General features: G+C 35.5%; 8 protein-coding genes and 1 non-coding gene across 17 annotated transcripts in view; 4 read left to right on the top strand and 5 right to left on the bottom strand.

The window, feature by feature from the left end:
- smc4 (structural maintenance of chromosomes 4) overlaps positions 1–19,111 on the top strand; it is a 21,487-nt gene extending 2,376 nt beyond the window's left edge. The window contains exons 4-22 of the mRNA XM_041269934.1: positions 1,126–1,302; positions 7,202–7,366; positions 7,557–7,684; positions 8,121–8,261; positions 8,642–8,792; positions 9,248–9,412; positions 9,533–9,766; positions 10,942–11,127; positions 11,378–11,539; positions 11,796–12,021; positions 12,168–12,247; positions 12,399–12,551; positions 12,830–12,956; positions 13,152–13,341; positions 13,777–13,921; positions 16,281–16,454; positions 16,946–17,178; positions 17,690–17,873; positions 18,947–19,111. Of these exons, the coding sequence (XP_041125868.1) occupies positions 1,126–1,302; positions 7,202–7,366; positions 7,557–7,684; positions 8,121–8,261; positions 8,642–8,792; positions 9,248–9,412; positions 9,533–9,766; positions 10,942–11,127; positions 11,378–11,539; positions 11,796–12,021; positions 12,168–12,247; positions 12,399–12,551; positions 12,830–12,956; positions 13,152–13,341; positions 13,777–13,921; positions 16,281–16,454; positions 16,946–17,178; positions 17,690–17,873; positions 18,947–19,111 (3,186 nt within the window). The remainder of the gene's footprint in view (positions 1–1,125; positions 1,303–7,201; positions 7,367–7,556; positions 7,685–8,120; positions 8,262–8,641; positions 8,793–9,247; positions 9,413–9,532; positions 9,767–10,941; positions 11,128–11,377; positions 11,540–11,795; positions 12,022–12,167; positions 12,248–12,398; positions 12,552–12,829; positions 12,957–13,151; positions 13,342–13,776; positions 13,922–16,280; positions 16,455–16,945; positions 17,179–17,689; positions 17,874–18,946) is intronic.
- A 1-nt stretch (position 19,112) lies between these two features.
- trim59 (tripartite motif containing 59) lies at positions 19,113–24,503 on the bottom strand. Of its 2 annotated transcripts, none has more exons than XM_041270702.1 (2): positions 24,435–24,503; positions 19,113–21,771 (listed from the first exon to the last, which is right to left on the bottom strand). In XM_041270702.1, exon 2 carries the CDS (start codon positions 21,763–21,765, stop codon positions 20,512–20,514), a length of 1,254 nt encoding a protein of 417 aa, XP_041126636.1. In that variant the 5' UTR covers positions 21,766–21,771; positions 24,435–24,503; the 3' UTR covers positions 19,113–20,511. The 2 variants fall into 2 exon arrangements, with proteins under 2 accessions (XP_041126636.1, XP_041126635.1); XM_041270701.1 differs by lacking the exon at positions 24,435–24,503 and adding an exon at positions 23,845–24,103.
- Positions 24,504–25,420: 917 nt separating this feature from the next.
- Positions 25,421–38,649, bottom strand: kpna4 (karyopherin alpha 4 (importin alpha 3)). Its single transcript, XM_041270136.1, has 17 exons — positions 38,428–38,649; positions 36,256–36,300; positions 35,677–35,766; positions 35,340–35,369; positions 35,185–35,237; positions 34,708–34,803; positions 34,219–34,304; positions 31,993–32,079; positions 31,621–31,790; positions 31,381–31,425; positions 30,993–31,124; positions 30,295–30,423; positions 29,611–29,715; positions 29,352–29,423; positions 28,975–29,137; positions 28,627–28,721; positions 25,421–27,362 (listed from the first exon to the last, which is right to left on the bottom strand). The coding sequence occupies exons 1-17, from the start codon at positions 38,494–38,496 to the stop codon at positions 27,264–27,266; spliced, it is 1,566 nt and encodes a 521-aa protein (XP_041126070.1). The 5' UTR covers positions 38,497–38,649; the 3' UTR covers positions 25,421–27,263.
- LOC121327454 lies at positions 29,823–30,163 on the bottom strand. The gene has a single exon (XR_005951571.1).
- Positions 38,650–46,609: 7,960 nt separating the features above from the next.
- On the top strand, positions 46,610–50,907 carry LOC121326691 (UDP-GalNAc:beta-1,3-N-acetylgalactosaminyltransferase 1-like). The gene is made up of 2 exons (XM_041270064.1): positions 46,610–46,699; positions 48,892–50,907. Exon 2 carries the CDS (start codon positions 48,940–48,942, stop codon positions 49,954–49,956), a length of 1,017 nt encoding a protein of 338 aa, XP_041125998.1. The 5' UTR covers positions 46,610–46,699; positions 48,892–48,939; the 3' UTR covers positions 49,957–50,907.
- Positions 50,908–54,056: 3,149 nt separating this feature from the next.
- Positions 54,057–93,478, bottom strand: LOC121326689 (protein phosphatase 1L). Of its 3 annotated transcripts, none has more exons than XM_041270061.1 (4): positions 92,012–93,382; positions 59,869–60,043; positions 55,808–55,969; positions 54,057–54,411 (listed from the first exon to the last, which is right to left on the bottom strand). In XM_041270061.1, exons 1-4 carry the CDS (start codon positions 92,408–92,410, stop codon positions 54,065–54,067), a joined length of 1,083 nt encoding a protein of 360 aa, XP_041125995.1. In that variant the 5' UTR covers positions 92,411–93,382; the 3' UTR covers positions 54,057–54,064. The 3 variants fall into 3 exon arrangements, with proteins under 3 accessions (XP_041125995.1, XP_041125997.1, XP_041125996.1); XM_041270063.1 differs by lacking the exon at positions 92,012–93,382 and adding an exon at positions 91,213–91,230; XM_041270062.1 differs by lacking the exons at positions 54,057–54,411; positions 55,808–55,969 and adding an exon at positions 56,892–57,235 and having other exon boundaries at positions 92,012–93,478.
- A 1,363-nt stretch (positions 93,479–94,841) lies between these two features.
- Positions 94,842–113,720, top strand: nmd3 (NMD3 ribosome export adaptor). Of its 4 annotated transcripts, none has more exons than XM_041270608.1 (16): positions 94,848–95,017; positions 95,399–95,459; positions 95,685–95,819; positions 96,124–96,220; positions 96,460–96,540; positions 96,809–96,937; positions 97,123–97,213; positions 97,780–97,858; positions 98,666–98,762; positions 99,408–99,525; positions 100,013–100,158; positions 100,554–100,666; positions 101,643–101,715; positions 102,003–102,109; positions 102,405–102,475; positions 102,755–103,466. In XM_041270608.1, the coding sequence occupies exons 2-16, from the start codon at positions 95,419–95,421 to the stop codon at positions 102,889–102,891; spliced, it is 1,515 nt and encodes a 504-aa protein (XP_041126542.1). In that variant the 5' UTR covers positions 94,848–95,017; positions 95,399–95,418; the 3' UTR covers positions 102,892–103,466. The 4 variants fall into 4 exon arrangements, with proteins under 4 accessions (XP_041126543.1, XP_041126542.1, XP_041126540.1 ...); XM_041270606.1 differs by having other exon boundaries at positions 95,363–95,459; XM_041270607.1 differs by having other exon boundaries at positions 94,848–95,034; positions 95,363–95,459.
- Positions 109,438–114,076, bottom strand: LOC121326946 (serine palmitoyltransferase small subunit B-like). Of its 3 annotated transcripts, none has more exons than XM_041270612.1 (3): positions 113,792–114,076; positions 112,700–112,778; positions 109,438–111,939 (listed from the first exon to the last, which is right to left on the bottom strand). In XM_041270612.1, exon 3 carries the CDS (start codon positions 111,899–111,901, stop codon positions 111,659–111,661), a length of 243 nt encoding a protein of 80 aa, XP_041126546.1. In that variant the 5' UTR covers positions 111,902–111,939; positions 112,700–112,778; positions 113,792–114,076; the 3' UTR covers positions 109,438–111,658. The 3 variants fall into 3 exon arrangements, with proteins under 3 accessions (XP_041126546.1, XP_041126545.1, XP_041126544.1); XM_041270611.1 differs by having other exon boundaries at positions 112,736–112,778; XM_041270610.1 differs by lacking the exon at positions 112,700–112,778 and having other exon boundaries at positions 113,792–114,070.
- Positions 114,077–123,792: 9,716 nt separating this feature from the next.
- LOC121327357 (inner ear-specific collagen-like) lies at positions 123,793–127,510 on the top strand. The gene is made up of 4 exons (XM_041271330.1): positions 123,793–124,275; positions 125,615–125,704; positions 126,137–126,208; positions 126,425–127,510. The coding sequence occupies exons 1-4, from the start codon at positions 123,804–123,806 to the stop codon at positions 127,321–127,323; spliced, it is 1,533 nt and encodes a 510-aa protein (XP_041127264.1). The 5' UTR covers positions 123,793–123,803; the 3' UTR covers positions 127,324–127,510.
- The last annotated feature ends 16,669 nt before the right edge of the window (positions 127,511–144,179 follow it).

Raw genomic sequence — 144,179 nt, 5'->3', positions numbered from 1 at the left:
GAGGTCTGTTATTTAACAAATGTTGTCCAGCAAGTGATATTTAACTACTTTCTTTTGTATTGTGTGTGTTTTTTTTTATGGTTATACAAAGTGCATAATAGTGAGGTGCATCATAAACCAAAAAAGTGAAATGAAAGCTTAATTTGGCAGGAACTGGCCCAAGGCCGTTTTTTTTTTTTTTTTTTGTACCTAGACTCCATAACTGTCGTGTTTTGTGGAAATTCTCAGAATGCATTGTTCAGGGACAAGCTACTTCAGTTAAGCTTTACAAATTGGCATTTCTTTCATTCCTCCTGTAAATTTTTAATTTTTTTTTTTTTTTTTTTTTAAAGCATGTTATATCTTTTGAAAAATAATTGTCCAGTGGAGTGCTTTCTTCAGTGGGTAAAGTGTCTAGTCAATTTGAGACTTAAGATATAAATTACTTTTCAGAGAAATGACATCTTGGTATGGCCAGGGAAATTAAATAAAAAATATAGATGGTTAACCAGAATAAAAATGCAAAAGTAAAATAACCATATAAATAAAGTACATGGGCCTCTTGTTTATTTCACTTTTGTTTTAGTCTGTCTAGTACTTTAAGTTAAATACACAATGTTGTGCTCCTGGTACTAGGTCTGAAAGGTTACAGCCTTTTATATAATTCTGATGTTGATTTCCTGAATACTGTTAACTGGACTATGAAACAGTGGAAGTACATTTTTTGGTTTGCCTTTATGATAGGCCTGCATGTTGGGTGTGCCACTCTGTGTTTTTTAAAGCAATTTATATTTTTATTTACTTGCATAAAATATGAAATCAGACTGCTACTTTTTATTAAGCTATTCTAAAGATTATGGGTTGGCACCTGTTCCTTTCAAATCTACGTTTCTATAATATCTGAAGACTAGATGTAAGGACATTTTATATTTTTACAGTGCTTTCTAATGGGAAATGTGGGTGTGGTTTTTCCGGTTCTGCACATGTTGATAAATTGCATTGTATTTGGATAAAAGTACCCGTCCCCAGTTATTTGTCGACTTCTTTTTTTAATCAAACACATTTTTAAAGTAATTAAGGAAAAAGGTCACTGTACTGTATTGAACAGTTGTTTTATTAGTGTTGGTATATTTTCTCTGCTAACAGGAAGGTGATGATTATGAAGTCATCCCCAACAGCAAATTTTATGTTTCAAGAACAGCCTACAAAGACAATTCATCAGTATACAACATCAACGGAAAGAAAGCAACCTTCAAAGATGTTGGAGCTTTGCTTCGTAGTCATGGAATAGACCTGGACCATAACAGGTTTTTGATTTTACAGGTAATACATTTTCACTCATAATTGATTTGCCAGATAATGTTGATTTAGATTTTTCAGGCTTTAGCTGTTGAAAAAACAAGCGGTTTATATTTGTATTCTTAAAATATCAAGAATGACTATTGAAAGCCTTAAAGTGCTGTAGCAGCACATCATGGTTTGCAACACTATAGTAAAGATGCGAACCATTATTTGCTGCTTTAGAATTTTAAGGAAAAAGCAGAAGTTTCCTGAAGTATTCAGACTAAAAACTGGTATTTTAAATGGGCAGCACTGCCTGCAGCATTTGTATTTGTACGATAATGGAATGAGGATGTTTCTTTTTTACCTGCTCCGCTTTAGCAGCACGTAAATATTGGTGTGGGAGAATAAGGCCAAAACCCCAATATTACTTGTGCTGCCTCAGTGTGGCAGGGTTGAACTGCGTTATGAATACAAAAAAATTATAACCTAAAATTAGAGCTTGTGTGATGAGATATTGTTGGAAGAAATATATATATATAAATATTCTGGGGAGGGGAGGTGTTGTCTTTGCAGATAAAATAGTTCGATAGTATAGGATATGGCTAATGTAACGCCACTTTTTGTTTCAGTGATTAGGATTTTTTTTTTTTTTTTTTTTTTTTTTCCAATTTTCAGACTTTGTGCTTGTGTAAATGTTATTTATTTAACTTGTTCTCTTACTCTAAACTGTTACTTCTAAGCTTTCTTTAACTGTAATCTATTCCAGAAACAAAACATGATGTAGGGCCTACACATTGTGCATCTGTCAATGGGCATGGTGGGGGGAACTGTTTACTGTACTGAGTGTTTTCAGTATATATATATATATATATATATAGTGTGTGTGTCTGTCTGTTTTCCTGATATATTGTTAACTGGACTAAAACACTGGAAAAATATATTATATATATATATATATATATATATATATATATATATATATATATATATATATATATATATATATATATTTTTTTTTTTTTTTTTTTTTGTGATAGGCCATGGTGGGGGACCACCCACCACTATTTTTCATTTTTAAAGCTTTTTATTTATTTTTTAAATATAAAATATGAAATCAAAATACTACTTTATTAAGCTATTCTAAAGAATATGGGTTGGCACCTGTTCCTTTCAAGTCTACTTTTCCATATCATTTGAAGGACATTTTATATTTTTACAGTGCTTTCTAATGAGAAATGTGGGTATAGTTATTCAGGTTCTGAGTTTGTTGATAAATTGCATTGTATATGGATAAAAGTGAGTTTTAAAACTCCCCGACCCATCCCCAGTGCATTGTCTACTTTTTTTAATCAAGTACGTTTTGTAAAGTAATTAAGGAGAAAGGTCACTTTACTGTATTGAACATTTGTTTTATTTAGTGTTGGTATATTTCCTCCACTAACAGGAAGGACAGGCAAGCATGTCATTGTAAAAGGCCTCGTTTAAACAGTGCCCAACTTGCTGGAAGTGTTGTGTAGTGATTTTTATTTATTATGTATTTTTTGTTGCTACTTATGTGGAATGAAATAAATGTGAACCAAAACGGTGAGTTTTCCCCCCCCCCCCTTCATTTTACAATGCCATTTCCACATTTTGTTTTATTTGAAGTGTTTAAAGTTAAAATTCAGTTTGTTTGCTTGTTCTAGCTACAAAAAGGCACAAGTAAACCTCATGTTATTTCTTTATGAAAATGTGTCTATGGCCACTGTGTACTACGAAAAAACGGCCATGGCAAGGAATGAAACAAAAGTGGAAAAAATAAAATGCGGTGTCAGCTTTATATACTATTTATTTTGGGAATAAACAAAACAACGTTTAACTTGAACTGCTATTTGGCATCTTTTGTAGTTATTTCGCTGGGGTAAATTAAGCCCTACACAACATATTATTCTTTACTCCTGGGATATTTTTCTACTTTAATTTTACATATTCTAACGTCTTGCTGTAAAATAAATCACACACACACACATGGGCCACGCCTCCCTGCTGCTATGCTGTCTCTGCTTGCATTCTGAGCAGTAAAATGGCTTTTATTACTTTTTGAAAACTAAAGAATATCCAAATGAATATTGAAATTATGAGCAAATTCGAACATGAAAATCCTGTGTTCTTCCAAGCATTAATATAAGAAGGCTTTATTTGGGGGGGGGGGGGGGGGGGGGTACTGTGAGTATTCAGTAAAATGTGTCGTATCTGTTTAAACAAAACTGTCTAAATGTTTCTTTTAAATAGAAGTTGCTTTGTCTTATTAAAAAAAAAATAGTATTACCAATTTGCTGAATAATTTAGAAAACAATAGTATGTTACTGTTACTACTTCATACAATCTGTTAAACCTAAAATATTGTGATAATATATGTGTGTGTGTGTGTGTATATATATATATATATATATATATATATATATATATATATATATATATATATATATATATATATATATATATATATATATATAAATTATTATCATAACTTGGGCTGGTGGTTTTTTGAACCGGGGGGGGCAAAACCCCCCCCCAAATGAAATTTTGTTTATTTTCGGTCATTAAAAAAGCCACCTAATGTCCTGGACAAATATATATATAATATATATATATAATATATATATACATATGTATGACACCACTCCACACTGTGTGTATATATAAGTGTCTAAGTCTTCTTGGATGATGATTAGGATTTTGTTGGAAATGTATAACTTTTGTTTAAATGGCAACTTGGGAGGTTTTACACTTTCTTTTAAGCATATGTAATGTTTTATTGTTTACTGTTAGGTTTGAACTAGGGGGCTGTCAGTTTAGCCTCCAAATAGCAATCTATTAATTTGGCACACAAACTATATTCATTTGAATAAATATCAACAATAGTACCGCCCACGTACACCCCCCAGCCTGAATTTTAATATCACTGCTTTTAAGTTAAAGCTTGTGCACAACAATGAAATACAAGGGTTAATTGACTGCAACATAGCTTTCCATGTGGTATTGTAGGAGTACCAGCATAAGTGTTTTATCTAGAGATTTCCAAACCGGTTTCTTTGAAACGGGGTACCCAGTTCCTGCTTTTTATTCATTTGATAACTATAATGGACATATTCATACTTTTTTTTTTCTCTCCCCCCTCCTTGGTTTGGACTACTGTCTGATCATGGCTGTGAGTTTCGTTTGACTTTTTTTTTTTTTTTTTTTTTGCTCTGTTGGTCTTTCTAATGTTTTTTATGCTAATATAGAACTGTAGTATGTAATGTACTGTATAAACTGTAGTCTTAAGTATATAATCATGCACATCATTAGTTGTATCAGCTGTGGGTGGCACTAATTGTACTTGCATCGACTAGATGTGGTTATCAATCGGGAAATGCAGATGGATCATGCAGCCCAGTTTGAAAAATACATTGTTCAACAGTATTATTCCCAAGTTAAACTCAAAGAAGCATAAACTATACGGTCAGTTTTCTTCAATGTGCACAATTTATTTACATGTTGTTTGCCAGGAATACAAGCCTGTCGTCTTGCTGTGGATCCAAGGCAACGCGCTTTTTGTTTGCATCGAATACACAGAGGGCACATACTTACAAAGCATATTTAAAACTGATTTGCTGGTAGTCGGGATGGTACCAGTGAATCAGATGCTAGTTAACACTTAAGCAGCAAAAGAAGAGCACGCCACTGCTTGTCTTTGGCAGAAATACTGTAAATAGCAAGGCAGTGCTTTCGCAGCAGTTTTATTGATTTGAACTTAAATGTTAACTGCAAGTTACAAAAATTTAATTATTTAATCGATTTATCCAGTATTTATATTGGTGTATACAATAAGGAATAGTCGATTGAAAATTTGTTTTTTTGATTTAATTGTAGCAGACCTAGTTTGAACATTGTGTGCCTATATCGCCGTAATGTAAGTTATTTAACTATTTCATTTATTTAATGGAACTTAACTTTTTATGGAAACATTGTTGTTTGGTAGTAAATTATTTAGGACACAAGTGGGGCACTTAAATAATATGGAATTCATAAAGCCTCTTAATTTAAGCAGAGTTCTTAATTCTCCACTTAACATTAATACACCGAAAGAGGTGTCTTAAGTAGTTTACAGCTGAAGATCCATCATCATGGCTTCGTTAATGATAGGTGTACAGATGATTTTGGACTTGGAAAGGAGGGCGAGAGAGTTTTTTCCGTGATCATTTAATCCTCTTAATTTTTACAATGACAGTGAGATATATAAAAAATATCGACTGGACAGACAAACTGTCTTGAATTTAAGCGATCTCTTACATGATGACCTTTCCTCTGCTACAGATAGAAATCGCGCCATCCTATCTGCTCTGAAAGTGATGGTAATGCTGAGGGTTTGTTCCTTTGGAGCGTTTCAGAAAGTGACAGGTGTCAGTTAATATTTCACAGCCGTAGGTGTCGAGTAATTAGTGTCATTTGCCCCATAACACATGTCTCTTGGATAAAGGCGTCCACCTAATTAATAAGAACTATGACAGTTTTTATATAGAGTAGCCTAATAAAACATGAAAAACAACACTACATGACTTTTGAAATAATTTAATAATCATATAATTTAATAGTGGAACATACAATGCAATACATGGAAAAAATGTGTGCTATGGGTTGTTTTGCAAATACTGTGGCTACAATTCTGCCAGTTCAAGGTTTATTTCATAGTGGCATGTTTGTGCCTTAAATTGCATGTACTTTAGTAGTAGGGTATTCTTTTGAAGTAAAAGCACTTCTATTTCTAGTGAAATTTTTAGTTTTTCCATTTAAATTTTTCTTTTTACAAGAGTAGCAGTTTCTTTTGCATGGTAATGATGTAATTCGTTTGCTTCCTTGCTTTTACATTGGAATGTGTTTTTGGTCTAGTTTCGAGGAGTTTGTCTTCACCTGCTGTGTCTGGTGCTATCAGTGGAGTAGAGCAGTATCTAAAAAAAATATTATTAAAATATGTTACTTACCACATACTGTAGGGGAATCCTCACCAAGTAGATCATAGTTTCTATGAGACCTGTGACGGTTCAGCTGGTGTAGGACCCCCTCCTACAAAACAGTAGTAAGGTGTAAGCAAATTAATATATCCAATACGTGTGTGTGTGTGATTTGTTTTCGTGGCCTATTGCCTGTCTGATTCCGTGACTGATTGGTGGAAACTAACATTAGGAGCGGAGGGAAGTGATTCCCGGAAAGAGACAGAAATCTTATAAAACAGTTTATAGGGGGACTGTGCTTTGAAGAGGTAAACATTTGTGTTTTTAATAGATATTTGTGAAAATAAAAATAGCAGAGGCTGACTTATACGGTTTAATTCAGTTACTATATGTTGTGTGTAATTGTTTTACTATTAAATGCAGTATTAATTTCCACCCAAGCATTATGCTTCATCCTTGAAGTCACTTTATTTGAAAATTTCAGACCAAGTATGTAGCTCTCTTTTTGTGTTATTCAATTAGTTTTATTTTATCGATTTCTGAGGTTTGGCTTTCGCTTTTTCTTCTTGGGTTCTGTAGTGATATACAGTGCAGTTTGTGTCGCAATTACTAGCAACGGACAAAGGTGGGTTTCTTAGTTCTCCACTAAGTTAAGCAGGGCACTTAAGAACGTTTATCAGTTGCCTTAGTGGGGTACTAAATACTTAAGTGGACTTAAAATAAGAACTTATTTATAATGAATACGGGCCCTGACCTATAGTGCAACTGAATATTTTTGAAATCTGTCTATCTTGGACTTCACTGGTGATTTATTTCCAATAGTGTTGGACCTAACTGGTAAGAGAATAATATGGTCTGATGGGAAAAGTTTTAGAATTTGCAATGTGCCATGTGTCAAACTATCTCAACTAATAGAAGTATGTTGGCTAGTCTATCAGATTAAGCTGATTTTTGCTTTTGTCCAGGGTGAAGTGGAACAAATTGCCATGATGAAACCAAAAGGCCAAACTGACCATGATGAAGGGATGTTGGAATACCTTGAGGATATCATAGGATCTGCAAGACTTAAAGAGCCCATTCAGGTCCTTTGTCGCAGAGTTGAATCGCTAAATGAACAGAGAGGAGAAAAGGTATGATCATGTGCACTGTACTAAATAGAGAAAATATATTGGGTTATAAATCACACAGTTGTATCCCATATAGTAATACTTATTACAAAATTTTAAATACAAGAGAACTATTAGAGACTAGATTTCATTTTTGTAGGGGTTTTCATGTAATTTTTTGATTTTAAAAAATCTCAAATTAATTTTATTCAAGTTAAACAGGGTTAAGATGGTGGAAAAAGAAAAAGATGCACTGGAAGGAGAGAAGAATTGTGCAATTGAATTTCTTACTATGGAGAATGAGATCTTCAAAAAAAGGAACCATGTTTGTCAGTATTACATGTAAGTTTTTATTTATTATTATTGACCCTACTCTTCTTGAATTAATTGGTAACTTATCTATTTTTTTAGTTATCTTTTTTTTAAGATCATTCAAAGGCAGTAATATTTACTGCTACTTCCTGCTAAGAAATTGCCTTCTGTGTTGTAGCTCCTTCTCATTCTAATGATATCGCTGCTATCTGTTCATGTGGCCAACCACACAGGAAGTGATTAAGATGCTATTGTATTATTTTGCAGTGCACTTGAACAATGGATAATTATTAAAATCTACAAAAAAAAAAGCCTGGAATTTAGCAGGATTTGAAAGTCTTGCCTTTTTAAAATACCACTTTGTTCTGATTTATTCCTTTATTGGGTGAATAACTGAGCTATTTTGTTAAGATGTTACTTTTGCATTATTGTATTGAATTCAATACTCTAATTTGTTTTCCATTAGCCATGATCTGCAGAGGAGAGTGACCGATATGGAAGCACAAAAGCAAGCAATCCTTGATGAAACTAAAGACATCAACGAAAAAAGTAGAAACCTTTCTGAACAGTTGAAAGTAAAGAACAAGGCTTTAAAAGATGTTGAAAAGTAATACATGTTTTATTATCTTCATTGGTTAAACAGTTTGTTAGTTCAGTAGTTGCAATGTTATTATGCAACTTTTATTCATCCCCGCCCATTCTTAAATCAATTTTCTTTACCAACATAAACACAAACTGAAATTCAAGAATGTATTTCCCCCAGGAATTTGGTACAGTTTCAAACTTAATATCCTATGATTTAGATGAGACAGGTACAAAGATTTGCCTTTGTTTTAATTGGAGCTTGAAACTTTATATATACAAATGGGTTTATGTTTAGCATTCCAGTTTACACTTAAAATAAAACTTTTAATAAAGTCTATTTTCTCTTTCTTGAGAGAATTGAGTACTTTTGCATTTATGATTATGCTTTATAACCTTTAACAGGAAATTGGGTAAAATCACAAAGTTTATTGAGGAAAGAAAGGAGAAATTCACTCAGCTGGACTTGCAAGATGTTGAAGTCAGAGAAAAGTTGAAGCATTCCAAAAGCAAAGTAAAGAAGCTCCAAAAGCAACTGCAAAAGGATAAAGACAAGGTAAAATTATAGGTATATTGTTAGCATTAAAGTGGAGACTTTTTAAATATAAACTGATCAAATGTTACTTTAAAACAAGAGGTAATATTCAGGAAACTGTCAAAACCTCTAAGAGATTGTCATTTGATTTTTGGAAGTTAGCTTTTATTGAATTCACACATTGTTAAAGTATCCCCCCCCCCCACAGCTATCTGAGAAGTTGTCTTGTGTTCATAGGCTTTACTTTCAATCTAGAAATAAAAAGAATCTGTATAGCAGTTTATAAACTGTGATCCCTTGACAATCGAAGCATGTGTGCCCTGCATAAGAGGACCTGCATTTCTTTAAATAGATAAGTGACTACAAAACCACACAGCTCCTCAATGTTTGTCCAATTACCAGAGAGGATTCCAGAAATGCAAAATTTAATCCCCTTCAATAATTATTTTTATAAAGTGTGATTTAAATTTATTCAGGAAGAAGAACTGAAGAATGTTCCTGCCAACAGTGAAAAAACTATTTCCGAAGCAACTGCAAAAAAAGAAGAGCAGGAGAAGCAAAAGGCAGTTGAAGAAGAAAAATTAAAGAAAGTTATGGAAAGCCTGAAGCTGGAAACTCGGGGACTACAGCAAGAAAAGGAGGTTCGTTTTTTTTTTTTTTCCTCCAGTGTATAAACTGATTCTGTAGTTTGTCCCTACAATTGCAAAAAATAATAACAACAATAATAATGATAATAATAATAAGCAGCTTCCCTTTTACAGGTGAAGGAGAAGGAGCTAATGGAACTGAGTAAAGCAGTAAATGCAACTCGTTCCACGATGGATGTTGCCCAATCGGAAATTGATATATATCTCAGTCGCCATAATACTGCACTAACCCAACTTAACAACGCAAAAGAGGCCTTACAAACTACAACTGAGACTCTTAAGGAAAGAAAAACAGCTATTAAAGAGTTGGAGACAAAAATACCCAAATGTGAGGAAGAACTACAAAAGGTACTGGCATGCATGTTTTTTTTCATTTAATAACACTATGTAACACAATTTTTGTTCCTGGGTAGTAAGTGTTATTTCCTAATTGCTTATGCCTCAAAAGTATAGAAAATGGCTTATTCCCCACATATATACAGTATGTAAATACAGTATAATTGTAAATCTCAAAAAACTACTCACTTCTAAATCTTTTGTAGTCATTTTTGTATTACTTTAGTATAAATACATGTTAATTTGGATTCACATGTTGTTTTTTTCTGACTTTATGTGAACGAAAAGACACACATTTGCCCATTTTCCCATTGGAATAATGATATTTTGAAATGTCACTGTCCTGGTCACAAAAGCAAAGTTTGTGGGGAATAATAGCCATTTTCTATACTTTTGAGGCATAACCAATTAGGAAATAACACTTACTACCCAGGAACAAAAAAAAAAAAAAAAAAAATTTACAGTGTAATTAAGCCTACATTTGCATTTAAGGTAATTATTAACCTACAAAGACAGAATTGTTCAAGTACATACATGTCCTGAATATGTGTCTTTAAGGTCTATTGAAACCTCACCTTGATTTTGTATCACTTTAACCTTTTGCGGTCCATTTATTCAGCGGCTGTCAGGCACGTCGGGTCCAATTTATTCACACGCGCTGTTTATTTTACACACGCTGTTTTAATCCCCCCCCCCAAGTAAAACCTGTTTAAAGGGCATTGCAATGCTAAGTGACATCAGTACTCCATCTCCAGCCAAGCCCCACCCTGTTTTCGCTGTATTTTTCACATACCTCTTTATAGACATGCATACTGATAAATCCTCTCCTGATCACTCGTTTTATCACTAAACTCCTCAATGCGTTGCAAGTCTTCACTTTGTTATTATAACATCTCAAAAAGCTCTGCAAATGTTTGTGATATTCTTTGAGCGCTGGATGCAGAAGCAGCTACCGCCTTTGATTATGTCTGCTTATCTGTATGGCGCAGCTGCTAGGGCTATTGCTCACATATTGCTTGTTTCATTCGGCTCCTATCGGTCTCACTCAGCCATTGAATGGTTTTCTCTGCCTTTTCTGGAGAAAAAACGACTAGAGACCTGTGCTTTACGTCTTTTCAATGATGTCGGACTTGGTCCGATATTGGCCCACAAAGGGTTAAAGATCTTTTCTACTTTTTGTTGAATAGGATGAACAACAACTCATAAAAATAGTAAAAGCTGATGGGGAAATAAGAGAAGTTGTTAGAGGACTTCGCCAGAAGGTGGAAGATGCAAAGAGTTCCCTTTCATCAAACCGTAGTCGGGGAAAAGTGCTGGATGCACTAATGCAACAAAAGAAGTCTGGAAAAATACCAGGAATCCTTGGGAGATTGGTACATTTTCAATTGACTGTTATTTGTCAGCATGGAAAGATTTTTTTTTTTTTCATCTGTGTAAAAAGGAAAAACGTTAAACATAATGTATCCAGCATGTCCATGCTTTAGATAACATTTACATTAAGTCCCCTATTTTTGAATCTATTATGAAGTGTTTAGGTTTTGGGAGTTTTAACTGACTTTTTTTCTTTAATTTCATTTGTGACTTACTAAATGCTGTTTATTTTTTTTAATTATATTTAAACAGGGAGACCTTGGAGCAATTGATGAAAAGTATGATGTGGCCATTTCCTCCAGCTGTGGATCTCTGGACAACATACTTGTAGATACCATTGATACAGCTCAAGAGTGTGTTAATTTCCTTAAGAAACAAAATGTCGGTGTTGCAACTTTCATTGGGCTGGATAAGGTAGGTGAAATATTTTCACTGAGTGTCATAATGTATTTGCTAAATGAGATTGCATTTAAATTCAGATAGTGTGTTTTTTTTTTGCTTTTAACTGTAGTGATGTTCCTTTGACCATGTTGCAGTCTTCACATCAGTTTCAATTTATTTCTACCTGCAGGTGGCAATACTATCTTATGTAATGTGTAAATAAATCTGCAACAGATTAAGTTGTGTATTTCTTATTTATTTATTTATTGGTTTTTCCTCTCAATTTTAGATGAAAGTTTGGGAAAATAAAATGGCAAAGATTCAGACTCCTGAGAATATTCCAAGGCTATTTGATATGGTGAAGGTTCAAGATGAGGCCATTCTTCCAGCTTTTTATTTTGCTTTGCGTAATACTCTTGTGGCAGACCATCTAGAACAGGCTACTCGATTAGCCTTCCAGAAAGACAAGCGTTGGAGAGTGGTGACACTGCAAGGACAGATCATAGAACAGTCTGGTAAATGTCTAACACCAGTAACTTTTTTAATTGATTTAGTTAAGTTATTGATTTATTCTGAGCCTGTTATTTATAAATAGTACTTTTGGGGATATGCTACACAGGTTTGTATATTATAAGGTACATATTGATCTGATATTTTACAGGCACAATGACTGGTGGTGGTGGAAGGGTCATGAAAGGAAGAATGGGATCTTCTTTGGCCCAGGAAGTTTCTCAGGAAGAGGTTAGATACAATAAATACTTGCTGAACCTTTTCCTTAATCTGTGTTCGTGTGTGTGTGTGTGTATATATGTATGTATATATATTATATAATTTCAGTTTTGTTTCATATAATACAGCTTGAATTTGTGTTTGTCTTTTTTTTCCTAAATAGTTAGACGCAATGGAAAGTAAACTTAAAAAAGATGTTGTCTTGGCACAAACTTACCAAGAAGACAAAGGGAAGCTTGAAGAGAAAGTGCATACGATGCAACAGACTATCCGGGAAATGAAAAACACCTTGGAGAAGTATATTGCTAGCATTAAGGTGGAGGCTTTTTAAATATAAGTTGAATAGTGTGCATAATTTTAGAATGTTTAAATAGATTTGGTTTATATTTCTTATCCAAATGTTAGAAAAGTTTGAATATCGGAATTGATACGAGGAATACAAGCAAAAATTATCAACTTGAGTGTTGTTTACTATTGGTATGGTGAATTCCTAGAATATTTCTGATACAGTTTAAAAGGTGTTAATTGTCTTTGTTACAATCTAACAGTTTTAATTGCATGTGGATGACTTTCCTATGTATGTATTCTGTGCAGAGTCTGTCTGAGCAAGAGGTTCACCTCATGGTACAGATGAAGGAGCTTCAGGCAAATGTTGTTGCAGCTGCTCCTGATAAGAATAAACAGAAGCAACTGGAAAAGACACTGGAGACATTCAAAAAAGGTAAGCATTCTCTGGCCTGCAATATTGACAGCCAGTTTCCAAACAAACTGCTGTACAAAGGGGAGTTTAGTACTGCAAACTGATATGCCATTATCAACCTCTTATGTCAACATTTGGATGTTACTTGGGGTGTATGGGGAAAGGGTGGTTCATATTGGTATACGTCAGTTAAAATTTTAATTGTTTTCTTTTCAGAATATGAAAGTGCTGCTGGAAAAGCTGGTAGAGTTGAAGCAGAAGTAAAAAGGCTGCATAATCTAATTATCGAAATAAATAATCACAAACTAAAATCTCAACAAGATAACCTAGATAAAATTAACAAGGAAATCGATGATTGTGCTTCTGCAATAACTAAAGCTCAGGTTGCCATCAAGACTGCTGGAAGGTATACATAACAATCTTTTTCTATAGAGTCAAATAACCATTTTACACACCGCCACAACCCCCAACCTGAACCCGATTTTAGGGTTAAAGTGATTGATTGGAATACTCTTTCCTAAATGTTAGAAGACAATAGAAAAGATAAGGTTGTTTCTAGAATTGCCTTTACTGTGTTCTTTATTTTAAACATTAATGAGCATTCATTTTAGTTGAGGCCTCTGAGGGTTTGTATATTTTAAGAGATCAAATTGCTTTAAACAATCAAATTGCTTTAAAAAGTGAATGTGGCCTAATCAAACTTTTTTCATTGAGTAAGATTTAATTAAGAGAGTAAAAGGAAAGTGGTTTATTTTGTAATATCATCAGTGTCTACTTTTTGGTTTGAGTTTCCTGAGATGTTTTTTTATTTATTTATTTTATTACCCAATTGTTTTATTAGAAATCTTAAGAAAGCTGAAGATGCAGTTACTCGTACAGAGCAGGAAATTGTGGAGAATGATAACACTGTGGAAGAGCTTACAGGCGAGCTGAAAAAACTGGAAGAGGAGGCTACTGTTGTCATGAAGGAATGCAAAGAAGCTGAGGCAAGATTGTAATCTCTAGTATGAAATACAGTAATCCAAACTCCCTTCCACGGTTACATTTAAAATAGTACTGACATTTGCACACACATGGCTCCAGAAAAAGGATTTTCTTTCTTCAAAATCACAATGATTAGCCATAAGTAGTTTGTTTATATAGATAGATAGATAGATATATATAGATATATATAGATATATAAAATGAAAATTGAAGGCATGTGAAAAGTTAAAAAAATGTATACACAAGGTTTAAAAGATTTAAAGTTGTTCAAGAATTGTAATTATAAAAAAGTGATTATTAGAATACAATGTTCATTCCCAGAGGTTACACAGTTCCCATTTTGAAGATAAACTCATGTTCCTTTTGCTTCCAACAAACATTTGTTCCATAGCACTGATTGATCACAGACTGATGTCTTCAGCAGTGATCATCACTGTTGAAGTGATGGGTTACTGGAAATGCAGTGGTGTTAATGCGAGTGCTTAAGTGTTCTAGAAACCGATCTTATAAACTTCTTTTGGTTTCGCCAATATACAATTTGTTGCATTTCTTGTACTATTTTGTCGCCGGCAACTTATCACACCTACAAAATCGCTGGGTGTATGATGAAAAATCGCTTGTGTATGGTAAAAAAATCGTTAGTTGCTGATGACAAGCGAAGTCATCTACAAATAGCTACCCTCTAAACCCAGCGACAAATCACCAAGAATTGGCCAATAGGAAGAAGCTGGGTTTGCTACTTGACAAAACTGAAGGTTTTGAGTTGGTTAAAAAAAAAAAAAAACATCAACATAATAATAATATTCCCAGTCTTACACAGAAGAATATTACCTTCAACCTTGACTTGACTAGCAATTTTTTGTAGAAATAGATTAATCATTAGCCTATGTAAAAGTGCTCTTTTCACTCAAATAAACTTAAGGCTGTAAAATATCCCTAAATCATACAAAACCTACTTACTGTAATTGTTTTTTGCAAGAAAGTAATGGAAACATGTTGGGGGTGTGAATGCAATATGATGATAGTACATTAGCCCTGTGAGTATTCACTAGACTTCCTCCAACATTTTGAAAATATTTTTTTAATCAAACAGGAGCTGCGCATGCAGAGAAAATGGTTACTTTTGGCTTTCTTTTTTTTTTTTGTAATCTTTGTTTGACTCTGAAAATGGCTTGGCAACAGGAGCTTATTGAAAAACTAATTGACCTCTATGAGAATTCTGTGCCTATATAATATGAAAATCAAAACATACCATGGTAGAAATGTACGGAGCAAGGCCATTCAGCAAAGTGCTGCTGAGATTAATATGACAGGTGAGTTTTTGATATGAGAAGTGCATTCAGACTGTTTAAATAGCAAATGCCTGTCAATCCTAAATTAGATTGTCTAAGAGTATTTCAAAAACAAAACTTTAAACAGAGAAAGTTAAGCGTGCTATCTTTCTAGACTACAGACATAGATAAGTCTCCTCAGAAGTAGTCTACTTTAATAAAATAATGTAATGTTGTATTCCAAATAAAATTGTTTTATTTATTTTCGTAGCACCATTGTACATGTTAAATATCAAAATACAATGTACAAAATCGTAAATATAGTTACAATTAGTGTATTTGCCACTATACAGACACCAAACATGTCATGGTTCAAATATGTGTAGCTATGTTAAGCGATCATGCATATAAAGTTGGTAGGAAATAAAATCATATTTGACATGAATTTTTGAGTTTGTGTTCAATGATGCGTCTGGCTACCTTACCTTTTACAATGTGGATTGTAAGTGCAATGTATGCATCGCACACCAGCACCTTGGATCCCAAAATGCCCTCTGCTAAAAAGTCAGGGAATTCACTGGTGTAGTCTTCTGCCGTTTTACTTTTATGAGGCATTTTACAATATTTAATTAATTTTTCACTACACGTTAACTTTGCAGCGGGTTTCAATGTGACAGTGGGAGGAGAAACTGCAAATCGATGAGCAAAACAAGGTCACAACCATTTAGAGCCCAGGGGGATACAATGACCTCCAAATATGAAGAAATAAACAATACATATTTGAAAGTAGAAAAGATTACACATTTATATAACTAAATAAAAAATGTTAATATTTGATGCACTCCTAAAATATTGGTAAAAACTCCCAGTCTTGACTATTGGTTATACTGTAAACTATTTTTGGTTTGTTTACTTCACATCCAAGAGATAATCAGGTACAGTACTTAAGAATGGTACCATATAGAAATGTGCTGAAAACAACCAAGAACAGTACTTAATCTAATATGTCTTGCATGGAATGCAAATGCTATATCATTCTGTTTGAGATTTTAATATTTGTAAGCATGTGTTTTTTTCTTTTCTTTTATAGGAGACATTGCCTGAGGTACAGGAAGAACACCGAGCTGTGCTTCAGGAGATTAAAGCCATTCAAGAGGATGATCATGCACTCCAGAAAGAGTCTCTGAATATACGACTGAAGATCGAGCAAATTGAAAGTCATATTGCAGAGCATCAGTCAAAGATTAAACATTGGCAAAAAGAGGTAAGACTTGATTAATTTCTGGATGTTTAAGAATTTAAAAATACAAAATTTTCAAAAAGTATTTTTGGTGGCAGTTGTAGCATCATTACCATTGGCTTATTGTTACTTAATTAAAATGCAATGTGAACTGTTATATATATATATATATATATATATATATATAAAGACTGGATAGTAAAAACACGGACACGATCTAAAGATCCTAAAGGGACGTGTGTTAACTACTACTTGACGACTTCTTGATGTGTCTGTAATTGTGTGTCTCCTAGAACTTCGTTGTTCCTAGGACCAGACAATTTATTAGTCTTATCGTAATAACCTTTCGTTTCACAAACCGATTAATTTGGATTCTGATCAAAGTGTCACACGTATGAAATTAAACCTAATCTAGGTGCCATTGCCGAATATAAAAAGAAGGTAACTATTTTCCAGTTGCATTAAAGATTCTGTATTGAATTACGAGCTTTTAATTGTTGGCATTGTTCTTTTAGGAGGAACTATACCTGCAGCGTGTGGCTGAACTGGATGAAATTACCAGTGAACGTGACAACTTTAGAAGGGCTTATGAAGATCTAAGAAAGCAGAGGCTGAACGAGTTTATGGCTGGATTCAATGTAATCACAAATAAACTTAAAGAAAATTACCAGATGCTCACACTAGGTGGGGATGCTGAGCTGGAATTGGTAGACAGTCTGGACCCATTCTCGGAAGGAATAATGTTTAGGTAAGACTTGTTTTCATGTCTACTTGCCATTTCTTTGGTGCTAGGAGACCCAATTAAAAATAAGTATCCTGCAGTTGCACAGATTGGATGCTAGGGCCTTTTTGCAACTGGCTGTCTGACAGTAACAACTGTGATGTACATTATGATCTGGTATGTGTTGCCTGTTTTTATAATCTTGCATGCAAAATTCGATATTTTGATTTGTATAATGCATATTACGTGAACAGAAGTTGTTATATTAATATCCACTACCAAATCGTTATACGCAGCACTATATGGTGCCGCTGGAGCAGATTATAGTATGCCAAAGCACGGGGGGGTACCTATAGTAGTTGTAGTGTTTCAGTAAAATATGAACCGAATACCTAGTGTACAAGACAATGTAAGAGAAGTGCTATGGTAGAATGTTTGAAACCATACAAAATATACGCTAGCACAAAATTTTCATTTAAAAAAAACTGAGCATGTGATAAAAATGTTTCTAACACAAGCCTTTCCTATTATTGTTTAGTGTAAGACCCCCCAAGAAAAGTTGGAAGAAAATCTTCAATCTTTCAGGTGGTGAGAAAACACTTAGCTCTCTCGCTTTGGTTTTTGCACTTCATCATTTTAAACCAACTCCTTTGTACTTTATGGATGAGATTGATGCTGCACTGGACTTCAAAAATGTTTCCATTGTTGCATTTTACATTTACGTAAGTATTTTTACAATTCTTGCCACCTAAATAGTGCATTATCAAAAAAAAGTTTTATTGGGTTTGTTTTATTCTAAGAAAATGAATAATTTTGAATAAATGCTGTTTCTTGATAATATAAATATATATATACTGTACTCAATTTATGTTTTCACTCTGTCTACTTAACAATCCTCTTGCTCTGATGTTGACTAACAGAAAAAAAAACTTAAATTCAGGTGTTAAAGGTAAGTTTTAAACAAAGCTGTTTTTGTAAATGCCAAAAGATTTACCAGGGTCTCATCTGGCCGTGACCGCATTTTTATTTTATTTTTTCATAGACACGTTAGCAGGCCGGGCTTTACGTTTGCAGTTAAGCAAATTAAAATAGTTCCTTTTTTTAATTTTTCTTCTATTTAGTCAGTAAGGGCTGGAGATCATGTCTATATTATTGAGCAGCTAAAAGCTTCTTTAATTTTATTAATTTCAATTGCACATTATTACAATGCCTTACCAGCAAGTATCAAAGTATAGAAACATTTTACTGAATTTTTGAAGTTTAATGATTCCTAAAGTTCTGTAATGTGTTAAAGTTGTACTGAATTGCATTCTTCAGATTTTCAGTTTGGTAGATGGTGTGCTTTAATTACAGTATTTCATTACTTCAACTGTAGGTGTTAGTTTTACTGAATTGCATTCATTTAATGATTTGTAATTTTGTATGCTTAATATGATAGGTTACTCCCTATATATCATCAGTAGGTACTTGTGTACTAAATACTTGTGTGTTTAACTTTATAAATTATTAAAGGTACAGTAATTAATACCTATTCAATTATCCATATAAATCTATTATGCAAACTAGTATCAGTCCCAATTAGTTTGGATAATTCACTACACGGTACTGTTATTATATATACTTTATACCATAAAGTTAGCCAGGTACAGTACATTGCTAAATCAGTAGTATACTGCCCTGGTTAATGTTTGAGAGATGATGCCTAATTCATTTATTCTGTTCTGTATTCCTGGATTTAAAATATTTTATTTATGAAAATAATACATTTTGAGCATTTTTGCTTTTTCAATTGCAGGAACAAACAAAGAATGCCCAATTCATCATTATTTCTTTGCGAAATAACATGTTTGAGATTGCTGACAGACTTATTGGGATATACAAAACTCACAATACAACAAAGAGCGTTGGAATAAATCCAAAAATTATTGCTTCAAAAGAACTTGCAGAAGTGTCATCTTAAGGAAGAAATATAAAAATGCTGGATTTCTCATAACAGGAATGTGTTATAATTTGGAAGGGATTTTGTTTGACTGCCACTTACCCTTTTGTATTTGTGTTGTATATATTGTCTGTTGATGTTTGTATTCCTCAAACATGAATATTTTGATTCTGCTAATGCTGCTTTTCTTTCAATCTACAAATCTTTTGTGTTTCAGCAATAAAAATATAAACTTTTTTAGTCTTCAATTAACATAATTTGTGTGATTCCCAGTGTATGGAATTTAACTTTCATGTTTTAATTAGATCAAAAGGCCAGCAGTTAATCTCACCAGGATCACTATGTTTTCTGGTTTATAGAATGGATGGCTAATATTTTATTTGTACACAGAAACTATCCCATTAATGTACAGCTTGGATTTTGGCATTTTGAGCGTTCATAGGTATGTCCTTCAATATTTACACTGAAGAGAAATGCATACGGTTTGTGAACTTCCAGTTCATTTTCATCAATTAATTTTACAATGATGATTACCAGGAAGTATATGATTGTTGATCTGTCAAGTAAGCCGTTTTATAATAAACAGGAATAATGAAATAAAATTATGTAACATTTCATGTCTTAGTCTCATTTTCAACAGTGACCGTGTTATCGGTCAGAATGCATCATTTATAAGTACTATATAGAAATGGGTATAAAAACCTAGAAACGGGAACTTGGCCTGAAAAAAACAAAACACTTGGGTTCATGATCTGGAAGCCTAGGTAATTGCATTGAGGTTTCCTGCTTTTTCAGCCTCTATTTGAGAACGTAGTTTAACCAGCACTGCAGCAGAAAGGTTTTTAAAAAGTAAATAAATAATGCTAGTATAATTGGCACTTTTAAAAATGGATATACCTATAACTTTAACATTTGGTATTGTAGAAATTGAAACTTTATTTAGGTTGTTTTTACAAAACAAAATACTATAATCTCATATGGAGTATGTAAAATGTAAATATTAATCAGTATTTCCTGGTAACTAAGTGTAAATTAACATTTCTGAAAATCAACATACATTGGTATAAATGCTACAAAACCATAGATAAGACTGATGCGCGTGTTAAAAACAGTAAGGTGGGATATAAAGTGATTATCATAAACTACAATGCATTAACAGTTTGTCTAATACAAATTGGATATTTACAATTAATACATTTGAAATGATCTGTTATGCCTCCAGTTTTGTTTTTCAAGCTTGCCATTATAAGCATAACCCAATATAATAAGAATAATAATAATGACTTCTACCTAATGCCTTTGAGAGAAACTCAATATGCTAATTTCCTAAATGAACAAGAGTTCTTTGAGGAATTATTTGCACACAAATGTTAATAGAACATTTTATATAGTATTGACTGTTCAATTAATTAGAAAAAATCTTACAGATAGAGGCAACAAAGTTTTACTGTTTCCTCGATGTAAAAGAGAAAGTTCACCATAAGTGAGTACAGGTAAACAACTCCCTCCTGCACAGGGTATACAGCAGCAGCAGTCGTTTCATATAAACAATGTTTAACCATAATTTGAGGAATGACTGAAAAGTTGTTGAACTGAATAGCAAAAAAATGTTTGCTAAATAACACTTCAACTGAGAATAGGCTTAGTAGCAGAAAAAATATTAAGAGCACAAATGGATTCCACCAATGAATAAAGGAAGCCCACAGTCTGTTTAAATTTTTACCAATGATGATTCTTGTGCACCACACAGAACAGCAATTGATGTTGGGTATTGGCACTTTGTCAATCTTCCCAATGGTAATTCCTGACCACTTCTGTTTTAGAAACTCTTCTGCCCTTGGATAGATCTCCAAAGGTACCACCTTAGGCAGACCTGCTTTTGTCAGGGCAGCAACTCTTCTGCGAAAGGTATGAATCTTCTCAAGAAACACCAGAGGAGACTCCTCTTCAACAGCTATGCTATATGAAATGAGATCCAGCTGTTCTTCCCTGATATCTTTGAGCTGTTTAATAAGTGGGTCAAACTCACTCGAAACTTCAGCGCTGGCCTCCTCCAGTACGGCTAGGAAAGCCTGTTTTTTGCTTTCCAGAATCTGATGAATCTTCTCAAAGTACTGCATTACAGCCTCCTTATCATGCTTTATTGTGTTCTCACATTTGACTTTTTGTTCCTCTAGCCTTTCCACCAGAAGGCACACTTCAGCCCAACGTTTATCAGTCAGCTGCTTCACAAGCCTCCCTGGAGTCTCCCTTTCTTTGACATAGGCAGTATGCAGGTCATCTATAGGGTGCCCCTGGTGCTGGCCTACAGTCAGGCACAATCCACAAATCAGTTGACGATCCCGCAGACAATAGACATTCAACGGCTGTCCTTGGTGTTCCAGACACAAGGCTGATTTTGGTTGATCGTTTCTTTGATATTTTTCTACGATGGCCCTCAGGGACACATTTATTGGCAAGGAATCAACTCCTGTTGGAGGGAGCTCCACAATGTTTCTGCAGTTCGGACACTTGAGTGGAATTCTTAGGGGCCTCCATATTGAGAAGTTGACAGATACATGAAGAACATTTTCCAAGCAACCTTTGCAGAAAGTGTGGGAACACGGCAGCACGCGGGGGTCATCGAACAGCGAGTAGCACACTGAACATGTAAGATCTTCTTCCAGGTTATCCATATTTGCCTAGAAAATAAACACTATACATTAGTGAAACTTCACCAAACAAACCAAAAAAAAATAAAATGTATGTACTAACAGTACAGCATTTTAATTGGTGATCAGTCCATGCAGACAGACTACTGAGCTGCACCAAATAACTAAACTGTTAAGATCAAACCCATTGTTTTTTCGTTAGACAACAGAATTGCAGTGGTATGTAATGTGTTCAGAATACACTCCTGCCTTCCTGTTCAAAAATATTCTAAAAGTTTAATTTAAATGATATTAAATGTATCCAAAGCCACTTAGTCAATTAATTAGTTTCACCATGAAACTGTTACCTGGCATCACAGTGTGAGTAGTGTAAGGTATGGACTATGTGCTATAGAACATTAGGTAACTATATAAATTGAGCTCTGTAAATCAAATTGGATAATTCACAGTACTTTGTTACAACTATATTTGTTTTATCAGAAGCTTGGTGACAAGAGTTCTATTGCCAGGTTAAGACAGTTAAATTAAATTAGATAATTACAACACCCCATACAAAATATGATGTTGAAACTTTCCTTCATGTAGATAATAACACATTTCCCTGGACTGCTGAAGTTTCCTTCGACTTCCTCACCACCCGGATAGCTAACACGAGGACAGTGAAATGGGATAGCTGGCTCCAGTAGAAACAGTGGTGTGCATTAAAGTACAACTGCCTTTGTCCTGCTCCTGCTCTCTCTGTTTTTATGCACTGTGTGAGGTGCCCGAGGGCTTTTAACCCATCAAATACAACTACATTGGCACACTAAAAAGGTGCTGAGAAATCAACGGCTGCCCCGGGGTATTGTAAAGTCACAGATATTTGGCAAATCACACCCATAAAACATATTTTAATCAGAAATGTTGGCGACCTGTTGCAACATACAAAGTATGTATTGTTAGTGGAATTTGATTTCATGCCAAAAATGTTTGCCTTTTTTTTTTTTCCTGTACGCGAAAAACGCATAATAAAAAGGCCCGCAAATATTTATGGCTTTAGAGTTAAGAACTTTGAAACAGTCTAAGCACAAACATGTTTGCAGTCTGGAGGTAAGCATGTATGAAAAAAAAAATGAAATAAAACCACTGATTACTGTAGGTGTTCAGCGTTATAGTACTGTTAATGAAATCCATATTCCATAACATACTTTTTAAAATCACAATTCAGGCCCGGCCTTACACAATACACCACACAACAGTAAGGTACATAAAGGGATTCTCAGAAACCAATCCTTAAAATAACCCATCCGTACCCTAGTTATAACTTAATATCAAGACATCTGTACAGAGCCTCTCCAACAGTATTTTGGCTGCAAGGTTATTGAGTGGCTGTCACAGCACTAACTATTAATCTCAACCACAGTGTGCTTCAAAATAAAAACATACAGGTGCTAAATACTAAACCGCATCAAAAGTGCATGAAACAGCTGACAACGTTTGTATGGCTTTAATGAAAGCACATCAAGCCACCTCCATTTTAAGCGCAGTGGAGGCGGTCTATGCAGCTGCACAGGGGCCCACGCACTCAGGGCACTACAGAGGTGTCCGAAAATAAAAAAAAAAAAAAAAAAAAAAAACAGTAATAATATCCTTTATTTATATTTGCTAAGCTTAACTTCATATTCATATGCGTTTTTACACAATTATGTTTCGTTGGCGTCTCTTTTGAACTCCACGACCACTTGTACCGTTGAGTGGCGTTCTCTCATTGTTGCAAAACAGTTTGTCTACATGGAAGGTTTTGGGGTGCTGTTTACCAGTCTTTAAGAGTTATATTCCGTGTGCATCACGATTTTTCCTGTAGTTTATACAGAAACTGTTAACGGGTGCTGTTGGGTATCAAAATAAACGAAAGCAAATGAACATGCCTATTTCTGATTTTTGGGAGGGGGGGTGCGGCACCTCTTTCTGTACGAGAACATTTGTGTGAATTTCTGCTGAACTCGTGGATTATTATTATTATTATTATTATTTATTATTATTATTATTATTATAAAATTATAATGTCGTGTTGAAGCTGGAAAACATGTATAATAACTGTTCAAGGACACACAGCCCGCTTACTTGTACATATCCCGACCTTTGTTTCCTTCTGCAGTTTGGGCACATATGGTCATAATGCTGCCCATATCTTGCCACCTCGCGGTACAATAGTTGAAAGGGTTTTAGTAGTTTCTGACGTCATTTCACATTAATTTAGCACCGCATTACTTAGTTATGGCATTTTGATAAACAGACTACCGATGAGCATTTAAATGTAGAACTTTGTCTGCTCTCTTCGTGTTTCTGGTTATTTTCTCTTGGAATCGTGCATTGTCCTGTATTTCACACGCTAAAATACATCCCGGTTCGTACATACAAAAACAAAACGCTGACCTTTAAACCGGAGACTGCAGCTAACTGATTTACGCAGTGTTGAAACGGGTGGTGTTATCTGATTTTGCAAGGCATTCGATCAAACTTGTCTTATTGAGCTATATAATGAAGAAGCGTTTTCTAATCCACAGGACGTGTACTTTGAAAACAATCCTGCGGTCAGACAGGTTCTTACTTTCTATCTTAAGTTCTGCTATAACTCTCTTAAATACTTGTGTATTAATTTCTTCATCCAACAATTAATGCATATTGATTTTTTCTTGTTTTAAATCACTCACCAAATTCAATCGCAGTGCGTACTGTCCCGACACAAACCAGCAACCAGTTACATGTTTTTTTTTAAACAAGTCAACAATCCCAAAAACGCATGCGTACCTATGTAGCACTGTATTCTACCAATCAGAAAATACTTCAGAACTTTTAAATCGAAACTGTCATGACAGATCGGAAAAAAATTAAAGCAACACAAAACGTGTGTTTTGACTCGGCTAAATTGCTTATGAATTTTAATGAAATTGTTAAAAAAAAAAAAAAAAAATCTTTGTTTTGATTGTGACTAATGTCGACTGCCCCAATTCTTGTACACAGTATCGATCAGTAACTCTTATCTTCATTATAACAAGAAAAAAGCATAATCTACCTTTAACAATGAAAAAAAAAAGATGTAATTTTCTTAAATAATACCAAGGATTTGATTATACGGTATCAGATTACCCCTCGCATTTCTTTAGGTCATGAGACAGTATGGACTTCAAAGTATGAAGGACATTTGAAAACAAAATATTAACCCCATTTTTTTACCAGATTACCATTTGTCAAGGTCAACGTGCAATATGCACAGTACTAGAACATCGATACAACTGCATATACATCCAAGAACTGGTACGAGCTTGAATGGGCGATTAGATTAGCAGCAATACTATGATCATGGATAAGGGTCTGCTGTGATCATAAATATGCATCTTCAATTTATCATATGACCTCAATTCAAATTGGCTCAATTTTGCAATTTATCACGTATAGGGTAGTTTGGTATACAAACCAAAAATCTGCACCAGGAATCAGGAATGCAGCAGTTGCCAATACAACAGGTCAGAGATTTCTGAATAGTGTGCCAATGCCATGTTTTAGGCACAGCCAATCCAGAAATTGGATTTATTTGTAGATTAGGGACAAAGGGATTATTTATTATGGAACCTCAGGATTTAAATTCATTAATAGAAAATTAACCTTTACTTGTTGAGAAAAGAACAGACTGCACATCTGGGTTTCAATCTTTATTTTTCTCAGACAACATAGCCTGTAGCCTAGTATTATGATAACGGGTTAAGCACACAAGTTATCTTCTGCTTTAATTTTTGAAACCACATCTTCTGCTGGCAAAGGAATGCTGCAAAAAATATCTGAGTTCAACAAAAGGTTAAGACCACAAAATGTAATCCATTCTAGTATTCTGAAGTTACATTACACAAATTTACACGAGCTAATGGTGGCTAACCTCTGATGAACTTAAATAGAGCAAACTTGTTCATGCATCACTTGTGCTCAAGGGGGGGGGGGGGGGGGCACAGCATTTCCTACAATGAGCCACCTTAAAGAGAATAGGCATGACTTCACCTTTAGTCACTTAATTTAGTGTAAGTATATCTTTTTTTTTAAAAAAAAAAAAAAAAAAAAAAAATTCAAATATTTCCAATCGCCAAATAAAAAAGACAAGAGAAAAAAATTTACACTTCTTGCATGTTTGCAATGCAAGTCTTAAAAAAATTACAAAACGCTCTCCTAAAGTGGCTCAAGATAGATTGTTCATGGCTGTATCTAAACTAAAAAAAAAATACTAAACAGATTGTGTTGTAAGGGTGTTGAAACAACTGATTTATACATCTACACACTTCTTTTCAAATCAGTCCTTATTTAGCAGTACATGTGCAAACTGTTTAGAAATATCCTTCTTAATTTAGAAATTAAGTCAGAAAAAAACCCTTAAAACAGCACAGTATTCTGAAAATAATAAAACTGTATTCACAGCCTAACAAAACACAGCTAAAATAAACTATGCTGTAGTTTAGTACATGCAAAGGTTACTCATCATGTTGAAGTTGAAGCTCATTGTTATAGCAAATCTTCACTGCTAAACAGTTACTTTTGCTTCATGGGAAACCTTAACCTTATTCATGCAGGAAGCTAATTTACACACGTACGTTGTGATTTTTAATAAGTGACGGAGGATATGGAAAGATATTCACAGCATCAAATCAATGTGTGGTACAATGCACAGGGGAGCCTCGCAACAGTTCTGTTTTAAACAAGCATCTAAAATAAAAGCTGTAAAGAAAGAAAAAAAAATTCTAAATAAAAACACACTGGAAGCAAGAGAGTCAACCAAATCTGTTGAATGTATATCATACAATGCACTGCTGCCCAACCAGTCAATTTTATTGTCCAGTGTAAATTAATATAAACATAAAACTGATATTTTTCTGGTTTAATTTTTATTTGTTTACCTTTTGGGATTTATTAAATGTGCCCCTTACAGGCGAATCAAGTTTTGCATGCGTTCACATACAACATCACACCCATACGCCCATACTCTCGTACACACGCCACACTCCTGGACTAGCGAGCCTGCTTCGCGAACGAAGAGCCCTGGCTCCAGAACATTGAGTCCAGACATTCACACATAGATCCATTCACACAGTGCTTCATAGCAAGGCCTTAGTTCTGGCTCTCTGTACTGACAAAAGTTAACCAAATTTCCTGCTTTTTCGGCTACAAGTCCACAAGCTATGATATAGTACTTTTGTCCAATTTTCAAATTTATTTTTCTTGGTTTTCAGACCCTTCTTTGCCGTGGACTTCCAATAACTTGCAGTTTCTTGAAACATCCTCAAAGCATTCAGTGTAGATTTTGCAACATTTTGCCACTCACTCTCACTCGCACCCACTCGCCAACACAACTTCATTTGGGCTTTTCTCAGATGCCAAACGAAATCCACACATTTTCTCTCCGTTTTAATGCAGCAGTGGTTCCCATGAGCCAAGCACAATGGATCAAATTTCATTTTACAGGGCTGCATCATGTAGTCAACTCCGCTTTGGGTAACTTTCTAGAACTGGAACCCTTCTGTTGGTACGTTAGCCGATGAGTTGAAACCAAAGGTTCCACCCTGGATTGCCTCCGGAACTAAGCTGGGATCTTCATCAATCTGAAAGTAAAAACAGACATTGCAGGAAATACGAATGGTTGGGAGGGGAGAGAGTAAGCAAGGGAGTAGAGACAAGTTCAATAATAAACATCCAGATATCAAAATAGTATAACAATTTTTTACAGGAGTCTGAACATGGGAAAACTGAAACCAATAATCCATGTAATCTCCCTATAAGCACTATCAATTTATTTACTGACCTCCCCCCCCCCCCAGTGTGTGTGATGCAGATAGATTTAAAAAAAAAAAAAAAAAAAAAAAAAAAAGGAGGTTGGCACCGGTATCCGAAAACCCAGCAGGTTTTAAAATGATCCGACCCGGGTCTCTCTTTGGTACCTGGGTATCGATTATTAATTTGAGAATTTAAAGCAAATATGACAATGCAGTTGTCAGCCGGGTCTCTGGCCGGTGTAATAAAGACAAAGTTAAGACAAGCTTTCCATTAAGCCTTTTCTTAACTGACAGGATATCAAGGTTTTACAGAAAACAACAACACCACAACAGCAAGTACACCTCAATAATAACAACTGCTGTGACTATTCTCAGGAACTAAATAGGAAAGAAAACAGAACTTCCTGTTGGGTTTATGTCATTGATAACTGTGATCCATGAATGACAGCAGCCGCGTGGCTTCCAATACGGAATGCTTTATCTACAGTTATTGCGCAGATATAGTTTCTTACCATAATATCAAATAAGTAGCCTTTATTTAAAAAATAAATATACAAAAGAAATGTGAGCTGCGTACCCCATAAAACGGTAAACATTTTAATGAAGTAGATTAATAAAAAGCATATGCACACTAAAATGTATAAGGTGCAATGTACAAAATTAAATCTGTATGACAAAACCCATTACTCACATTTACAAAATGTTGACCTATTTTGTTAAATAAATAAAATTCTGGAACACATTAAGTGCTAGTAATGTCTCTCATACTAAATCATGTAGACTAACACACTACAGTATAAGCTAAACTGATGTGATAGAGAAAAAAAAATTACGAACCATGCTTTAAAATGACACTTATAAAAATCAACAAATGAATAAATTACACACTTTAAATGTAGCCTAAGGTATGAAAATGAGCTCCTTTGCTTGGATGCCAGGCTTTAAAACACCAGAACATTAAGCACATTTAACATTAATAACTGTACTCAAACCTAGATGTTTATTATAAATCGATGTTTCCATATCTGAAGGGACTAAATGTGTTTGTGTATATATATAGCCCTTTGGAGCCTACTGACAGTGCTATACTTACATCATCAGAGGAGAAGAACTGATCAATAATTTCATATGCCAGTTTATAGATGTCCTCATTTTCATGATTCTGCAACTGTTCAATCTTCTCCAAACCTGGGATAAAAGAATATGTTATATAATAAATACATAGAGAAAGTTGCATCTATATAAAAATTTACAAGAGGAAAAATTGGATCCAAGTTACTTGAATGAACAAGTAAAATCAGCATTACTTATTAAAGAAGTCACCAGACTGGGAATTAGAAATCTTAATTTTCCATTATATACAAAATTAGCAAGTTCAAAAAATTGAATTCAATAATCCACGCATAAACTTCCTGCACAAAACGAAATAAGCTAAATATACCTCCACATTCTTCAATCAGGTTAGCAATGGCCTCAGCCTCCTCATCTGCCATTTTCAAAATATTGCTGAGCCCATCCAAGACCACTTGTACAACCTGTGCATCCTTCACTATAAGCAGGTTGCAAAACGGTGGAATAACATTCTGCTGGATAAGGTACGCCACCTAGTGGAAACAAATTCAAGTGTTAATCTAAAATCTTAATTGTAGTACATACAGTAATTTTTACTAGTTTCCTATATGGAGATAGATGATTCATTTTAATTAAATTTATCATGTAACCTAATGAAATTCTAAATACCTTCAGTACTATGACAGGCCAAATGGAATCAAACTACTGCAGTTAGAAACATTAAAAATGGTGCTTATTTGTATTTACCTGATCCTTTCTTCCACTGATAGTAAGGTTACTTATAGCCCATGCAGCTTCCTTCTGAGTACCAAAATCACCCTTGAACAAAAAAATATCTTGTTAGATGCGATACTATTAAATGAAAATTAATGAGCAGAATGAATGCGTGTTGAGAAAAAACAAAGACCTGGTGTAGCAATACTAACAAAATGTATAAACTATTTTGCTTCCATGGTACATTGCTTTTCAGCTCAACTATGTTTAAACCATAATAAAATTATCTTACCTTATCCAAAAGATGTATGATCATTGGAACGAGGTTAGCATCAATGACAGCTTGAACTTGCTGCTGATTTCCTGCAGTGATGTTTGACAAGAACCATACCGCCTCCTGCAGGATTGATGTGGACAGGATTCACTTAAAAATATATTGTACTTAATCTGGGAGATGGCTGCATGTTTCTGAACTACCTTGATGATAAAAGGTACTTAAGCATGTTGGATCAGACTACAGGAACACTGCAAAAATGCAGGTGTTAGAGATTGCAGAATGCCAAGGCTGACAAGGTGAGCTGCTATGAGGCTCTAATCATCAGCCAATTCACAATGAAAGCCTCTAGATTACACAGGATTGGCCTCAGATGCACTCCAAGATCAGCAGAGATACTCAATCTTCAGTGCCCCCTTTTTCCAGCCTATTTGAATCACACATACACTCACTCATTCACCTACCCCATCCCACCAGAACACTATCCCTAATGCTTATTATAGCAAGTACTTTTTTTACACATGAACACAAAAATCAAATACAAAATGTGTCATAATAGATCATTCATCCACAACACACTTACTGGCACCAAACTGATCTCTACTTCATCACTTCCAACAATAAATATTTGTATTAAAAAATTTAACGTGAAAGAACAGTGTTTTTTAAACAAATTTAAAAACTCACTTTCTTGCTGCTTACCTTATTGATCTTCTCTTTTGGATGTGCGAGAAGAGCAGGGAAGTGGGAGAGAGCATCACAGTTAAGAACCACCTGCGTCTGCTCATCTGTACCAGTCACGATATTCCCCACCGCTCTCAGAGCTGCTGTCTGAAACAAAAACCAAAAAAAACAAAAGGGAGGTGTTAAGCTTCCACAGGATACGATCGAGAAAAAGGGTAATGGATATTTCATTGACAATAGTGTCAGAGCCATGGTAACATTGCCACACATTGCACTGGCTCTTTCTAAACCTAATCCATTGTATAATCACAATATGCCACACCAGGGTATATTTTGTTGTGGGATATCGCCACTTATTGGTTGGTCACAAACACTTGGCTTGCCTTGCTGCACAGCACACCCGAGGAGTGGTGATATCCCACAGCGACACACACCCCGTCAGACCAGATTGCTTAATTACCCAATGCAAAGAGTTACCTTCCATTTAATACTTCTCTAAAGACACGATTATCTAGCTGGCATGTATGAACAAGCCAGGATTGTTAACTTAGCAGAGCGACAGATAGTGGAGCAAACCCAGAATAAAGAATATTAAATAATTTGAAAAATATGTAAACATAGCTTTAACTGCCAAACAAGGGCTGCTTGACTACAAAACATTCTCACAACAAGTTATCCATTCCTGCATTTCCTATTGTGAATTAATTGGTACATACCTGGACTTTGACTTCTTGATGGCTGAGGAGAGGCACCAAATGTGGAACTATTCCTGAATCTATAACCATCTGAATCTGCTCATTGCCAGCATCTGTTAGGTAGGATAAAGCCCAGACTGTGTCCACTAAAATCTAAAGAAAAATAAACTTGTAAGATTACCCCACACTTAAGAAGCACATGAACCAATTTATTGTGTAGCCAGGAGCGCAAAACTCTGAAATCTACTGCTTTAACATATAAAGCAAACCAGACATGACTTTCCCAAACCTTTACATACATATACAATTTTACTGCTTTAATAGCATGGTTTTCTGGGTCTCCATTTCAAATTGGCCATGTCTATACACTCTGAAGCTGGCTAAAAAGCAAGACAATTCTATTACTTACATTTACATCTGTGTGGTGAATCAGGACACAGAGTGCTGGAAGAATCTGCAAGAGAAACAAATCAATTACATTTAAAAAAAAAAAAAAAGCAAGATTTAAATATTTAGTCTAAAAACAGCCAATTCACTAGAGAAAACAGCGATGCGCTCATAGGGGGTTTAGAAGAAAAAGGTACCTGCACGAAAGTCAGAATATATTGAGTCCCCACTATGTTAATATAAACACGTATTGTTGAAGTACCTCCTGAATGGTTTCCATTGGGGGCGGAGGATCCTTGTGACGGCACAGATTAACCATTACCCAAGTCACATTTCGCAGGAAAGTAATGGGGATAGACGGGCTGATGAATGAAAGTAGTGGTTTCACTACTCCAAGGCCGATGACATAATCTCTGCACTGAGGTCCATCACCTTGAAAGGGAGGGAAATGATCAAATATTCCAAGAGACATACAAAAGTAGTTCAAGCTTAATTTTAGCAAATACATTGACATTTTAAGTACAAAATCATAAAATGTAAAGTTTGCAATTTCATGTGCCCAGCACATTACTTTTCAGTCCATGCAGAATTAAGTTAAAGGATATTACTGAAGACATAAGGAGAAATAACACACCAATGATGTTTCCCAGGGCCCACACTGCCTGTTCACAAACATTTTGATGAGGGGAATGCAGTAATCTTAAGAAGAGTGGAACAGCATCTAGAAGAAAAGGAATGGGTACAATGCTTTAGAAGTATGCTGTAAGAAATACATTCTGAAAATCAGGCATGACATGGAAGTGGGTGGAAATTGTATAATTAAGGGTTTTCATCGATTAATAATGCCTGTGGGTGTTGATCGATTAAAAAAAAAAAAATCATCTAGTCAACCCATGTGCTGTAGCAAAAAGCAGAGCGTGAGAAATCTAGAAAGATGGCAGAGAGTACTTCAAAAGTATGGCAAACTGGTTACAGGGAGATATACCCAACACTTTGCCATCTCTCAGAAGATGGTTTTTCAGTGTTATTGGGGGGGCACCAAGACCTGGCTGTAAAATACATTTTTTGGACAGATTGTAAAAGCTACAAGGTAAATGACAGACTCAGTGATTCTCCATGATTTACTCAACTATCCAGGCAGGAATCTCGTTTAATCTGAACAATCCCTGAACCCCCGTCCGCAGAGCTTGTGTTGTTTGAGACCTATTGTAGTTCAGCGCCTCTATTGCCCAGCACGCCATTTGAAAGTGTAATGGCGGGTTTTAATATCTAAGTAAGTCTGGATTTAGATATAGTTTATAAATGGGGGGGGGGGTGATGATGACAAACATTACAATTACTATAATTATTAACATTAAAGACTAGTCACATATATACTGTAACACTGTATTAGTAAAATCTTTCATTTACAGGGTTTTGCTGCAAAAATGGGCTTTTAAATCTTCCATGTCCTTACTTTCTCATTTAAATGTGGAATGAAGAATGGGAACATGAGTGCAACATTTAAGTGACTAGTTTTTTGTACTCGTGTTAATACTATTACAAATAGTGATTGTAACAAGCTGTATCCATCTTAAATATATCATTTTATTTTATTGTATATTGGGGGGGGAGTAGCAAAAAAATTGGCTGGCTCAGAAAGGAAAAAAGACTACAACTTGCAAGATTTGCTCTTTGGGGCTTTCCTTTCATGGCAGTACTATGAGTTTCTTATCATCCGAGTCACAAGTAAGTTGATTTTTCTTTTAAACAATGTATTCTCTTAGTTGAAATCTTTACCATGGCAGTACAATTACAGCTATAGCCCAAGATTTAAACTACAGCATATTCAGCGAACTTAAACTAAAATAAAATAGCACTGAATTCAATAAATTGCCAGTTTAAAGTTTATACGAAAAACAGCCCAACATATCTAACACAGTATTCATTGTAGGACAGCTGCCAATTTACACTAATGCATGGCACAGTATTTAGTGTATTATATTAAAAGACTTGCTTTGGCTAACTTCAAATTACATGCAAGTAAACATTTTAATTTATTGTCAAATTAAAGTTGCCTCTAAAACATTAGATGTCATTCATAAATGCTTGCAAAAAATAGCATTAATACCAAGTGTTACTTACAATTGCACATTAAAGCAAATGGGTGTGATTAATCAATGAACTAATTAATTGACCAAAAGGGGCGATTAATCGATTAAAAGAAAATGCCTAGTATAAAATGTTGACTATTGAAGTAAATGTATTTTATGCCATTGCTGAACATTCCTGAAAAGTATGTGGAGTAGTCATCCAAGTACTGATTTGTCAATTTGAATCATTATCTGTACAGTTGTCAACCCTTACATGGAAAACTAAAGCACATTTGTGAAGTTTAAAAAATATATACTTGCATTTTAAAGATGTATAATAGGTTATTAAATTGCATGGGGTCTGAACATATCACGTGGCACAGTTTGAGTGATCAGAACTGCTCAACTTCATAGATCGCTTATCTAAACTGAACAAGATGACATCTGGTATCCATTTATAATACAGATGGGACATGACATGAAAATGTTGATCACACTGCATAAGTCATAAGTACCAGATGAGTCGAGCTCAAGACTTTATAGCTATTACGATACACCCATCACCACAAAAAACTTGGTCTAGTATTAATGACTTACCAGTATAAAAATACCACTTTCATGGAATGGCCCTATGCGGTATACCCGAAAACAAAGACGAGGCTCAAAATAAATCAACCAAAAATACAACATTTAATACAATGACGAATCAAGCACGCAAAGAATGTTACTATGCAATGAAAACATATCTACCAACCCCAAATGGTACCTTAAGATACAGATATACATACTCGACTGAACAACTGCTTGCGTCTGTTCAGAGGTTCCGGAGGCAATGTTTGTTAAAGCCCAAGCTGCTTCGAATTGTAATGAAGGGCTGTAAAAACAAGGAATCATTTTCAGTTTAAGCCTAATGAACTGTACAGTTAATCTGAAAGACATAACTTTGTTTCTGTACTTTCTAGGACTGTCAGTTATGTAGTGCTTCAATGAGGAAGTTTCTAAAGAATACATTTCCCTACTAAATATGGTTAATTGACTATGCTATTATACAACCGAGTACTCTGTATTAGAGAGAGAGAGAAAATCAGAAGATTTTCGGAGCACCTTTGCAAAGTCCTAAGAAATTCTACTTTCCGATAATAAATATTGATCCTCAGGACACTACAGTAAAGTGATGGTAGATGCATTTCAGCCTGAAATACCATCAACTGATTCCAGGCAGTGTTTTTTTTTTTTTTTTTTTTTTTTAAATAGTTTGTCATATTGAACACACTTACTTGTCATCTCTGTCGAGACAATGAACCAGGATAGGCAAAATGCCAGATTTTATCAAATCATCAATTGGAGGATTACGGTCACTTGATAACAGCTTTCTGAAAAATGAAACAAAAGGACACACAAAAGCAAGTTACCTAAACCTTTCCTTAAACAAAAACAAAAAACAACAAAACAAAAACAAATAACACACAATCAAGGTCCAAGGGCATACAAAATTCAAATTACAGTTTGGGGTCTACTGTGTATGTAAAACTACTGAATTTTCAGTGCATCTACAATTTGAGTAAATCAGAAATATCAGTTTTAAATGATGTATTACAAGAGTAAATCACAAGTTCAATGTACCCCTTTATTCTGTAAAGAGTAAAGTATTCAATGTAGCAAAGGATGTACAATAGACAAATGTAAGTAGCTGTTATTTTCAAAATGAGTTTAAAAAAAAAAAACACAACCCATCTATGGTAATATATGCTCACCTTGCAGCCTGCACCGCACTTAACTGAATACTCTGGTTGTCACTGGTAGCATTCTAGATCAAAAGCAAATAAAACAAAAAGTTGACTCCTGTCTATTAAATAGTATATTGATAATAAAAATCAAATTTGACAAACAATTCAGAAAACAAACTTACTTGTACTATTGCTTCTAATGAAGTATTTTGCTGAAACACAAAAGAAAGCAAATTAACTTATTTCATTACACTGGTATTTAAAGAATCATATGGTTTGCTTTCTACAAAGACTAAATTCTTATTTGACTTGAGGCAAACTTTTTTTTTTTTTTTTTTTAAACTAACAAACTACTATCTGGAATTGGAAAAGGCTTTCCATCAATGAACATGAAATGCATTTTTAAAACAGATAAGCAACATGAGGACTGCTTAAAAAGGGCATCTGCATTCTCTTTTGCAATACAGACAAGACTATACATAAAGTAATATATATATTTCCCCCCACTCAATTCCTTACCACTCTGAAATCACCATCAACATCAGAGTCTTCGCAAATATCTTCATTCGGGACATTTCTTCTTTTTAACAAATGTTCATCTCTTTTGTTCTGTAAAACACAAATGAAAACATTTTCAGTTTCAGAAACTACTTTGCCATTTCCACTATCAAACAGACATTTTCTAGTTGGCCTATGGGTCTGTCATAATACATTTCAATATCCACTGGAGTACATACAGTAAGACAGTCAAACATTACTCAATTATCTGGAAATACAGCTTTAAACAGCTCAAACACAGTTTAAACCTAGACGACCTGAAAAATATTTCTACAAAAGAAAAAAGGTGGAAAACTGGTTGCATACTAGAATCTGTATACACGCAGCAAAAAAAAAAAATGGTAAGAAAGTCACTGGTCTATTAAAACAAGGGATAAGTACTACAAAACTGCAAATTATTTATCTTTCATACATTTAGAGTGTGTAAATAACATTGCATGTTTCTGGAGACTGCAGCAATGCTAGCAGGAAAGCTCCCACACTACAGAGAACAGGAAAGTAAAATATAAAACAAAAACATAAAACTCAGGTGATCCTTACCTTTCGAAGTTCCACAACAACTTCATTCCGCTGTCTTCTCATAGTCTGAAAACCAAAAGAAACGGACACCATGAACCCTTTTGAACATAGAAAAACACAAGCTGTACATGTCAAGTTTCTTGTAAAATTAAAGTTAGCCTAAACTACATAAACCTAAATAAACAGCACTCATGGTACAAAATATTTCAGAATAAAAAGGGAGTTTGGTAATCGTGGAATCACTGGTATTAGCTGACTGCTGGAAATATTATTCATTACTTACTTTGTTGTGAAATACACCAGAAGTAGTGTAAAGTTTAAGGAAAATATGAAAAGAACTAACAAGTAGTCTAGATTTATTTCAATCTAGGACTACTTCGTAATTGAACAGATGCCAAAAGTAAAGGATTCAAACAGATGCTACACAAGGGAAATGTTCTCAAATGAAATAAGCATAGGTACTTCTTGTTCTACACATGAACGACCTTGTAAAACTGACAAATTATTACATCATCTGATAAACAATCTTTCTAAATAGTAACCAGACAGAGATGGGTGAGGAGTCAGTCAAATAGCCATCACAAATCACACCAATATCCGGTGGAAGGAAAATGTAAATATGTTATATTAAAACTGTTTCACGCCTTTGTCTGTATATTCAATATTACTCCCATACCATATCTGTACGCAACTCAACAGGCAGCAAAAGGGCAGTTCATAAAGACAACTAATAAGCAAGCAATGACGCACTCAGTGACTAATGTAAGAGGAAGGGAATGCCAGTTAGAAATCTTTCACATGCTTGAGGAATTTAAACTCAGCCCTTTTCATGTACACAGCCAGATCCTTCAACATTTTGTATTCACGCCACTACACAGCAGTGTATTTCTAAACGAATCTGTTAACTGCTGGTCCAACCTCATTACACAAAAATTTACAAAAAAAATCAAAGAATGGAGTTGGTTTGCTTACTTTTAAAACTGAGATCTTACTGTGCGAGGCAGGCACAGCAAACAGCAGCAACCTGAAGAGTACCATGGTCTGAAGACAATTCATGTGTCCTGAACATCTCAAAAATTACAGCAATACCTAATTCTTTAGTACTTACCAAGAACTGGGTTCACTGTGCAGCCATTCTTTACACGTGATCTAATCATTGGCTTTAGTTAAAACAATTACATATTTTGGATTTACCATTTGAACCAGATTAAAAGTAAATCCCTCGATTACATATTATGCAGCCTAGAAAAAAACATGTCCTAAAACCTAGTTATTCCTCATCAAACAGTCTTAGCAATGAGTTAAAAGAGGTGGTCTATAAAACACACAATGGTGGGGCCCTTTTATGATAAACTCGTGTTAAGCTGGTGAGGAAAGTGTTTAGTTTTATTTAGAGGTTATTCATCATTTTATGTTCAATGTATGCTGAACGTACAAATAAAGGAAACGTTTACACAAAAGTGTAACAAACGTTTAACCCAAATAATAATAATAATAATTAATAATAATAATAATAATAATAATAATAATAATAATAATAATAATAATCCACGTTCAAGTTAAGTGTGCTGTTACTATACTGAACGCCTCCTGGTGTAGCACTGAACTCTTATTAATTTGTATTGTGCGGCTACTGGTATATGGGCCCTGGAGCATCAATTCATTAAATATTCACTTCCACCCCCAAACACACACACAAAACCAAAAACGTGTTGACTCTTCTCGATAGTGCGCTGTTAATAGCTTACCCCTAATTTTATTTGTTTACTTAAATATTGTAAAACTGTTTATTCACGATTAGCTTCCACTTTGACATACAGTCAAAATATTTAATCGACAACGAGGTTTTTTTCCGTATTTAGGAGGGGAACTAAACACTTCACTGGTAACCAATCTACCAGCGCTAGTCGCAGTACAACATAATTTCTCATCTTGGTTCTTATCTGGCTATAAAATCGAACAAGACAGCGCAGTTAAAACTCAACACAAAATGAAAGATAAAAAAGTATCACATAAAATAACTGTACACTGTATCTTTTACGATTACTTCATTCGGTGTGGAGTGAGGCCTGTTCACTCACAAGGAGCCGGGGCCTGGCTTGGGATGGGTGCAAACTTCTAGATCCTGGAAATTACTAAAGACGTCACAGCGGAGCCTGAAACAACAAAACAACGAGAAAGCCCAAATATTACCTCCAAATCGCGGCCCTTATTCTTGAAATTCTTCAGCCGCTGGTTGTCCAGTTTCTCGTTGTCGGACATGTTTCACTATATCTAACACGTATTTATCTATTCACTTTTGTAAAGAATCTCTTAGGCTTTTTGCCCCTTTTTTTTTTCTTTCTAATCTTAGCCCCTTCTGCTAGCAGACTCTTTTTTTTTTTTACTGGTTCGCTCGCAGAGAACCCTGGGAATGCCGGTAGAGGCCCAGCCTCGCTCTGGTGGGGAAGGGAGGGAGGCAGTTCTCTTCTCTGATTGGTCGACACATTTGGACATCCTGGCACTAGGGAGTGCTGTTCATACTTCAGAGCGCTTTATTCATAAGACACCCTGAAGACAAAGGAGTACCAAACATTAAGTGCGAATGATGTGGTTGGGTCAGTGTTCATTGACAAAGAGAAGGTTTAGGCTATGGTTTGGAAATAACTTTTAAAATATAAAATAGCAACATTGGGAATAGAAAGGAGGGCTACACTATGAAATGAAAATCCATTAAAATGTCCTTATGTGTTCATTAATTTGCTGCTAAAAATAAAAATAAACCTTGAATTTAAATTAAGGACAAGTTAAAATTTGCCTCTACAGACTTGCAAGCCCTTAATTACATTTTAGTGTAATCACCTACATTTTTGGACAATTGAATAACACTGAAACAGAGCAGCATGGTGTGGTGCATTGATATGTAGTTAACATATTTTATATAAGTCTTAAATGTGAAATTCAAAAAGAAATGATGGGTTTCTGTACACTTTCAAAATGGTAACCACATTTACAATATATTTGCATGCAAAAGTGTGCTATGTTCCCACACAACAAAGTGTTATAAGATTAAACTTCTTTAAAATAAAACAAATCTAAATGTATTAATTTACCCCAGAAAAAATAAAACCTAAACTTAATTAGTAATCCCATTTAAAATGATAGTGATTTCAACATTAATCTTGATTTTCTAATCAATTGTTTATATAATACCTGGTTATATTTATACTATTGAAAATAAAAAGCCCCAAAAAAGCTATCTTTCAAATCATTGCTTTTATTTGCAGCAAATTGGTATTTATATAAACGTCAAAGATAGGTAAATTAATCTTATCTTAGCAATCACCTTACAGTTACTCAGTACGTGCAATATTAAATCAGCTCCATTTAGATTAAAAATAAACTAAAATAGAAGACAACATTAAATTAAATATCCATGTGCCCTTTTTAAGTTAGGATACATGTCATGTCAATGAAATCTTGTATGGTAGGTTTAGGTATGGTTTTTTAGTCAATTTTCCTTTACACCTTACACACACACACACACACACACACACACACACACACACACACACACATATATATATATATATATAATATATAATATATATATATATATATATATATATAGACAAGAAGAGAAAATTATACATAAACTAATGGCTTATGTAACCAGAATGGCCTGTTGGTGATGTGAGACCAGTAAATAGACAGACACAGTACTGCGAGTGAAGCGCTAGTACGCAAATATATTTTAAAATAAATAATCTGAACATCAAGCAAAACCCTTTTCCAAAGTAAACGGCATGGTGGACAAAACACTGAACAAACTAAACAAACTAAATTAAGTGGGGAAAATGCATTACTTTTCCCTTAAAAGTATGATTGGGGAGAACTGAGAAAGTAAGGTAAAATTAATGCAATTTTTAAGATTAAGTGATTTCATGAATCAGAGATTTTTTGAAGGAAAGAGGATTTAAAGTGAAAATTAAGGAGAAATTATCCGAAAGGTTTGAGATGCAAAATGGAACTCCTCAAAGAAATGTTATCAGCCCTTTGCTATTTAATATAATGATTAATGATTTAACAGATTATATTTTATGAGGATGTAATGTAGCTGTGGGTTTGTTTGCTGATGATGGGGTTATTTATAAAAGACATAAACATATTGAAATAGTTAGGAGAGAATTACAGGTGGCAATGAATATTTTGGAAAAGTGGTCTAATCAATGGGGTTTTAAAATATCAATAACAAAGCTTGAGCTTAGGAGGAGATCGCAGGGAAGTTTAAGTTTAGTACACCAAGATAAGATACTTAAAGAAGTGGACAAATTCAGATACTTGGGAGTGTGGTTTGATAAAAAGTCGAGTTGGGAAAAACAGATAAGAACCATAATAGATAAATGTAAAGGAAGGCTTAATATTCTAAGAAATATTTCAGGGACAAGTTGGGGAGCGAATAAATCTAGTATGATGACTATATACAGAGGATTAGGGTGTAGTAGAGTATGGAAGTCTGGTACAAGTGGGAACATGTAAAAGCAAGATTTAAAAAATGGATAATATTCAAGCTAAATCAATAAGGGTGTGTGTAGGATCTATGAAATTTGAAGTTTTATTAAATGAGATGCCACTGGAATTAAGGAGGACATTACTAAAATAAATATTGGATTATGGTTAACTCTCTTCATAAAGCATTTCCTCCTAGAAAAAGCATGGAAGATAGATGGATAAATCACTATAAAAAGGAGATTTGGGAGACAAATTGGGGAAAGTGGGTTTTTTGATCCAGAAATGGATAACAGCAAAAAGAACTCAGATAATGAATTTAGTAAAGAATGTTAATTTGAATGTGTTATCAGAATGGTTGGTGGACAAACCAATTTGCTGTATAGAATTGAGTGAGCAATTGAAAAAAGGAGGGGAAAATTGACTTGAAAAGAAAGAGTCAAGCTTTTGTAAAGGATACGAGTAAAGAAGCATGGTGTATATTTACAGATGGATCCAAGGATCCAAAAACAGGAAGAGTGACAATGTATACCAGAACTGGATATCTGTAAAAGAGCTAGGCTATCTGACCATTTGTCAGTTTATATAGTAGAAATGACAGCAATTTTATTTGTGATAATTAGAATAGCGGAATTAAATCCTAAGAAAGCAGTCATATTTACAGACTCATTAAGTATGCTTATGGCTTTAAAATAAGATTTTGTTCATAGGAAGGAGATCATTTTTGAGATAATTAAAAAATACAAGGATTGTGCAATAATGGGGATTGACGTTAGGTTAATATGGGTTGCTGGGTATTCTGGTATACGGGGCAATAAAATAGCAGCAAACAATGGGATGAAAAGGAAGAAGATTGATGTGGCGATTCCTTTGGGATCTCAGGAAATGGGAGTCTGTAAAAAAGCAATAGTAAAAGAATGGCAGGAGAGCTAAAGTGTACAGGGGAGGTTTTCTTATAATATTCACAATGACGTTAATGATAGTCAGTTGAATAAGGAACTGGACAGGAAAGAGGAATCAACTTTGGATGGGTTAAGGATTAGACATACTAATCTGAATGAGCATTTATTTACATTAGAGAAACAGATCAGTGGTTTATGTGAGAAGTATAGAATTCCAGGCATAGTTTAGCATTATACAGTAGAGTATAAATGTGTCAATAATGAATGTGTGAAACTTCAATATTCTTTGTTGTTTAATAAACCTGGTCATTACCCCACTGTACAAAGCCTTGGTGTACTTCTGGATAGTAACCTGTCCTGAAAATGAATGCGTGGTTGGAATTTAAGACCTAGACATCATTAAATAAGGAAATGAGTTGTCAGTATCATAATAAAGTATAATAAAATGATTGATTTACAGTATGTGAAACAATTCATTGTGTTCTCAAGATACATGCTACACCTCATAGAATACTCAATAACTTGTGCTAAATCATTGTATTACCAATGTCATCGCTATTAGATAATTGGCTTTCCAGATACATGGAACAATGTAAAATGTGACATACCTGCATATGACCACCTCCACTATATTTGTGTCATCACAGACTTCTTCCATGGGAGGGGATATTAATGCAGTAGTAGGTTCAAGCTTTGTGAATAGGGGGCCCAGTTTCATGTTTTTTGTTTTGTACCAGAAAGTTAATCAACATACAGACTGATGCTCAAGTTTATCACAAGGGGGCAGTAATTACCTTTGGAAATACTGGCCCTGAATCTCAAATGTCTTCCAACAGTCTGAAACTCGATCTGTTTTAAGCCAGCTCTTATCCCAAATGGTTGTTTATCATCATAAAATGAAACACTTTTCTGCTGTTTTCCGACAGGTGGAATGGGCGCAATTTACATAAGGGTGGCGGAATAACTATTGAGCGTTTAATTGAGAAACCTATATGTTAATGACACAAATGAGTTTTTCCGTCATTTCAGGAATCAATGGACATGTGGGATTGAAAGGTAGTAAAGGCGAAGAAAACCCAAACAGATGTTTGTTTCGAGGTATGACACAGGTCTGGATTTTAGGATGGAACCATGTCATGTTTTGATTGGGCCTTGTCTGTCACAGGAATAATATGACGTCAACATGAGAGGGAAAGCTTGGATGCATTGTGATCGGAGAGGGAGAGAGAGATCTGATCTTATGCTTCCAATAAGTACTTAATTGGTCCAATTAAGTAATTTAAGGTACAGTTGGAACAAAAATCTCCCTGTTGTTTCTTGCTAATTCTGCATTTGCTATGTGCTTCTCCAGGCAGAATGTATCTTATGAAACAAGCGATGTGTGGTGTAGTGACTACATCTTCCTTACAGTAAGTGTAAAGTGAACAGTTTTGTTCAAGGAATGCATAGCTACAAATATGTTTCGGCTTGTTACATCATCGTCAGATATCTGTGATGTAACTTAGAAATTGAGCTGGTTTAACAATGTTGATTACAGCTTTAAAGGCAGGTAGAGTGTAATTATGAACAACACCCGTCTTGCATTTTGTGTTTACCCACAGCTGTTTGAGATAGGAATGTGCTAAATAAAAATAAAATAAATACCAGCATCCCAAAGTGGGCACTGATAAGCAATGGCATGTCCATTTTTTCACACAAATGGAGGGTTCTGAAACTCCAGGAGCATGAGAGCTGCTTATGCTGCCAGCATACTACATTTCAAGGCCCTGTGTGGTTTAGAATTCCCTTTACCATACCAAATAGAATGTCCTTTCTCAACTTTTGAGGGTGATTGACACAGGGTCTTCAAACACTTTGAACTCCCAAAATTGCCGTACCCCTAGTTTTAAAAAGCTCTTTATTAAATTAAACAAAATACTTTGAATTTATATATCACCTTTCATCCCATAGGATACCAAAGCTCCTTACACGTGACAGCACAGCAGTTAAAGAATGAGAAGTGAGGAATTGCTTAGCCAATTGAAATACAGGAGGAAATTTAGGTAAGCCAGATTGTAAGTGCCTGAACTAGAATGTAGTTATTATATTTGCATAGTCCAACTTTATGAACGTTATCTTATCAGTAAAATACAATAGCATTCATGTTAAATTGTTTAAGGGCACTGATCTCTTACCAGAAGTGAAAGAGCTGATAGAATCCTTTATTGCATTTTTGTTTTTGCGTGATAGGTTAATAAAATATATTGAACTCCGCCATTCTATTCATTTTGAGGTCTGATAAGCCTCTAGGCATGGGGGGAGGGGAGAAAATCAGGATAGTATGTGTGTGTACGTGCAGGGGTTGCATAGTGGTGTGTGTGTGTTCAGGGCATGCATGATGGTGAGTGTGTGCATGACTTAAAAATTTAGCTGTCAGCTGAGTGGAATATGCCAAAAACTGGGCTGAATTTAGAAAAGCAAAGAGGCCCAGAATTTAGGACGTTATCTAAACGTCAAAGCATCCCAGAATTTGTATTATAAATGCAAAGCAGCCCAGAACCATCAGAATGAGCAGACTATATGTAAAATTATAATTACATTACAGATAAACTAATCAATCCTGTCACAAAACTGTAATAGTGGACAGGATATAGATTTGCAATTCAAATAAATCATGCAAACTATTGATGTATGTTATTGGAAATAACAAAGTAGAGCACCACAGACAACCAATTCTTACATTCCTGCAGAACATGACAATTTATATAAAGTAATAGTCACCCATAGTTTGTTATATTAGTACAGCAAAATACCACATTTTAATCAAAGTTCTGGAAAGCAGATCTCTCTCTCTCTAAAATATATAAAATATAATATATGTTTTTGTGTTTGTGGCAGGTAAACGGCTTAGCCGTCCTGCGTGTTAGTTAGGTTCCTGTTGGTGTTTAGTGAGAGCTCCAAAACGGAGTTGGGTTTTTGTTTCTGTTCTGTTTGTTTTAATGTGTGTTTATTAAAAAGTGCGCATTAGCTCTATTTTTCTTCAATCTTGTGTGTGTCGTTCGTGATTGTAGAAGGGAAAAGAACCAAACGAGCCTGTTTGTTGAGCCGTCCGTCACAGTCTTCCACACCTGAAGCTAGTTGCAGTAGTTCCTGTTCTCCTGTGTTTATCAATAGTAGCCCACACTGTGCTTTTCGTTCCAAGCCTGTCTGCTATTTTTCTGGTCCTTTCTCCTTTTTCGTTTTGTATTATCACTGCCATTTTGAGATTGTTGCTGAACACTCTAGAAATTTTTGTTGCTTTTTTGAATCTGGAATGCCTCCATGTAGTCATTTGTCATTTAAACTGGTAAATGAGTGTCCCCACTTTCAATACATTTTTTCCTGTATAATTAAAAAAAACACCAGCTGCGCAGGGCAGGTGTGTGTTTTGTGTTAACAAAAGAGTGAGTTCAGGGTTATTCATCAGCTAGAACTTTGCAATACAGAATACCTGTTGTAAGTTTATTGTTTATTTAAATAAGTTAATTTATCATGTTTCACTCAGTGACTGTATTTAACAAAAGAACAATCTGCAGATTATGAACAATCGCGCAATTTCAAATATTTTCTTTCATTTGAAAGAACGATATACAATGCAAGGGATTAAAGAGAGTTTGCAGTTTGCCTGCTTTGAGTAAATCCACGTTTGAATGGCTGGAATCTCTTTTTACATGCTCTTACACTTTGAGAGGCTGAAACACACAAAAACAATCCAACACTAAATTTGAGTTGTACTACACTTTGAAGTGCCAGCCATGGCACCGATGTTTTCTTAATAAAAGCAATGTGAATAACAATTATGTCAAAATAGTGCCTGGATACTTTTTTCTTATACAAAACTATGGTCTAGCATGTTTCTATGGCCATAGTTCCTATAATACCAGCTCCCATCCTAATTTTGTTCACAGTTTGGCATTTGAAAAGCTAACATGCAAATGTTCCCCCACCCATAGACACGCTTGGCATTGTATGCTGCAGAGCTATGGGGTGCCATGTGCAAAAAAAGTGTTAATATTTGGCGTCTTTTTTTCCAAATAGTAACGCCAAATATTGTTTTGTTTTTTTTACCCAGATTTCTAGATGTTGTGAATATATATATATATATATATATATATATATATATATATATATATATATATATATATATATATATATATATAAATGTGTACATGCATATGTAATTTATAAATCTAATTAAAAGATTTAACATTTAGCTAAATATTTAACTGGGCAGCTAAATCTGGAGTTTGTATGCAAATGAGCTCCGCCCGTTTTGCGCTTTCACGACATTTGATTGTCTCTTGTGATGTTAATCGAGAAATATGCAAATTTAAGCATTACATTCCACGCTTAAAATTAGCACTGTGCAGAAGCACGTTTCACTGCCAGGTTCTTTGTAAAGGTGTACACCTAGGTTGCAATTGTTGCTGTGATGGCGGTAATGAGAAAAGGACGAAAAGCCCGTATTGCGTTGCGACTTCCGGTTTATTTTTATGTAAAGATTTGATGGTAAATGAAATGAATGATATTAAACTATTATGAGTTTTGCAAGAGAGCAGCTTCAACATCATGGCATACCCTGCTTTGACATATATTCAGATAGACTTTGTACATAGTGGAGTCTGTGCCCTATTAAAGTTGAAAGAGTTTACCAACAAGCTCAGGTGTGCAAAATGGAAAACCTGTAACTGGCATTGTTTCACAAAATGTTGCCATGGCGCGTAGTGGGATAGGTTTAAGCATAACCTTCTCAACAGCAAAGCTCAACGTAGTCCCCTTATACCTTATACTGCATTACCTGTAGTGCCTGAAAAGGTTCCTGTATGTAACATAAACAAGCGTTTTGTTATATATATATATATATATATATATATATATATATATATATATATATGGGTGTGTGTGTGTGTGTGTGTAATATTTGTTCAATACACCTCACGTTTTGGCCAAGAGCCAGTTCACGTTATTTCCGTATAGCCTCTATTGAAAGCCTTATTGTTTTGTTTTTTTTTGTCCACAGGCTCCCGACAGAAGACATTCGGGTTTGATGTTTTCAGGTAAGAACATTTTTTCAGACGTCAGATCAAATCTCGTTTGTTCTGCTGGAATCTTTTCTTCGTGTATTACAGAATAGTTGTTACACAGTTCATTGATTTTCGTTCTTTGTTTTTACTCTTTCAGCACTATTTGTAATTTGATTATTAGGCTGTGCCCGCCGGGATATCAGTGATTATTAATGTGAAAAAATAATATTGCGAGGTCTTAAGTTCAGTAGGTATTTTGACCATATTACCTGCTATTTCGGTTAGTTATTATCTGTTTCTATATTCGAGTAAAATATAATTGGTGGGGTTGCCGTGTTTCAATACGACATGTAGGCTAGCAAATTGTACCCCATGTCTGAAAAAACTACATGAACCACGCAAAACAAGGAGTGTATTTTGAATGGTCTTGGAAATTACCTTTGCGTGATCATTGGTGACCTAACATCCCATTTTCTATTATATGATGTATGTGTAATTGTACATTTGGCCGTGTAATGTACACGCTAGAACTGCGCCATAACACAGCACCGTGTACATATACTAATAAATAGTTATTTAATACGTCTAATTTAATATTCAACTAGATGATTATTAAATATGTTAAGGACACAAACATTTTCAAAGCATTTTCGTCCAGAGCAAAGTTTGCTACTGATTTTCTGAAAGTAATTGCCCAGAGCAAAGTTTGCGACTGGTTTTCTGAACGTGATTGTACAAGTTTAAAGTTGCAAATCTAGCAATAGACAACGTAGGTATGAAAAAGAGAAATACAATGAATACAGTTTTGGAAAATTAGCTGGAGTTTATTTGGAGTTAGAAAAAGTGGAGCAAATTTTGCACTGGAGCAGAAAGCTTGAGAAGTTGTCTGTAAATGTTTTTTCTGCTTCATAACATATTTCTGAATGCGTTTAGAGTATAACAGCTTAACAGTTGTAAGTGATTTATTGTACTACTAATCAGACATAGAATTGACTGGAGAAACGATGTATTACTCGCTTTATTGCAGATAATTTCTATTTATAGACAGTTCTGTCATGCTTTCTGTATTCAGCGTGCTTACATTTGCAATATGAATAGATCGGCTATCAAATGGGCAGAATACACAGAGTTCAACTGTTATCCATAGTTTCACCAGTTACACAGAGTTCTCTTTTTTTGTTTTCCTTACCAGTGCAACGAAACGTAATTGTTATGATTTTAATGTATTAATAGTCAAGCATCAGGAGAGTTATTATTGTTACTTGCAGACAGAAAAAAAACAAGAAATAATCCAATGGTAAGATTCACATTGTTAAAATAATATATATATATATATATATATATATATATATATATATATATACATATATATATAATATATATTACTGTATAATTAGAACACCCCCTGTGCCTCCTGGAAAGACTGACGCCCCCGTGAGAACTTCAGATACACAGTTAGGCTACGTCATTGTTTTTTTGTTTTGTTTTGTTTTGTTTTAAAGATTTAAAATGCATAACTGATCTTGCGGTAGGACATTGACAGAAATTGTTTTAAACTGGGTATGACATTTTTAACTACTCATCCGATATGAAAATATGTATAGAAATAACACTATCAGTTTGAAGTTAAAAAGTTAAAAACCCAAATCAACAATAATAATAATAATAATAATAATAATAATAATAGACAAAAAAGTTATTTTTGTATAGATTCCAATTCCATTTTTGTATGCTTCACAGCTCTGCTGTACAAACCATGCCCACTGTGCACTGCCCTGTGAAGACCCTACTGAATATGGGTCTTTAATATCTTTCAATAGCCTTAATAATTAATTGATTTGAAGAACCCTACATCTTTTGACGGACGCAGTTTATACGAAGTTCAATTCATATCATAGTGTAGCAATTCTGATGGTCTCAATGATGAGTAACCAAAAATAAAAACAATTAATCTACGCAGTGCAAATACATAAATAAATTTCAGATGAAAATGCAAGGTGCAGAGCCTGGGATAAGACAAGCAGAGAACCTCCCCCCCCCAAGCTCTGTGGGGGGGGCATGCCAAGATCTTGGATTTAGGGTTATGAGGTGTTTTATTACGCAAGTCAAGGTGGTAAGATATTAACTAATGACATTGTTTCAAAAGCTATAATAATAATAATATTAATAATAATAATAATAATAATAATAATAATAATAATAATAAAATTTGATTTCTCTTGCAGCACCTGTTGTACAAGGATTTATGTTGAATCGAAGCAAGGTAAACTACCATGAATATTTCCCAGTTTGTTTTATTTTTAATTTTCGTATTCACAATATGTTTCTGGTGTGGTTATATTGTGAAGCAAAATGAGGAGGCGTTGATAGAAGAGGTGCGGTCGACCGCAAACTTGACTGGCACGGCTGTGCCTACTCCTGACCTCAGTGAGAAAGCCCTGCAGAAGATTTTGAAGGAGGACCCTAAATGGCTGCAGTTATATGAACATCAACCAAAGCACAAACCCAATTTCACCTACTTGACCTCCGAACATTCCAAATGCAGGGATGAGACGCCTTTTGTTGTCATTTTCGTTGCAACCCGCCCGAGTGAAGTCGAAGCAAGACTGGCAATCAGAGCTTCTTGGGCGAGTAAGAAGCAATGGCACGGGAAATCCGTTCTCACCTTGTTTCTCATAGGCAACGAAAGCAGAGAGCAAACAGGAAAATTATATTTAGAACATCAAGAATACAGAGATATGATAATGCAAGACTTCATAGATACCTATAATAATCTAACACATAAAACGAGAATGGCTTTTCAGTGGCTGCATGATTTCTGCCCAAAGGCTCAGTACGTTATGAAAACTGATTCGGATGTGTTTGTTAATCCTGGCAATTTGGTCAATTATCTGCTCAACTTGAAGGAAGAATCTTCTCAGACATTGTTCACAGGCTATCCGTTGCAAGGTGGTCCCATCAGAGACAAAAACTACAAATACTATCTCTCTTATGAAGAGTACGCTCTTGATGTATTTCCCCTCTATTGCAGTGGGCTGGGTTATGTTATTTCAGGAAATCTGGCCCTGCAAATTTACACGATGATGTGCCATGTCAAGCCATTCCCGAATGAAGATGCCTATGTAGGAGTTTGTTTAAAATTATTGGGAGGTCAGGTACATATACCTAATGGCAACCTTTTCTTCATCCATAGAATTGACCTTGCAGACAAAATTCAGCATTTGATTGCAGCCCATTGGGTGGATCCTGTAGCCATGAAACATTACTGGGAGACACTCCAGAAGACATAAGAGGATTTTATTGAAAAAAAAAAAAAAAACTAAATTTTATGTTAATTTTGTGATTAAAGTTGAAATGTTTCTGTATGATTTTGTAATAAAAATGTAACTATATTGCAATGATATCATTTTGCTAATGCAAAACTGAAGAGGAAAGTGAGGAAAGCTCAGTTTTATGTCTGGGTGCTGTGTGGGCCCGCAGTTTGTGTTTCTATCCATATTGAAACCTCATTTTAGTTACAGTTGCTTGGATCATTCTGATCTTGTCTTGTTGGGCACTTATCTTTTTCTACTTAAACAAAAATGTATTTAGTCCTTTGTAGGGAAGTACAAAAAAAAAAATATTGATATTACCAGATATTGCATTATTAGAAGATAATATTGTGTTATTTATCAGTAATTATTGCATTGAGATAATTATTGTATTATTACGAAATCATATTTCATTATTAGGATATATTGTGTTATTTTGCAATAATTATGGAATTATTACAAGATAATATGTTTTTTTGCAATAATTGTTGCATTTATGGAAGATGTTACAGAAGTTAAGTGCAGCTGAACAGTGAGAAACTGGGAAGCTTCTCTATTACAGTTCCCTCTACATGAAAAAAATATTTGCAATGGTGTCAATTTGTAAGTCGGATTTTCTGGTTCATCATTAAACACAACCACATAGGGGCAATTTACAAGCAAAAACTGAAAAGCGTGACAATAGATCTCGCGCTTTTATGGTCATGACAGTTCTGCTGCCACGTTTACATGAGAGTTTAGTCATCCAAATGCAAACAACCTCATTAATAAAAAAAATAATGGGAGGGTTTATTTAAATATCACCAAACGCGCTGAAAAGAGATGCCGTGAAGGATATCATTCAAATAACGCATAAGGAAGAGAAGGTTACCAGAAGCTTACCCCATCTGTCTAGAATGCAAAGCATATGTTAGTTTAGAAAAGTAAATGATGGCTGGCACAATTAATGGGGCTGGTATTAAACAGGATGTCTAGGAGGATGAGGATTCCAGCTAACGGTCCGACGTTTTCCTACTTAAATCAAAGTGTTTTAAAGCTAAAATAGCATATTTTTTATTGTTTATGAAACTGGAGCTTGAAAAAGGCATAAAGGCATACAGGCATGCTGTAAAAGCAGTTCTCCAACATGTGTCAGGAGTCTTTCTGGGAAAGAGCAGGGGGTGGGGCAGCTACAGTTCTATATACAAGGCCTGCAAGCTTATTTTCAGAGAACATATGAAGGGTAAATAAAAGGCAGATGGAATACAGTAAATGAAAAGCTCTCCATGGTGATAAGCCCCTTGGGGTTTTTTGACTTGCACACATGGGACTCTCTGGTTCAAACGGCTATAATTTATGTTTTACTTGTACCTGGGACAGGTTCCCAACCCACACCATTAGCAAGCCCTTAATTAACTGCATTACATAGGTATATTTAAAAGGAACGGACTGGATTGTACCTGGTATTGTAGTTAATAGCAGGTATATTTGAGCATTATCGTATTTTGCTATTGTTTCAAAATTGTTTTTTTTTTTTTTTTTTTTTTTTTACAGTGAAACCATAGGTATTTAACACAACAATAAAACACTTAATGGTAGTTTATTAAGTGCAATTAAAATCTTTCCCAATTAAAATGTCAAATTGGCTGCCATATAGCATTACTGAATAACTGCTTTTTTACATTTTTGTTTGTATAAAACAGCCTGTCAGGGTTGCAGACATTTAGTTCTAGGGCTGCACCTGTAGGTAGTTGAAAGGTTCCATTATTATTCTGATTTAACAAGGCAAACGGACTGCGTTGTCATGTCACAAAAGGCTGGAAATGAAAACTACGTTTTAAATAAAAACAAACAAAAAAATGTATATATTTCAAAATACTAAACAATACAGTAATGGTAAAGTTTTGAATGTGTTTTTTTTATGTTTTCCTTAAATCCAAATTTATTTATTACATTTACACCTGAAATTCAACAATACAAACGTCACATTTGGCAACACATACATCATTCTGGGAGAAATTATATATAACCAAAACTACTACTTCTAGTGCATCATTACAGGTTTGTTTTTTCATCCAGGGTGACAGTAATATTTGTTTCCTATTAGATTACTAGGCTGACGTATATAACGTAGGTTGGTAGGACACTGTTATTTGTTCATATTATCTCTCAGAGACAAATGTAAAAAATGTAATACAATCTAGACTTACTATATGTGTGCGCATGAAAATAATTCACTAAGCTTTACAATAACCAGTGTAGCTTTTGGCAAAGCAGTTAATAGCAAGCAAACAAAAAATAAGGCAGCAGATTCAGTCCAAACAGAATTAGATTCCTATGTTTCTAGTTATACTGGCAATTTATTTTTATTTTTATTAATACTTCTCTTACAGATGAAGGACTCATTTAACATATTGTTAGAGTTAATGTATTAAACCATACTGCTTCTTAACATTTAAATTATATAGAATACTGAATTTAACTGAAATCAGGTATTTTCTTGTATATGTGAATCCAGAATTGAAGGCATAGATATTTTATAAAAGATAAATATTTTTCATAAAAAAACAACGGCTGTACTGAAGAACTAAGATCACATAAAGTCTACCTTAAGAGGGTGTGCCTCCCTTGTCTGTTTTTGAAACTGCCAAAGCATTATGGGCACAGGACTGACCTGAACTTGAAAATAAAAAGATTGCCTTACCTTTGCTTTGTTATTGTACTTTTACCACGCAAACTAGTGCCAACTTATATGCAAACATGTTTGCAAATTTAAAATTTGCATACCTCAAGGCAGGATCATGCATTTCACAAGGACGGACCAAAGTCAGCTTTAGATAATGCAATAATGTTTGCACAAGAAATAAGAACACAACTTTAATAAGTCTACTGTAAATTACACCTTATCCTGTCTACTTTGTACTGTTTTGGAAACTAAACAGAAAATGCATGATTGTTCCTCCCCACATCCCAGGTATAATATTTGTGAACAATAATTCTGGGTTGTATGAACAAACGTCCCTTTTTACTGTTTAATTATTATTATTTTTATTTTCAATAGGTTTTTCCTGTTCTCCTAACTATATTTTAACCACACACAAAATACATTTAAATCAGTATCAGCTGCCAATTAACCTAAGGGTAATACAGTTTGAAATAAGTTAGGATCTTGGTTTTGGAGAATAGCCAATATGTGTATTCTGTTGCTTTACTTCACTGCTCTGGGTAAAGGAAATAGGTCTATTTTAATGTCATTATCAGTACTGGACCCAATTTTATCCAGGGGTGACCACAACTAGAAACAGATACAAAAGAGGTTGAAGTGAAACAACATTTAGATCTGCCTGTGTTTGGATTATGAAAATAGTGCCCAAAGATTCCGACAGTCGCCATGAAATTCAGGTACCTACTGCACATATCAAGGAGGGTAATGCCCATTTTGCTTTTGGGAAAAAGAACATTTACTAGACAGTTTAATAACTTAGTATCATATTATAGTTAGTTATGTAGCACTTCAAAGACACTCCAGGTTGGATGACTATTGGTAAATCAACTCTTTCAACACTACAGACCTGTAAACAGGTCCAAGAAAGATCACTCCCCTCAAAAACAGCCAACCAGGAAACTAATCCAGTATGTGCTTTAAGAGTTAGATAATGGAAGAAAATGTATTTGTGACTGATTAAATCTGGGCTTCTTTTCTAAGTAGTTAAACTATTCATGCATGGGTAACTAATTTTCATCAGTACTAAAATCAATGAGCTAGGCTAACTTTCCAGTGAGAACAAGTTAGATTAGCCAGTCTTATCTGAATGGAAATCCATATTCTGTACTTTTTCTCCCTCCACACATGACTCCTACTAATCTTTAAACACAAAGTACATTTCTCCTGTTTATAAAGATCTAAAGCAATATTTATTTGTGTCTTACCTGTAAGAGCAAACAAGGAACAACCCAAAAATATATAACATTGGGACACTGTGCCCTTTATCATTACTAATAATTAACATAACACTAAAATACTTTGTAGATGATGCTATAAACATAGTTCTTGCGCAAAAAGTCAGTGGGGGGGGGGGGTGGGGGTGGGGGGGGGGTATATATATTTTCACTGGTCTCCTGTTTTGCTGCTGTTTCTGAATTTTACAACCATGACAGTTATATTATCGGGGCAACCCCTGTAGAATGACTGCAATACAATGCTCTTGGCCCCAAAATGTGGTTCATCCAATCTCTCTTTGATGAAGCGCACTGCCTCTTCATTGCTGAAAGCATCCCACAGTCCGTCGGAAGCCAGGATCATAAACTCGGGCTGCAGCTTGTCGAGGTCGAAGGTCAGAATGTCCGGGTCCGGGATGATGACGTTCAGGTTCTTCAGGGGGTAGTCGCCCAGGGACCGAGACATTGCGAGGATGCCCTGAACCCTCCAGGAGCCGTTGAAGCTGATGAATCCCCCTGCAATGCAAACGCAAGGATCATCTGAGTGAAATGTCTGTACAAGAAGTGGGCGGAGAACATCCTGACAAGACAATAGCTATCTCAGGATTTATTTGTAGTCACTTTTTTTCCCCCAGAATGACTCAGACCTATTTTAGAGGCTTGTATTCTTCATATTCATTTTAATGATGCAATAGCCCCCCCGTTTAGAAAAAAAATGTGATAATTATATAGTTTGAGAATATACAAGTTGCACCCCCCCCCCCCCCAAAAAAAAAATACAAAAAAAAAATAAAAACCTTTTCTGCCATGCATAGCAGCTTTTAGTATGCCTTTTTTTTTTTTTTCCCCCCAGTGGGTATAAAAGGCATTACCACTTCAAGAGAGATCCTCACTAATTTCAAGTTGATGATAAGCATTGCTCTAGGGAAGCTTACAGAAAGTTATAGACACTGGCCATATACAGTTCAGAATTGAGCTGTTTTATTAACGTTGCTGCTGCCCTCTACTGCTAACTCCAGAAGGGCTGGATTTGACAAATAAAATTGGGACACTTCCATAAAATATAATTCTAAAATCTTACAAAGTCATTGTAAACCCTTACTAGAGAATGCATGTTTAATTAATGACAGTTTTTAAAATATGTGACGTGAAATATTAGCATAGCGTCCCGCTTAATGACTCACTGACACAGCCCTTAGAATAAAGAAAGCACTACAATCAAAACATGATATTTCTATTTTTGTTATTTACATACACCTGTACTCAATTAAACATCTTCAGCATCTTTCACTGTATCATTTGCATATAACAAATCACACCGATTACTTTTAGTTTCTATGTGTCGTTCCCCCCTCCCCCCTCCCCCCAAATCATCACTTCTTTCATGGATTACATTTCTTCCAGGGCGTAATTTCTTAGCTGTATAAGAACATAAATAATGAGAAGTCAACAGATCAATTTTCATCATGCTCTTCTGGAAAAACTATGGAAAGGGGCTTGATTATTCTGTCAGCTACTTCATCTATGCAGGTAGGGATGATTACACAGCCAGGGTGCTTACAAACAACTCATATGCAAACCCATACAGAACTCCACATGAGTCATTAATATACAGAACATTCTATTGATTCCACGCTCACCATGGAATTAGAATGTTTGCTAGTTTTACTTACAGCAGTCTAATTGCACCACAAGGTATATTTTTAATAAGCAGCAGTGTCTCATTGAATCCTGTTAAATCTTATTTTGCAATATAATTAGATCAGTGCTTTCTTCAGTGTAGTTTTACCTGTGAACTTGCAGTGCAGAATAAGGGCCTTTATTTTATCACCAGGACAGAGAAAGCAATTTTAAACAAGAAATTCCTCCTCAACGTGTCATTCCAGGAGGGAAAGGCGCTGAGTGATCTTACCCGCTCTCTTGATTCTTTTTCTTTCCTTCAGTTGATAGGGCTTATGATCGTGTGATAAAGCGATGGCATTTCCATCTTTGTCACACAGTACTCCTCGTGAATCCCCAACATTAGCCACTGTCAGTTCTTTATCTGATAACAATGCAACCAAGCACGTGGTCCCTGCAATGATAAAAGACAAGACAGCAACCAGTTACAGAAAGACAGAGGCTTTTGCCAATTTGAATTACTAGTATTGCATACAATAAAACAAACAAATAAATTATATATATATATATATATATATATATATATATATATATATATATATATATATATATATATATATATATATATAAATACTATAGACAGTATAACTGAAGTTATATATCTAAGAAACTGAAATGGGAATACTAATTACCCCATTTTTCTTTAACATACAAATAGTCTCGTTTACATTGACACGCATTGTGGTTAATTAGCTTAATTGATCTTCGAGGTTGCATGATTAACACATTACACGGTGAACTTGAGTTGCTGATCAGAGCTGAATAAATCTCTTAGATCAGTGCATCACTTTAACTGAAGATTTAAAGAATGGAATGGTTGATTAACAATGTGAGCTGGTCTTCCTGGGTGGGCTACTTGCTCCTCTAAAGCAATTTCAAAGAGACTGCTTTTCCTTGCACCGATGAGAAAAGCACCCAACAGTATTTGAAAGCATCTGATTTTATGTACTGTATTTGTACATGATACATGTGAAATCAGAAGGTTACCCATGTTTGCATTAACACTCCAAAAATACGCATCAAAGTAAGTACATTCATGCACACACAATGAAATGCACTGCAGTTACATATATATACTGCAACTACCTGTAGCCTTTCTGATAAGCTGCTTCTACAAAGTGGAAATTAGATAAAAACAACTGTAACAAATTTGAAATAAAATGCCTAATACCTTAAGGTAAGAAAAAATAATAATATTTTGTGAAGAAAAACCAACACATTAATATAGCTGCAAACTTTGCAGTAACAAGTTGGGATTTCCAATATTGCACGTTACCAAGGTTACAACAGCTAACAGGAATGCTGTTATCACATTATTTTAGATTGCTTGCTTTACCCAATGTGTACTTTCATTTCCAGTGTTCTCTCTGGCTGTCTCTGTCCTCGACTGTGGTCCAGCTCATTATTTTGATCCTTTCCTCCTGTGGGAATTGGCTTAAAAGGCACTTGCTGTGTAAATCTGCCAGACAAGCCAATATGTGCCAGTAAGGTATTGAGATAAACAAAGCTGTGTGAACAGGTGTGTCTGGAGGAGGTCCTGATATCCATCGGTAGGTCGTTCCAACACTGAGGGACAAGGGGTGGGCTCTGGAAGCAGGGAGCGAAGGGGGTGTAGGGAGAAATGACAGTCTGGAGGTAGGAGGGTGCAGAAACCAATCACCTAAAACACAAGGTGTAATATAGCTGTCTGTGGTATTTTATCAGCTACAGCCCTCAAATAAGTGAGGGTGCCGTGTTTCTAAATGAAATGCAGCTGTGTGACCTTCCGAGACCAGCAGCGAAGTTCAGAAAAATCAGTTATAAAAAAATAATATTCACAAGTTGGATTTATATCAAACATCAATAAACTCCACAAGACAAGGTAAATGAGGAGTCTCTTCAGGGCTAAATTCACAGATTCAGCCCTGGGGCGTGTCTATGAATTTCATTATGAAACAGAATGCAAGATGTGCAGGAGTGTGATCTCTTACAAAGAGGTCTACAGGTGGTATGCTTTGAAGAGTGATAGTACCAGCGGCCCACTATACTGCTATTTAAAAGTTTCGTACTGCATCAACAAAAGCTGTTTGCATTCTTTATTTTTAATCATGCTTCTTTGCTATATTCAAGGCTATCACCATCTGGCTGCAATTGAAACATTCTTTCTTAGTCACCGCAGTATCCAAAACAGCCACTAGAGGGAGGTAGTCATCAGTTACTCAGGAAACTTTAATGAACCATTATTTTAGAGGTGAGAGAAAGCATTTCAGTGTACAGTATCTACTAAAATAGGACCAGGGAACTGGAGACAATGTTTGGAAGCATATTCACCCCACCAACCCCCTCATGCAATGACTTAAATAATTTTAGGGAAAATGGCTTCTAATGTTTAGTTCATAAAAGACAGGCTCAAGATACCAACAACTGAAACACCCTAGTTATAACGTATATATAAAAAAAGAGGATTTGGAATCGATTCCTCAAATACTTGGCTTGAAGTTGGATTACAGGCCATGTAACATGTGCATACTAAGACACTGGCAACTGGCATTTCTTGACTGAACTCGTTCAAGGAAATAAGAGTCCAAATTAGAACAGTAGAAATCTGAAATTATTTCAGACATGTCAGCATTTTCCATTTTCAAAACATTTTTCTATTTAACCTTAATAGTTTCTGCTTTTCAGCTTTCCTGACTGACGGGTGATGGTCAACGGTTTTTAAAGCTGCAAACAATAAATTATAGATTTCTAAAATCAGGAATCACCCATCATATGCACCTTACAAAAGCATGCTGTTGTTTGACCACAGGAAGCAGCTGTTTCTTCAAAGATAGCCCCTTCCTGTCACAGCAGGCTCTCAGACTAACACAATTTAAGAGCCTGTTTTGTTCCAGGTAAGTAACCATGTGGTGCAGATCATTTCTAAGCAAACCTTTATACATATTTAACGAAAGTGCAGACGGTATTTCTTGTTTAGTTTATTACAGTATATATAATTTAACGAAGATTCAAATAATTCGATTAGCAAAAAAAATGTAACAGAGTCAAATAAAATTTGTACAATTAAATCTTCTAACAAATGAAAACACGTGAATAAATTGCAGGGTAGCAATATCGTTCCTCGCAAAATGCGAGAACGGCAGCCTTATCTGTGCTTATCTAATTTTAAGTCAAGACCACCCTCATTAAACACGCCTCAGACACACTGTAAGGAAGAGCACTTGGGCTTTTACTAGGGTGATAAAACTAAATCAGCATCAGGAATTACTTTGGAATCAGGTGTTTAAAGTTATGGATACTCATTCACGATAGAAGTGTTTGCCAAACCTTCTTCAAGATATGTTCTCACTTTTTATTTTTATTTTATTTTTTTAAAGATGCTATGCCACTGATGAGATAATAATAATGAAATAAAAACTCTTGAATGCTAAAAGTCACTCCCAGGTTTAACACCTCCAGATGCTCCAACAAGCCAACGAGATTATTTACTGCCTGACATTTTTACTCCAGGTGCTATTTTCTCATCCTGACCTTTCTCCTCCGTTGCAGGCACATTCGAATGGCACTTTACAAAATGTTCTTTTTCTATGTGCAACATAGTAATGAAACCGAACACCTGCTAGCATTAAACTGCAAGGCTGGTGATCTTCTGGTTTTATCAGAGATAAATGCCATCATATTCCATTCTGTATCCAATTTCAAAATGACTTTTTGCTGTTGGCAGTCACTAAGCGACAGATAATGCTAGAAGAATGCAAGGAGCAACAGAACAAAATGCAGAAGTGACTATTTATTTATGTATTTGTTTATTTATTTACTTATTAAGAAATCGTTTAAGGTTCAGTAAGACTGGAGGGCCTGGAATGACGCATTTAAGAATTAAGGAGGTCTCCAGAAGTATTTTATTTAAGCAACAGAAGCCTGATTATTGTGCATTACTATCTTGTGGCTGACTGTACCAGGAAGGCAAGAGCCCAAGACACAGATCAGGGTGTTCCTGTACAGATAAGATGAAATACCAGTGCAATCAGAGTTTAATTGCTGCATCTGGCAAATAGTGTCTTCAGTGTGTTCATCTGTTATAAACTTAATTAACTTCAACTAACTTTATTAAAGCTAGATATTCTATCTTAATGTTTGGTCTCTTCCAGATTGATGAATGAAAGATCTGAGTTTTCTAATAAAAGTAATATCATTGGATAAACATTTCTTGGTCCGGTTTCTCAAATTTATGCCCATACTGTACAGGCAACTTCCGTTCTTTGTGCTTGGCAAAGAAAAGTTGGAACAGACAGTGGTGGCGCATTCTCTTACCTGCTTCATCATAGGAGGCAGACAGTTTATCGAGCATCTCCTTGTCGATTGAAAGGATGTGTTGTTCTAGGATACTCTGGTAAGACAGCACACTGTTCTCTTTATCCTTCTCGTAGTTCAGCAGCTGTTGCTTCAGAACCTCAGGCAGGTGTGTCTTCACATATTCAGCTGCAGACTGTTAAAAGAAGAGGAGACGGGAGATTGTCAATAACCCCGCTGTAGAATATTTAGAAAAAAAGCCCATCTGCTCTTTTAAAGAAAACTTTCCAGCCTTTTGAGCAAGTGTTTCTTGATTGCTCATAAAGCCAACATGAAAAGATAAAAGATATTATATATATATCAGGGCTTGATACAGTGTCCAGAAATGTAACACGGAAAACATACATTATTCATTTCTGTTTTGCTTTATAGAGTTTGCTATTGCAGTTCAGTTAAAATACATTATCAAATTGTATGGTAAAGCACCTGTATTTTATTAAATAAAAATACAATTCAGTAGAACAGATATTTTCATAACTACTGCTGTACTAACTTAAAGATGGTAATAAATAGCCTTGTTTTGTAAAGCCATGTTTTGTACCCTGACCTGTCATGTGCTTGAGTATGTGGTTTCATGTGAAGGAAGTGACTCGGGTTAAAGGTATTGGTGATGATGATGGCATACCCTGTCCTGGCTTATTTTCATACATGGTTTAAATATAGAACCAAGCTACCAGTCTGACTATATTACATCCTCTAAATATCCTGACCAGCGGAAAACATTTCCACAGGGACCCACTGCGGCTCTAAATATTTACATGTTAAAGGCCATACTGACGTAAATACAACTGTGAGAATACAGAGCCTGCATTATTTCCAGTACCATAATCCACTGTTATGAAGGTCTACAGCAACACTGACCTAAAGTTAACCCTTCTTGCATGTGCTTACTTCATGTACCCTGTTTAAACATACAGATATACAGCCAGATTATGTAATGTCCTTGCCCAAATTTGGTCTTATTTCCCTAGCATTATGCATCGTGTGAGACAAAGTACATTTGCATTTCTTCTTTACTTTACCAATGTCAGCAGAAACCCAGATAACAAGAAGTTACATTTAAGAACAATGCTATGAGTTGTGCTCAATTCTCACAGGCAGCATAGTGCTATACCCACACATCACAAGATGGAACGATAAGGCTGGTGGTTGCAAACTGCTGATGTCACTAGTTATGTACAGCTTCATTTTAAGACATCATTAACCAGGCGTTGATTCAGAGCTTACATTAAACACAAGAAAATCACAATGTTTACAGACAGTTTCAATGATTTCTCACTTCCTTCATCATTTAAATGAGAAGAATAAGTAACAGTAGTATAATGTAAAAGGAACAAAGGCTGATGACACTTAAATAAAGTTAAAGTCACAGCAGCACTCTGAGTTATGAAAAGCCAGTTACTCCCTACAAGGCCAGGGCAATACATAAGCAAAAATCCTTACAATCTCCAGTGAGATGATTTTTAGTAAAGCCTGGATTTAGACTGGTATAAATCATCAATAGTAATTCCTGTTTTTTCAATTCCAGTTCCAATTTCCAATTCCTTTTTCAAATCAATTCCCAGTTCCAATTCCCTTTCCCATTTAATTTCAATGCATCATTGATCAACATTGTAATTAGCAGCGTTCTGTTAAAATGAGTAAAAACTCAATCAGTTTCAAATGAAAGCAATCACTACAATGAATAAATGTCTTTAAAATATCAACTCCTTCAAAAGGAACTGGGAGCTGAAAAACAGGAACTGACCCCAAACCCTGCAAGCAATTGAGCTCAGTTCTTCACTTTAAAAAAATCAGACCACTGCTGACACTGTGTTACTTCATAACTAAAACCAGACTCCTTTAATTGCACGTATACATTATTGCATACGCACGATAGTAAGCTAAGGGCATTTCATTTATTTATTTTTTAACATAAATGTTTATTTAAGTCTACAAATTAATAAATACATCTAGCCCCAAACCATTACTAAACTGCTTAGCCTTTAATTCATTCAAACTGCACTATTCTGCATTTAGTAGGAATCATTAGTCTTAGAATATCTATTAGTATAGCTATTAAAAAGATATCCACTAGATAAGAGGAGAATGTGCCAATCTTACTGCCATTTCACTTTATATAAAATAACATCATTACAGAATGGCATAGAAACTGGTATATTATATATATATATATATATATATATATATATATATATATATATATATATATATATATATATATAGACACACATATACACACATACACACACACACACTGCACAGAACTAAGCATTATAAATATTTTGTCTAAAGCCTTTAACTACAGTATGTTACATAGGCTAAATCTCATTTATTGAAGTAATTGAAACTTTTGTTTACGCAATGGCAAAGTATCTTCAGTTCAGATCCACTGAATAAGAGCACAAAAAAACAAAAAAACATTTTGCATACTAATGAGCGTGCAGAGATGGGAGCAGCTGATTCAAGGCTTGGGAAACCATTCCAATTGATCCTGCCATGAAAGAGAGGCTCTGATTCATGCCAAACTCACTGTTTGACACAACAAAGAGAGCCCTCATGCAGCCACACAGATGGCACACTGTCAGAAAGAAACAACCCAAGTGTTTATTAGCCATTTTATCCACAACACAAGCGTGGACTTGGTGAACCCTGGGGGGCTAAAGCGTGCTGCAAAACAGTTCCAAATCAAGAAAGCATGCAAGCGTTAGAAAACAGAACCAGGAGTTCAGACGCCATCTTTCCAAAGGCACTGTTCAATCCACTCCACGTATAATGTAGTGTGTTTTCCGGAATTTTGATTTCAAATTAGTTTTCAGGGTGCATAGGCTTTTCTTCTTCACATGCTAGTTATGAAGTCACTTTTATTTGTTAAATGTCAGTTTCCTATAGCACTGCATATCAGCTTTATTGTTAAGTCTGCAAATGGTTACCCTAGGCATCTTACTGTAGCCATCATCTGTCGATAATTTATGCCCAGTATCCATAATTATGTGTGTCATTCCTTATATATGATGTTCCTATCAACATCACATTTAAAATAAAAGTGGACAGCTGGACATTGGCCAGGCACCTGGGAGAAAACTTTCACCAGGTTGTTCGTCGTTAGGCTGCGTTGACCATTGACCTGTCATATGTCACTGCACTGAATATTTCTCCATTTTGTTAAGTGCAAGTAAAATAATGTTTGAGCACTGCAAATAGCACACTTAAATCTGTCATGCCTCCCTAACATGTTACTGTAATAAACAAGTACTCCTCATTAATAACTACCAAATCTTTAACAACATGTTAGTAGCGTGTTCTTGGTTATTCTCTACACTGTAAATCATGATACCTCTGGATTCTGACATGTCTGTATCCTTGATCAGTGTTCCACCTCTTGTTCAAATCACAGTGCACACACAATATGAAAAAAGACATTTTTAATTAAACAAACACATCATTCATGAATAAAATGTCAAGTAAATTAACGTCCCCCATGTCACTTGATATGTTAATTAAACCCACGCATTAACATCGAAGCGTAGACAACATTAAAAACTGATTGCGAACTGCTGAAGTTGTACATTTGAAATGATTGAATTTATTATTAGTAGACTGCGCTGTCAATTACATCACAGTAAATTAATCTATTCACACCCCTAAACTAACTTAAATATGAATGACTAAAAGCTATAAGGTTGTTTAAAAAAAAAAAAAGAAAAAAGTAAAAAAATACTACTGGTATTTAAAGATCAAGATCATAAAGGATATATATATATATATATATATATATATATATATATATATATATATATATATATATTTAAATTACATTGAAATAGTACAGTGTTTGTATGACAAGTGGCTTCAAGAAACACACATCATTGGAACGCACGATAAAAACAATTTTTGCACCTCCCAGCTACCATACACGACCGTGACCGTGCCACTTCTTGCCAGCTAACGTTATGACTACCTATACATTATTCTGAGCACATAGTACTGTAATGACTATTGCAGAATGTAGGGTCTAGTTTCTGCATTTTGTCTCAGTAATATCTCCCTGAGAACTTCAAAGTGTCTTTTTATTAAATTAAAATAAATAAAATATTCTGGCTTTTATTTACATTGTTTTTCATGAATTATTAATGAAAACATTAAATCTATTTTGAAATATAATAGTTCAGCTTGCGCTGAAAAGAACTAAAAAAGCTTACAATTTCATTATTTTTTTTTTTTTTAATGTACGATGTTTCTAGTTCGTTTCTATTACATTGTGCCAATTTGTACCCTTTTTTCCTGAAAGCACTTTGATTAAAACAGTTTAGAAAGTTTTTTTTTTTTTTTGGGGGGGGGGGGGGGGGGGGGGGGGGGTCATATTTGCATTTCTAGCTTCATCATTGCTGTCAATGTATCAAACACTTGTGGTTATTAAAAAAAAAAAAAAAAAAAAAATCAACTAACAAATTACAGATTTTTAAAACCGAAAAATCTGAAATCAGGAAAAAATAAATCAGAAAACTCAAAATAATAAAATTGATTTCATAGGGCCCTACTAATCTTACATGAGTAAAAGCCAAGGTAATGCTGACCCCAGTAACCTTAAAGGAAAATTCATCAAGCAATATGTTGACCAGAAAAAAGTATTTAGTTCAAACCAGCCTTTTACCAAGAATTACCTACTGTACTCCACCATACAGTGTCTTCAAATGAGCTCTGCAGATCATTCAACCAGAAATAACCTCTAAGATTTCAAGTAAGGATGGCTAGAATAATAGGACTATCCCTGTTACAAGGGCAAAATGCCCTTCAATCTAGTCATACGTCCAATGTCAGAACGTTCTGACTTTTAGTGAGAACGCAACAGCTGACAGCTCAAAGGATCATGTCCTACCCATGCAACGTCAATGCGAATTAACTTTAACACACATCTGAGCAGAACATGGGAGGTACACATTAGTATTCAAGGTAATGAAAAATAGGACTTTAAAAACCTTAAAATTACTGCACTTTCATAGCTCAGCTGTCCATGTAATATGGAGGTGCACATTACCCGCACAGAAGAGAACAGGAGAAAGCACAGCTGATTACACACTCATTTTATTCTAGGGCTCCGCCAGGTCATATAAGGACACCTGTGTCCATAAAAGGTCCTTATTTTGTTTGCACTTCGGCCACTGTGTAGTATATGATGCTGACCTTGCCAACACAATGGTACTCTATTATCTCTGTTAATTTATCATACAGTGATTCATGTTTTTCCAATACATTAGGACTTCAGGATTACAGACACCAAACTTACGAACTGACTGGTCTACCGAACCCCCCACTTTTAGCAGTAGCAGGTGTACACATTTATTAACACTACTGAAAACCTACTTTCAAGGCATTTCAGACTTAACCTCCATTCCCAACAGGTTCGTAACTATGAGATTCTGCTGTATATAACACCAATGGACACTTAAGCCTGGATTTCATTCCAGTAGAGCCACCTCAATCAACTCATAAATTAGGTTTTATATTCGTTTGGTATTTTGGTATTTAAAAAAAAAAAAAAAAAAAAAAAATTATAAACTCACTGCAATAATACAGACATGAGTAATCAATACTGATATTAATGGGTCTTTCAGAGTCTCACCCTTTCTCTTCAGATTCTTTGTTGCTCTATGGCAGGGGTGTCCAATCCTGCTCCTGAAGGGCCAGTGTCCCTCCTGGTTTTTGTTCTAACTGCTTTTTTAATTAGAACAATAATTGGTCCAATTAATTAATTTAGGACACAGCTGGAACAAAAACCAGGAGGGACACTGGCCCTCCAGGACCAGGATTGGATACCCCTGCTCTATAGAGTAGAAATCATAGTGAGCTTCACTGGCATGAAGAAATGCCCAGAATAGCAAAGATTAATGATTAGCCAGTCACAGGGCAAATGTTGTTTGGTTAACTTAAGCACAACCGGTCTGTTCCAATAACTAACATGTTTACTGGCATTTGAATCCGCGGGGTGAACATTTCAAGCTGGGTCTCTTAACGAGCACTGTAAAAATGAGGTCCCGACAATACTGCAATTCAGTTTTCAAACATTTTAACCCAGTCCAGGTCACACTATATTTGTCTAAGATTTAGTGTTTACTACATTAAAGCTTTTGCTTTAATATCTGACTGTTGTAACAAAATCCTTTTAAAAAATACTGTACACCAAGCCTTGTTGGCGTTTCTTCCTAGTTTAAAAAACATAAAAAATTGTTTCTTCTCAGTCACAATATTTTCACTCGCTTTCAAAACCATACACTTGATCTGCGCTTTGGGGTCCTTTTTCAACTTCAGCTCCCTCCTACTCCACTGATCCTTAAGGTTACCTGACCAATATCTTACAATGCGAGCTTGAGTCCCTCCATTGAATGGCTTTCTCAAGGGTAGCCCCTGCCACTTCTGCTGCAAGGCTAACCCAATAAGCCTTGCAGGTTCACAGCTGTTGCTGCAGTCTCAGAGACACATCAACCCACAATTGGCTGTGTACTTCACACAGCAAATCAATAGTTTAATCCAGCTTAGTCTACAGTGCAATATCAATGTAAATTAAAACAGTATCTTCCCCACTGATAATGCCCATGAATATGTATCACCATTATTTTATGGTACAAAGTGTCATTATCTTTTTAAAATGTTGCCAACAAGTAACATCAAAAGCACATTTCCAAGATTATTAAGATTAAAACAGATTTTTTTTCCATTCCAATGGTGCTTTTCAACCAAACTAAAACATTACATGGGAAAAGGTGGCATGTGCTGTTACCAATACAGCAACATCAGAGGGTTCAGTCTGCATGCTGCATCCCATCTGTAAGGGTTTCACTAGCTAATTTTGTTACTGTGGTCATTTGCTATGTACCGTACCTAAAATGATAACTGTGACAAAATAATCCATTAAGAAAACAGCTTGACTGCTGCCTTATCCTTGTGAACAAAAGGAGCAGAAGCTACTATAGCAGGATCAAATTGAAAAGACCAGCAGTGAGAAACAGCACATCAACATCAAGTGTGTTTTGCTTCAAGCCACATCTAAATTAATTGCCTCGTATAAGGTCTATGGTCATTTTAGCCTCAACACTATTAGTATCTCAAACCACATAACACACACAGACATCAAGCATGTTGATTAATACTAATATTAGTACGGGCTAATTAATACTAATATTAGTACTGCACTGTGGTTTCTGTATGCTGGCATGAGGCTATCATTCCTGTAACAGACAGATAACACCACACCTCTGATTCAAGTTCACTGGACAGAATAAAGTCTTTGCATACTAAATGCAGTTTCAAAATGTCAATAAGTGTTTCTGGGTGCAAATACAGTAGATCTCTACTGCACAACGCAGCTGAATTGACTGACATTAATCTGCCTGTAGAATCGGCTCCCTATAGAATAGCATCCACCGTCATGTCAAGCAGAGACTGGCTTTCTAGTTCAACTAACCCGGTTTTGCAAATTGGAATAGCAAGCCAGTATTTTGTTTACAAGCAGCACAGTCCACGAGTGCAAACTGATTGGCAAGTCGCCTCACGTACAGTAAACACTGCATTTAAAAAAGGAGTTTGGCATTTGGGATATTTACGACATCCCAAGACTGTCCTGGGCTCAGCAAACAGCAAAGCTATTTTCATTCTCTGAAAAACTTTAATAAAAATGCACCTGCATAGTTAAAAGCCCCCCTCCTCAAAAAGCTTTTTTTTGTGATTAAAAACTTTTTGAATCATAAAAAGAAAAAGATTATATTTATGTCTCTTAATAAAAGAAAGGCTACAAACTCTAACTATTCCCTATAGGAAGGTGCTCAGGGGATGAATGTAGAACAGAATCCATTAATAACCCTGATCTAGATGCTAGCTGGGCAGACATCAATTGATCCACCAGGCGACCCTTATTATTCCCCAGCCACGTCTCACCAAGAAGGCAGGTGAAAGAGAATTGGACATGCAAAGGAACTGGACATGCATCCCGTAAGAGTATATAACAAAACAATGCATGAAGTTGTTGCCACTTCATCTGTAAATAAGATATGGTGATGGAATTTACTCTAAAAATGAGCTATGTACATTACAGGGGCATGCAATGCAATGTACAGTAATGTGCCAAATATGAATGTGCGTCAAGTGGTGTGTTCACGGTTTCCTCTGTGCACTCACAATTCAAGTTCAACTGGGGTTTTGCAGAACCAAGACCCAAACCAGCACAATGCTTCCAGGAATGCCGAGCAATCACTCCTGCAGGCACAGTAGAGTTACACTGCTTTTAAAATGAGAGATCTCATTTAAACCACTACATCAAAACATGTTATTTCAGCACAGTTAAAATACTTACCTGGGGTTCTGAATTACTAGGTGTGTGTTCTGTGGGGGTCGACAGATTTTTTTTTTTATTGAAACTGTACCCTCAACATCACTAGAATGTTTTGTGAAATGGCCCTTTAAAAAATTATTATAAGCAATTATTTTACTAAATGCCTTCTATTTTAGTATTCAGCTTATTCATTTTTTTGTTTATATTCCTACACCAGCTGTTTAATAAGTTTATCATACCTAAACAACATGAAGAATGAATGCATTTACTTATTGATAACGGAAGAAGGGAATGTATATGATATATGTATGGTGTGGCAAGTAGGCTTTTTTTGTAGTTCAAAATCTGAATAATTTAGACTTTGCCTGTCCTAACCTCTCTCTTTTTAATTTCTTGGACTGAACGCTATGTAAAGTATAAGCTTCCTCAACACTTCTCGAATATTCCCTCACATTATCTCAGACGGACTTTAACTTCAATATTTTCACAAACACCTGTGTTGCAACTTACAGGTTACAACATGGTACACCAGAAAAGTTTACAGAAGTAAAATGATGGTGACGGGGGGTAGTCACAAATGGTATGTCACTTTAAAAACACAACCCCTCCAATTTGAACTCATGCTTAGGCTACTTTATTAGTATCCTGTGTTGTCCTGTTGTGTTAGGTGGGTTAGTTTTCATTAAGTGGCTATGAGGTTTACTTACAGTTCTACAGTAGGAATATAAATTCCTTTTTTTGGAACAATACCTGAGTTAAAAGCTACTCGTTATTTGTAAAGCAGCAGCAACAAAGAAAATACAGTCTAAACCTAATTTATCTGAATGCAGATGAAAGGGTAGCCTACTAAATGACAAATAGACACTCATGAAGTTAATAAACATATTACAATTATTAAATAAACAGCACATCCCCTAATATAAAGGTTTTCTAATTACACAAATTAACTTCAAAGCTAAAATGCCCTGTGCTGCATTTGTTCCCTGCCCACACAGCAATGAAACTTCACTGGGCTTTGGAAAAAAAAAAAAAAAACAGCACTGTGGATTCTAAAAGATTCTGTTCTGCAAAATAAAAGATTAATTTCCTTTATTTCAAAACCAAAAGAGGTTTCCTTTATTATTATTTTTTATAGTACTCTGCATCATTATTTCCATAAGAATGTCTGTTAGTTTCAGATTCAGAACCATAGAAACAAGAATTGTATTTATTATTTGTGTTTTTATTATTACAAATAACTAAAATGACCATTAAGCACAACCACACAATGCTTGTTTGCAATTCCTTTCTCTAATTAATTGTACTGTATTTGTCTTGTATCCATATGAATGCTAAATGGTAGCATCCCTTGAAGACCAGGTCATTGTACTTACAGTAGTACTGCACTAGTGTGCTCAACTCCCATTGCTGTAAATGTCTGCGGAAATCCAGCGGCTTCCATTTTGCAGCAATACAGTACATGAGAAATGTGACAAATGCAATAGATTGAAAGTCATTTAAACCGAGATACTTCAATTCCCACCCTATACTGTATCAAATGTCTGCTCAATTATATAAAATACAATGCTAAACTGAGAACCTTCCTTTAAATGCTAATGATTTTGTTGCCATTCGTTGACTCAGGGATGAACTACAACTTTTCAGTTTTTACAACCAGAAGAAAACTGAATATATTGCATACAGTATGTCTTTTAGCAAAAAGTTTCAAAGCCACAGGGGAGCATTTTAACCTTTCGACAAACAAACAAACGAACAAACAAACAAACATATTAAATCATCATCTTGGGAAGAGTACTGACAGTTACCGATTACTGTTGTGAAACCCACTTACCACATACTGAGAATCTCCAGATCCGTATGCGACAGGAAGGTTACTTTTCAGTCTGTGCTATGCATTTTCATCTGTTCTTGTCAGAGATCTGCAGAAGTTAGGAGTTAGGAGAATGCAATTCTTTTTTTTTGTTTTGTTTTTAGTGGATCAGTGGTTAAGGAAAATGAACAGAAGGAGATTGTGTAGGTTTACATACAGTATACTGTAATAAAAATAAAACTATCTGCTGACCTACTGGATACACATACCTGTATTCTGCATTAAGCTGAACAATTGTTAAACTGTAAATTAGCCCATGCTTTCATTAGCAATGGATCTATAAGAGTTATATCATTACATTGACCATTTAATTAGCTTTGCAGGGACACAATAAATGTTGGCTGCTCATATTTTTATATGGGTCCACAGTTGAACTTTTTTTTTCATTATTGTTCTGGATAAATAAATAAATAAAAATATGATTACACACACACACACACACATGTTTGCAGAAGTATTCACCCCCCTGCAAAGTTTTCATTTTGTTGACAAATTAGACTTTACATGTAGAATCTACACAAACTATTCCACATTGACAATGTTAGAAAATGCATATATAATATAAATAAGTAAGATTTACAAAGAAAAACAGATTAAACTCAGTTGGATAAATATTCAACCCCTTTGCTACTGCAGTCCTAAATCAGCTCAGGTGCAAATGATTTGTTCGAAAGGTCACCAAATTAGTGAAATGGTTTCAGCCTGTGTGTACTCAATGTGGTTTAACTTGTAGAAAATCTCCCTCAGGTATATAAAGACTTTCAAGCTGCAACTTGTACAGTGATCCAACAAAGCAACCATGAAGACCAAGGAGCTTTCGAAACAAGTCAGGGATAACGTGGTAGAGAGGCACAGAGCAGGAGAAGGGAACAATAAAATTCCAAATGTGCTGATTATCCCTCTCAGCACAGTCCATCATTAAGAAGTGGAAGATGCATCATACCACCCAGACGCTACCCAGATCAGGTCGCCCTCCCAAACTGAGCAGCCGGGCAAGCAGGACACTGGTTCGGGATGTCACTCTAAAGCCAACAATGACCTTGAGAGATCTGCAAAGTTCTGTGTCTGAGATGGGAGTCAGTGTCACACATCAACAATAACCCGGTCACAGAAGCTCTATGGTAAAGACTGCCTCCACCACATTCTAAATTTTATAAACATTTCATGAGAGAACTGGCAGAAATCCTACTCATTTATAGAATAAATAAAATAACTCAAAGACAAATGCCTGAGGAGGGATATAATATGAGATCTGTCAACTGCTACCACTTCATATGTACATATATGGATACAAATCGAAGTCTTACTTTAAAAGGATGTCACTGAAGCTGCTTCAAAGCAAGTGGCTTAAAAAGCAAAAGCTTGTGTACTGAACATAAACAACTGCCTATCCCTCTCAGTTACTGGTGTTTCAATAGGAGCAGTTTGTGCAATGGGGCATGATGGTATATAGTATATGAAGTCATTCATTAAATGTACGATTCTTAAATGGTTTGGGAGATTGGGTAGAATAGTGCCAGAGCACAGTCTGTGCATTCATTAGCCCCCTCACTTCTGCAGCTGCCTGTGCCGGTCACAATGGTTTCCTGGTCACAGTCCAAATGACTCTTAAAAACAGTAGCTTATTCGAAGATCAATTCCCAGTAGTTAGGAAAAGTAGTTTCCGATAATCATGGTTAAAAGTACATGGTTTAGATACAAATGACACCTGGCACCTCCATTTCAGAACATAGCTGTATTTCACAATCAGCCATGTTAATAAACACAGCAGATCTGTTTCTCTAGATTGGTTTACCCAAATCCTGCTTGTTCATGCTTTACCTATTCACTTCAACTTTAGGCCTGCTCTATTTACTTTATTTTGAATTCTATTTTCACTCTGTCAGGCAGTCGAGACTAATCTGCAGGCTACTGCAGTACTTCTTTGACAGCTCTGAAGGGCAACACGCTCAAGGGCTTTTTATGTCTTCAGGGTAGTTCCTCTTTATTGCCTATTTTTACAACTGTTTTACAACTTCAAAAAGTCATAAATCTCTTGTGCAAATTGTGTAAATCTTTGAACGGAGTGCTGTAGAAAGTCTGCTCTGTGGAAGTGTGGTAGACCAGACTGAGGACTTAGTACTGGGAGTTTATCGTGACTGTTGATCTAGTTAATAAGCAAAATCAACAGTTGATGAGCCTTACCCAATAGGTGTTCATGCCAGTGACTTTTAATAAAGCGCCCTCTAGAGGTAAATCGAGAAGAAGTACCATGTTTCTTCCCCCCCACCCCCTCCTCAGATAAAATTAACTCATACCTGACTTGATTAAACAGTCAGGAAACATGTCATTTTATTTACTCAGTTCACCTAGCGCATCTCATGTCCAGAGAAGCCCTTCTATACAGTAGCTGCTTGGATGAATGCAAAAGGAGATAAAAAAAAGACTTTAGGTTCATCAAGCAAGTAGATAAGCTGCTACTGCATTATAAAAGCAGGACCTCGGTTTGGCCACACTGCTTGCAAAACAGCTGCACAGTTTAAAAAAATAAATAAATAAATAAAACTGTGCACATGTAATGGATTCCTTTAATGTAATTCTCATCAAATCTGTAGTGCAACCTCACCTTAGGTTTGCATTCAAAACTTTTAATAGGACTGACTCTAGTGTCAGAGCTCGCAGGCTTACTGTTCTCATTTAATCAGTAGACAATCTCCCACGACTCTTGCGTTTGACCTTTCTGTAACTGTGTCACTTTTGGGTTTTTAAATCTACAAGCAAGACTGCATTCCAGAGAGAGGCATGTATTGGGCAGTTCTGTAAGCCTGTACAGCAGCACATTCATATATAACTGTAGGAGTTATTTTTTTTACATTTCAGAAAGCTTGGTCACTTTTTTTTTTTCTTAAAAGAACAACATTTTAATCCCTTTATCGATCTTCTTCAGTACACCTTAAAAAGTGAGAGAGGGGGCTTCAAAAAGAGCATTTTCAACTCTGTTTAATCAGAATTGATCTAATTACCAGTACTACCACTCTTTAACTCTACAATAATGCCACCAGTATTTCACCCCTAGGTATTCTATAAAACTTTGAAAAAGGAAAACAAAAATAATAATAATAATAATAATAATAATAATAATAATAATAATAATAAGCTACAGCTAAATTTACGTGACGGTTTAATATCAGATAGTCTAACGAAGTCGATGGTGTAATAACCCCCCACCCCCCCACCTGGAACGATATAACTTTGTCAAGTAGATGTGGCACCTTTTTTATTTTATGTTTTTGCTATATTTGGATGACATGCTTGTAATCCGTCTGGTTTTTGATTATACAGTTCTGCAGACCAATAAAATCTAATAATGTCTATTGTTTTGCTATCTTTCTACTGCAGTGTGTGGGGAGTATTTAATGCCAACACTGCTTAACATTCATTATTTTTATCAGTGTTGCCGTTTTTTTTATTTAACATTTTAAAAACTGCCGAAGGCACTATCATTTTAATTTAGCCATTGGGTTAGTGTTTTACTAGTTTTGTAACCAATTGTTTTTAATTCTTTTTTAAAAAAATTACAGTTTTCTCAGATAGTCCAGAGTTGTGTGCGTGTGAGTGGTTAAAAATACATGTTTCTGGCACTTCATTTAAAACAGCTCACTTCAGTTTAAAGTTCTTTCAAAAAGCGCTGGACTCCAAGAGTTTAGTGCAAAGCTTTCTCTCCATAACCCTATTTGCAACCTCCCGTGAAATGAAAGCAGCCAGGCGATTAACTGAACATTGTTTGAATTAAATTCACCTATATAGACTGCTGATACTTCATAAAATACATGGCTGACAGTTTATTATTTCTCCATTCCTTTTTTATTGAAGTCTGTCAGGCAGTAAGAAATGAGAGTAGGACTTAAATGGAAGTCCCAATTACTTGCAGTATTGCTCGCCACCATTGTCAGAACTGCCCATTCGGCAAGATAGCTGAGGTTTTAATTTAGCAGCACAAACATTCCAAATATACTAGGCACTTTTTTATTCTTGAAGATTCAATTACTACATAACGTAACTTGAACCAAGCGATGTGCTGAACTGTGGGCTAAATCCTTTTAAAATTACAAACACAGTATATAAAATGTATTAATACTAGCGTATACCTAGAGTACTATGGAAAAATCACTTTTTTCTGCCCTGTATTTGCTTTATTATTATTATTATTATTATTATTATTATTATTATTATTATTATTATTATTATTATTAAATAAAGCTCTGGATTACTTATTCCTCCTAGGTTTCTTGTAAACATACAGTAACACTTTTGAGAAATGCTTCTTCAAAAAGACAGGCTTTAGGTTACAATAGATTTTGATTTTACCTGGTAATCAAAATAAATCGGATAAACATTATTTTCAATATGAAATATGATATGAAGGTTTCTTTATACTGTACTTGAGAACAAACCCTTTTGGACAACTTGATAGAAAAATGTATATTAAAACAGGCTTGGATCACTTTGAATCTTTAAAATCAGTCATAACGTTTTCAGAAACACACATCTGAAGTAGGGCCTATAAGTGAGTGCATGCGTGGTTTAAGTGAGTCAAGCTCAGCCAGCTTCAAGTATTTGCCCTTTTTGTAACAGCTGTGGTGTGGGTGAGCCTCAAATGTCCAGTTCCTCATTTGTTTCAGTACTGTACTGCATTACATCCTCAGCCAGCAGAACAATATAAAGAAAATGAGACACAAGAGAATGTATTTTTTTTTTTTTTTACTCTGAAGCCGACAAAAGGAAGACTTAGAGATGAAATCAACACAATCTTAGGAGATAATTAACGGTACAATAAGTTCCAGAACTTCAGGCAAGTTGTAATAAATTTAACAGCAACGCATAACCTTGGTAAAAACTCAGTCCTTCCTCCTGCACCTGTGAAACCTAATTACCCTGTGAGAACCAACCAGGTGCTCTTCAACAAACACAACACAATATGACATTATATACAGCAGCATTTAAAACATTTAATGAAAATGCGTATTCCCTGTTACTAACTTACGACTTTGTCACATCGACAATTTTGGTGTTTTCCTGACCTTTACAGTGTTGTCAATCTTCTGAGCTAAAACAAATGTCCTCTAAAAAGGCAATGTAGGAACAACACACTTAAACGTTTTTTGTTACCATGTGTAAAGGGTAGCTACTGTTGACATTTCAGAGTAATAAGCTCTGTCATGTATAAATGTTTTTTTTTAACACTTAATTTTTTTTTTAAATACATGACGGCCATCATACTGAGCTCAGGTTTTCTAGTAAAGATAGGGCATGAACTGTGTACTAAAAAATAATAATTGGAAAACATGTTCTCCTTGAAGGCGTACACGTGGTGTAAAACACATCACAGCACAATCAATTACCCTTGCCACTGCCCTTGTGTTACAAACTCTTTGTTGAGAAAAATGCTGTACAAACAATCCTTGCAGTAGGAGTTAACTTCTGTTGCCTTATACTTAGGATAGCGCCACCTGCAGTACCTTGATATTGTACTTCACCTGTTCATTTCAATAATATTTGACAGAGGGTTTTACCTTTACATCCTAGTTTTTTTTTTTTTTTTTTTTAATTTCAGTCACGAGACAAGCTTTATGTGTTCATTAAAACTACTGGCAAGATTGGAGATTGGGGCAGCCACACAGAAAACTCCTTTGGGGTGTTACATTTTGGAAGGGGTGCTAAACCACTTTTATGATAATAATCCAGCAGTGCTTCTCTGGCAGTAAAGGAAACAAAAAATAGAATAAAATAATGCAATTTTGTTGCTGGAGAGGTGACAGATTGATTCCGATTAGCCTGGGCACATGCTGAAGGACTGCACATTAAATTTCAGTGTTCTACAACTGACTGAAGACAGAAAATGTTTTACATCTTTCTTGACACAGAATAATAATAAAAATAAATACATTAAAAAAATCACCATAAATCCTGGATTAAAGAAAATGTCACTAGATGGTTGGCAAATGATAATGCAAGATGACAACACATACATTCGTAGAAGAATACTGTTGTTCAGATGCTGTAAATTATTATTTAAATCTATTACTTCACAGAACAGAAATGCTAACATCTTCGCTGTTGAGACAATCAGGAATATATAAGAATGTCTTATAAGAATTACTTATAAGACATGAGAAGAAAGTACAGATGAACCCATTTTATACCACCACGCTTAATATCATACCCCATTTATTATCACCACTTTTCAATAACCACTCGCCATGCACCATAGGTTCTTTGAGAAATGACCTCTCTTACTATCTCACAAACCCGCTTATTGTCATGTTTTGTGCACCTGTCAAACGCTGCGTGGCCGGGATTTACTAAGCAACCACATGATAGAATTCATTTCCAACGCAGCTAACAACCAATAATCATCTTGGCTGATAACCTGACATTTTGTGCAGCCTGTCAAATGGTGTGTGGGCAGTCTTAACGGGACACAGTTCAGTTATAAAACAAACACACCAAGTGCAACACCTAATTGATAGCTCTCATCAGTCGACAATTCATGCCTTTTTTTAAATAAATGACACAAGCTGTTTTATTCCAGTTAATAATAAAAAAAAACATAGTAAACTATATGCATTTGTTTAAATGTAAGGAACGACTAAATATACTGTATTAAAACACTGCTCTTTAATTCACTGTTTTCTGTCTTTTTTTTTTCTTGCACCCGTAATATGCTGCTATAGGCAAACGTGAAACCCGGTTTTTATCACGAATTCTGCCTGCACGGCAATCCTGACATAAAGCGGGTTCAATGTTTATTCCGTAATATAAATTGAAAGGGACTTCATGCATGACTATTAATACAAACGATATGCCCAATGAAGAAAACAACCAGATCTTTATCTCCCGAAAGTACAGCAATCAAGTAGCACATTCCTTTTCTCCCACAATTTCCTACAAAACGACCATTCAATTCCCAAAAGGAACTAAATGGGATTCATACTGTCCCACTCCTAAAAAGGAAACGGACAATTTCACATATTATTATCAGCACTAATCCACTTAACGTGGAAACTGCTTTTTTTTTGGTAAGTAAACACAGTATTACTCTCAGATTGCAATTTGTGTAGACAGGCTAGTAGATGGTGTTGGTGTGCGCTCATGGGTTCCAATCACAGTTGTGCAGTTGCTGATATTCTGCACTCAAAGGGTCATTCCAGCTCAAGCAGACCAACGGGACTTACTCAACTTCTTGAAAGGTAAAAAAAAAATTGGATGTTGTGTGTTTTTTGTATCATCATCCACAAATGGAAAAAGCACTTCCTAAGAATTAGGTGCACTTGAGCTGGAATGACCCGAAAGAAACCTGATCTGTTCCTGTGTTCATTGTTCATGCAATAGTTATGAAATGCAAAGTATTAGATTATGTAGAGCTTGCTGCAATCAATGAATGTGAAGTCAGCCATGAACACAAAAGCTTATGGAATGAAAAAGGGATGGATTTATGAGGAATTAAAAGCGCTGATAAAACAAGAATACAGGCACTTACTTGGTAAGGTCATATTTGCTCTGGTGCACACACAAAAAAAAAAAAAAACTGTGCAAGTATGATCATTTAGGAGTAGTTAATTGCACATTTGCCGTTTTGTACGACTATAGGTTTCTAACATTATCAGAACATGTTACAGAACATTAGGCTGGAATAAACCCCTAAGAATCTATTATATCTTTTAAAGCTTCACTGACGATGACTCTGTAAACAAAAGACAAAATGATTTCAAACCATGTTTAATCATTTTAGCCAATAAAGCTACAACCCACCTAATTACTACAGACAGTACAGTAAAGTACCGGTACACTAAACAACACCCAACCTGATTTCTCCTGACATCGCCACAAAGCAGCTCACTGGAGGCTGAGTGGATTGGCAGTGGGCTGCAACATGAAGCCTCTCATCCTGGGGTCATCAGCTTTATTTCAGCAGAGGTCAGTAGAAATCAAGAGCTACCTCAATCTACTTGTAACAGGGGGCTTACGTGAACCGAATTCTAGCCAAAAACTATTTTTTTTAGATTGTGGAAATTATTTTCTTTGTATTTATGCAAAAGTCTTGCTGTATCTTTTCTTGTGAAATGCAAATAGAGACCTGTACCATGAATGCTTCAGTGAGAATTTAGTGTGGAAAACCTTTCCATAGTGCCAAAGTTTAGACCCATCCATTCCCAGTTTCTTCAGCTCATCTTTCCAAAAGCCTTGAAATTTTCTCTATAGAGTTATTTGCACACATATATAAAGAACAAATGATGGCTTGAGAAGGGATCTAAAAATAAATAAATAAATAAATCACCCACTGTAAAATGTCAGTGCTATAAAACTGCAAGCTATAGATGTCTAGTCTAAGAACATTTGACAGCATGCAAGGGATGATATATGTTATGCTGGTAGCATACTGTACATCTATCATATAAATCAGTGAAAGCTTACATTTAGCATTATAAGGAATGCAAACACTGGCACGTGATCTGCAGCCATGATTAATGTCAATTTCAGTGCGATCAATCCCTCAGATTATACTATATCTATTTAAAGCATCTTCTGCTGTCATGAGCAGATTTTTGCTGTTTTTTTTATTTTGAAGTCAGTATGCTGGGCAAAGCTTTACCATGCTAGTTTGGTTTGGGATATAGGAAAGCCCACTGTTCATGTGCTCATTTAAGTGGACAATCCATGAACACATGGTACTGTACATGTATCTGAATGTTTCGCTCACTCTTTAGAAGCATTTCATAACAAACTTTCCCTGGTAAAAAATGTAATGATTTTTTTTTTCTTTCAATTTAAATGTTGCTAATCTAGTTTGACATTTACCATATTTACATTTTTTTTTTAAATTTAAAATGCTATATTAAAAAAAAAAAAAAAAAATTCTAGATTTGAACAGAAGTCATAATGTGTTTATGCATTAATTCATTGATGTATTTATTTTAGTGTGCAGGGAAAGAATTTTGCCCTTTGTGTGATGGGGAGGGGGCAAGTAGATTTTTAAGCAGGACAAGTACATTTTTATAGCATTGTGTCCCTTGGACAAAAAGTTTCTTTCAAAAATTGCAAACCCCTGCATACCAACAGCAAAAGCTCTTCTCTAAACTGCCGACCCCCTCTTGTGTTATAGCAGAGATAACACCAATCCCATTTTTATATATTTTTCCAGTACAAGTCACTAAAATTATTTAGTAGCCTTACACATTAAAGTCCTTTAAAGTTAAGTGTGCAGTAAATTTAGAGATAAAAGTTTCATGATGTTGAAAATGAAAACCGAAAATGTATGACCAAACATAATTGCATTCTCTTAGGCTTCCAGGTGGAGCATAAATAATGGCTTCTCTGAAGGCGGCAATGTAGTCTAATGGTTCGAGATTACTACAAGGGGATTGCTGGGTTTGCCTCTGAATTCCTGAGTGACCTTGGTAAATGGGTAGTGAAGCCAGAGAATGTAACTACTGCTTTAAATGCTATTGTACTGAGAATATCTCAGCCCCTTCCTTGTTATTTTAGGAAACAGTCTGCAAATATTTAAAACACAACATCACTGTAGATAAATCGCTGCATCCTTTTCTGTAAGTCGCATCCAATTTGGTTGGACTACCTTGATTAATTACAGGCACTCCTTTACATTTTCAGACAGATTTTCTACTCCACAAACAACCAATGGCTTAACCCAAAGTTTACAGTTTACTGACTTATAACAAATGTGTCATTAAGCTTCCGTTTAAAAAGCAGTAATAAGGATTGGGGTGGCGCTTTTGATTGTTTTTATAGACTGCATTGAGCTACAGAATTGTGAACAAGGGAGCCTCTAATGTGCAGGAGCTACAAGAAACAATTTGCTTTGGGAGAGTAATCTGGGTCAGAAAGTGGTTTTGTTTATCTTAAGGTTCGTCGTTGTTCATTATAAATTAGACCTCCCCCCTTCCCCGTCTTCAAATAACCCATTTAAAAAGCACTGTGGAACAGACATGCATTTACATCTTACCAGTAATTACCTGTAATCATTTCTGCAATATTCAATGACACAATATAAAGAAGCCTTCACTGCAATGTGAGTGAATAATCTGGACCCATTGACTGCTACTGCTGGTCTGTTTGGGGGCTAGGCTCAAAGATTTGTTGACCCAGAGTGAACCATGAACCATGACAGCAGCAACGAAACGAACTGGATGAAAGCTGCACCTTTGCCAGCACAATCATAAGGTTGATTAAGAGACTTTAAAAACACTGCTCCTAGGGTATTACACAAACGAACAGTCGACCACCAGAAAATGAGAAGGTTGTCCACTGTTAAATGGAAAACCAAGTGCCGTCTGTGTGGTTTAGTTTCCACGCTTGCTGCTTTCCGACATGTGGTTTACAGCCGTGAACTTACCCATGTGTTTCTTCAAATATGCAGTGTTAACTGGTCACAATTAAAACAAACGGAATGGGTACCTGCAGTGTTCATTTTAAAATCTGTGTAGTGTGTTTATCACCATTCAGATCAGAATGTCCAGGTCACCAGAAACCATGGTGAGGCTGAGGGTTCAAGCACCAGTTCTGCCCATCATTCTATCACCTGACTTCTTTCAACATGTTTTCAATTGAAATTAGATTTTTTACTGGAATATGATCCCATCGGAATCAAATAACCTTGTTAAATAGGGATTTACCCACAAATTCAGAAAACTGAAATATGATGGTTGTTAGGGGTAGCCATAGGGTAGCCATCTTAATGCCCTCACCGTGATCAGTGGCACTGGAATGATTTTTAAAGTGGGGGTGCTGAAAGCCATTGAACAAAACTGTAACCCCTGTATATGATGGAAGCCACGCAAAGCCAAGGGGGTGCTGCACCCCTAGTTCCAGCACCCCTGACTACGATGCACAACTCACACTTTACCAGAAGATGATCTGATCCTCAAGGTATCAGTATCACCTAAGAATAATTTATTACTGGCCTAAAACCTCAGGGTTCTAAAGTTATACACTTGGTTTTAAACTGGATTGTCAGGAAAAGAAAAGATTGGGACAGTACGGACACACAGGGGGCCACCAACACTTATTGAAGGGTAACTACTGTAGACTTTCTTAAAAAAAATTAAAAGTCATTATTGGCAACTGAGGTATAAACGCTCATTTCACACAATCACAGCTGTGCACGTAGTGGGTAGAATTTAGGACAAATATCGCTACAAGGTGAGATTATAGGAGTAGTTCACCCATGCATGCCCTTACTGTAGATGCTGTCCGTATACTGCATCTCATCATTACAAGGTCACAGACAAAGGTTAAGAGTTAGGTCCGATGCAGCTACAGCCAGAAAGATTCACGGTCTGCTGGGCAACTGTAGATTGTGAGGACAGATGGCATGGCATATATAAAATTCAATGAAATACAAAAAAATCTAAACCCCTGATGTGGAAACTACTGCTACTGCAACACTTACAGTACAATACAGAGGAGGGTTACTGGAACCAGTACTCCATTACACAATTGACTCTCCAATAATCAGCCTCTATAATAAAATAATCTATCCAATAGAAACACTGGTACCAGGCAGCTAGTGTATATCTGAGGCTGGATGACCCTTCTGAATAGCACTGCTCCATACTGTGTTATATCCTTTCTGTCTCTTTACAATTTTGGGGCCATCTCAACCTGTAGCCATTTCTGTTCCAATGCTGCCAGTAAAGAAGGTAAGACATTTCAATCGGTTCACAAACAGAAATGAAATAAGTCCAAGAATTCTGGACTGCAGATAAATCAGACTCAGTTTGGGTAAATTTTCCAGTAACTCTTTTTAGCTAGACTTCAGTATCAGATTGCACTTTTGCATTCTTGGAAAGCCTGACTTCTCAATAAGAAGCATTACATACAGCTGGTGGAATTTTCCTTAGACACATACAAAATCATTAGAAGGAATCTGAAATGTAAAAAAATGACATTATTTATGCAAGCTTATTTATGATAAGTTTCCTAAAAAAAAAAAAAAAAAAACCAAACAACAACAAACTGGTTTCATTATTCTCCCTTCCATGTCCACTCTGTTGGTATTAACTGTGTAAATACTGGCTGGTAGGTCAATACTTTGAGTGCCAAGCAGTATCTTGTGTATCTTTTCTGCCAAGCAGTATCTTGTGTATCTTTTCTGCCAAGCAGTATCTTGTGTATCTTTTCTGCCAAGCAGTATCTTGTGTATCTTTTCTGCCAAGTAGTACCTTGTGTATCTTTTCTGCCAAGCAGTATCTTGTGTATCTTTTCTGCCAAGCAGTATCTTGTGTATCTTTTCTGCCAAGCAGTATCTTGTGTATCTTTTCTGCCAAGTAGTACCTTGTGTATCTTTTCTGCCAAGCAGTACCTTGTGTATCTTTTCTATGCTGAAAGCAGTAAAAAACCTGTACTAAATAAAACCCAAAAGGATAAAAGAATAAAAAATAGCATGACCCCAGTCCTTAAAGAGGCCAAAGGCAATGATTTCTTAAAGTAGTAAGCGGTCTTAATGTTGCTCAGATCATGCAAGTGTTTTCGGGCATTTGTAAAAGCATAGCGCCTACACAAAGGACAGTCTTCAATACAAAACACCACACAGAACTGAAAAGAATGTTAATTTTGAGCCCTGTTCTAATTCTCTAAATGGCTGACAATCTAAATATTGCTGCTGTATGAATCATTAAAATAGGAGCCTCCCTGGTGTACATTTGATTTTAAAGTCTGCACGCTCTGTGGAAACGTGAGGGCAAGAAATCAGAAGCATCTGCAGTGACCGGGTGTCAAGCACGCTCATGGGTCTGCTGATCGCACATCTGCAACACAGGCACAGGCAAGGATTTATCTTGGAGGTCTTTTTCTCATTTCCGCTGCCTCGTTGCCAGATGGACCTCGACAGAGTTATTGTACAGCCAGAAAGACCTGGAGTCAGGACAGATCAGGACTACTGGACAGCGTTCAGAGCCTTTAACCTACTCAGAGTGTTACTGTAGCTCGTTAGGGTTCACACACACATACACACACACACACACACAAACAGAAGAGGCAGGGCAGGACAGTATGCTGTACTGTGGGCAAATATAGTTGTGTTTTTACACAAGATTACACATTTTATTGCTATTTATTTGAAAAATATACTTGTGGTATAAACAGAATTCTGAATGATAGTTCGTGGTATATGCTGATACACCTTAGGAGGATGACTTGCGGTGAATAAAAACTGTATACCACAAATGACCAATCAGTATCCGTTATTTATGTGAAGAACATGAAGGCAAAATGCAATGTGGACTCTCACACATATTGTCCTACAAGCATGCCTTAAGCCTGCCCTGGAGCATCCAAGCCTACAATATATGTTCTCTTTTCTTAAAAAAATGCCTCTTAGCAAATGTGCCGTGTCTGGGCCAAACAACATGCGGTTGTTTTATAACATGGAATGTGGCTATTTTGTGATATGGATTTGCCTTCCAGTGTGAAAGATTTACACTGTGCCCTTAGGCTCCATATATAATTTAATTCTCTAATAAATCACAGACACCGACAAGTTAAAACAACAAACTAAAATGTATTTCAGAAAGCATGTCATGCAATACACCGAACAGGATGTCAGTTTTTTGTTCATCTGATTTTGCGTCAAAAACTGTGCCATTACTGCAAAGTACAGGTAAAACAACAAGTATTATTTTACCTTAAAGATTTTAACAACCAGAATATTATAATCTTTAGGTGACAGTTAGATTCATCACAAAGCATCTTTATTGCGCTTTACTGCGATGTTTCACATCTTCGAAAGGGCATTTTAACATTTGCCAGTACTGTTCTCCAGGCTGCTGGAGATGCCTTTCAATGCAAACTGCAAACTGCAAAGTGGAAAGCACATCAGTGATGACAGCTGTGCATTTCTAACTGCATCAGTTAAAAGCAGATTTAAACATGAGGTATAATATTCATGCAAAACAGATTCAAGATGTTGCATTTACGAAATCAACAAAAGGTCTTTCCACAAACATTGCACATATAAAGCTAATATTTTCCCCTGTGTAATGTCCTTTTATTTGTAATACTGCATGCCACATTTTGTGAACAGAATTTTTTTTTTTTTTTTTTTTTTATGGTAGACTTTACTGGGATGCAGTGGGGAATCCATCTACAAAAGGTCAGGAAAGGTGTTCAGGCAAAAGCTTTTGGTAATAAGCATGCATCATTCATTAGTGCAGCTGCCAACGTTATAAGGCTGCCGAACCCACCCAAGAAAGAAATAAATCAGAAAGTACTATTTCCCTTGCTAGAAAAAAAAAAAAAAGACAAGAGTACTCAAATCTATTTTTAATATTATTACTGCCTCTTGCCTAAGAAAATACACCTTTTTTTGGGCCTTGTTATAAAAACATTTAAAAAAAAATGTCTACAATAAATCTTTGGACACTGAATAGGGCCAGAGTTACACCATTTCAAAATGCAATGTGCCATGCTCTGTTTTTCAACCTCCCAGAACACAAGGGTTCTACCAATAGCAAATTGTTAAATGTAAATGTGCAAGGCTGTAAAAGTAATTTAAAATGCATTAATACAGGGGTAGTGATGCAGGAAGGCCTGCAGACCTGTCATGATGCATGTGATGCTGAAGGTCTGCAAGTGCAATGCTGGAAATGGTCTCTTATAGAAGCTGTGGGAATATATAAAATACTGTTATATTCCCACTGTGTATGGACTCAGGAGCTCTGAACCGCAGACAGAGAGGTACAGACTGGGTTGTACTGATGGCTCAGCCAGCCATTTATTTATACATAAAAAACCAAACATTGCTACAAATTACTTAAATAACTCCTAAATTTGTAGTTTAACCGTTTCGAACAGATAGCAAGTTTATTAGGTTTTAATAAGCATGTGGAAGATTCTTTGAAGGGCTGACAAACAAAGCCTGATCCTTTTCATGTGGGAAGCATGTGGAAAACATTAAGACATTCTCGGCTACATGGGTTTGAAGAATTGGCATCACAATTGCTGTTTACCAATGACTCTTGTGTTGTGTTTCTGTGCAGGGAGGCAGTTCACTGGTAGTTGTGAAAAATATATATATATATATCATTTAAAAAAAAAAAAAAAATCAAAATACACATTTACCAAAAATGTCTTATATAGGAAAATGTGACATATACAAAATTATCATACAAGGCAAAATTTAGCAGAATAAAAGATGCCGATAATTTCGTGCTGTTTTTTTTTTTTTTTTTTTTTTTTTTTTTAAGAGGAATCATTTCCCATTTAAGATCGAGAACCTAAAAAACGAATTACAGTACTTTTTAGAGTTCTTTTTCCTCTCAAACTACCATATATGGAAACTAAAAGACAAACCGAAATGTCTTCATGAAATTGAAAGATAAACAAATTGGGGTTATTTTTAGACATGTATGGGAACATGCAAGCAATGTTTGTGTCAGTGTCTCTTGTAAATGATTTCAATTCCTTTTCTGTTCACTCTGCGATGCAAGGTTTCCTGAGCCAAGCTCGCCTCTGAACAGGTTTCGCTGCAACAATTATCACACTTAAGATGGACGGTTTGTCTCATCAAACTAACTCGAGTGATTCACCGACACAAGCTGTTTACGATAAGGCCTTTTCAGTCGTATTTCACAAAACGCGCTTCATTTCCAGGTTTAAATATACCAAACATGCACAGGGTACATAAATTAACACTGTGTGCGCACATATCACATCCCTTTTAACCCTTTAAGGTACACAAGGAATTGAGTGGTTGTTCAAACACTTTCTTAAATACATTAAAAAAAAAAAAAAAAAAAAAAAAACACTGAAAATATTCATGAACAACAATCTGTATTGAAGTATTAAAGAAGGCATATGCCTTGGGACAGCTCACTGCTGTTCTGCATGGCTTCGAATTTGAACAAGCAACATGATGTTCATTTTGGCTACACTTAACCTTTCAACACTTCCTGCTCTACTGTTTTTTTTTATCTTCATCTTCTTTTCTTTGTAAAGCAGATAAACCCTCAGTCAATGATAGGCAGCTTTGTTGTAAACACAAAAGTTTTTGGTACGGCCTCTCAGCAAAATGCCCTCCAAACAGCGGGATGATGGCTCGAAGTTAGAGAGACATCGCTTTTCTAAATCCATATACCCAGCATGACTTTCCTAAAAACACCGCAGTGGCAGGAAATTGATTACATAGCTGTCTGTTATTGGTGACACACTGAAAAAGTTCAGTGTGTAGCGTGTGTTTTGTTTTTCAACAGATGGCTTTTAGGCAGTATTTTATTTCACTGGGGTATTGCTGCCAAAGTAAGCGAATAGCTGCTCAACCACAGGAATTATCTTCAGACAAAATACACATCCATTTTAGATTACAGTTGATTTTAAATCCAGGACATCATAACTGCGTTCAAACAAAAATTAGTTCAGATCAACCTTGTAAATAGAGATTTATTTTTCAAAACCTTTTAGAAAGAATATAATAACAATTTCATTTCTCCCACGTGCTCCAAATATGTTTACTTTTAGTTTTGAAACCTTTTTAACCAATTAAGGCGACCCTAGAACTGAAACAAAAGCGCAGAAAATCTAGGGTTTTCTGAAATGCTATTAGTCTACTTTGTTTGGGTGTTATCGGGCTGAAAACAGTTTGGGTTTCTGACTACCTATTTAAACACAACTAAAATCAAGGAAAACTACAGAAAAAAAGTTCTAACTCCACAGCTAACAGCTCAGAACTCCCATCTCTGACAAGTCTGAACACATAGAATGCTTTCAGGACTCCTGAAGCATGACACATGAAGCCAAAATGCAGCCAGTGACATTTACACTTTGTATTATACGTCAATGCCATTTTGTATAAAGTACACGTGATGGATATCACATTATATATATATCTATATATATATATATATTATATATTATATATCATATATATATATAATAAATTTATTTAAAAATTTGGTATATAACACTTAATTTACACCATGTAAATTTAAACATATTAAATTTGAACACTTAAAACTATATATGTCAGAGATAATTATTAAACTATCGGTCGATCTAAATTCACGTCACGGGACAGTGCTCGAAAGAATACTCTGAAACAGTTTTGCATTCAGAATCAGCTTTTAAAAAGCTATAACCTACAGCACAGTGTGAGGGTTAACTATGGGAGATGAAAGGAGATCACTGTGCTCATTCTTTGCAGCAATGATATTCTAGTGTTCTCTTATTGGTATAATCAGATTCTTCTGGGGTTCTTACCACAAGGTCTCCAATTTACACTGGAGCCTGGTATGGGTCATAAGAAAGTGCATCTAAATTTAGTAATAATTGCCCCATTAGTATCCCCAATTTTTTGTTACGAAACTTGAATCCACATTTTAAAATGTATTTACGGGGAGGATGCGGAGAACGCGAATTTGAGCAGTGTCTTGTTTTGAATTTTGAAGATTCTATTAACAGTACGACCTCACTCATTCTTATGCAAGGCCATAAGCACAGTGGGTTAATAACAGAGACTCACTTACTACTAGGTTGGTAAACATTTCACTAACGTCACATTGATTTCATGCCAAGCCAATTTTGTCATGTCAGCAAAACTACGGCCCGATTCAAATAATGTAATTTATATGCAAATGAGGCTATGCTCTCTCTGTTTCCAATAAGCAAAATTATAGCATGCCAACCTGTTGGTTGATGTCTGTCATCAAACTTACAATCAATATTTCTGTCATCAGCATGAAAGACAATACTCTGCAGCAGCAAAAAGCCATGAAATCACAAGAGCAATAAGTGACCTTCAGAAAACCAAAAATTGAAGCGCGCTTTAAGAACAGAAATCTCACATTAAAAAAGAAGGCTTGGCAGTTTCGAAGTTCCAGGAAAATGACTACTGACCCATTCGATCCTAGGTTCGAATCCCAGCTAATACAATCCACACGCTAAATGTAAACGGCTTGTTTTTGCTGTGGCTGAATTCTTTTTTCATCTCAAACACATTAAAACATTTCACTGAATATGACAGGTTTTACAATGTAATACATGTCAATAAAAGTACACATTTGGGAAATACATTAACCTCACACTTGAATAAATTTGAGTCACACTGTATGCAGTAAGTGGCTATCAACTGACTATCACTGTCACTCTGACAATAGAAAAAGCATGTAATCATCTCAAATGCTATAGTGTACATGAAAGCTAGTATACTCTGCTTCAAATACTGTATAATGGGCAATACAAGTATATAAGATAACACCTCTAAAAAACAAATGAACCTCATAATGTATGGGATATTTTTACTCTCGAAGGTACAATGTGATTGCTTATATGTGCTGTTGTTTAAATGAGAAAAATGGGACCTTCTCTAGCATTTTATATACTTTTACAGACAGAAATATACTAGCGAGCCTATTTTAACTAAGAACTTTGTATAAATACAAGTCTGTGATTTCTTGTAAAAAGGTTTGAAGGTTTTACACTAAAATAAAACATATTATTAGTTACTGGTCTAGAGTTTTGTGCAGAGTTATATTTCCTAGTGTTTAATTATCTGGACAGGAGCAGTATTCACATCTTCTGAATAAATGAAGACCCTTGAATACCTTCAAAAAAAAAAAAAAAAACATTGGTGTAAATTATCACATCCTTATGTATCACTAATACAGAGTAATATCATTAACATTGCATGCAAAGAGGTATTTTCCGAAAAAGGCACCCATGCCTTAAGAATTGCAACATCGCAAACAACTGATGTGAAATGAGCGGTTCACATATTTACAGATTATCTGGAGCAACTCAATTCACTTTGTGGGCCGCGGTGTTATCACCAAGTGCACTTGTTGCCTTGCAGCAATTCCACAAGTCAAACAGAAAACACCACGATAAATTCATTTTTATGCCAGCTGTAGCACTTGGAGGACTGCTATCTGGCAATTCCTAGCCATAATAAAAACTCTCAATTTATTACAGGACATGTTTGTTGCCCTTTGGGAAATTACAAGACCTCGTCTATATGAAGAAATTAGAAAGGAAAAAAAAACCTTAAAAAAAAAAACCTTAAAAAAAAAAAAACACTAAAACCCATGCTAGATGCCTTGAAGTCACTCAAGCACATACTGAAGAAAAGTGATATGACATTACAAATTCCAACTCCTGTACATTTTATATTAAAATCAAATAAACAGAAAAAATAAAAGTCAAACAAAAATCACCCTAAAGCACATCATTTGTTCTCTCGGCCTCTGAAACTGCTGCTTTACACACAAGTACTTTTAGAACAGTACTTTACACATGGGATATTGTACCATAACAGATACCCTTGCATTAATAAACCAGAGGTAAGAAACAACGCAAGGTGCCATTTCGTGAGGCAGTTCTGCTTGTTTTACATGCAGGTGGGCAACTGATATTCATTCAACCTTGCGAATTTAATTCCCATTACACAATAATGGTGCAAATTGCACAGTGGAGTAAAAAGGGCGTTTGTGGTTTACTGCAGGAGTTGTATTGGGGGTGGCTTTAGTACAGCAGCTTTAGTATGTATGTAATTGTGCAATAAAATACTACTGGCTTTTTTTGAAGCTCGTTACCTTTTCATTATGGTCTTCTTTCTTCTCAATATTAAAAGATAGTGGACACACATTAACTGAACTGGCACTGGGCTTTAGCTCTAGCTAAGCAGGTGTTGGCAGATTTATATACTGTACCCTGACACTTACACAGATCCACTAATGCATGCAATGTGATATTTCACTTTCCATTAAAGGAGTCTCAAGCTGGTGTACAAATGCACTGCATAGATTTGGTTGGATCTGTAATATCGGCAATTAATACATACAACTTTATCTCTAGTAAACCAGGCTGCATGACTCTTTTAAAAACTTTGACACTTGATCAAGGGGAGCTTCGTAAGATCATGGCTTTCACATGTGATTGGGCTGTTCAGGAGTTTTGCCACACAGTTCAGAAACAGTCTGTGGAAGTCAGCTGCTCACACAGCTATGAAGCTGACAACAAGGTCACAATTGAGGAGATCAGGCAGAGTTCTGGCATTATGATCAATGTATGTTATTATCCTCATCACTACCTAGCATTGGTCCTTGAGAACAAAAGAGAAAAGGCAACCCCCAACTGAGGGCAAGCATACAGACAGCACTGTTTAATATTTAATACCATGAAGTGTCTTGGAGAACTGCAAGTATCAACCAACTGACTCTAGAGGATGTCATAAGGAAATATCTAAACAGAGACTTACTGCATAAAGCAAAACTTTTATAGTGCCTGGAACAGAAAGTATAGACACACAGATTCAAACTGGTGGATTAGGTTTGTGTTTTTCCGCTTGTAAATACACCAAAATAAATTCTCACCAACACAGAGTCATGCATATTTTTGTAATCCCTGCAGATTACTCTTGCAATGCAAAACAGTCACAATGCCAGTCTACTGTAACAATATGAACAAATATATTTATTACAAATGCTGGTAACTGAACAATGTACAAAATCGCCTGCAATGTGTATAGCCTATATCCTCGAATATATCTTTTCCAGCCTAAATGCTTTTCCTGAAGTGCTTTTAAAGGGTTTATCATCCACTGCTTGAAGTGCATTCTTCATTCACATAGTGCATTGACCCATTCGACTCCTCCAGACCATCACTTTCAATTCAAACACAAAATGTCTATCTATCTCTCTATATAATATATCACACACAACTTTTCACAATATTTAATATATACAATATGACGAAAATTCATTATAAATAATTTACAAGTATGGGTACCCTTTCCAAAATGACCCAATGTTTAGTCTTTGCGTTACAGTATCGTCCATATTACTATTGAATTGAATAATAATAATAATAATAATAATAAATAATAATAATAATAATAATAATAATAATATTCTTATTTGGTTTTTAATATCGAGTCGATTCTTTGTTTATTTCAAAACAAGCACAACGTATCACTGGAAAGGGCTGCGACTGTCTGCTGCAGTGAAGTCAATAAACCTTCTTAAGTGCTGACATTTCTCTAGGATTTGGGAAATAATAAGACAAGTGTGATGATATGTCACGTACTTTTGCAGTCTAATTATCTGTTTTCTTTGGCACTTACCCGATCTGTCACTGAACCGATTGCTAAATCAATTAAATACGATTTTAAAATATATTTATTGGTAGATCCAATACCAAGCCAATGTGGAATCGCTAGTTCACGCATCGAAACATATTCATACTTTAATTTGCACGCAACATAAACTATGCATGTGAAAACGGTGCCGTATTAAATATAGTTAACTGCATCTCATGCAGTTACCAATAAATGTGTAATCCAGCGCAAAAGAAAACGTTGCGTCTTTCTTACTAGACTGCTCATGACCTGACCCATGTCTTCAGCCAATGGTCTTTCAAGACATAATCCATTTGAACGATTCCCTTGTGCAATACGACAGATGGCTCTTTGGCCAAACTGAACATTTTACACGCGCAGTTAACCAATAGGGACCGTGAGGTTGTATTGAACAGCTAGCGTTAGAAAAATAGAAGCCTTAATACATAATTAATATATTAACAAATCAACTGCACATTGCAGACTATTCTTTATTTATTTAGGTAGGGTCTTTTTCAATCCATGTCATTTTACACGGTACTTCTCCTACAACATGATACACGTTTGAGTAAATAAACGTTCGTATTTCAGAATACTGCATTAAAAGTAAATAATCAGTCCCAAACATATATGAATTGTTCAGGAGGGTAATTTAAATATTTCTGTCACAATACACTACTGAGCACATCTGGCACTGTTGCTGTTCATTGACACTTCAAACACATACAGAACCTGCGTATAAACTCAACTGAAAAAAATAAGATTTATTGATAATATATAATTCAGTAGATTATAAATAACCTACCTCTCCTCCGTGGCCGTCAAATATTCCGAATATGGACGGGTGAGTCTTGTTGACCAAATCGGTGATGACTCGAAAGCGGTCTTCCATGTGTTCTCTCCTGCCTTGTATCGAATACACGGCCACATTATGGCTTTTGAATTCCCAGGTTTTCGAGAACTCAGCCTCCAGGACATCAATACCTCCCAGTCTGTCATTCTGCATAATCTCCGCTACCTTTCCTTTAACCATCTTCACGGCATCCCTGCTCGACTTGACAATCGTCTTCACTTCATCTGTGTGGAAGAAGTAGCTCCAAAGGGCCAGGCTAATGCATAGCAGGAACAAGGTCTCCGGTCTCAGTAAGAAATAACGCATGATCCGACCCAAGAGAGACAACAAAGTCATTGTATCTTCTATCATTTAATTTACACACTCACACACACACGATAGTGACAAAGGTTCTTCACTACATGAATAACTCAGTTCATACTTTTGCAACTGAAAGATGTATAGCAAATCGTAATGCTGTAGATCAATAACAATGTTGTGTTTTAGCCCCCAGGTCAACGCAGATGTTCTGTTATTTTTGTTTTTCTTCTGCTCAAAACAACAGTGCTGAGGATGCTATAGGCAAGATGCTCAGTTTCCGAGATACAGCTGACATCCTACTATTTGCATTAGTCACTGTAATATCTAAAGTTTTAAAGCAGCAAACTCATCTTTGAGTCAAATACTATTGTACATGGACGTACGAGCCGCGTTTGTTTAAAGCTACGTTGTAAATGAAGCTGGTACCCTTTCAGCTTTCTCTTACCCGCCTGCAATCTGTCAGTGTTACAGCAAGGCTGCCGCATTCCCCTCTGTGGAGCACTCCATTGAGTGCAGCTGGGGATCACACATTGAGTCCCCTAAAACCTACTATTATCAGAACTGCTATTATGCCGCTTTTTATTTATTTATGTATTTGTTTTATTAACATTGGTTAACATATACATCAAAAGACTTATATTCTTGAAATGTACTGAATGCCTGTACGACGCCCTTTATATTTTGTTTGGCACATTCTACTAGAAATGATTCGGACGGCAAGCGGAAAGGTGCAAAGTGCATGACCATCAAAGGGGTATAAGTTAGGTACTGTGACAAAGAACTGATTCCAGCTAACAATAAATGTTGCATTTGTGATGTTTAAGTATACTTTATATTCCAGAGAAAGGACGGCAGTTTTGTGTGTCTGATAAACTATTCTATATTAACTACACTTTCAAATTAAAATATCCTGGAATTTACACCTACAAACAAGTACTACTAGTACAATTCTTACAAGAATGTAGTACATAACCACAGTATTTACCCCGACACAAAAACAAATATTGCTTAATATTTGATGCCCACAGTTCAAATTCTCGCTCTTGCGGTTTATAATGTTACTCTCCCCTCCCCCCTCAATTTTTGTGATTGTAATTCCCTGCAGCCTAGTATAAGCGCCGCACACGCTCACGCACACGCACACGCACACGCAGAGTCAGTCACCAAAAACATAGTCAAATGGAGACAAACGACAGCTGTGTGGGAAAAGATGTGGCAGTACTGGCATTCCACCTGCCAAAATCTATCTGCCAATGCATGTAACAGTATCCCATCCACTGGGAACGGAACAGAGAGGAGTCGGGGTCAAATTCTGGCCAAAACACTTGGGTACAATAATATGATGTGAAAATAAATTTTAAAATGGCGTAGTTTTGTGTTAATATTGTAGCGATCTGGGTTAACGCAGGCAGGCAATCCAAGGCGGGCACAAACCCGGCTCTTTTCACATTAAAGCATAGCGCTGATACCGCTGTACGAAACAGCTAGCTCCTGTTCGAGGAGCATATATAATAATTATAATAATAAGACATGTTATTTATATAACGCTTCATTTAAAAATGACAAAGCAGCATAACGACATTTCAATAGACAAACAATAAGAACAACAAATCATTTACACAAAGCCAATCGAAAGAAGTACATTTTAAGATTAGATTTAAAAACATCAACTGAGTCACAATTTTTTAAATAGACCGATAGGGTGTTCAATAGGCGTGAGGCTGAAGAGCAGAATGCCCGATCACTCACAGTGCGCAGGGCTCAAGGTGTGATTGCCTACAATATAATGCATTTAAAAAACAAAAACAAACAAACAAACAAAAAAAACATATACAACATTCATGTTAATGTAAAATGTAGAATAAACGTATACACGTCTTAGAAAAGGGGGGGCATATTTGTAAAAAAAGATAAGTTAATTTTTTCATCATGTGACACATTGAGGCCTTTTCTTCTGTGGGAAGTAGACACTGCAACATTACATTGGAGCTGAAAATACAGCATACTCATAATTCTTACAGCATGCAGTACCACTGCATTTAAAAAGGTAAATGCGTCCAACCCATTGCATATACTGCAAAACACTGTAATTGAATGAAATCAATAGTCCTATTTTATAACTGGATTACAAAATAATGTTATTGGTTGTGTATGTGGGGAAAAAAAAAAACACACTCATATTCTATAATGGGAACTCCCTATTGTGTATTTCAATATACATTTTTAAATGTATAGCAGATGCGGGTCTCTCTATTACCGGCTAAGCTATCAGTGTTGCCTACTTAAAAGTCTGACAAAAAGTATAATGGGACATTATTATGGAACATTGTTGCATATATTATCAGAAAGTAGATCCTACAACTCGCAAATAAAATATCTCTCTCTATATATTTTTTTAAATGACCAAGAAAAATCGACCTGAGGTACTATATTTTGTTTCAGGTATCGGTGCAGGCGCTGTTTAGGCAACCAGAGTATCGGGTCCTTCCACTCTGGGCAACTTGTCACGTCATCACACTGTCACCCGAGAGAGAAAGCGTGGAGATTCGCGGAGCGTGTGGAAAAGAAAACGATAAAAGAATAATCAGCTAACCTTTTCCTGTAATACAAAAAAAAAAAAAAAAAAAACAAAAAAAAACACGCGGTTAACGGGAACTGGTAGGTTTATCCCAAAGGTATCTTAATTTTGTCATGGATCATGTTCTTCATGCAATGTAGTCTTACATTGTATTGATCTAGTAGTAGACGCTATGTTAAGTTACATTGTATCGGTTTACTGCAACAGCGTAAATAATTATAATATGGTTAAAACAAACATTAATTAAACAAGAGTCATGATAATACATAGTAAAACAACCTTGAATTTAGCAGGGAATCTAGGATGTCACTGAGTTCTATACGTATATGCTTGAGCAATAACTTTATATAACAAAAAACCTTTTAAATCTATCTAGAGAGAAAATATGAAAATCATGAAATAATGAAAATATGTGTATCTCTCAGGCTATTCTAACTTTATTCAACTACGACTGTATTTGGGACGACACTCTGAGGCGTAAATGGAGTACATGCAAGCACCAGCAAGCAGCCAGGGTAACATGTAAGTATTATTTATCACCACTAATACATTATTTTTCTATTAAAAAGTGGCTTTAATATTATTTAGGTTTTCTGTAGATGTAGAACCTTTAGGGACCTGTGTGTGTGTGTATGTGCTCAGTTGAACCAACATTTGTTGTGCATTTGCTGTAAAACCAGACAAATATATTACAACATCTTCAAATAAAAAATACAAGTAGCTCTTCCATTTTTCTTCTTTCTTTAGCCTGTGCTGTGAATGTGGCACCCCCATTGCCCCAAACCCAGCCAATATGTGTGTTGCCTGTTTAAGAACTCACGTGGACATCACAGAAGGAATCCCCAAACAAGTCTCTGTTCATTTTTGCAAACAATGTGAAAGGTATGCATAACGTGTGGAAATATATGTAGTTTTACACTTCCAAAGAATTCTTGTATTTAATCACTTCCTACATTTTTATATAGTGAGTTGCCCCACAGTTCTGCGCAACTTGGAGTCACATTTCAACAAATCTCAACATGGAGAGATTAGGAATATTTAATAAGAGGAGTAATATGTACCGCATGTTCTGATAGTTTTTTTTTTTTTGTATTTAGTGTACAGCATTGGAAAGTCACTGGTGATTTAAAATGGGTTGGACACTTGTAATCATCCTCTTGATCTAATTTCAGTTCATGTTTTTCAGGTACCTTCAGCCTCCAGCCACCTGGATGCAGTGTGCTTTGGAATCCAGGGAACTGCTTACCTTATGCCTGAAAAAACTGAAGGCATCGATGACTAAGGTACAGTATTATTCTTCCAATTTCTAGTTTGCTTTTTTAAAGGCATACTGCCCATTGCAACTGCTGGCATTTTTTTGCGTGGCATTTTAAACGCCAGTGGTTCTGACAGTTAGGTTTGATTTGATTGCTAGTTCATGTGGTAAGTGTACTTTACAGCAAAGGTGTTTCAATGTATTGTAAAAAACTAATTGTCATTTGTGGATTGATTACAATTTATTTTAAATGTTTATTTACATAAGGTTAGATTGATTGATGCAGGCTTTGTATGGACTGAGCCACACTCCAAAAGAGTTAAAGTGAAGCTGACAATACAGAAAGAGGTGAGTAAAAAAATAACTACATTTAAAATAGAAAACTGCTCTGGGAAACCTTTTATCTTTAACCATTTTCACTAAGTACCTATTAAAAAACATTTTGTAAAAAAAAAAAAAAAATTGTAAACCCTACCCTCTATCTGGAAGTGTTTGGTTAATTTCAATTGGTATGGTCTTGCAGACCGGGTACTGTCTTCCATATTAACCAAAAGGGGATTCAGTTAACATGTTTTTTTTTTTTTCATTCACTGCAATTAACCTCTTATTTCTTTAGGTTATGAATGGAGCCATACTTCAGCAGGTGTTTGTGGTTGAGTTTGTAATTCAGTCACAAATGTGTGATGACTGCCACCGCATTGAAGCAAAGGATTTCTGGAAAGCAGTGGTGCAGGTCAGACAGAAGGTGAATATTTAAAATTGTTTCAGTGGAGGATATCATTTGCAAAACCAGAGTTTTATTGTCTTCACTTTCCATCATGTTTTTTGGAGCTCTGAAAGTGACAAAGTCAATACACTGTAAATACTGTAGATATGCTGTTTTGAATTTTATAAACAAGTGATGAAATAGTTCTGAAAAATTTCTTGCAGACCTCTCACAAGAAGACCTTCTATTACCTGGAGCAGATGATTTTGAAGCACAAATTGCATCAGAATACTCTCCGTATTAAAGAAACCCATGGTATGTAACTGCTCAAAATGGAAGATTTCAATGTAGTACAACCGATTTATTTATTTATTTTTTGTTGCTTGGTTTACCCAAGGTATGTAAAGTCTATACCCTGATATTGGGGAGGTATTTCTGTAACAGTGATTGTAACATCCTGTAGTTGTGTTGAGCATTCCTATTGCTTGTGCGTAGCAGAGGGATTGGAGTGTGGTTGGTGATACTAAGTGGGCGTTTTCATGAATTATATAAGGGTTCTTGGTGGTTTGAACCTATAAACAACTAATGATTTGTGATATGCTTCATTAGTAAAGTGAACTGTCAATAGTGTGATGGTTAAAATGGTACTGAGAGAAATTCTAAAACCACTCATTTGATTATGTTTATGCATGCCTAAGCATTTGGGATGACTGTTTCAGTATGTTCCTGTAAAACATAGTTGCAGCTCATGGGGCAAGACAGTATGTCTGGTCCTTCAATCTGTCCACTAAGTTAACACATTTGCTTCTGCTGTATCTTCAGAGAGAGAATTTTTAATTTATATTCACATCTGTTGATGATTTCTGTGACTTTCTTTGCAGATGGAATCGATTTCTACTATGCTTTGAAGCAACATGGACAGAAGATGATGGACTTCTTGCAGTGCACAGTTCCATGCAGGTATAACAAATGACTATACAGATTAACCTGTTCTATATCATCTCACTTAATATCATCCCCCGTTTATTATCACGATTTTTCAAAAACAACTCGCCATGCACCATAGGTTCTTTGAGAAATGACCTCTCTTCATATCATCTCACAAACCAGGTTGTCATGTTTTGTGCAGCTGGTCAAAGGCTTGCTGGCCGGGCTTTACTAAGTAACCACAGGATACAGTTCAATTACAAGACACCAACGTCGTCATATTTTTCTTCTTTAACACAGTCAGTCTTGTACAAATGCACACAAAAAAAACACCAAGTACAATGCCGAATTGATAGCATCAGTCGACAATTCTTACCTTTTTTAGATAATGACACAAACCTGTTTCGTTTCAGTTAATGGTACAAAATGTATTTGTCCTGCAGTAAACTATATGCATTTGTTTAAATGTAAAGAATGACTAAATGTCTGCTCTTTAATTTGCTGTGCGCTCAGAATGTGCTGCCATAGGCAAACGTGAAACCCGGTTTATATCATGACCCGGTTTCTATCACTAATTCTGCCTGCATGGCAATCCTGATAGAAAGCGGGTTAATCTGTATTTGCAATTAGTTAGTTACATTTTTATTTTAGTTCATCTCAACATTTTAATGTACAGTGTTAACAGCAGCAGTTTGACAAAATGGGTGCATCAGTACCAGGTATACACTTAAGTTAATCTTAGTACAGTAGTTCCCATGATTTTAGTAAGAGATTATGCAAGTACCCATTTTTCCTAGTGGTCATCTTCAAGAAATACCACCTTTTTTTCTTTCTCTAAAGGTCGAAAACATCTCAGCGGCTGATCTCCCATGACATCCACACTAGCACGTTCAATTATAAGAGCACCTTCTCTGTGGAGATTGTACCCATTTGCAAGGTATGTTTCTGTTTTTATTCTTTCTTTTTCCCTTTGAAAATCTTAGCGCTAATCAGTGTTCTGCACCACTTTTAACTAGTGGATGCATTTTATTAGAAAGGCCTACAATGATTAGCCTGCACAAACCCCCCACCCAAGATAATAAATGCATGAAAAACGAGTTTAAGCAAGAACAGGTTTCATTTCGGCTTCAGTTCACTGCTAATATTTTAGATACTGCCTGCAGCAGTACACATTGTCTCCTATTCCGATATAAGACCGCAAAGGGTTAATAGTTGGTCTCTTGGTGTATGACACAAAAGAATGGCATTTCCTTATTTGATGTCTGGTATTGATCAGAATGAGAAGGGGGTGGGTACTGGGCTGACATTTTATCGGTTACTTTGCATTAGATATTGTGTAAGTATGCTGTGAAATGCACCATTCACTGTATAAAGTGAGAACTAAATAATTGTAGACGGATCTCTAAAGCTCTTATACTTACTTGCAAAGCAAGACAGTTAGCTGTGCGGGTTTTTTGTAATTCAGGATTCTGTAAATGGTAGGTATTAGTTGACACTCCACTTTACTGAACGTGGTAAAGGATAGCACAGAGAGGTCCATTCTGTTGCTGATAAATATTGCGTATCTGTTTTATTCCTGCAGGACAATGTAGTGTGCCTGCCCCCACGACTGGCCCAGAGCCTTGGGAATATGAATCAGATCTGTGTGTGCATCAGAGTGACAAGCGCCATTCACCTTATTGACCCTCGTACCCTGCAAAGTATGTTTCTTTTGTTGTTTACAGGGTTACTTGTGGTTGTTTGTTTGATCTAATGAGTTTTTAAAAGGATCATGATGTTCCTTTGATCATTTTTTTTTTTTTTTTTTTTTTTTTTTTTTTTTTTTTTTTTGTGTTTCAGATCACTATTTGTTAGTGTGGTTTTCCCAGTACAGTAAACCACCACCTCTGTATGCTCCTGTCCAAAAAAAAAAAAAAAAAGCGTATGCTCAGCATTACCACTAACCCAGGATGATAAAAAAAAAAAAAAAAAAGTTGGCATTTGTTTTTCAAAGTATTTTTGGCCTTTCACTCCACATCTGGAAATATGGCCCATTGAATGAATTGATTGGTGGAGTTTGAAAGACTAGTGCTGATATTGCAAAATGCAATCCCTGACCGGAGCACAATGATTAGTGTTGAGTCCTATGATCTTAATGCCAATTTCACATTTGTAACAATAACTACATTTTTGCTTTTTAATATCTAGTTGCAGAGGTTGACGGAAACACTTACTGGCGCTCCCCGTTTCACAGCCTCTGCTCACCCCGGCAGCTGGAGGAGTTTATTGTGATGGATGTAGAAACTGTCAGAGATCACAAGCAAGGAGGTGGAGCTGGCATGAGATCCAACAAAGTAATAACTCGCAATCAGAAAACTATAGATGTGACTTTGAAGTATTAAAATAAATAAATAAATACTGAAGCATGAATGGTGCAAACTGCGGTTACGTGACAAACCAGTTCAGTGCAGCTTGCATCATTTCCATCGAGGAATTGCAACTTAAATTCATACCTCTTGCAGATCCGTGGTCAGAAACAAGTCAGTGGCTAGAAGCTGGTGGTCCAGATACAGTACTAAAGTTGGGCACAGGTCAGATAGACTAGACAAGATGTCAATGGGCATAGCAATTTATAAATAGATGCCAGGTGTGTGGTTACAAAAAGTATTATTTTGTTTGCCAGTTTCCATTTTGTAGTTCAACAAGAAATGTGAGTTTGTTTTTATTTTATTTTTTTTATTTTTTTAAGCACATCCTTGCAGATGTGTGGGTACAGAAAACCTCAGAGATGAACACAAGCCAGCAGTATCATTGTCGTACGCATCTGGGACACCTTCTCAATCACGGGGACTTGGTTTTGGGGTAGGTATTTTGTCTTAATAACCCTTATAATGTGTTACACTTGCACTCGCTACATGTCGCTGGTGCACCATAATTTAAGCTGTCTTGCAGCTTAGTCTTAGATGGCATGGTGTACCGGAACGGCAATTAAAATATAGATTTTTCTCAAACAAATTATAGAAATTAATGATTTATTTGTACATTGAACTTGAGGTAACATTTAATAGGTTATAAATGTTTAATAGACGAACACTTTGTTTTTTCAGCACCAGTTTAAGACATGTATCGGTACAATTTAAATTGTTTTTTTTTTTTAATTTATTTGTTGACAGTTATGGACAATTAAATTTGATACAACATTCTGAATGTTTTTTTTTTCCCCTAGACCTACTGCATTTGATCTTATCAGATTTAAAAAAAATAATAATAATTCTGGTACTATTAGTTGTGAGAAAAGAACAAGCAAAGCAGATACATAAATAAGTAGTTTATAACATTACTTACCCGTGTTTTATTTTAAGTATATTTTGGCTGGTTTAAAAAAAAAAAAAAAAAAAAAAAACACTCGAGCGGGGTCCCAGGTATAAATACGACTCCATCAGCTTGGGGTTCATTCAGCAGTCAGACCATGTCCACAGCAAAGGTTTATCTGTAGTGTTGTGTTTGAAATATATTTGCATATCCTTGATAGAAAGGGGACCAGTAACATTCTACATAAAGCTAATAAAAACATATTTAAAACCTAGATTAGCACATTTTAAGGTTAGGGCTTGGGAATTTAAATGGTCACTACAATGGGGTCATATTTCTTAACACAGTTAATACAATTACAAATCGTGCCTTGCAGCCAATGTTTAAAATTACAGTACTGTTTCATTGTTGCCACAAGTAGTTGTTGTCTATACTGTACAGTTCAACACAAGTCAGATTTGTGTAGCAGCTTTCAAAAGTTATCAATGCTTTCACCTTTTTGAAAACTTTTATTCTTTATTTTAAGGTTCGATCTTGCCAATTCCAATGTTAATGATGAGTTTATGAATAAAATGAACCCTCATCATATTCCTGATGTGGTAAGATTTTTTTCTATAAAATACTGTCTGTAGATAAACTTTTTTGCTTTAAAAAAAATACATTTTAAGGATCAATCCCCTTGTCAGTCCTTTCTTTGTGATTGGTAGAAGGTAAGAAACAAAGTTAAAGTTATGTTGCCCTCTTGTGGACACTCTGCATATCTCATGCTGTACTAATATAACTTTTTTAAATTGAAGCCCAGCATGTTTGTTAGTTAACAGATCTAACATTATGATTGTAATCTTTTTAGCTAAGGTGCATTTTAATTTCATTGTTCTAATTGCAGGTGTTGATTAAGAAAAGGTTTGACCGCAGCAGGAGGCAGCGTCGTAGGAACTGGAGACTCAAAGAAATGGAAAGAGAACGAGAAGGCATGGACACGGATGACGAGAGGTAGTCTTCTTAATTGAGCAGCATATCATCTGTGCTTCGTGCTTGTGTCCTCGGAGATTTCTGCGTGTTTTAAAACCTTTTGTAAACCCTGCTGCTGTGACCTCCATGTCCCAAATCCACAAAAAGCATGCAGATACTGCTTGAAGCTACTATTAAAAGCTGTTTACCAGCATTAGCACCAGATTTGCTCTGTATTAGCCAAAATAATGATGGCAAACCCCGTTCAGTCGTCATATAGTGTTAGGTTTGCATCTGCACTGTAAAGTAGCAAGCGGTGTCATTTTTCCTACTTCAGGCAGTACCAGGACTTTCTTGAAGACCTTGAAGAAGATGAAGCCCTCCGAAAAAATATTAATATTTTTAGAGGTAAGCAGTAGTCAAGGTCAGATCTTTATGGCAATTACTTATTGTTCTAATAATAATAAGTCACGATCAAATGATAGGCATAATTCCGTTATTGGGGTCTAATATGTGAAGAAATCAAGTAAAATGTTTCTGTAAACTGTTTGCAGTGGTGCTGTTTAATGATTTTTAAGATTTAGAAATTGGAAACTGGTATTGGAAAACCATGTGTTATACAAAATTCAACTGCTTTTGTGGCAAACGGAAACTTCATCGGATTTACATTGCAAAATGTGTTTCCAGATGCTTCGAAAATCCCAGTGGAAAGTGACACTGATGATGACGGGGCTCCTCGGATCTCCTTGGTGGAAATGTTGGAGGATTTGAATATTTCTGAAGATGCCACTGGTGGAGAGGGGGCAGATATGATAACTGCATGAACCGGCTTTCCAAAAACAGCCCTCTCCTGAGTGTCAAAACCACAACTTAATGAATTTATTTTCACTGGTTGTGGAATTCAATGTTTATAATATGTAATATTAGAGTACCATTGTCACAATCAATATTGTGCATGTTTAAAGAAATTACTCAGATGTAGTCTTCATATGCGTTTTCTTAAGCTAAAAGCCAGTCAAATGTATTGCAGTCTCGGCTTTATGAATAATATTATACCCAATGCAAAACAAATTATTGAAAGTAACGATATTGCAATTTCTTTCTTTCACATGTATCCATGTACTAATTAATGGCTTTACCAATCAATGACTTAGTGTGCAGTGAAATCTTCAGCTTTGAATTTGTGCTCCATTATCCAAAGATGCTGCAGTTGTTAATGGTGTGGTGAACTGTTTGTCCACTGCATTGGTATAAAGCTGTGCTGTGTGAAGCAGTACATACTTGGATTGTTTTAAATATTAATTTGCGTGTGTCGTGGTGACATTTGAATAGAGAAGTACTGTATTAATCTGGATTCATTCATCTGCATTTCAGTGAAATAAACATTGCTTGGAAAACATTCAAACCTGTATGGCCGTGCCCTCATTGCACATCACATTCAGAAATTACAATGAAATGATACTGCACTATAATCATATTTTGACCATTTTTGAGCCCTTTGACACCTACACCACTGTGGTGATGTTTCCAACTAGGCTGTGAAAAGTATATGACTTTTTGAATTTCTTGAAACCTGGAACAGCTTTTACCTTTAGTTAAGAACTGTCTACTTTTCATAACAAATCCATCATCCGTATACCCCAAAAACTCGCATGCTGTCATTGCAGTCATTAAAAAAGACACCTATGTAAATTCTCAGGGAAAATATGTTTTAACCAGCAGGGGGCACGAGTGAATTAGACTTCTGTTGCAGTGGGAGAATTTTATTTGTTTTTTTAATCATTAAGTATGTCTATAGGAAGTTTTGCATAGTAAGTGCTAAGAGTTGTAGAACGGGAAAATTAGTCATTGAGGCAAAGCAGTAAGTGCTCAAAGAATATGCATGTTAAAGGCCCATTGGTAACTACAGTAACTAAAATAAGCTAAATGGAATGTAGCTCAGGTCTTTGTTACTGTACATGTGGACAGTCAATAGCAGGCGCATTATTTCAGCAGGGAGCCACTGCCACACCTTTGCTTTGTTACTTGTCTTGTTGGCTGGTTATAGGTTGAGTAACTGCACCAGTGTGGTTTTGAAAGAGGGATGTTTGTGATGGCAGCCAGGCTCAACTCTCATTACATGTTTACTCAATTCAATTATCTAAATGGTGTGAGAGCAGTGTGCACATTTTCAACCTTTCGAGATCTGGTTATATTGTACCTACAATTATTTAGATAGATAAAGAGTTCTGGCTTTATCCTCTGGTAATACAAGAAAAACAAAGTTGTAACAGGACAGGATGAGCAGGAAACAAAGTGTTACGAAGGAACCTTTTACATGATTCGTTTTGGGAGTGGTATGGGTTTACAATGTTGATGCCATTCCCACACCTAGCGTTCACATCATACCTGTGCATTCCTATGATGTGCATAAACGTGATCAGCTATTGCCTGTTGATATTGAGGCCTTGGTATCACGTGACCCAATTGCAGCAAGACCATTGGAGCGATGGATACATAGCAAGTAAAGACCTAAAAGATCAAACTACAGTTTATTATTGAGGTCATTAAGTGATGCTAATTATACAACCTAAGACATTTGGTAAGCCTTACCAATCTAAATAATTCAGCATTTGTCTTTGTCATGAAGATATTCTGAAGAGTTTGTTATAAATGCTGTTCATATTTCCAACATGCATGCAATACTCAAATCACTGTTGAGATCACAAGCATTATTGATGACAAAAACATTTGTAACATTCATGAATGAACATGTAACTGGCTTTCAGAAAAAAAAAAAAAAAAAAAAAAAAAAACCTATATGGAATGAAGCACATGACATAATACTTGTTACCCTGGAAATTATTACTGCTGTAGCACTTCCCAGAAGCAGGCAATGTACGAATTCCAGGGACAAGCAGGTATATAAAAGTAATGCAAGTTTACATATAAACAGGCAAACACATCTTGGGGAAAGTAAGTGGTGAAAGTTTCTGAATAAATATATAGATAAAGAAGTTATGAATCAAAGCAGGTATAATTGAAACTATCCCAAGTTTCTGAACTGAGAACCTGCCTCAATTGAATACACAGGCAAGCACCATCAGCAGCATAGCACGTACATGTAGAAATATAACCCAGGTAGCATCATGCCAAGAGCAAGCATTTTGCATTTGAAAATTTCACTCCGGTAAACACTGCAATAAACATCAGATAGATTATTCTGAAGGGGGCAGTTTCAACTTTAGAACAATTCCCATATGCAATTACAGTGGTTCTACATTTTAGGATATAATTATATTTCTCTGCAATAAAACCATTTAAGCTTTTCAGCACATGGAAAAAATGCAGAGTTCAGAATCAGAATATAAACTCACTTAAACTGTTGTAGTGGCAGCATGATTGTCGAGTCAGTGAGATACTTGTAGGTCCACACTTGCTTGCTCTGTCATTATTTACCTGGTGTATGAATCTATAGCTTTCTCTTTGTTTTGATTTGTACTGCAATCATTGTTTCTTTTATAAAAATGCTACTGTGGACATGAATATGAATAACCAACATTCCTTAGTTTGGCTGAATTGGGAATTTTGAGTTTAATTGTTCCCATATTAGGTCACAATGGCTTGCGAAAGCTTCGGTCCAATTTTCATGATTCATAACGTTGTCTTAACATTGATCATAAAGAAGTTACCTGCATGTTTCTCTAGCATGCCCAAGTGTAATATACAATCATCCATTGTGCTGTTTTAACTGCAGATATAGCCTCCAGTGAACAATAGCTCCAGAGGTCTCTCGGATAATGGTGAAATTGCATTACACATTTGAACAGCAAGCAGTGATTGCAGATGTCTCAGAAGCACTCCGCTAATGTTTTTGTTTTCTCTAGCAAGCCCGAAATCAGCTGCCCAGCAACACCTCTGTAATGGCACCTCAGCCAGGTAGCTTAGCATTTATGTTTTAGCAGCATAGGGCTGCAAGTAAACTGGGCCCTCTTGAAGACTGTGGCTGTACAAAACAGAATACAAGTCACAGATAAGAGTCAGTAGTTTGAAGCCAGTGTAAATGATGTGTCTCAGTCCTGCATACTGTTCGCCTTGTGGGTTCAGTTCTGTTATCTCTGAGGTATACAAACAATCAAGTAGGCACATGCTACAGCCAATGCCTTCAGACAAGTGGATTCTGTTCTCATTACCATGCTTAAATACATCTCACCATTTGTTACTTGGGCTGGTAAAATATACACCCAAAACAAGGACAATTAATAACCTTGAAAAATTAATGACATGCAAATCTCACAGGATCAAATAGTAAATTGATGACAACTGGTAATACAAACATTTCTGTGGTTTAGGCTAGTTCATGACCATTAACCATAGATCATGCAAAAGTTTTTCAATCTGAATTGCAGCCAGCCCTCTAAAATGATTATTTGTATATTTCAGTGTAAATGAATGCAAATGCATGCAAATTAATCTGGTGCGTCATATTCTATGTGAGATTCACACAAAATACATTTTTAAAAAAACCCTAACATGACATTGAAAATAACTTACAGTAAATAAACAAAAATTGCATTTTTAAGAAACTGTGTGTCATTTAAAATGAACTTCTTTAAACATTTTTCAAAGATCTTTACTCCAAAGTGTAAAGAAACTAAAGTTTTACCAAAATGAGAGAAAAAAAAAAGAAAACAAACAAAAAAAAAAAAACACTAACTGAGAAGTTGTTAAAGGAATTTAAAATAAACCACTGGGGTAATTAAACATTAGAAGTGACCGTGCACATGCTCAAGGTGGAGGTGATTTCTGCCAGCAAGCAGTTCCACAACCAAGGTTGAGTTCCCCCTGCCACAGAATACCGCGTCTCCAGCACAAGCCACGTTTCACTACCAAGCGACCAAACACCTTCTTCCAGATGAAACTACTCAACATTTGGATACGTGCTGTAATAAAAAAGTAGAATTCGGAACTACTACTATTACTATTACCATTAGTAGTTTAAAGATTGGCCATGTATCTAGAGTCATAGTAAACCTAGTTTTTTTCCACTCTTTAAATATCGTTGCAACTCTAGATAAACTCATACCTGCATCTACCTGTGTGTTTCGTGAGGGTAATATATCACAGTGACATCCTTGGGGTAAGGCATTTTTGTGAATGCAAACAGTATCAGGACTCAGCTTGTTTCCAAGTTACACTAGCAGTGCCAGAAGAAACATAAGAGTAATTCTGTAATTTTCAATCATCAAATAATCCATACTTCTATTTTTCTTAATAGTTAGGGTTTACATGAACATAGAACACTTTTTTTTTAATTATGATAAAATTATGATAATTCAGCCGCTCACTTTCCTGTCCCTCAGTTCCTATTTTTATTGAATTCTGATATTTGAATGTTTGTGATATTTGGAGTGCAATAAAGGCTATAAACTATTATGGAAAACTAAATACATAAGTACTTACAACATGCTCTAACTGCTGATTAAACTTTGTTCACCTGGCACATTTGTTCTGGCAGCCAGCAGATCTGGCTCAAAAGCACAACTTCCATAAACAAAAGCATTGTAATACGGGCCACGTATGATCTTGGACTGCATGTAATTGCGTCTGCAACTCGTAATCACAGTTATGGAGGAGGAGTATTTTGGCAGGTTATAATCAAAAGGCATTTGACGCACCATTAAGCTTTATTTTCTTTGACATATTTCCCTAGGTGGCATGAAAAATCTAAACAGTGCAACAGGGTTAGTCTCTACAGTACATACAAATGCATTGTCGGTCAGATATGCCTCAGTAAACTGGGAAAGGAGTTATGTGCTGGGGGTTATCAATTAGTTGTAAAACAACCAATTTATCATAATTTCTGTTTTAAATTGTGAAGTTTTTGGAAACTAAAATGGAATATTAATATTGGTCGAGAAAGTGTTGACACCTGCTGACATACACATTATGAAAGATTAAATAAATTATGCCATATCACTTTTTTCTCTCAGATTAATCTTGAATTCTATTTCAGTCTTCCACTACACACGTCATGAATGCACGCAGATTAAAGTCACTCAGAAAACCATTAAAATATAATGTTGAAACACTTACACTATAAATTATATCTAAAGAACTATATTCAGTACATTTTACTGGGTTCTATTAATGAAGTAAGAGGGCATTACCATCTGGAATTGGTCTTTTCAGGAAGTTAGCTTGTATTGTGAAAAAAAACAAGCAAGTCAGATGTGCACCTAACAGCTTTATGTATAAAGGTTGTTTGTGTTTATATGCAGTTGTGATAAGAAGATGCTATTATCAGAGGTGTGAGTTGAATCATAAATACATTCAGTATTGATCTACATTAGCGCTATTAAGGTTCTTTCCAGCAGACAGTAAAAATTCAATTTAACAAAAGAGGTCTTTTGTGTTTAAGTTATTGATGGAGTATATATAGGAAAAACAATAATGAATTCAAGCTGACTGTGCTCAAACAATGGTTAGTTGTTCCCTGTTTGATCTGACCACAACCTGAACCAGTGTACTGGCGCATTAATTTATTCAGTGTGCTTAGTCATTGTGATCTGTAAACTGTGCTTCCTTCATTGCTGTAATCAAACCTGGCAGTTCCCATGAACCTTTACTGCTCAGTCACTAACAAACTAGAAAGGAGGGGCATTAATGAAACCAGTTACCTGTAACAATCTGGTAGTAAGTTACCATTACCATCCTGCTTAATGAGTAAATAAAACGCTAGGAGCCGCACAATAGCCTTGCTGTAAAGGGAGCTTTGCATTTCAAACTTCGAAGACCAGGTTTAAATCAGGCCTGGGAAACAGGGATTTTGATGTGTATCTCCTTTTAACAAGAGAACAGAGATATCATGTTACCATTAGCTTCTAAGCGTTTTGTTTCTTATTCTGTGTTTGGGGCGAACAAAAACAGAACTTGACAAATGCACCATATGAATGATCATCATGTATTTATTATTTGACACATTAACTAGGGCCAGGAAGAGCACTAATGTAACTGTACATTAAAACATTTGACAGCACAAAGAATAAGCATACAGATAAATTGATGAAGTTTCACAGCGATTACATGCATAATCAGAAAACAACACAATGTAATTAGAAACCCTCCCTTGACTTGCTGCCTCTGACCAAAGACGTTACTTATAAGACTGCATATTCAATAATTCTGTTATCACAGGCAGGTTTTATTTTCAATTTTACAATTGAAATATAATTAAGGTGACCATATGGCTCCGTGTTGAGCGGGACAGTCTGGGGCATTTCAGGCTTTTCAACTTGCAACCCAATGCATTCTGTTAAGCGTAGTCCTGCTTCTCTTAAAGGTAAGAATGCTACCTGAGACAGGTAAAAACGTACCAGAATGCATTGGGTTGTGAGTTGAAAAGCCTGAACTGTCCCAAACTATCCCGCTCAACACGGAGCCATATGGTCACTTTAAATGTAATTCCTTCTTTGGTGTCTGCTTACTGCAATCTATCGTTTAGGTCTGTGTGCACTCTAGTTCAGCAGGTATATTCAAAACAGATACAGCTATTTTCTCTTTGAAATCTCACAAGACCCAAAGTTAAACAAGGAGGATGCCATGGTGTTTTATTATTTATATATATATATCGATTTCAAAATATGTAACCAAAATAAATACATACACATGTATGCATGCATACATAGATACAACTGTAAGGACACTCCGCCTTTATATGAATTATCTGTTATCTTGATTGTCATGTATTTTAATAGGAAGTGCTGGTAATACTGCCTCAAGGAAAGCAGTCGTAAATAAGTAATTCTGTACCATGTGAGTTTATTCAGCTGGTGGGAACTTTTAACAGTTTATTAGAGTGCCAGCTCAGCTTACTCCTGCAGTATATTAACCGTGTTTTAGACATCTTAAAACAAGCTCTTCATAAGCACAAACCCTGTTTGCCAATGTGTCACTCTCTCTGCCAAACAGGGACGCTCCTCCTGTTATCTAGGTTAGGAATGTCTTCTAATGTACTGACTCTGTACACATTAACCCTGGAAACAGAAACATCCCCTCATGGTGTTTCTGTTCATTTTGTACTTGTACTGCATAACCACAAAGGACTCATAACGTAACAGCATTCTTAAATAACACAACTACTTTTAAGTGTGTAATTTAATGATTGATTATCAATTACCCCTGGTCATAGGCTATAAAAGCATAAAGAAGTGGCTGTTCGTGGTACAGAGTGAAATGTGTCTTTGTGTGTCAAGAACAGCCAGTGAGCTAGTTGTTTTGTTTACTGGTAGATAGCTTATCTGTCTGGTGTTTAGTCAGACCAACTAGTTATTACTCCTTGGTGGAGCTAAGCTTTTGTTTGTTTTCTTAAAGGGCCAGTACCTACCTTTGTGAAAAGAAAGTGTGCCAAGGTACTGAACTGCACTTACTGTGCCTCTGTGTGTTTGCTACTCCTGCTGCTGACCAACCTTGACCGCCTACCACTTTACCACATTATATACGATACTGCATGTTTAAAATTCTGTTTCTGCTAGACAGTAATTACCTGGCTAATTATATATGCCCATAACTTGGTGTACAAAGCATGACAAGAGGTATCTGCTTACTCAGTCAACTTGTTTTTTTTGTTTTTGTTTTTTTTTAGATTTTTATTGTATTTAAAGACTTTGCAAAGTTAAATAACACATTCCAGAACTACAGTGCAAGACTTGATTTTATTTTCCTTTTTTTATTTTTCAGTGTGCCTTCAGATGGTTTTAGGCAACCAATCGTAGGCAAAGCATTTCACTGTGGTACCTTCATAATCCCTGCTGGGCAGACTGTGGACAAAATATTGAGTGTAGATGAGTAAGGCTGATTGTTTACTAATCAAGCAAAGCTCTATGGTCTAGCACAGACAGAATTGTAAATATGTATTTATTTACAGTGAATGCTGAGGCATTTTGATTTCCATCGCATGACATCAATAAGTCTTTGTCTGTTTTTCTGAGTGGGTGGATGTTATTAAAACAAACAAACAAACAAACAAACAAACAAACAAACAAACATTAAGTTTTTTCCATTATGAGTGTTTTTTCAACATTCTTCGTGATGGCAAACTCAAGAGTAAAGGTGTAAATACTTAAAACCCAAATCAAGATTTCCTTCTACTCTCATTCAAACTCTGCAGATAATCAAACTATTCTATAGGTTGAATTTCATTTTACCAAACACTGTATGCATTTCTTTACAGACTGAATAGAAACCCCTACAGTACAGTGATCAAAGGGAGTTAAGAGGATATGTCTGCATTTATGACAGGAATGCGGAAAACCCCCCCTGAGATTTCTTAACAAGGATTGCAATAGCTTTACTGGCTTAAATTCCTGATGTGCAAAAACCCTGCATCACAGACTGGCTGACTCGGGTTCTAAATGTTTCACAAACTGGGAGACGGTCAAGCCTGAGGTACAGAATAGAAACCAACATGCCCCGATACTACTGTACAGCTGCACAATTTCAACAAGGAAATGTGGCAGGTGAGAGTCATTCTCTGCAAGCAAATACCATTTCTCAATATATTTCAGCAGCAGCACACAAGTCTGTTTTGTATGCCTTTAAAGTGTTTCAATGTCAGCTCATGAAGGCTGCTGTACTTTCATGCTGGCCTCCAAATAAGCCTGAGAAGAACTCAAGTGCCAGGCGTGTGTGGATGGGAATAAAAACATAGGCCGTGTAAACCACCATGGTAACCATTGTGAATAGCAGAGTATTAAATATGGACTGTTCCCATGGTTCTAAAACATAGCTGCAGGTGACAAGCAGGTACTGGTAGTAGAGCCAGGACAGGTACTCCTTTAGCCCTTTGACATCCATGCTGTTACAGTGAGATGCACAGGGTGGGGGTACAGCACCTTCAAAAAACAGAAGAGCAAATCCATTACCAACTGTGCTCAATCACGAATTATACAACAAAGCAAGCACACCGTTCTGTCAGCTCTGAGAAGGTGTGTCACTGATGCAAAGTAAGATGCATTTGTTTGAACCAAGGCGTTTGTTTGTTAATGCAATGTCTCATTGAGACCTGATGCATTAGGTCATAATTTCATTAAACATTTTTTTTATTTTTGTATTGTTTTTCACAAAGAAATTCACTTTTTGAGGTGTGAGCTGTTATTTGTGTATCCGTTGCAATTAGTATGATGGACAATTATCACATTTAAATAGGCATATTTTGGTGCCACATTCAAAGAATCAGTTTAGACTCAAGCATTTTGAATTTATAGAGAGTAAGAGTTACTGAATTTGACTCAAGGGCTGTCCCTTTTTTGTCAGTTTGCCTTTTACGTGTTCTGCAAAATTCAGTAACACTTTAAATATCCTTTTTATTGTAATAATAAAGAACATTTAACTGAGAAGCCTCATATTTACTCTACCACAACATCAAGCTCTGGACTAGTAATGTATACCAAGCATCAAAATAAACTTATCTGGCGAGACGGTATAACCAGACACACTCTGTCAATGACAGGCCACGAACTGGGAGACCAAGAGTCACAACACCTGCCCAAGATCGACAGATCAATTTGGCCTGCTTTACGTATTACCAGAGTGTACATCTCACCATTAATCAAACAAAATGACTTTGTACTTCAAAGCCAGTTATCCGAGTACCTGGAAAACGTGTGTATTAACTGAAGCTGGAATTACCCTTTAACTGCTTTCAAGTGGAGTGCAAGCATCCATGAAGTGCCTTAAGAAACAAAAAAGGATATATATATATATATATATATATATATATATATATATATATATATATATATAATATATATATATATATATACAAGAGAATGAAGATATTTTAAGCCAGGTAAAGAAAGTCTGACACCAAATTTAGTCTTGTATCTTTCAATAAATGTCTGTTATCACAGTAGGCTCACATCTTCCTCTGCTTTTTTATTAATTGCTAGTACTTTTCATTTTTCCAGTGTAACATACCTACAATGCAGTGTGCTTTTACACCGATCAGCATCCTAGTCTGTCCATACCACAGTGAAGATACTCTAAGAAATCTTATTGTTGTGGTGTATTATTTGCACCATTGTTGTGAAAGACTAACACAAGTGTCATTGTCGCAGATCTTTTCACAAAAGGTTCCCAGGTGAAAACAGATTTCTTTAGTATGTGGCCTGTAATCTCATCAGTGACTCTGCTGCAATGACTCCTCCTATACTGGTACACAGTCAATGTTCTGTTACACTACAACCTTCAATTATTTTATTTTTTTTTTGTTGTAATTCCCAGGTACATTATCTTGGCAGTCATGACACTGAAATGGAGGTTTGGAGGAGATAGTGAAGATAATGCTAGGAGCAGAGCCAAAGGTGAATTGGTTTGCAGAATACGTGCTAAAAGGATATTTTTTTTATACCATCAACAACAACACTATTAATTATAGTAACAACAAATGACCCGACTGCACAAAGCATCTATTTTTATCTTTAGACCGTTTTTAATTTTTAGCGATTTACAATATTTACTATCACAAAATAAATGACCCCACAGATGTTTTCGACGCGATCAGCCTACTTTTAATTGTATATGTATGTTTAACAGAGTGCAAGACAGTTCTTTGGTCTCAGTTTATTTAATACAATCTATGAAAATGTTTTATGAATTCGTTGCACTAACCTGCATATTCACAACAGAGTTGTATCAGTAGCCTTGATATTATTGAAAATTGGTAATAAAAAATGTAACACTCACCTTTTTAACCGTTTCTACTGCTGTATTTGGACTTTTTTTGTTGTTCTCTAATAAGACTGTTGTAAGAGAAGCACAAACTATTCACAGCGAGTTTGTGTAAAGTGACACTGCTTGTTAGGTATTTATTCTCTTACCACACCCCCTGCCTCTTGTTTATAATCTCAACTGTTTATTTGATCTGTTGGTTTCAAGGGACTTAATACAATAATATATATATAAGACAAACATAGGTTTTCATGCATCAGGCATAATACCTCCTGCTTGTTTTAAAAACTGACAGTTGTTTGTTTTGTTTAAATATAGTACATACAAAAAACAATACTAGGATTAAGCCACAGACCAGCTGGAGGAATGCAGCAGAACAACTTTTTTTTCTTCTAGTTCCCGACAGACAGTTTACAGTAAATGCTGCATACAGAGCCTGCTCACCCAGCCCCGTCCAAAAAAGAAATAAATACGTAAATTAAAGGGGCTTTATCAAGCAATGAACAATGTTTCAAATAAGCCACTTCACGTGTTGTAAACCTACAACTTCAACGGCAGCGTAAAAAACTAAAACAATGGATGCTCACCCCCTCTCATTTGAAAAACGCAACTGTATATGGGAAAATGGCTCTCGATAGTCGAGTTTTCAGGAGTTTTTTTTTTTTTTTTTCCAAGTTTGCCTTTTGAAGCTTAATTGTCACAATTATAACACTACCTTGTGGAACTCGACCTGAAGAACACCAATTGAGGGCGGAACACATTCATTTGGATATGTGGGCTTCTCATTTAGTGTTTTTTTATACGCTATTTTAATTGTTTGTTTCATGTCTTCAGTTCATGTAGAAAGCTGCTGTAGGCCTACAATTTTGTTTTATGTGGCTATATAACTGATATGCAATACATGCGTATCTGATTCAATCTAAATATGTATGTTAAGTGTTGGTAATACAGCCTACAATTACATATCTGTATATTATATATTAGGACACCCATACTGCTTTTTAATATTGGTTCTGGGAAACGCAGACTTCAAAAACAGGTTTTACAGAAACAGAAAATAGAGAATACAGAAAGAAATATCCACAGCTCTAATTTCTTTTTGTCCTAATACGCCACCTGCTGATGTACTCACTTTTTTTTTCATGGCTGTTTAAAACGTACTTAACATAACAGTATGGCTGCTTTATAAAACACATTCAACCATAAAACCCATCTAACTCCCATAGTGCTGTATATGACATACACTGCTGTGCAAAAGCCTTAGACATGTTATTGCATTTTTCTTCTTTGATGCATTATGAGCATAAACAATTTCCTCAAAGCCTCCACTAGTGTTTTCTACTATTATAACAACCTTGACTTGCATAAAGAAGAAAAACACTGAGTATAGCTTGCATCACTTGATATTCAAGTCAACAGTCCAAAGCACCTTTGACCATTGTTCCATAGTCCAATTACTGTGTTCTTGTGCATATTTTAGCCTTTTAGTCTTGTCCCCCTTTCTTAACAGAATTATTCTTACTGCAACACATCCTTTAAGTCCTGATTTCAAGAGTGACCTTCAAACTGTTGATTTGACAATTGCTCATCCTTGTTAGACAGCTTTTTGGTTCTTCTAGTCCTGGGTTTGTTAATTACAGATGATGTTTCTCTGTACTTGTTAATTATGCTTTGGATACCACACCTTGAAAATCGAGTGATGTGAGCTAAGTCAAGGTTGTTATAATAGTAGAAAACTAGTGGAGGCTTTGGGTAAATTGTTGATGCTCATAATGCATCATAGTAGAAAAGTGCAACATGTCTAAGACATTTGCTCTGCAGTGTATATGAACTAGGACGTCTGCAGCATATTGGCATCTTAAAGGTACTATCAACCCATAGCAAGGTAGTACTTTAACAATAGAAGTCATTCATTTAAAAACATACATGGGAAGTTAATGCGTTATTGTATATAAGGTAAAAGTATTCAAGTGAGTAGTGTAATGTTTCAGGGTCACATTTTTGAATTGTAAGTCCATTCTAAAATGTCACAGACCACTCATGCATAGAGAGGTCCCACCCTATAGGAAACATTAATGTTATAAATATACAAAAGGGGAGGTAAATGAAGTGTCAATCCAATGAAGGGTCACAAAAGTCATCTTTGAATATCCTTCGGCTCTTAAAGTACTGACAGACTTACAGACCTAACGAGAATGACCTGCTGAACGTTCTCCAGGTAAAATAAAATCTTATCAAAAAGGACTTTACAATTAAATTGTCAGTATTTTATTTTTATTATTTTTTAAAATCATATCAGAATAGCACATAATTATTGCGTTATATATACAATGATATACTGCTGTAGGCTTTAAAATGAAACTATGTATTTTATTCCAGGCTCTTTGGGATGAGTTCAGTTTGCTACAGATTCTCCTTTTTCACATTTGTTAAGTCATTTTGCTTTTGTTGATTAATTCATTGCAGCTCTTTAAGATTACATATGTTATTGTATTAGCACTTACTAGCTTTTAATTCATTATGAAAGCAGTTCATTATATTTGAATATACTGTATTTAATATAAATACACACAGATCTTTACAACACGGAAATAGATATAAAATGATATAATGATATAACCTGATATAATTAACAACACTGTAATTAGGAGAAATTACATTTAATATAATTTTAGTTATTTCTTGCTAATTTTAATTAAACTTTTTTTTTCATAAAAAAATGGGGTGAAACTTTGCATTTGCTTTAAAACTGAGCTCTGGGTGTGTAGTTATTCTGTGTTGCTCAGTGAAACAGCAGACTGGTAATGTTTAAAAGTGTTTAAAGAAAGTTTGTTATACTTCTAATTACTGGCTACATAGTGGGTCACAAATGTCCTGAATATAAAACGTCTATATATTGATCACTGTTTTTAGGTCACCTATGCCTTCCCCGTGGGTAAAACCAGGTTTCCCTCCTAACTTAAAGTCCTCTGATATTAATACACTCTGCTCAGGATGACATGATAATCCAAATGCAAAACTTGCACAGAAACACAAAACAAATTGCAAAGGTAAATTATAAAGCAAGAAAAGCATTTTCATTTCAACAAAAGAAAACATTACAAGACAAAGACGAAGGTTAGAAAATGCAAGGTAAGATTGGCTTTTTAAATTTGTTTTTTTTTTTATTATTATTTTTTTAAATCGGTTTTTAGTAAAACTTTACTTTGTTGAACCCATCTATGGAATTATTTTCAAATGTGATTAGAATACCATCATATATTCAAAACTACATATACTGACACGGAGACTCAGAAAAACTGTGTGCTAGAAAACTGACACCAGTCTGAGCACCATGTGTGATTTGCAAGTGCTGAATAAAGTTAAACAAACTATTTATAGGAGGATAAAAAGTGTCATATCTTATTCTGTTTATGTTCCAAATCAGTATTTATAACAGGGCCCAATGGTGCTACTGTAAATATCAAGCATATTAATTACCTATGAAATGACTACAGTAAAACTGGTCCTGCATTATTACGCACCAAAGGAAAAATTTCCAATACATATACAGTAAATACAATTTTATCAATAAAGCATCTATGTATCACATTAGTTTCTATATCTTCTCAGGTAGGAAGCCAGCCTCACATCTACTAGTCTAGTTGATTTTTATTTTCGATTCAGTGAGTTCATCAGTGCATGTTCTGTAACACACAGAGAACAACATGACCCTGATTCTCAGTCTGAACATCCCTCACAAGAGCTGCAGTGATTCCATCCGGATCAGAATTTCAAGCAGAGAAGTAGCACCCTAGATAGATATGGAGAGAGTTCCACACATCAAAAAACGATAACGATCTTCAAGACTTTAAACACAGCTCCTCAATCATCCCTGGACATGTAACTACATTTTTTAACACCTTCGATTGGCCAGTCCAGTAACAACACAACGGAGACTATGGAAGACAAAGTATTTCTACTGTAGCTACCTTCTCATTGGTTTGATATCATCTTACCCCTTCTGGACTCTTCACTGCAATAAGGAGGAGCTGAGAAACGCTTAAACACAGAAACAGCATTTTTATAATATTACAGGACCTGCAGAACAAACAAGAGAACAAGGTGATAAAGGAGATGCATGTAACAATTCCAAACTACTTCTGGTGACGTTGCTTAATATGGCAATGTGATCAAAAACTGTTTCTGTTACAGTCTGTTACTTTTGCTTATTTAGTAGAAACAATGTAATGCTTTGTTTTCTTAAATGTGTGTGTTATCCACAACTATTAAACTCAATAGTGCTAAAATTAGAAACACTATAATGAACTGAATTCATTTTTGAAGACATTGAAACAAACAATCTTTAAAAAACACTCCTGAAAATACATTCCTTAAAACAGTCCTTTTAAGTATTATAAATAGGGCTCTCTAACTGAGGCCTTCTGAGCCTTCTAGTGTGGATGTGGCACAATGCAGCTGGTGAGACAAGCCAAGGTTTCCAGACAATATGAAGATTTTGTCCCAGTGCTCCTTCTAGATTTTGGTTTCTTTAAATGAACCAGGATAACAACAAAAGCACTGTTGAAGGTTTCAGTTTAAAGGCGTCATGAGTATAAGGGATAGTGATAGGCCTAGATAGGGAGCTAGTTATAGTTACTGTAGCTCCTGAGTACAAGGAATCCAGTGAAGGAGGGGAAGCGATCATAGGATACCCAGGACGTAGTTGGGGCTCTGGGGCTGATTAGAGCATAGAAAATCTCTGGGAACCAAGAGGCATCTGGCCTGAAAAAGAAAAGGAGACTTCAATGTTTTGTTGCTTTGGCATTCTCAGTTTGCTGTCGGAAACAATTCAAATCTTCCTCTCCCTTGAACTTTGGAGAGGCATTTGAGTTTTAATCAAATAAACGACCACGTAGATAACATGTCTGTATTTTGTATGCCTCTTAATTTAAATGAAAATGATGAAACGGGTATCAAGTGTAAATGACAATGGGCTCTTGGCGACAAAGCCTCTCCTTTCTGCTTTGTCTGGCTTCCCTCTGCCCTGCAGTTGACTGTTTGACATTTACAACTTGTCCCGTGCTCACGGATAACAGTGTTCTCTTTGCCTCAATGTGAACAGCACTTGTTTTTCAAGTTGATTGTATCTGACAACTGAATTAATTGATGGGTTAACAATGGAAAATTGGCCCTGCTGAAATATTGTTATTTTAGTTTTTTAATTTTGGTATTTATATTCTGGCTAAAATAGTATATTCAGCTTTTTGCACATTACTAGTATGAAATATAGGAATGTCCAGAGGAGATTAAATTAAAATTTTTTACCTGTTGACACAATATTATCCATTGCATCTGTAAACATGATTTTGGCAAAAATTACTAAGTCTGCAGCATCAGTAAATTTCCAAACTGTATACAATGAAACAAAACTTAATGTTTAGTTAGTCCAACAAAAGGTATCACATCTCCTTCTCTTTGCCTATATATTACTGACAATTTTGCTATTATTTCATTTCTCAAATTTCCAGAGCATCAAATCCCTAAAAACATAATTACAATTTTGTATATTTTATATTACGTCTGAATTAAGTAGCCATGTAAATGTAGATCTATATTCAAATGTCGGTTGTTGATTAAAGGCAGTCTGTATTTGAATGTGCACATCTGGAGGATGAAAAGTCTTTGTTGTGTGTAGAATATGCATGTTGATAGACTTACACATGTAAAAATAATGCATTTACTTATCCTAAGAAATAGCTTACCACTTTGATGGTAATATTATAGTTACAACTTACAAGTATACCACAGATAGCACATCAATACGGGCGTCACAGTGCTGACAAGAAGTTCAAGTATAGAGATAAAATATCTCAGGTAAAAAAAAATAAAAAATACAAAAAAAACCCCACTCTAATCTGATTCTCAGCTTGCTCGGCAAGTGTATTTATGGAAATATTCCAGAAGACTGATCAAATACCTTGTTATTGTAATGCATTAGAAAAACAAAAAAGGGTTTGAAATATCAATATTTTCCTTACAAGAAAACCAGATTCTTAAATGAATTTGGGAAATGTTTGTTTACCACATTCCTGGGAGCTATCCATCAATGGTATGCTTTGCAATAAAACACAATATATATATATATATATATATATATATATATATATATATATATATATATATATATATATATATATAGATAACATACATCACATCACCTAAGTTGTGTGCTTTTTATTATATATAAAGATGGCACAGTAATAATATTATGGGTATAATAAGATTATATATAATACTATTGCATAATTTACTTTGTTTATGTAACCCTGTGTACCACTTTCATTAAATAGTCTTTCTCTCATGGGATTCAAATCAATAATACTGTACTTGAATATAATACCATTAATTATGCATATACAATCCTGCAGTCTTTTGGACTGTAACATTATGGAAACTTATGGAAACTATAATAAGATCCAAAATGGAAAATCACCTATATGGTAACAGTATCCTGGGAGACAGTGAGCATGTTTTTAAAAAAGGGAGATCATGTCTAACTAACCTGCTTGATTTTTTTGAGGATGCAGCATCAACAATGGATAATTGCAAAGTATATGACACAGTTTATTTAGGTTGCCAGAAAGCTTTTCACAAAGTCCCTCATAAAAGATTAATTCTCAAAATAAATGCAGTAGGGATTCATGCATGCACATGGATTAGGGAGTGGTTAACATGTAGAAAACAGAAAGTACTGATTAGAGGTGAAACCTCAAAATGGAGCAAGGTAACCAGTGGAGTACCACCAGGATCATTATTATGTCCTCTGCTCTTTCTAAGGGAAATTCAAACAGAAAATAGGAGGCACATTTTTACACAGAGAATTGTGGGAGTCTGGAACCAACTCCCCAGTAATCTTGTTGAAGCTGACACCCTGGGATCCTTCAAGAAGCTGCTTGATGAGATTCTGGGATCAATGAACTACTAACAACCAAATGAGCAAGATGGGCCAAATGGCCTCCTCTCGTTTGTAACCTTTCTTATGTTCTTATTATTTACAAAAAGGAAAACCAACCTTTCATTTATTATGTAATAGTGGTAAAAATCAACCACTATTCAATTAATTTACGGCTGCTATAAAAAGTAATTTAATAATTGTTTTTGTTTTTTGTAAACGTACTATACTGGGGTAAAATTAGTTTAATCACTCTTGAGGGTGCTAAAAATAGATTTCAAATGCAAAGATTATGCCATGACCTCTGCTATCCCTTCCCACAGTGAGTGTAAAATTAAGCATGATCATATTTAATGCGACTTTTATGCGAAGAGGGACAGTTTATGAATGCATTAGTTTTTTAAAGAATATCTAAAATCAGTAATAAAGTACCACCAGAAATAAGACAGCTGTTTTAAGCTTCAATTTCCTGCAATTGCTCTTATCAATCACTGGAGGGAGGACACATCAGTAGAATGACTCTTAACTTTCATTATTTGTTATACACCCTCCAACCAGAATTATAATACTTTTGGTAGGGTTATTATAATGATTTTTTTTTTTCTTAAAAAAAAAAAAAAGAAAATGGTTTGTTTTTTCATTAATTGTGCTCAGATCAACCACACGCTCTGAATACATTATTTCTATAATTAGTTTTATAAGAAACATCATTTAACTTTATTTATCTGGTCACATTTGTCTAGACTCCATTTCACCTGAACTGTATACCATGTGGTCTGTAGGCATTACTTCCAATACATTTTCAAACGAAATGGGATTGCTCTGTTGTACTTTGAGTTAAAATCAAAGAATATGGTATACAGCTAAAAAATTTAATTTACCTGTGGAAACACTGACGCATGTTTTGAAAATCTTTAAAAACTTGGGAGAGTTTGTCAATCCTACAGTTTATATTCTCTAGCTAGGTCGTGCATTGTATGGGAAAAAATATCATTATTTTAAATGATTATTTATTTTAAATCAGATTGTCCTGGTTTGAATGGATTTTGGTATATTTAACAGAGACCAATCCATAAGAGCAGTTCAGTTGTACCAGTGATATAAAACATACTGCAGATCTGATATTCTGCTATTACAATATTTCATTTTAAAACTGCTGTGCCCATAATCATTCGTTGTCTGATAAAATGTATTCCATTGTTGACAGTCAAGCGTGTTTACGTTTCACAAAGACAATTTATTGTAATTCGATGCGTCGAACAGGTCCTCTCAAGCTTCTACCTTCAGCAGGAGGAGGTTATAAATAATGTTATAACTCAAGATTGTACTAATTTTACACCATTTAAAAAAGCTGCATCCTGTTTAAAAACACAAAATTAAAAAATAAATAAATTAAAAAAAACTTTACTATTAAAAGAAACTTACAGTACCTGCAGTGGAAATTTCCATAACTTCTTCTAAGGAAGGAATTCATTATATATCAAATCACCAACTCCTCGGTTCCCATGGTCAACTGGTTATACAATGAGTACATGAGAGCGCCATATCTAATGTCACAAAATTGAAGAAAACAAGAACGCCTCAGAAAAGGAAAGTTCAATTAAAAAGTACATGTCGACAAACATTAGCATTTCCTCAGGTTTCAGGCTATTTGTGAAAATCATGAGAATCCACCAATCCTGCTGTTCATAGCTTCCCATTGGCCAGGGGATAGACAACTAAAGCAATAACATTAAACTGCACGTGAATGAGAATGTTTCTACTTTGTCGAAAGTGCCATTAGGGGATGGGATAAATGATAAAAAGATCATTAATACGGTAGGTGCCAATTTGGATTAACTAATTAGCTCTGAAGTTCAGAAATTGCATTCCAAAATGAATATTTTAGTAATAGTAAAGTACAGTGGGTAGAACAGAATGAATCAACCAGAATGAATTAAGATATAATGTAATGTAATATCATATTTAAATTAATCTGACAAGTCAATGTGAATAGCGTGCAATAATTTTTGTTTAGTGCATGCCACATGTTAATTACTGAATGCAAGTTGAAATGAGAATATAAAATAATTGAAAACACATGAATGAAAGATAGAAATAAAAAGTAAACCATATGTAATTGGATATTTCTATGCTTTTACAATTTATTTTAGCCAGTAACATTTAAATTCTGAACTGCAGAACATTAAATTACAAGATAAAAATTGGAGTATCTAATACTTGTGTTTAAATCTGTGGAGTAGTCAGACTGTTAAGAGCCTAACTGCTAAGATTACATTTTTCTTAACAAAACAAATAACTGTTCTTCGTTAACCCATGGAGTTGAGTTACAGCACCAGCTCGGTAGCAGTGCTGGAAACTAAACTGAGCCCCATTATACAAAATCAATGATGTGATAGTCAACTGGATTGCTATTTTATTAATCAGGTTTCTCCATGATAGGCACGGTTAGTTGTTGGCTCTAGGTTGCCCAATGCACTTTAGAGAGATTTTAAATAGCAAATGAGCAAGATAACACTTTCTTAAACTCGCTTTAAAATGAATTCATAAATCTTGTTTTGAGAGAAAAAAAACAAAACAAAACAAAAAAAACAAAAACAAACAAAAAAAAACAAAAAACAAGAGAATGTTGTTGTGCTGTGCAGTGCACGCCTCAAATTCACGGTTAATAATATTAACACATTACCGCTTTGCTAAGTGCTTACTTTCTCAGCTTTATTTGCAATGTAGACATTTGCTTGTTCTGATTTCATCCTTCAGTCAAGACTATTGTATATAATAATATATATATATATATATATATATATATCTATATAATATATATCTATATATATATATAAGAGAGAGAGAGAGAGAGAGAGAGAGAGAGAGAGAGAGAGAGAGAGAGAGAGAGAGAGAGAGAGAGAGAGAGAGAGATTTTGAATGCGATAACAAATGCCCCTTAGCCTTTTAATGAGAAAATATTAAATATTCAGTGTAAACATGAAAGGCCAAGAGGCACCATATTTATACTCTTACTGTTACACAACATTTGAAACACAAATGAGAAACTTGTATTCTCAATTTCAGCCTTATTTGTAAATGTGTTACTTAATGTTACGAAACAGTCTGACGTTTTGTACTGGAAGATTTATTTATGCAAGTAATGTTCTGTTTTTACTGTATTTATTTGCTTCAGATACAGACATGGGATTGTTTTCTGTGCAAGCGGCCCTGTTCGTAGCAATTATTATTGTTGCACATATATCAGCAAAGACCACCCAGTTTCCAAAATACCAGTACACGAAGAAGCCCTTTCAAGAGGTCCATCAGACCACAACTACCTTCTCCAGTGCAATGACGGAGGAGACAACAGACGGCACTGAAACCTCTTCATCGGCTGTCACTGACAGCACCACATTCCCCGACACCGTGCAACATGCCTTCAGGACCATAACGACACCAGCCCCCAGTGGGGAACATGAAAACTTCACCCTCGATTATAATGAATGCTTCTTCAATTTCTGCGAGTGCTGCCCCCCAGAACAAGGGCCAAAAGGACAGAAAGGTGACAGAGGGCTTCCAGGTAAATTACGTCATAAAGCCACACACGTGTGCATCGACATTAATCAATATGTGATGTGAATACATGTTCTTATGCAACCATCAAAGAAAAACATAGGTCCTTCCTTAGCATATGTTTTTACGCTTTTAAATGGCGTTTAAAGTTAGCAATGCCAATGAGGCCTTGGTTTTGCTATTCTATTATATATATGCAGATATATATTTGGCTGTCATGCCCACACAAATAGGTTGTACTATTCTAATGCTTCATGCTATTCTAGTGTTCATTAACAAGTTAATCCATTATGTTCATTATACATTGCTAGGCTTTTATTTTCAAGCAAATGCATTGTTGCTGAGATAATTGTAAGATGAGTTGAACAGAAGCTCTAGAGGAATATACAGTAAATATGGAGAACAGAAGCTCTAGAGGTATATACAGTAAATATGGAGAACAGAAGCTCTAGAGGTATATACAGTAAATATGGAGAACAGAAGCTCTAGAGGTATATACAGTAAATATGGAGAACAGAAGCTCTAGAGGTATATACAGTAAATATGGAGAACAGAAGCTCTAGAGGTATATACAGTAAATATGGAGAAGGCTCAATGGAATTAGTTGTGTGTGTGTGTTTGCAAATCATTCTAACCTGTATGAAACACTGCACTAGCTGAATAAATAACTTTTATTTTTATTCACTTGATCACATTTTTAAACCTTAATTAATTTCAATAATTGAAAGACATAAATGCACAAAAGCATTGCTTTTCTTCTGGAGGGCTAAAACCAACAGTATTCACTTTACAAGCTAATTTGTTCTTATCCTTTTACTGTGGCACCCCGTAATAGAGTAACAAAAGCTCAATAAAGCATTGAAAATGACAGTTAAGTATGGTAAAGCACAGCAATACTTTGGTATATAAACATGGTGTATATTAACGCCTTCAACACTGCAGACAGGTCTAGAAAATGTAACCACTCAAAATTAAAGACCTCTATTAGAATAGCAAAGAAAACTCCTTACAAAACATGTAAACTAGTCTTACATACTAAGCTGTATACCTATGCCCATTTTCAATTATATTTTGATGTATTTGATGTAATACTTTGAATTAGGGCTGAAGGAGTTCATTAATTATATTTAATAATTTCAAACTTTTTCAACTATATTTCACACTGGAGTAATACGTTCTCAAACAGACTATTAGTTAAATCTGATGAATTTCTGGATTGCAATATGATTCTGATTTTACATACTGTACAAAACAATCATCAAAAAGGGTTTGTTTTAAAGACATGCTGTATGTGTTTGCCATATATTGTAATTCCTTATGTCTTCAAACTGTTTTACCTTTTTCAGGTCCCAGAGGAGAAAGAGGGGAGCAGGGACTAAGAGGATTGCTAGGGGCAGCAGGACCTGCTGGGTTAAATGGGCTACAGGGAGAGAAAGGTACAGTAACTGACCGTTTCATTCCAGTTTGATCTACTACACAATGATGTGGACTTTGTAAGTGGGATGTTTAATCTGAATTGCATTAAGAAATACAACTTCAGAAATAGCATTTTAGAACATGCAACATATCTTTGGTCTCGTGATGGATTTAGAGTACAGACAAATGCTTACTTACAATTGTTATCATGCCAATTTGCTCAATTGAAATAGAAGAAACTCTGCTCAGTTTTGCTGGATGTTAGTGACATCATTTGCTTTTCAGTTGCACTTCAATTACATCTGGTAAATAAACTAAATCGTATTTGGGGAAATCCCAGAAAAGTTTTTTATTTTTTTCTTGTAAGTTTCTAGAGTATTCCTGTCATGACTTACTCATATTAAGTTGAGATCAAACTTAACATCTGTGTTACAATAACTTTCTTTCTTCAGGAGACAAAGGTGACCAAGGGGAAAACGGAATGAATGGAATCCCAGGCATTCCAGGAAAGCAAGGCGCTAAAGGTATGTTGGAACACACTAATGGGTTAAGCAAAACTGTGAATAAATATGAATAAATATCTATTGCTGTAGTTGCTAATTTCTCAATGTGAAAAAGCTTTATTTACTTTGTCCAGTCTTAAAATCTCCCTAAAGTGCTTCTCACATTAAACTGAAACGATGCTTTTCCATTTACACAGTCAACTTGACCCATTGTTTTTTGTCCTTGAATGCTTGCAGGTGATTCTGGATCAAAAGGAGAGAAGGGAAATCTTGGTTTTGCTGGGCCTCCAGGTGACAGAGGAGAAAAAGGGGATCCTTGTGAGAATGGCACGAAAGGAGAGAGAGGTGAAGTGGGGCCTCCGGGTGTGCAGGGGTTAAGTGGAGAGAAGGGGGATACAGGAGGGAAAGGGGAAATGGGGGATAAAGGGGAACCTGGGGCAGTAGGGGAAAAAGGGGGCAAAGGAGAGAAGGGAGAAGAGGCTGTGAAAGGTGAAAAGGGAGATAATGGGGAACCTGGCATCAGTGGTGCCAATGGTGCCAATGGGTTGGAAGGAGCAAAAGGAGACCCTGGACCAAGTGGAGATAAAGGCAACCCTGGCACAGCAGGCTTACCTGGACCAGCAGGGTTAAGGGGCAACAATGGACCAAAAGGTGACAGGGGACATCCAGGGATGAAAGGGGACCGTGGGCCAAGAGGATTTAAAGGAGCCAGGGGTAACAGCCTGGTACTCAAACGATCTAGCTTCAGCGTTGGCCTGTCACCCAGTAAATCGTTCCCTCCATCTGGTTTCCCTGTCAAATTTGATAAGATCTTCTACAATGGGGAAAACCATTATGACGCAAGCATCGGTAAATTCAACTGCAGCATCGCGGGAGTGTATGTATTCACCTACCACGTGACTGTAAGAAACAGGCCCCTTCGGCTGGTGCTGGTCGTCGATGGCTCCAGAAAGCTCAGAAGCAGGGATTCTTTGTATGGACAGGATATTGACCAAGCCTCTAACTTTATCCTCTTGAAGTTAAATCAGGGTGACCAAGTGTGGCTGGAAACCCTGCGAGACTGGAATGGGGTGTATGCTAGCAGTGACGATGACAGCACCTTTTCAGGATTTTTATTGTATTCAGATGAGGTTTGATTTATGCCATTTCCAGCTCTCTTTGACTTCTGTAATTGAAAAGTATTGAAAAAGGGATAGCATATGATTTAAAGATATGTGTAATTACTTAATACAGCATCAGTAAAACACAGTTAACACATTTCTTTCTTGAGATTAAAACAAACTGATTGAGGGGGTTAAGAAGGAAGTATTATATTTAAATGAAGTAGTGTATACCAATAAATATTTTCAGTACCCTTGTATCTCCTGATATGTATTTATTCAAATTGTAAATGATTAATACACAGTGTTGTTAATTATCTTATCAACTGCTTTGTGCTTTTAAATACTAGAAATGAAATGAAAATAAAATGAAGCAGTAATTCCAGAGTTGTGCATTGCCTGTGTGTGTTTTTTTTTTTTTTTTTTTCACACATCTAGAAACCTAATATTCATATGTAATCTATGTCACTGGTTCTGATAATGATATTACTTGACAATAATGACCTCAGTGGCGTATTCCGCAGTACAAACTGAGCCTGCCTTGCGGTAGACAGAAAACCTAGCAGGAACCCTGTTCTACAGGGGAACTGTTATGTGGATACACCTCAGCAGGAAATAGTTTAGCTGAAAAAAACTCCCAGTATCCAAGCTCCTGCTTATACTATGCATGTGGGTTAAATGATAATTATGTTGAAAAAAATATTGCCCAGTTCAGTATGGCTGTCATTTATATTTTTTGTTCATGTTAGTAACAGTGAGCAAATTATACAGTTGAAATGAATTAATGTTCCTAAAATATGTTTTAAATGTGTGCGAGGGTCGGCATGTGTGCATTTTATTTATTTATTTATTTATTTATTTATTTTACCAGAAAAGTCACAACAAACTGCTTAAAAAACAATCAAAAACATCTCTGAACAAACATTAGAATCAGGACACATGTGCAGTTCCCTATCAGCTCTTGAGATTGCTGTCTTTGAGTCCTTTGTCATGGAAAAACTCATAAAACAGGTTGATGCCTTTAGCAATGTAAGTGGAAACTAATATCACTGACAAAATGTATGAATACAAAATGCCATTGGAGACCAAACCCATTTTTGTCTATTCATAAAAATCAAAATGCAAATCCACACTGCATATCATGACTTAGGCTGTGATTTGTTTATAATGAAAAACTTTCTTAAGGTTTGCAATTGAAAAATACCAGCCTTGCAGCGTAATACTCATGAGAAAAGGAATATTATGGAAGCAAAGAAAGTTGATTTAGAAGCAAGAATAGAGACGTCAGCTTTAATTTCAATCCCAGCTTCTCCAAGGCTCGCGGCCTTAAATTAAATTAGAGCCTGGTGAAGCTGGCTTAAACTAGTTTAAAAGATGACCCAGCTGAGACTGTCGATCTTCAGAGGACTTTTTAATTCATCATTGAGTTATACAGAAAAATGTGAAATGACATTTCAAAGCGGTAATAATGAACAGTATTTTAAGATGGGATGCTGTCCTGAGGTCCTCATTAGGATGCAGGCAGATGGTTCTGGAGTGAGCTCAAGGTCAGGTGGGCTGCCAAGCGCAACGAGCTGGCCTCTGTATTCATAAACACAGCCTCAACCTTTCTTGAACACACTCTTCCACAATTTAACTCTGTTCATATCTGTCAACGTGACCTTTTATGAGTCAAGATGAGAAATATTGGAACTAATCAGTCCATTGCAGTCGTACCACTAAGAAAACATATTTTTCTGCCATTCCAATATGTGTTTCACATACAGCGCTGGGGTATACAGTTTGATGTTGACCATATGTACTTTCCACCTGTCACACCACATAGGTGTGATCACCTAGACGTTAGCTGAACCGACATATACACCTTTTTAGGAAGAACACATATCCATTGAGAAGTTTTTTTATGAGCTAACATGTCACATTCAATGGGTTCATCTAGCACTTTGTTATTGAAGATTTTAAATTTTAGTTGTAGATCCACTAGCCTGGTGCATGCTTCATAAGTACTTTCAGAAACACTGAGATTAAACCATAAAATAGGGACGATGTAGAGCTTTACCTAAGTGAATGAAACCCCTCATATCACCTGCAAAATAACCAAAGGATGTCAATTCGATTTTTAATGAATAACTAAGCCAGGGTACTACTGTAGTAATTCATTTCTCAGTGCAGAAATAATGTTCACTTATTTCCACAGAGCACTCTTACTAAAGAGCTTCTCATATTAGACAGAATAGATGCTGTTCCTTTTACACAGCCAACACTAGCTGTTGTTGTTGAAAGCTGGCAGGTGATTCTGATTCATAAAATAAAGACGACCCGGTCACCATACGCAAGGAAGTAAACCCTGGTGGGGTGGCAAGTGTTTTTTATTTATAACCACATTCATGCAACCCTGCAACATGAGCCAGTTGCAAATAACTGAATCTTGCGATGTTTCCCTTGCACTAGAAAATTACTCTGCTTTAGTTTCCCCTAATTTGCAGATCTGTTGGTAGGCTCTAAGTAGCATGTGCAAAAAGGGAGACGGTGAAGCATGACAGAAATAAATAAATAGCTAATTCAGTATCATTGTAGCCCCACCAGCCACCCCCAGCACTTAGAAAGTAAAAAAAAAAACACCCAGACTCAACCTTCTGTTCATCCCATACCAGGAGGGAGGCAGTGGTGCTGTAATTGTACCCCTTGTAACAATTCAGCATTATATTTAGTATTGTTTCCACCGCCAAGGAAAGAAAATAATGAACTAATTTCATACAAAATGAAAGCAGCGAAGAAAACCAAGTGAAGAGCTTTATATGCATGTAATCTCGACTGCAGAGAGCTTAAATCAGAATGAACTGAACAGACTGCCCCCCCCTGAAATACCAGGTGTGCCGGACTCCTCCTTCCTTTTAAGCTGCTGTATTGTTTTGTCGGTAGTGGAACCTAGCAGCACTGCTACATAAGAATTTGATCTTTTTTTTCTTTTTCCTTTAACTAAACAAAAAAGGCTTTGAAATGAAAAAACCAAAGTGAACAAACATATCAGCTGTTCACTGCCCTTTTATACATGAGAAGAGGGGCACTGGTGATAATAATAATAATAATAATAATAATAATAATAATAATAATAATAATAATAATAATAATAATAATAATAATAGATTTTTAGTTATTTAACCAAGAGATTTACCCACTGAGACTGAGGCTCCATTTACAAGGGGCCTTGGTCCTGGATTATAATAATGATGCATGCTTCATCTACTCACTTCACTTCAAGTACTGTATTTCAATATTCAAATAGCTCAGCCTTTACAGTACCAAGATTAACTTCTTGCATACCAACGACTTGTTTTCCATACCAGGGATATTACTGGGGAAACAACTGTAATGAGCTTTTATACCCGTGATCACAAGACTGTTTACCACTTAGCAACAGGTGCTTCCAGCAGCTGCAACTAAGGGAAAGGAGGGTAGAAAGGACACATATACATGATAATCAATATGTTTTGCTTTTGTGTAATATCTTTATAGTGTGAAATATTTGCATTCATATGACCTTGATTTGAGCGGGTCAAACTTCCAATTGTTTATAAAAATGCACGACAAATATTAAAAATATTAAAAATATATAAAAATCCCCATCACAATTTGCAGTGATTTTCCATGTTGTAAGTCAGAGGCAGATTATACCATTCATCTTTCGAAGGTAAATTGTTAAGCAAATATGGAAAAATATGTGAAGAATTAATGGGCTGTCCCTCAACTTTTGTCTCTTACCATCTTTTACCTCAGGCTAAGGAGTTAATGTGTTTGAGCCTTACATTTGTAAACAGCTCCCATAAATCATGTGATGTTTATCATTACCCTCTTCGTTCTGGTATTCTCCATTCATCAGGCCTAATAGGCAGTAGAATCAAATGCAGTTCCTCTCTTAGCAGTCCTATAGCCCAGATTTTTTACCAACATTAAAGTGTATGGTAGCCCAGCCTGATTCTAGTGTAATTCATTCATTTTCTCCAAATGTTTATAGAAAGACCCGGGGAGGAAACAAGTAACAACACTGCCGCATGCATGTATGTAATGCATCACATGGCAAACAATAAACAGTAAGGCACATGTAAACATGAATAGATATTTTGATAGCAATGAGCCAGAAGCATAGGAAGCTAAACAAGTACACTGGAGTTACTTTAGTGACAGATAAAGCAATATTTCCTACAGAGGTAGGCAGTACTACAGCCTGTGGCAAGTTAACTACCATTCTGTAAAGGCAGCACGCAACGTTACCTACATTTCCTAAAACTAAATGTACAAGAAAACCTGGTATAGTCAAGTCATGGCACTGGGTGCCGACCGCAATTTGAAAAGGAAAACACACTAGACAAAGGCAGGTGCTTTTCACAACAACAGCTGCTTTATTGGAATAAATTGGCATAATTGAAACTGGTTGTACTTCTGTGCCAAGCTATCAGCAAGAGAAACTAGTTGAGACACAAGCCACAGCTCAAACCTAAATAGAATCTGTCTGTAAATATAACAAACCGCAGCTTAAAACATTTATGAATCTTATATGGCAGTTTCTGGTACCTGTTTCTCACAAAGCTGATATTCACATGTCATCTCAGATCAACCACTTGGGGGCACAAAAGCTCTACAACGCACAGTTGCCTCTTGTAGCAAACAAGATTGTGAATAAAAATATATTTTAAAAAAGCCTTCAGACGGAAAGGATGTAGTTGAAAGAACTTATTTGTAGTTGATATATCAGGTTTGTCCTATATATATATATATATATATATATATATATATATATATATATATATATATATATATATATATATATATATATTATATATTTTTGCTTGAAAGACTGAAGGAGCAAAACAAAATGTATTCCCAATGTCTCAAATGTCCAGACATACGATTATTCATATTACATTATGTATAATTTAGTACGTCATGTTTATCTTCCAAGATAACAAAACAGTGTCAAACTACCTAACATATATTATTGGTGACTCTCCATAATACAAGCACAACAACTTATTTTTGTGTATAATACTAGTGTAACAAATGTTCAGTTACAATACATTGGCATAGTTTGTTTCTATGAACAATGTTTTAAGTACATGCAGTAGATAATAGACAATGGTGACAACAATGTAATAACATGGCACCCCCCCCCCCCCCCCCCCCCCCCCCCCCCCACACATGAAAATGATAAACCATGAATTAGTAACAGTCATGTGACCCAAAGTGTTGCACAGCTAGAAGTGCTGCTGGCAATGCATTTTGTCCTGGTGTGATTTAACACTATTAGGTCATTATTAAAGGTTTTGTTTTATTAGGTGTAATTTATGTATAGTAGCCAGCCAATATGAAAAATATAGTGCTGTCCTTTAGGTCCTTCAGTTACTCATTTTGAAGAAGTTGTCAATTGTTTTCTCAAGGATATTTGTAAAGCTGAATTAGGCATCTTCAGATTTACAACCTATTATCAAAACAATAATGCCCTTCATATGACACAAACTGAAACTATAGGGTTTGATGTCGAGTACGCATTCTCACTTTGTTCATATGTACATTAAGAAGAGTCCCTGTGGCTTACACCTGACTTTGAAAAGTCCTTTTGATTCATTCATGCCTCATTTTACCAGACATCTCCCTGATAAAACACAGGTAGAGCAAAAACAAAACTAAACCCCAAGGATACCAAATTCCAAACTGAAGTAACAAAAAACCTTCTCCAGTTGCATCCCCCTAAATAGCTTATTCCTCTAACCAACATATTTCAGCTTCTGACAGTTTGCCTGTTTTCTGAGACTTCAGAAAGAGGTCAGTGTTAAGAAGCTGATTCTGTGGAGCTCAGATGTAACCACAATGGCCCTTAAACTCATCCACATTGCCCCACAGCTATACTGTTTCTATTTTATTTGCTATCAAGTAGGTAGTTCTTTAGTGGTGGCACAAGGGTACCCCATACCTATTACTTGAATGGTTGACAACACTTAGTCTCAGATGTGACATTCATGTACTGACAAAAGTTACTCATTTATACTACTTAATGATAAATGACATATATGGAATTAAAAACAATGCATACACTTAATTTATACCATAGCTAGTTACTCAACAATGTGTAATTATATATTGATCACCAGAAATTACACATTACACAATACATGTGTGATTCTCGCTACCTAGACTGGGATGTTACTGTATAAACTCGTACCTTCATTAATCATCTGTTTAAATGATTTTTAAAATCAATCGATTTAATCAATCTATAACGTTGACATATTAAATAAACTGAAAATATGCGGTTCATTACCAGATTTTGTAATACTAGTAGTTAAAGGCATATGTCATTTGAATAATATTTTAAAATACAAACAATTCATTTTTACTTGGTTAATATCATACTCTGCCATTACCTGTTCACTGCTGTCATTCCCAGTTGTGGATTCTGCTAAGATCATTATTTACCATGTTTACTACAGTATGCATTTCAGCATTTAAACCACAATCTTCCATTTACTAACTCAAAGTTGCATAGGGGGCAGGAATTAGTTACACAGCCTCTGTGGGCATCTCTAATACTACTTCTCTTTGGAAATACAGCTTTTGGGAGACTTTTCAGCTGCACTACCAGTGAAAAAAATGACTGATGATTAAAAGTGACAGAATAGAGGTGTATTCATATCCAGGGCTCCTTTCTGCAGCATAAGAACAGAAGGATTTTCCAAATAAGAACACTGTGTCAATCAAAGAACAAGGGTTCCAAAGATCTTCTTCATAAGGTTTTGTTAAAATTGCTTCCATCAACACACAATAGAAATACTTTTCAGGGACCTTGTGGTTGGAAGAAGCACTTGTTTCCAATCGGAGTGTGCACAAACCCAGCCTGACTGAATCTTAGGGTATTTGTGTCCTTTTTTTCTGGTTAGTGGGTGCAAATTCAAGCATGGTGGTATTTAAGTAACTTCTTTGCCAATATTACATTGTAAAAGAAGGCAAGATTTATTTGAAGAAAAACACTTAACATAATGTTTGTCAATGCAAGTCTGTTGAGAGCACTTTAAAGCCTCTTTCACTTCCTCCTAATTTAATAGGTTTAAACTACAAGCAAGGATTATAACATATCATGCTGGATTTGTTGTGAAGAGTTCTCCAGTTATAATTTTGAGAATTATTTGAACACTCTCTTGGGGAGTTATAATGCATCAGAAGCAGCCCTCTATAGTTGTTACAGCCTTGAAAAGCCAAGGGTTTAGTTCTCAAACCTTTTCCCTTTTGTTTTGGTATATCAAAGAATATACCAAACTGGCAAAACACAGAAAAGTAACTTTTAAAAATGTACTTTGGTATACAATCAGACCTGCATGACAGAAATACAACATGTATCTTGTGACTGACAACTTCCCATTTGAGATATATTGGTGCATTCTTAGCTCTTGCTACTATAGTACTGTATGTGCAGTTTGTCCTTGTTTCATATACGGTCAGATCCGTCGTTTGGTTTTTATTTTTAGGTTTATAGGGTGTACTTAAGATAAAAGAGAAAAGGGACATCCAATTACTTTAAAGCATGGAGTCCAAAAGCTATTAAGTTTAATGACATCTAAGCAATGCAAATGGAAAAATGCACAGAGTAGGAGAAAGTGAATCTGATTGCACCATTTGCTTCAATAAAAGTTATTAAGTGTAATTTTCATCAGATCTCTAAATTTGCTTATGATGCCCTCAGTGCTGAATGGATGTTCTAAAAGGTGACTAAAACACACAAAGCAAGCTTTACAAATATATATATATATATAGGAATTCACTTTTTCTAGCTCATTTATAGCTAAGACAGAATTTCGTCTTCGCGATCATTAATTTATTACACTGGCCTTGTATTTCATTTGACTAAATAACACCTTCCTAACTGATATAAATGAGCATGTTTTTTTTATTATGTTTTATTTAATGAAGACAAACAAACACTTTTATTTCATATTGGCATTTCTGTATCCTTTGCAATCAGCTGAAGACTTATCTTGCAGGTTACTTACAAAAAAGTAAGCTAATATTGATTAAACATAAATACAGGAACATGTACATTTTAATAGCAGACACAGAACTGGATGTAAATAACAAGATGCAGTTTGTAAAATACATTTGCATTGGGGATGTCTCAACCCTGATTATCCATGCTTTGTTTATATGTTGTAGAGAAGAATAAAACTGATAAGCAATATTATATATGTTTACTGGTATAGCTCAGAAAAAGAATAATTTTAAATGGACAGAGTTGCAAGCTCTGGGCTGCAGTGATATTGAAAACTGAGCACCAGAAAATGCATTCATTTTAGTTTTGTAGCTTTCAACACAGGCCCTTGTAATGATATAATTTATAACCCCTCCTTCCTGTATTGGTGGCACAAACATTAATCTAGCTTCACCAAAAACACAGGGCCCCTCACATTCCTTTTGATTCTGTTATCTCTGAGATCCACCCATCCCCCATGCAAGAAGAGCTCATTCCTGAGCTCCACACCCAGCTACTCAGGTCAATTTGTTACAGAAAGTAACATACTATAAAAGAATAATTAGTTCCAACACAAAAACTATTACAAAATTCCTTACAATGCTTTAAGGTTTTAAAAATACATATACTGGCTTGATCTAATAAATGAACATCTACCTCATTCCAGTATAATTAAATTTTTCTTTGGAAGATATGAATGAACTTTGACATTAATCACTAAAATACATTTTTTTTTTGTGGTTGGTAATGAGCTTGTATGATCAAGATCAGTGCCTGAACACATTTTATTAATTGCTGCAGCTGTTTATTTTCTTACATTAACAGATTGATGTTAATTACATGGCCACTCTTTAAATGACCAGAAGAAAGGTTGAAAGGTGATCTTATAAAGTAATAATCAATGTTACATCAAAGCTTATTTTTCTAATCTTCAAAGAACAAATGTATGTTTTAACCCTAGAAGAAAAGACATTGTTGTTAGGGGACAACATTCAGAAAGTACTGCTGCATATGCTGGTTATTATTGCTATAGTGAGCTTAGTACAGCTGTTTAAAGACAAGGATTCAAGAGTTGAAAGCTTATGTCCAGCCACTGGCTTACAATGTGACCTTGGTGCCACTTCACCTTGCTGTATCTCACACCCAGCCAGCTGTAAAGACGAGGTGTAGTGCACTACGAGCCAGGTGGCACTGGAAATTACATTGGCATGGCTTAGCATGGCAATCCTAGGCAAATAATACAAAAGTCATTAGACCGAAAGATAGAAAAGGGTTTAAATCAAGTGTGGCCCACAAATCATTCTGCTGTAGAAGCTGTGTACGTTTCTCGTGGGTTCAGGGTCCTAGTTTATATCAGAAATCTTTCACACCTGACGATTTACGCTCCAAACAGATAAATAGAAAAGAGCATCCAACCCTAGTGGAGGCAGGCTAAGTCAGGACAGAGAATGCAGGTTGTTTACCAAGACTGAAACATTTTACATAGCCCACACGTGGAGAATACAATATACACGAGAACTCTCAGCTAAAATCTCATGAAATGTAGGTAACACTTTAGTTTAGGTATCCGCTATAAATGATTAGCAACAACAAAAACAACGGCAAAAGTGTATAATAACTGTATTGCAAAACAAAGCAACCCCATACAATCGGTGAACAGACATATAAAGACCTTGTTATTTATAAATACGTTTTAAACAAAAGCAAAAAAAAAAAAAAAAAAAAAAAAAAAAAAAAAAAAAAAAACAAAAAAAAAAAAAACAATTGGTTAAAAAAAGTAAGTGGTTCGTATGTGGATGTAAGTGTGTAAGTGTTTGTATGTGTTGTACATATATGTCTGTATATATAATCTGGAATTAGATATATTATATATTTATATATATATATATTATAATATATATATAGCCGAATCTTATTATTTAATAGTCTTATTATTTATAATATATTCTAAATTGTTAATAACATGTTTATAGATTGTTTATAGTCACTTATAATGGATACCTAAACTAAGGTGTTACCAAAATATACTATGTACTATGACTATGACCATAAACCTCTAAAATAATTACAACCCATCCCCTATACCTTTAAATATGTAATGCTGAGCACTGTAAGGTATATAGAGTGTGGATCACAGTTTGCTTTTCTCTATGACAACAGGGAAAAAGAGGCTTGCAGGTTTCCACAACAGATAACAGCAGTGCTCAGAAAACTGTGAAGTTCAGATAATCAAGCTTTTACTGTGAAGAAATACTGCAAATACCGGAGCAACTGTTCATGCTTAAACCAGTTTTAGTGTTACAATACAGGACCACAGTTGGGTTAAGAGCATTTCATATGCTTGAAAGGGAAAGTGTTGATTAATGCAGACACATTAACAGATGGTCCGTGTGCCACTTCACGGTATTTTAATGGGCTTTTGTGTACAAAAATGTCAAATAAATGAAATGTGACATATGGCTATTCATAACAGTTTAAAATTCAAAACTTACATATTTTGTTCATTTTTTATGACTATAAATATAGTGCCATTTGAATTTCACTGAAATCCATAATTGCATTTTTTGTTTTGGCATGGTAGCTTAAGTAAGAATGCATGTGAAGAAAGTACCAGGGTTAACCCTTTAGTGATTGAAGTATATTCACACACTGCTAACATGATCATATGGCAAATCTAGTTCTCATTTCACACCTTGGCATAGGGAACTAATATCCATATCTCTTTGAAATCTCATTCCCCTACGACTTCAAAACACTCAGTTAAAATGCACGGTAAAACTTATACCTAAGTGCAATGATGAAGGCTGGAGTTGAAACATTTGTCTTATTTCTGCAAATACAAAAGAATTCTCTTAGAATTTAATGAGAAAGCAAAGAACCCATAAACCATTCAATACCAAACATCACTTGTCCGACATGGAAATATGTCCACCGTTCAGAAAGTACAGTGAAACAAGTAAAACACGTAAGAAAGAAAACTTTTTTGTCATATTTTCGGTTTGAAGTCTTGAGCATTGGGAGTCCCAAAAGATTTCTTGACACAGTTTCTTACATTCATTTGAAATGAAGTAAAAAACAACAACAACAAAAAAAAAAAAACATGGCGACATAAACGTCATGCAGCCTTAGAAACCCACTCTATGTGTGTTCTGAATCCCACAAGGGCTTTTTGCACAATCACTGTGAAACTACAGGTAATTTGATAAGTAAGTGTTGCTGTTAATGTAAAGCAGTTGTCAGCAGGGAAGATCATAAAGGTGCAAAAGGTGAGCCCTGTAATCAAATTAGCCTTACTCTCTCACGTTTAGTCTCATATTGATGATGATGTGATGAAGCTCAGTCAGGCAACTCATGTGATTATTTACTAAAACATAGACTAGACAATGCTGCTCCATTATACATATTTTATGTTAAATTCTTCTGCCTTGCCTTTCAAGGGCACCCCTGTCCATGAATCAACTCATAAATAAGTGGAGAGGTTGACTGTAGGGAAGCCATGGGCAGGGGAGTAGATTAGCTGCCCTCCCCCGTTACACAAAGCCAAAAAGCAGATGGAGGCAGACACTGGTGCACAGCGGCAGAGTAAGGGATTGGACTTAATGAACAAGAGAAATGTTTTTCTAAGTAACACAAATGACACAAGGGGAAAAGAATACTCCCTTTCCATTCTTTGATATCCTCTGCAGCTGTCATTATCTCCTATATAATTGACCTTGTCTTTCATTAGATGCTCAAGTTTCGGAAGACCTAACTTTAGGTCATCTAAGAGGTAATGACAACTGCTTCAAACATTACTGCTTAAATGTATGCTGACTGGGTAGTCACGGCTTTTAATATACTTTAGTGTTGTAATGAATGGTTACAATACCATTTATACGGCAAGCCATAATTAAATGAGGCTCTTCTCGGAAAAAAGGTTGACTGAATTTGTTTCTCTCTGAAGCCAGACTGTAACATGTTTGTTAAATGACACTCTAATGCATTTGCCTTTTATATAATTTGCAGCATAATTTTGTTTTTGAATCTGAAAACATCTGTAGAATAGCTTTGATGTCTCATAGTGAAGTAGAAGAAACAAGACAGACTATAAATTAATTAAGCAGATCTTTCTTCAGAACACTTCTAGCACACTTCTGAGGCATCAATAACATTGACATGGTGAAATGTCTTTCTTCATTAGTGCTTGATGTCTAGTTTTAATGAGAAGTAAGAATACGTAGGCTTGAATATTTCTATAGGACAAGAATTATGGTACAAAAAAGCACCCCTTAATAGGTTGATATAGTAGTCATAAATCTACTATCTAGATTCCAACCCTACCATCTCTTGTATAGTTGTTTACTACAATATATGTTTAATTATTAAATAGGCTTGGGATGTTTCCATTCTCACATAGGATCAAATTATTAAAAAAATAACATTTATTGACATATGTGGTTTACATATTTGTACTAATCAATATTCCATTGCCTCGCTTCTGGAACTGGACCAATTTGCTTTAAAGATCAATATTTTAATGTTTTTTGATCAAGCAATTATAGAAAAAGATTTTAATGGAACAATGTAATGTTGCAATTTTATGATAGCACTGAAAGGCATAGTAGCATTTTATATTCTGTAGCACTGAAGAGGTAAAAGGGCAGCTACTTACATCACACAAGTGCTTGTGAACCATAATAACTTCTCTATATTCATTGCTATATCATCTACACAACTGTTTGTTCTAAACTATTGCTTGTTGTAGGAACACAGAAGTATTAATATTAGTATTTTGCTCTCTGGGTGATTAATTCATTCTGCTTGTATTATGCTCTTTCTAGATATTGCTAATTGGATTTAAGTCGGAAATTGACGCAAGTCAGCTCAAATGATGATTTCTAATAAAGAAAAAAAGCATTAATCACAAATCAAGATGTTCATATCTCCTTAGCTTGCCCTTAAAACCTTGTTGCTGTTTCTATTCGCCTTCTTTAAGTGCAGTGCAAAGAACATCCACTATGGGTAACAAACTAAACTTACTAACCAGATTGGTTGCAGTAATAGGCATGACATTTTCCTGAGTACTTCCCCAGAATATGTAAACAGTGTATTAGAAGGATGTGGAATCTCAATAGCTAAAATACAAATCCCATCCTGTCATGATGCCTTTTTTGCTTACACCAATACACTTAAAAGACCAACATGCACAGTTAGATCTGCTGTTTTCAAAACCTTGGATCCTATTTTAATGATGTAAACAGCAGCAGTATTTTACCCTGCTACTGTTTTGATGCTTATTATTTGCTGTATTACTGCTTAGACTGCACAATACCCCAGACACATTTTTATTAGAAACATAAAAAAAAAAAAAAAAACATATCAGTAAAATCATATATAACACAGATACAGCAAGTTGTGTTTTGTTGAGGAAACTTCAGTATGATCTATACAAGTCCTCTGCTGTTTAGGTAACCAGCTACCATATTTAATATGTGTCAGGAGTTCTATTAATTAGTTTCCCTTGTCATTCTTTATGTTCCCTTATAATTTAAACTATCGATTTTGAAGAATAATTGCACATATAGTCGTTATTGCGGTTCCAACCACTTCTCATACTATGAAGCAAACAAAATGTTTAATTACTCTTCGTCCTGTTTGGGAAGGTGAGAGAATATTTTGCAATGTCTGCATTAAACTACTCCATATCTACTTAATCTTACATTAATTAAATTAACTACATCTTTAATTAGGAAAGTAAGAATCGAAGCATAGGCCCAGCTGACTAGTCAATAAAGTATAAGTATTCTCCTCTGGCTGATTTCTGTACCAAAAGGATTGTACTACTATATTACATAAATATGTGAACGTCAAAACATTTGTAGTAGATTTGTATTTTATGCTGTTAAAATAAGAGACATAATTAGAGACACAAACAACATTAGCATGTGGTGAACTGGATCCCACTTGATTTGCTGTTGTTTATCATTTAGATCAAACAAAGGTTTATTTAATTTCTGTTACACAAAATGTAGTTTACCATTTTTTTTTTAAGGGAGATTCTTCCATTGTATTGTCTTGATAACACACGACAGGATTATGCTACCTGCATTCACTACCATTCATCTTCATTTGGGTCATTTTCATTTATGCAGAATTTTCTTTTTGCCACAAATGTATTTTTAAACACACCTCTTAAACAGCAACCCAATATTAAATGATCAATCTAAAAATCCTATATCTTACGATGTAGCAAGGAAACAAAAAATAGCATAAAGAAAATTGTTTGAATCTTAGAATTGCTTAAAATGCATAGAGCACCCAAGAATGCAGGTCTAATGCACTATTGTGCTGTTGGCTCCTTGAAAGTCTACTGTACGTGCTTACTACTGGGCATAGTGGCTCTTCTAAGAGATTAAATCAGTTCCAGCTACTGTGAGTTTTAGTTGCAGGGACAGCTGGCTATGTTTCTAGGCAATGACAAGAAGGTACGATATTGCATCTGGCAATTAAGAGGAGGAAGTAGGGGACACTTATCACATGAGAGCCTGAGGCTGATCCTGCCCTGTTGTTTCCAGTCTTCATAGGCATTGTGAAATGCAGAGCTGCAACAGGGCATCTCAGAAGTATATTTAGGAGGCGAGCTTATAAATAAACAACCACTGTCATTTGGCCTTTCCCTAGCTGGATATTTGAGGGCTTTAAACAAAACCTAAATGTGTGATAATAAATCTAAATAAAGTCTCAATACCAGTACAATAAAGGCAGCTCCACTCAAAACTGCAGATCAGTAAAGTAACATACTGCTATGTGTATCTGTTTTAATTTGCATTTATTCATAAAGCTTTATCTAATGGATGTTTTTTTAAGGGAACTTTCCTATTCAGTTGCTGGTATTTGTAATTCTGTAGGTTTAAGAAGTACCAAATTGATAACCTTTATTGATTATAATGGTAACTATTGGTAAACTCAATGGTAACCTACGGACAAAACCATGCCAAAAAATATGACATTCAAGTAGTAAAGGCAAATGCAAAAAGTTTTTTCTATATGAGCTTGACATAGTCCTCAATAATGTGACCCACACAAGTGAAGAGTCTTGTTGTTTTAAGCATATGGTAAATGAGCAAGCTTGTGTAGCTGGTAACCCTTGAAGAATGTCTGTTTCATTGAGGTGTTATCACTACAAACAAGTGTGATTCTTTCTAAATAAAGCACCAGTACTATTAACCAATGCCCTAGGGGGCTGGCCATCTAGTCACCTATGGTTCTCACAGAAGCAATCTCAACAATATCCCCCAGGCTGCACAGGCTGATTGAATGGCTGGCAGGAGATTCCCTAGATAATTTGTTGTTTTCATTGTTGTGGGCATGAATTCAATCCCAACCCCAAGACAATCATCCACTGTATATACCCCTTTGAGATAACATTTTAATATACAGAAAGTCTACCTAAGACATGGGCAGCAAAGAGACAATTGTACACACATGTTGCTTGTACTTCCTGAACTCCCTGTTTATGCGCTAGAACAGTCATAGGGATGATTATCAGACCACAGTGTGCTCAGTCTCATGAATTAATGTAAGCAAACAGATTGATGATCAGCATATAGGTGGAACATGCATAGGATTAATAGGGTGGCTAATATTGATTCATATTGGGAAACAGGATTAGATTGACACAGAAAAGTATACCATGTGCCATCTTTGGAACTTGCTTCAGTCTAGAGAAAACTTCAGTGTTTAGTGGGGAATTATTTCATGAACCACAATGACGAATTGTTTCTTCAAGCTGGAGGTGAAAGTCATTTTATAAGGGGTTAAAGAAGCTTTGTGTCAGATTAAGAAAAGATATTTCTTCAGAAAAAAATTGTATCTGTTCTATATGGTAAAAAGACTACAGTCAATGACAAGGTCGCATTTAACAAGGTAATCAAAGTGCAGTTCACTGCTCTCAACAGAGGTGCCAATTGTCAGGAATTATATTGAGAACTGCAGCTCTCAGTTCGTTCACCTACAGATACATTGTGAACTAATGCAGTGATATTATTCTCTCATAAATATTTTAAGAAGTTAGGTAAATGTTTGTGTTGTTTACAATATCCATTACAACTAGAAGTTAAATTAAACCTGCAGAAATAATACAATTTCTTTATGTTGCATTGGCTGTGCAATATTCACCGGTCTTTGCCAGGGGGTTCCAGAGGGGGGCTTTGCATTGATTCTGATACTCCCGCTGGTTAGAAAGGCAAAATCAAAAGGGACTGTTTCTCCTCATCGCGTTAGAGCAGATGCTACCAGCAAGGTGCCTAGTGAGCTCGGACGGCCATCTACAGGACTGGCCTCCAGAGGCCCTTAGCTCACTGACAACTGCTGTTGAGTTCCTGGGTGTAGAAAAGGAAGCTGGATTGATTGTGGGATTGGAAGACGCCCACGGAACCTTCAGTTTCCCCAAGCTATGTATGGAATTGCTATGGTGATGGGGAAACAAATCATTTGACATTCTAAATTGGGGAAAAAATCGGGGGTAAAATAATTGGACAGTCTAAATAAAAAATTATTAATTAAAAAAATTAATTTCAATAGCTAATCCTTTCTTGTGCATCTCATCTTTGTTGTGAAGAAAGTTCTAAAGATCCTTTGAAGACATTCCGAGTGCTACCCTTCTTTTAAACAGCAGAATTATGGATTTCTTGATAACATTCAGTTACAAACAACATGGAGGGAAATAATCAGGAATATTGAGTCTTTTAAAGGTGTAAAATGCTAATGGTACTGTGGCAGAGCAAAGCTGTGCCCTTTTTAAATTGGCAGGGATGGGTTTAATTTCCCCTACCTGCCTGGGTTTATTATGTTCAGGTGGCTGGGGTTGATTAGTTGATTAGGTTAATTAACGATCAAT

Source organism: Polyodon spathula, chromosome 14 (assembly GCF_017654505.1).
Source record: "Polyodon spathula isolate WHYD16114869_AA chromosome 14, ASM1765450v1, whole genome shotgun sequence".
NCBI lineage: Eukaryota > Metazoa > Chordata > Actinopteri > Acipenseriformes > Polyodontidae > Polyodon > Polyodon spathula.
The sequence above is the reverse complement of the archived record's forward strand: the minus strand, read 5'-3'. Positions and strand labels throughout refer to the sequence as shown.

What these genes read in the sequence shown, in the direction of transcription:
- nmd3 (XM_041270608.1), top strand. Translation starts at nt 95,419, where the DNA reads ATGGAGTACATGCAAGCACCAGCAAGCAGCCAGGGTAACAT. An exon ending in TGGTGCAGGTCAGACAGAAG is followed by an intron (nt 96,938 to 97,122) that starts GTGAATATTTAA and finishes AATTTCTTGCAG; the next exon opens with ACCTCTCACAAGAAGACCTT. An exon ending in CCGTATTAAAGAAACCCATG is followed by an intron (nt 97,214 to 97,779) that starts GTATGTAACTGC and finishes CTTTCTTTGCAG; the next exon opens with ATGGAATCGATTTCTACTAT.
- kpna4 (XM_041270136.1), bottom strand. Translation starts at nt 38,496, where the DNA reads ATGTCCGACAACGAGAAACTGGACAACCAGCGGCTGAAGAATTTCAAG. An exon ending in TTGATGGTGATTTCAGAGTG is followed by an intron (nt 35,370 to 35,676) that starts GTAAGGAATTGA and finishes TTTGTGTTTCAG; the next exon opens with CAAAATACTTCATTAGAAGC. An exon ending in GGCCCTGGGAAACATCATTG is followed by an intron (nt 31,791 to 31,992) that starts GTGTGTTATTTC and finishes CTCCCTTTCAAG; the next exon opens with GTGATGGACCTCAGTGCAGA.
- LOC121326689 (XM_041270061.1), bottom strand. Translation starts at nt 92,410, where the DNA reads ATGATAGAAGATACAATGACTTTGTTGTCTCTCTTGGGTCGGATCATG. An exon ending in TTGACGGCCACGGAGGAGAG is followed by an intron (nt 60,044 to 92,011) that starts GTAGGTTATTTA and finishes TTCTTTTAACAG; the next exon opens with TCTGCAGCTGAATATGTGAA. An exon ending in TGCCTCCTATGATGAAGCAG is followed by an intron (nt 55,970 to 59,868) that starts GTAAGAGAATGC and finishes TTATCATTGCAG; the next exon opens with GGACCACGTGCTTGGTTGCA.
- LOC121326946 (XM_041270612.1), bottom strand. Translation starts at nt 111,901, where the DNA reads ATGGATGTCAAAGGGCTAAAGGAGTACCTGTCCTGGCTCTACTACCAG.
- trim59 (XM_041270701.1), bottom strand. Translation starts at nt 23,889, where the DNA reads ATGTGCCCAAACTGCAGAAGGAAACAAAGGTCGGGATATGTACAA. An exon ending in AAAGGTCGGGATATGTACAA is followed by an intron (nt 21,772 to 23,844) that starts GTAAGCGGGCTG and finishes TTTATTTTCTAG; the next exon opens with GCAAATATGGATAACCTGGA.
- LOC121326691 (XM_041270064.1), top strand. Translation starts at nt 48,940, where the DNA reads ATGAATATTTCCCAGTTTGTTTTATTTTTAATTTTCGTATTCACAATA.
- LOC121327357 (XM_041271330.1), top strand. Translation starts at nt 123,804, where the DNA reads ATGTTACGAAACAGTCTGACGTTTTGTACTGGAAGATTTATTTATGCA. An exon ending in AGGTGACAGAGGGCTTCCAG is followed by an intron (nt 124,276 to 125,614) that starts GTAAATTACGTC and finishes TACCTTTTTCAG; the next exon opens with GTCCCAGAGGAGAAAGAGGG. An exon ending in AGGAAAGCAAGGCGCTAAAG is followed by an intron (nt 126,209 to 126,424) that starts GTATGTTGGAAC and finishes GAATGCTTGCAG; the next exon opens with GTGATTCTGGATCAAAAGGA.